Here is a 144,179-nt window from a genome sequence, read left to right as displayed (position 1 = left end):
CTATTTTTTGATATACATAGCCAGGATGGGTGCCATTTGGAACTTAAATAACTGCAAAAAATTTTCTATTTCTTTTGACTATTTAAATAAAAAATAAAAATCAAACTTTCTTCATCAAAATATAGAAACTAATAAAAACTAACATTTGATTGTTTTTTTTTCATAAGATCGTTAGTCATTTTACTTTTCTAAAATTGGATATTTTTTTTATAATGTAAAAACTATTACTACTAATCTGCTCCATTTTACTTCCTTTTTACTTTCTTTTTTTATACGCAAACGCTACACAACGCTTCACAACGCTAAACAACGCTACACAACGCGCCATAACGTGAAACAACGCGATACAAAGCGAACAACAAAATTAAAACACCACACCTAGGAACGGAGGACTACTAGACAAAAATAAAAACATAATTAAATTAAACATTTAAATATTTCTCTGGGGGGAGGGGTCATATTTTCCTATAAAAAGGGCCACACCACACACAAATTATTCAGTCTGTCCGTGGTCGTCGACCAGTGCACATCGGTAAGCAGCTCCTGGGGATCGGTAAGTGATCGCATGTCTCATGAGACATGTAGCATGTTGCATATTTCATGTTGCAAGTTGCATGTTGCATGTAACATGTTGCATGTTGAATGTTGCATGTTGCATGTTACATGTTACATGTTACATGTTACATGTTGCATGTTGCATGTTGTATGTTCCATGACGCATGTTGCGTGACACGACGCGACACAACGCGAAACGACGCGACACAACGCGACACAACGCGACACTACGCGACAAGACGCGACACAACGCGACACGACGCGACACAACGCCAAACGACGCGACACGACGCGACACAACGCGACACGACACGACACAACGCGACACGACGCGACACAAAGCGACACAACGTGACACGACGCGACACAACGCGACACAACGCGACACAACGCGACACAACACGACACAACGCGACACAACGCGACACAAGGCGACACAACACCATACAACGCGACACGACACGACGCGACACGACGCGACACAACGCGACACGACGCGACCCAACGCGACACAACGCGACACGAAGCGACACAACGCTACACGACGCTACACGACGCTACACAACGCTACACAACGCGATACGACACGACGCAACATCACACGACGCGACACAACGCGACACAACGCGACACGACGCGACACGACGCGAGCCAACGCGACACAACGCGACACGACGCGACACAACACCACACAACGCGACACGACGCGACACGAAACGACACACCGCGACACGACGCGACACACCGCGACACGACGCGACACTACGCGACACAACGCGACACAACGCGACACAACGCGACACACCGTGACACAACGCGACACAACGCGACACAACGCGACACTACGCGACACGACGCGACACGACGCGACACAACGCGACACAACGCGACGCAACGCGACGCAACGCGACACGACGCGACACAACGATTAAATTTTATGTTGCTGCCCCAATGATGTGAACGCTAGTGTGGAGTAAAAAAAAGTGGTCCTATTTTTTGATATACATAGCCAGGATGGGTGCCATTTGGAACTTAAATAACTGCAAAAAATTTTCCGATCGATCGAAGAAGTTTTAAAGGGTTCACAAGTCACTTGAAAAAAAAGGAAAAAACCCTAAAGTAACGACAAAATGAGTACCCGCATGTATACGTTACTTTTGATACTAGTACCCGCATCAATAATATCGTTACTCGTTACTTTCGTATGTTTCGCATTTTACGTATATTTCGTATGTTTCCTGTGTTTCGCATGTTTCGTTACTTTCGTTACTTTCGCACGCTTCGTGTGTTTCTTACATTTCGTATATTTCATGTATTTGATACGTTTCGTATATTTGGTATTTTTCGTACGTTGGTAGGTATAAGGGTGTAAATTTTTTTTTTTTTTGAAAAAAACAAAAACAATTTGTATAATCTAAGCTACATTTTTCGAAAAAACTTTGGTAATTTTTTGTTTATATTCGTTCAGCAATCTTATCACAATTCTTTAGAGACCTTTATTTCAAAAGTACAATGCGTAGAACCAGAGGCGGCGCTAGACCAAAATGAGGCGTGTGAGAGAGTAAATTTTGGACTATCATTTTGAAAAAAAGGATCAAATATTCCGTCCAAGTTCAAGTAAAAAATTGTTATAATAAACTTATAGGTGTATCATTTCAATGTAGATGAAAAACAAAATGCACGACTCGATTTCACGAACTTGTTCTTAAATTTCAAATTGATTTAATTTTTTAAACTTTTTATATAAATAAGATTCGTTAAATATACGTATGTAGATATCAGAAAAAAAATTAATTCGTTCATCAACGAATTTTTTTTATCCATACAAAGTATTTTTAAAATCATTACAATACAAGGAAAATTTAGACAAAAGGTGTTATGCAAATGTTTAATAACAATAGGAATTAATGACTCAGTGATGTCAAAATAAAGGTTATAACATCTTCTTTCAAAATTGGGAGGTCTGCCGGATCGAAGCTTGGCATTTCACCCTCAAGCCTGTGGGAACGTTAGAAGTGAAAAATGCTCCTAACTTTAAAACAGACTGCATGACCTAAGTTCCAATTTCTGACTTGAAAGACCTCTGGTTTTCAAAAGTAGACATTATTAGCTTTAATTCGAGATTAAATTTGCCTTTTAACTCCATAAGTTCAACGGGGCGCAGCGTATTATATGAGACTTTTTCCTGAATTTTTTTCGTAGTTTTGCATATACTTTGGGTCGTTGTTAAGAATCTATCAAGCTTTTTCCAAAACACCATTTTGTATTTTAATGCTAATTCCTTAACTGTCGACCAACATACCAAAAAACGCACTTCCATCGCTTCTAACCTTAAAGCAGGCTGCTTTATGAAACTGACAACCTTTGACCCGAAAAACATCTGAATTTGAGAAGATGGCACTACCTTTAATTTGACACAGTGCACGTTTCTGCAGTGGCTGCCCTGCCTAACAAAATCTTAAATGAATTTGAGCAATTTGATTTATTAAGGCGCATTTGTAGAAAAAAAAAATCAAAATCGTTAGAAACCGTTATAAACATGTTTCGGAAAAAACTATTTTAAGTGAAATTGGTATGAAATTTTGCAGAAATTATTTATCTACATTCCAAATTTCAGAAAAATTTAAATGTAACATTTTCTAAAATTTGACTATTTAAATAAAAAATAAAAATCAAACTTTCTTCATCAAAATATAGAAACTAATAAAAACTAACATTTGATTGTTTTTTTTTCATAAGATCGTTAGTCATTTTTGAGTAAATTTTACTTTTCTAAAATTGGATATTTATTTTATAATGTAAAATCTATTACTACTAATCTGCTCCATTTTACTTCTTTTTGCCTTGATTCCTTTGAAAACCGGAAGCAAGTAGACTGTGTGTTCACAGACTTTAGTAAAGCCTTCGACAAATTGTGCCACAAGAATTTAGTCCACAAACTAAAGGCCTTAGGATTTAATGACAAATTTTTACTGTGGATTTCGTCATATTTAAAGAATAGAAGTTATACTGTTACTTTCAGAAATGAGCAATCGGACCAATTTCATGTCAACTCTGGTGTTCCACAAGGTAGCCATTTAGGTCCCCTTTTATTTATTTTGTACATAAATGACATAACATCCATTATAAAAAACTCGTCTGTTTTAATTTACGCTGATGACATTAAAATTTTCAAAATTATAAACTCAATTAATGACTGCTCACAGCTTCAGGAAGATCTACATAGATTTAGAGAATGGTGCAATATTAACCGACTTTATTTGAATATAGACAAATGTAAAACTATGTGTTTTTCACGCAAAAAAACAATTATAACTTATAATTATATTTTAGATTCTTCTTCTCTCTGTAAACTTTCCGAGTTCTCTGATTTAGGAGTAATTCTTGACACTAAGTTGACGTTTACTGACCATTATAACTTTATAGTAAAAAAAGCTAATAAGATTCATGGTTTTATCAAACGATTTTCTCGTGATTTCTGTGATCCCTATGTCCTCAAGCTTCTTTATATTTCTTTTGTTAGACCTGTACTTGAATACGGCTGCGTAATATGGGCTCCTTACTATTCTGTTCATATAAATAGACTTGAAGGTATACAGAGGAGGTTTTTGCGTTTTTGCCTTCGTTTGCTTCCATGGTCCCAAAGATCCATACACCCACCCTATTCTCACAGACTCCCTTCACTTTTACAACATAGAAAATATATTTAGCTTTGTTTTATTGTCAAATTAAACAATGCCACAGAGGAGTATTCGACCCCAAAATCCGGTCATAAGTGAAAAAAATAAAAATCGCATTCGACCCGTTATTTTTTGCTTTTCGCATTCCTCAATACCCATGCTAGGTAGGTAGGTAGGTAGAGATGGCGGTCAAAGCAAACGAGCTTGATGACCCAATTAGCGCAGAATGCGCCGTTTTGATACCAAAAACTCATGGAACCTATGATGGATTTATTAGAAGATAGAATTTAGATTGATTTTAAGAGGAAAGACAAGTGTTTAGGAACTCCTAAATCCACTTTGTTGAGTTGAAGAACGAGATCAAGTCTTTGATCTTCGATTCTGATATGTTATCTAAGTCATTAAAGAATTCACTCCCCAGAGAAAGTGCTCTATATCTAGCGAGGGCCGGACATTGGCATAGAAAATGGAAGACCGTTTCTTTTTCTTGCTGGTCCAAACAGCTGCGACAGCAAGTATTGTGTGGTATACCCAACTTTGCTGCATGTTCCCCTATCGGCCAATGTCCTGTACACACCGCAACGATTCTGCTAATATCTTTTCTGGGTCTGGAGATTAAATCATTGGTTTTGGATTTATTATAAGTGGGCCATATTTTCCTAGATATGACGCAGCTATCTAAACTATGCCACCTATTGTTTGCTTTTTTTAAATAGTTTGAGAAGATATTGCCCTTCATGACTCCTATTGGAATATTAACTGCTTCTGCTAGCGACTCATGAAGGGCCGATCCTTGCCTGGCCAGTTCATCTGCCTTTTCGTTGCCCTCAAAACCACTATGTCCTGGGATCCAGACTAGAGTGATTGTGAGGCTTTCGCTCAGTATTGAGAGTTGCTCTCTGCACTGCTGAACCAGTTTGGATGATGTCATGACTGAAGAGATTGCTTTTATAGCTGCCTGACTATCTGTTAGTATAGCTACATTATGGGTTTGATTTAAATTAATTCTTAGTACTTTGCAAGCTTCCCTAATTGCGAGTAGTTCTGCTTGAAACACGCTTGCAAAATTTGGAAGTCGAAAGGATTTTGAAATATTAAGGGATTCATGATAGACACCCGCACCGACCCCACAGTCCATTTTTGAGCCGTCAGTGAAAATACAAGTGTCGAAGTCTCTCGTCACAATTCCATCTTCCCAGTCTGTCCTCAACGGGAAGCTGACCTTACAATTCTTTACAGTGTTCAAGGTAGGAGTGTGATAGTCGGTAGGGGTCAGAAACATATCTGATGGTACTAAATTAGTTATGTCACTATGACCAAAAGGTTTTACCTTCCAACAGCCGGTTTCTTTTAGCCTTAATACGCTACAAGACACCTGGTATTTGACATGAAGGTCTATGGGTAAAAGGTGCAAGAGAACGTTTAGAGCCTCAGTGGGGCACGACCGGAGGGCTCCAGTCGTCCCTACGCTTGCCGTTCTCTGGATTTTCTTAAGTTTGTTGATGTTGTATGCTTTACTGAGAGCAGGCCACCAAACAATGGCGCCGTAGGTAAGAATGGGTCTTACAACCGCTGTGTAAGTCCATAGAATCATTTTTGATTTAAGGCCCCATTTTTTCCCAAAGGTTTTACTGCAGGCATAGAAAGCAATGCTCGCTTTCTTAACCCGCTCTTCTATATTTAGTTTCCAGCTAAGTTTAGTGTCCAAAATTACACCTAAATATTTTGCGCTAGAAGAAAGTGATAAGATTTGGCCGTTAAGCTGAGGTAGAGGGAAGGCAGGGATTTTGGTTTTAGTTGTAAAAAGCATCAGTTCCGTTTTACTTTGATTAACTCCTAGGCCACAGCTTGTAGCCCAGTTGCTAACTCTTCTCAAAGCCGTGTCAGTGATCTCACTGATCACGGGTAAAAATTTTCCTGATACAAGTACAACCAGATCGTCCGCATATGCCACTGCCTTCACTCCACTTCTCTCAAGCTTCACGAGGATATTGTTCATAACAAGGAGCCACAAAAGGGGGGAAAGAACGCCACCCTGAGGCGTACCCCTGTTGACGCATTTATAACAGTGTGAATTTCCTAAACTTGCTTGAATTCTTCTCTCTTTTAGCATTGAAATAATCCAACTTCTGATGTAGTCTTCTACTTCAAAAGTCACAAGGGCCTCGAGAATAGATTCGGTTAGGACATTGTTAAAAGCTCCTTCTACATCTAAGAAGGTAGCTAGGGTATATTCTTTAAAATGGATCGAGTTCTCAATTGTTCGAACGACTTCATGGAGGGCTGTTTCCGTAGATTTGCCCCTCATGTAAGCATGCTGCGAACTCTCCAAAGGACATCTTTTAAAGATCTCTCTAATATGGGTTTCAAGAATTCTCTCCAAGGTTTTGAGTAGAAAAGATGTTAAACTGATTGGCCGGAAATCCTTCGCGGATTCATGCCCTCTTTTTCCCACTTTGGGAATGAAAACCACGCTTACTTGTCTCCACGACTTGGGCACATGGTTAAGAAGAAGGCAGCCTTTAAAGATTTTTTCAAGCCACGTAACTGCTATCTCTTGCTGCTTTTGTAGCATGATAGGCAGAATACCATCAGGGCCTGGAGACTTATATGGAGAGAAGGTGCTAATAGCCCAGGCTATATTTTCTCTTGTTATCAGGGAGTTAACTTGTTCTGCCGTAACTGACAGCAAAGTGGGATTTATGTTCACTTCAGAGGTATTGTCTTCACACCCCGGGAAATGAGTAGTCATCAGTAGTTCCAGGGACTCAGCTGGAGATATAGTCCAGGATCCGTCAGGCTTTTTAAGGAATGAGGGATTGGTATGTTCCCTCGATAGAACCTTGCTAAGCCTGGCGGAGTCCTTTATATCTTCAATGGAATGGCAGTATTCCTCCCAGCTTTCTCTTTTGGATGATGCTATAGTACGCTTATAGACTCTTAAACAGTCCTTATAGGGTTGATAGAATTTGTGTTTATGGCAGATGTTGAAGATTGTTCTAGTCATTTTCCTTAGATTAGACAAGTCTTCATTCCACCAAGGAGGAAAAGTTTTGCTACTATGTCTTACCGGGCACGAAGCCTTGAAGGCAGTGATCATCGATCTTTCAAAGGTCAAAACATTTGACTCAAGATCCGCAACCGTATCTGTACTCAGATTAGGTATGCTGCGTAGCTTTGCGCTAAAAATTTGACTGAATTTCTTCCAGTCAATTCTTTTGGGATTTCTATAGGGGGTTGGGATTTTGGTTTCAAAATTAAGTTGGAAGAGGATCCAACTATGATCTGAAAAAGATTTTAAGGGCGAAACTCTCCAATTTTCAACCTGCAAATTGGAGCAATTATTTATAAGAGTAAGATCCAGTACATCCTCCCACCCTTCATAGTTACCTGAACTCGGGAAAGTGAAGGTTGGAGTAGTACCTCTATTGCAAATAATTAGGTTATTTTCGATAATATAATCAAATACTGACTCACCTCGTTCGTTGATTTCTGAACTACCCCATAGTGTATGACGCGCATTTGCGTCACACCCAATGAGTAGGCTAGTCTTTGATGTATTGGCTTCAGATGTCAGTCTGCGTACCTCATCCGGCGGTGACTGCTGGTCATGTGCCATGTACGCCGAGGCCAAAAATAAGCTGTCGGTATTTGAACCCTCTAATTTAATAACTGTTAAATCAGAGGTGCTAAAATTGGGACACAAAAAAGCTTTTAAGTGTTTTTTAGCTAAAATACATGTTCTTGGCTTACCTTGGTTCGAACTGACGGGCTTATAAAAAAGGTCATATTGGCTGTCTTGGAGGCCTCTCACTTGAAGGCCATTTACCCAGGGTTCTTGGATCATGCCCACATCGAAGTTTTCCTCCCTTAGGAAAACTCTCAGGTTATCCGAGGCACATTTCGAGTGCTTCAGATTAACCTGAATGACGCGCAGCATGTTTTTAATTCGTGAAAGATCCTGCACAGTCAGTTACCGGCACCTTGCCGGAGGTCCCAGCCTTTTTGGAGACATCGTCAACCTCGACGATATCCTCAACCAGGTTAGGGTCCATTTCCTGACTCTGCAGAACCTTAATTTTGACATTCCTAATGCCAAAACGAAGCTTATAATCGGCTTTATCGAGAGCCCCACGGCTGACTTCGCAGATCCTCAGAAGATAAGACGCGCTGTTCTTTTGCGGTTCCTCAGTCTTAATGACTACCCAGTCATGCATCGGAATCAGCGGGTTTAACCTCTGAAGACTACGAATCAGTTCCGGTCCACTTGGCTTGATACTCATGAGGGGCAGCCAAATGCGAGCAAGCGGTTGTCTAGGTATTTCCTTAGCTGGGATAAGCTTGAGCTTCAAGCCATCCCATTTATTGCTGATCTCAGCAATACTTTTACTAAGGAAACCCCTAGAAAACTCATCCTCGCACTTGATTACCCTGTATCCCCTGAGCATCTCACCAGAGTCAAAACTCGGGTAGGGTCCCTCAGTTGCTGTTAGGGTATAAAGGAACACCATCTCAGAGAGCTTAGCCTCGATGGAGTTCCACACTGACGTCAGAGCTCTGTTGTCAGTGGAGAGCTCATCTACAATCGCCACTTGAAGATCGTCTCTGACAATCTCACTTAAAGTGCGCGATTGCGCCGCTCCCTGAGGTGGTGTTTTCTTAGTAGTGCCGCCGGTTTTAGATCTCTTCTGAGGAGGATTAGCTTCCTCACGAGACCTATTTCTCTTGACGGTCTTTTTTGGCTCAATGGGAAGATTGTTGTACTCTTCAACAATCTTCCCATATTTGATTTTGTCAGCGGCATCGTTCTCGTGGGGAGTTCCAGCTTCCTCATTTTTAGCAATCTTGCTAAGAATGAACTAAAACCGGTTTCAAATAATAACAGTTGACCCCCTAATTCCCAAGATCTTAGTCTAAATCTAGTTGATTTTATAAGCTCAAGTCACAAAAGCTTATTTTATTTTCTAATCATTAACACTTCAGTCTGATTTTTTTATTGTGATTTGTGATAATTGTGAAATTTTTTTATGTGTGTCCAAGGTCAAGGTATATACTTTATGTTAATACAGAAATTTCCATATATTTCATTGAAAATATATTAAAAATCGAGATGACAAGAGCGCATAGAAAAACGTGAAAATTAATGAAATTTTCGGTAGAAAAAAAAGTGTTTTTGTTGTAGTCTCGGGTACGATCGAGCAAAAATTTATCTTATATAATTAACTGTACATCCTTGTCATCTCATGCACATAAAAAAAATTTCCACATATTTCCACCTTTTTTTTTAATGGCGTTTTTTAGTCTCGAGGTATTTTTAGTAAAATTGGCTTTTGTTGCTTAAAAAACTACTTATTTTCAAATTTTTGTTTTCTTTAACCTGAAATATTAACAATATTTAAAAATTTCATGTAAAAATTAATAATATGAATTAAATAAAATTGAAAAAAAAATTACTTAATTAATTTTTTTTTTTTTAACTGACCCGAAAATTTTTTGCAGTGTGACTTTTTGATACATTATAAGTTATAAAACAATCCTTTAGGCCAATTCCAATAAGAAAAACATTAAAAATATTTTTGACCGGATTTTGAGGTCGAATACTCCTCTGTGCAATGGTTCAATAATATGTCCATCAACTCTGTGTCGTCTAAATTTCAGCTATAGTCAAACTAGCATAAGAAGACAATTGCCTTTATGTCCGATTTTCAGCAGAACAAACTATGGTGTGAATAGCCCATTAAATCAATTGATTTCAGTCTTCAATAAATATTACTTTTTGATCTCATCTGTAAACGACAATGTCAAAAGCAAAACATTTAAAGAAAACTTTTTTAACATATTATAGTTATTATTTATTTTTTAGGTAAAATTTTATTATTAAAATTGTATGTACATAAATAGTTTTAAATTCTAACGTTAGGCTATTAACGGATTAAATAAATAAAACTCTTGTTTTTGCCAGTTTGTTCTCGGCTTCTTTTTTAGAATATAAAAATATCAATTGAATCAATAATTGGAAAAAGAAATAAATCCATCTCATCTTATTATTGGCAACACGCAAATAACTGCATAACCTCTTTATTTGACGGTTCTAAGAATGTGGTTAGGCTAGTCTCACGTTAGTCTTAAAATTTGAAAATTGACACTTTTCAAACAACCTGTAATATCGCTGAGTGCTATATTGACATACAACATTAAAATTTATCAGTAGGAAGAAGGAAATTGTTTCTTTCTTTAAACTATTGTTTTTTAAAATCACTTGCTTATGATTTCCATTAAAAAAAGAGGCCGGAAAAAACCAAGGGGCTTTCCCTTCTAGATGCAGGAAGATATACAGGGTGATTCAGGAGTAATGTGCCAAAAAGCTAGAGCGTGTAGGTTAGGTCGAAACAAGAAAAAAATCGTATGGGGCGGCGAGCACCCCAGACATAAAAAGAAAAATTCTCATTGGGTGAATCCAATACTCTATCACTTTATTGCATCCTTATTTAAGTCTGAATGTTTAAAAAATAATTGGCTAGTGGTTAATGTTTCGTAAATTAATTTATCAACAAGTCCAGCCACGTAAAAACAGAAAATAAAGAGGTTTTTTTTAGAAAAAAGAATTTTTGGGTTTTTGTTAATTTCTCGAAACTGACAAGATATTTCTTTGGCGCCGGGTACAAAGGTGTTAAGTCAGAAAAGGTGATTTTGAGAAAAGTGAAATTGAAGTTTCAATGTTTGTTTGTAAATCTGAATACGATTATTTTGAAAAAGTAATGATGCAGAAACATCATTTATAAAATCTTTTCTAATATTCATATGCTGTTAAGCAAAAAATGACCGTTCTTAAAAAAATTGTGTTGACTTAACACTTTAGAGCCATTTAGTCTTCAAAAATAAACTTGGTCCAAAGGTGTTATGTCAAGAAAAATCTTTGTTTACATTGATAACAAAGTTTAATTTACCTATAAAAGAAGGTTGGAAATATCAATGTGATTAATTACCAAATGTGAGAATTCTTTTTGAAATAATATAATACCATAGAAAAATAGTTTTTCGTTTTCTGTCTTCTTCTTGACTTAACGCCCTAGGATCAAATTTTTCATTTAAAAATTAAAAATAAACGCAAAAATAAATTAGTTAAGTCAACTTACGCCCTTAGTACCACACAATTTAAAAAAATTTTGACTTAAACCCTTTGTACCACATCATTTCTAATGGAAGGAGATACGCTAGAGCTATGGCGATAGGACCAAACGAAATAGAAAAAAAAACTGACTAAAGTCCGAAAATCGATTTTTTTTACTTAACCCCTTTGTACCCGGCAGCAAAGATTTTTGAATCTGGTTTTCTGTTCTTGTTTTAAAATAAATAAGAGCATCGAATTTTAAAAACTAAATTAGTACTTAATTACATAAAATTTTGAAAAGAATTAGTTTGAAATTTTTTTTTCCCAATTTTTTTTTCAAAATTTTGATTTTAAAAATTAATTTTTCAAAAACTGTTCCATTTTATGGCTTTGTTTAAAATTTTTGTAAGAGAATAGGGTTTTGGCTTTACAAAAAGGTATAGCACGTATTGATTTTGATTTCTAATAATTTTTTTTCCAAAATAAGTCAATTTTTTTTTAAATTGCCCCTCTCCGCTAAACGAGGGGGGATAGACCCCCCTCCCATACGATTTTTTTCTTGTCTCGACCTAACCTACACGCTCTAGCTTTTTGGCACATTACTCCTGAATCTCCTGAATACGTTTGTTTTTATTCATCATCTAGTTGGAAGTTTTTCAATGAAGTTATAATGACTAATGGGAATTTTTTTTGTTGATGTTTGCTTTCCTCTGTTAGATATACTTATCAATAATTTAATATTTGTTTTTTAAGAAATAATTAATAAATACATAAATTATTCACATTTTTCTTTGAGCGAAATTGTTGATATAAAACGGGAAAAGTTTGGTGGATTGTGAATCCCTCCGTATTTTAAAACATCAATGATTCCGCAAAACGTGTTCGAATACGGGATTTCGAAAAGCGAAAAATTCCACTTAATAAGATTGTCCTTTTTAATCATTTTTCAGGAGATCAACAAATTGGCGGCGGAAAACAGGGGTCGAAACACCGCACACGATTACGATCATACGTTAACGTTTTGACTATTGCTCTCTCTATTTAATCAGCAGAAAAAGAAAGGGACACATAGCAACCATACGTTAACGAACGTATGCCGTAGTTCGACCCCAGAAAAGTTCTAAGTCCTAATTTTAAATTGGTACAAAGTGTAAACAGTATATATTAATTGCGAGCCATAGCGAGAAAACAATTTTTTACAGGAAATAAAGTTGGCCCATTCTTAAGCTCTATACAAAAAATTATTTTATCCAATTTTAAATACCTTTACAAAATTGAAAAATAGAAAAAAAAGAAAAAAGTTTTTATCACTGAGATTTTGTAAGAAAAAATGTATGGGTAAGGCGAGGAGGAGGTTTCATCAAACTCAAATTTCTCCCTTCCTTTAAATTTGATTGAAACGATTACGTCCTATATTTAACGCCTCGAAGTATATAATTTTATTTTCCTTTATTTTGTTCAATTACTGTAATTGCGCAACAAATTATTTCGTATTTTGTTTTTTGTGAAGTGCAGATGTAATTTTTCTTGGTGAGTTCTTAAGCGATACGTTTTTTGTTTTAAGTTTTTGAATGCGATTTGTTGATAAATAAATTACGTAAATAATAGTATTCTAATAATTGTATTCATTTAACGTGAATATCAATGTGTAAATTTTCTAAATAAATTTATAAATTGTCTTGTGTTGAAGGAGGTTTCGGCATGTTTTGCGTAGGAGGTTTAGTCAAAATGTAGGAACATCCTTATTTTACTCTTATAGTACGTTTTAGCTTTTTTCATATTAAAACCTGTAGGTTATACAGTGAAAATAAGAAAAAAATAAAAAAGTAGGTATCCTTATCCTGAGAAGACATTTGATAAGTTAGCCATGCTAGAAGCAGAGGCTACGTTTAGCTGCTGGGGTCCCGGAGCAAAACTAAATTTGGGCCCCTTTGCTCTTTATTTTTCTTTGTAAGACAATGTAAGTTTACTTTTATTTTTGTTTACCTTAGGTATTCAACATTTTGTACCTTGTTTCGGCCAGTTTTTATATCAATTTAAAGTTTAATAAGTGCACTTCTGGTTCGTTTTACCAATGAAGAAAGATTTAAAACTTTGTGGAGCGTTTTTTTTTCACCGGAGCCCCTTTTTTTACAAAAGCTTGAATATTTTAAAAAACGTTCAAATGACAAAGCAAATTAAAAAAATATATTTTTTTTAATTTCTCAAATGGCTTAAGCAAACTTGAAGCGCTACTACTATTTTATTGCAACAAAAATTTACTCGTAGGAGGAAAAAAAATAATTTTGGCACGTCAAATGAGCATAACTACCTAGAGTTCTTGAGATTGAATTTTTCTGACTCCTCATTTATTTTTTTTTTAGAACCCAATAAATGTTACGGGCCCCAACCTATTGTGTAGTTAGCCAAAAAGGCCCCTAATTTGAATTTCTTATGTTCCTGGTGATTCGTCGATAAATAATTTTTCGAACTGACGGAACCTCCTATGGCATGATGAAACATCCTACTTAAAAGTCGGAACCTCCTACAAGGTAGGATGTTTCATCACTTTTCCTTTATTTACTAATTTACAATAAACTTTGATATGGTTAGTAATTTACTTACTAAAATTTGTTTTTGAATGAGCTTAAACCTTAATAAAAAGCATTTTATGTAAAAAGATGGCTATTTATAAAAGGAAGTTCTTAATTTTTAACATGTCCGTTAACGTGTCAAAACCTCCTCGCCCTACCCTATACATTTCATTATGTTTTAAATTGAATTGGGAATCTTAAGGCAAACATTTTAGATAATACAATTTGCTTGCAAACTAAATATGTGCTTCACTTTAGAAAAAAAAAGTTAAACAATAATTTTAAATTGTTTAATTTTCTTTTTCTATCGAGTGGAAACAAGCCAATTTCAATTATTTATTTTTGTTTGATTGTTATAAATAAAGACATTTTCATTTGGCACCCGCGGGGCCCCTCCAAGCGCGGGGCCGTGTGCGGGGGCACACTCCGCACACCTCTTCCGCCGCCTCTGCCCTTTGGTACGATCGATCACGTCTGTAAGTTTTAGCAATTTCGATTAAGACCCCGAAGAGTTACGGTAAATTTTTTGATTTTTCAACAAATTGTTATCGTTCATGTGAAAAGTCAGTTGTATTTTTGACACTGAAATAAGTAAAATTTTTAACTTTTCCTTTTCTAGGAGTCATAAAGATAAATCAAAAAAAAAAAATAATACAGAACATTAAATATGACAGGACTGGGGCAAGACCGCCCATGGGCGAATTTGGAAGCTCTGGTAGCTTAAACAAAGTGAAAAAAGAAATTCACCGTTAAATCTTCCGAAAAGCTAAGCAAGAGGCGACAAACAATACTGTAATTGATTCTAATGAAGAGGGCTTTGCAGATTGTATTTGTACCTTCTATCTTCAACTGTTTTCAAGATCCAATCCAAAGTATTGTTGGATTGAGTGCAAAATGTGTACCAAATGGTACACATCCAGCTTGTGCTGGAGTGAGAACTAATGAAAATATAGCATAATTGTGTTATTATTACAAATAGGCTGCATTTAAAATAACAGAAACGGTTTTTCTACCAACAAAATTTGATAGGGCGGTCTTACCCCTATGTGGGGGCAAGACGGTTTTTTGTTTGATGTTTTTTCAAAACGTATTTTTTATTTTTTTTTTTTAATAATGAGAGTTTCTGCAAAAAACATTAAACTTAATGAATAAAAACTTTATTCTATTTAAAAGATGTTTTTTATTGGTTTTTAAGACAGTCAAACACTAAGTTGGCGGTCTTGCCCCCACTTCCCCTATATAGGTGGAAAAATAAACATAAAATTTGTTTTTTTTTTTTTTTTAAATACCTAAAACAAAATCTGAAATCAAATTGCCCTCCAAAACAAGTAGGTATGTTGTTTTGATGGATATATAAAGATGCATTTTTAGAAAAAAAAATTTCAAAATTTTTTTAAAAATCCAAAAACTATTTTTTTTCGAAATTTTATTTTTAGTTTATATTTGAGTTATATAAGTTCTTCTTCACAAAACGTTTCGTTGAAATCGAATAAGACGTTTCAGAGAATAACGGATTAAAAAAAACGGTTCTATGGCAGGTACCGTTAATAACACTAGTCAAGAAAATTGAACTTTTTTCTGCCACAAGAACCAAGATATACTTTTCTAGAGGCTTTGCTGAACTCGAATCTGAAGTCAGAAAAATTTGATTGGCCTCCGGTTTTGAGATATTTCCGTTATAAAATGCTAAAAAACGTCATTTTGGATGTTTTGGAGCTTCTGTTTTTATGTGGGGTAGTTCATTATAAACAAATTTGAAACGGTGATAATAAACTGTTTAAATTTTCCCGATATCTCTTTTTGCTCGAGAAATCTTAAGTTTCAGTTAATAAGCCAAAGAGAAACTAAATTTAATCTAAAGTTTAAGTCACATGTCATAAAATGTTAGATACAAGAACCAAAATATACTTTTTAAAAGTTTTTGGATTGCTGAACTCGAATCAACAGTCAGACAAATTCTATTAGCCTCCGTCCTTGAAATATAACCGTTATAAAAAAAAAAACATTTTTTGCACTTTATAACGGTAATATTTCAAGAACGGAGGCTAAAAGAATTTTTTTAATTGCGAATTCGAGTTCAGCAACCTGAAAACCACTACAAAAGTATATTTTGGTTCTTGTGGCAAAAAAAGATTAATTTGGTTGGCCAGTGGTTTTTCTGAGTCAAGAAACGCTCCTTAATTTTTTAATATCTCGGGCAGTAAAGTTCTTATAGGTACCGTTAGGTTAGGTTAGGTTGAACGGGGTAATAACAAGTCAAATCATCCCACTCGGATCTCGATGGATCCATTGTGATCCCCAGGGTTAGGGTGGGAAGTAATCTGGATGGGTAAGGGAAGTATATATTGGGATCCTGACCATCCTGAAATTTGGATGAATTTCACAATGTTTTTTAGTGGCAAGGACGAGACGTCATCTAACTCATTGAAGAAGTAATCTCCAAGAGTTGCTTTTCTGCTTTTTGCTAAACTGGGGCATTCGCAAAGGAAGTGGTATGAGCCCTCTTCTGCCTCTTCGTCTTGACACCCTCTCCATAACTCGGATGATACAATACCCATTCTACTCGTACTCATGTGGGTTCCCATTGAGTTTGTGACCTGTTTTCTGTAAGCATACCAACCAAAAGGGACAATTGAGGCCTGCTTAGCTTTAGTATGGTTTCGGTTTTGTTCTTAGAAAGGATCGGCCACAGATTTCTTGAAACTCGACAGGTTACAAATTTATTCATAATAAATTACCCCACATAAAAACATAACCTAGAAAACAGCCAAAATTACGTTTTTTGGCATTTTCTAACGGTAATATTTCAAAAACGGAGCCAATAAAAATTTTCCGACTTTGGATTCGAGTTCATCACATCAAAAACCTATAGAAAAGTATATTTTGGTTCTTGTGCCAAAAACCTTGTTGACCAGTGTAATGATTTTCAGAAAAAATTTTTTATTAAAGATAGACCTTGTCTTAAAACTTACATTTTAATTTTTTAAACAAACTCGTTGGAGCCGTTTTTGAGCAATTTTAACTTTACTTAAATCGGTATATGACAAGTACCATTATTTTTGGTCCAAAAAATTAATTCCAAAAAACCCTCTGGAGAGTCTCCAAAAACTGCTACATACCAAGCTTGAAGTAGCTCCTTATACAGACAGACAGACGGACTTCCATCTATCATCGTAATATCATAGAAAAATGTTATCTCAACTTTTTTTTTTGTACGAATGCATAACTAACTTGATATATAGTACCTATATCCCAAGTAATGTCAACCTAACCTAACTTAGTTTTTCTCGAAACAATGCAAAAAGAAACTTAGTCCACTCTCATAATCAAGAACACATTTTATAATTCAAATTGATAAAACTATAAATCTTCTTTCTTGGTCTACATAAATAAATGAATTTGTATTTAAGTTAGGTTTATTTGAATCAAAAAATTATGTTATTCCTTTAAATAGTTACATAAGCATATTCTCTTCACAAAATTTATATAATCTCAAAAACATGAACCCAAAATATACCAAACACTAGTTTCAACGACATGAAACAATTGGCATTTATTTTGTTGCATTTACACTTTAACACAGTTAATCTCTGTTAATTTGATGACTGAATAAAATTAAAATGAGAAAAACACAATTGCAAACAGTATTTGATGGTTGCCAATGGAAATAAAAAAACTCTTTATTATAACTTTGTTTAACTTACCACAGCCAACCAACTCTCGCTTAATTCCGCCCACACTATAAAACATCCAGGCTATAATCATTTAACATCGTTTTGTCAATTTGTCACGGACTCATGATTCAGACAGGAACAGGAAATATCTACAAAAAAAAAGTACAAACACAATCACATTAATGTGCTATATTGGGGGATGGGAAGCTTAAATGTTCTATTGAAATAGTATTTCCTGGTTAAACACACCACCTACAGCTACACTCCTTTGATTATATCCTCTGGGATAGAGATGGGAATTATATTCACAAAATGCATAATGTATTATTCGTTTGTAAATTCAATTATAATTTCCATATTGGAAAAATGATAAAATCGCATCCTCTCTGGAGTTCCTATCGCTGCTGGTGGTTAGCATTAAATTATAGCATATCAATTATACCAACATAAATACACTTTGCATGACACCACCCTTAAAACTGATAAAGTTACACAAATAAAGTTACACAGATTCTCATACCAGAAAAACCATAACCGCCATACATACTTACGGATAAAAATCCTGAAATGATTAATGATTCGTCGATCTGATGCGATAATCGGATATCGTAATATTCATTGAATTCATTTATCGTTCGTGGCATAATTGTACTCATATACGCTACTCCCTTTAATAAGAAAGTTTATGAAGTTTACTAACCCCAACTAACAATCTATTTGTAAGGGTTGACCGAAGCTATTTTAGGCCCAAAATTGTTTGTATAAGTACTTACACAAACACATTTGGCTTACCTGGGAAGCTTGTGAAGCTTCTTAATAGTTAATTACAGGTAAAGTACTTGCAGTCCTGTAGGCCTTATGGAAACCAACAACTTTTATGTACTAAAAGTGGCAGGTGTACAGGAATGTAGTTTTTTTAGTTTTTTTAAATTCATGTATTTCTTATAATGTATATATTTACAGCAACTTCATAAGCTTACAAAAATATAATAATTAAGAAATAAAGTAATGGCATTTTATGTTAGAATATAAAACAGTATTAAATGCCACTTCAAATTTTAACAATATTATCAAAATATAGTTTGGGTGGGGTGACGCTTATTTTTTAAATTTTAAGTATAAATTTAGATAATTACTAGAAATAATTCAAAAGATAATAATTTAATATTATTAGCCAAGTGCCAGAGTATTATAATACCTATATATAAAAAATTCAGTAGATACAAAACTCATTTCCAAAAATCACCAGAACTTAAAGAAAACTAAGTTTACGAAAACAGAATTCCCTCCAATTCACCGAAATCAAAATCAAAATCAAACAACCAACTTTAAATGTTTCTTAAAAAGATTTGGTAATATAAGTGACCTTAACACAATAGGAAGTTTATTAAATAATCTAAATGAAAGAACTGTGTAAAAATTACGAAAAAAAGTTGTCCTGAAGTCAGTGGCGTACGTTGAGTCGCCGGGGCCCCGGGGTAAGACTAAATTTTGGGGCCCCTTTGATATTTGGGGGCCCCTTAGTTACAAAAAAAAAAAATACGTATACTCCATACGTTTTTTTTTTGTATGGCTTATTTATTTTTAGATTTATTTTAATGTTTTAATATGTTCGTAATGCACTTTGCTATACTGTCTTAAAATGTCTCTCATAAAAGTAGTAAACACTTGTACTAGGGGCCCCCAAAATTAAATATTAAAAGACCCCTAAAATAAATTTTTTTTTAGCTTAGAATTGATAGTTCTTGGGGCCTCTGTTCTGAAGTAATAAATACATATTTTATTTTCCATCATCAGGCCGCTGAAAAATTATTTTTAGAGCCTCAAATTTAATTGCTTAGAGGCCCCTAAAATATAATATAATTTTTTTGGAGCCAAGAATTAATATATAGGTATAGGGGCCTCTGTTCTGAAGTAATATTCGGAATGCCACCAATAACGTAATGTTTTTATTTTGGGCCCTGATGTATTTATGTTGGGGCCCCTAAATGTATATTTAATTTTCCATTTGATTGTTTTGAACCACTTTTGAAGATCCTCAAATAATATCTTTTTGCCCCTAATGTATTATTTGTGGTGGCAAAGATTTTTCAAGTAATATTTTTTGGGGCCCTAAGATAAAATTATAATTTTTCTTTTAAAAAAGCAGTTTATTTTTTTTTTTTGGGGCCCCTGGGGTAACTTTTTTTAAAATCAATATGCATATATTGTGTGGCTACCAATGCATTATACATTACACTGAATGACATAATTTGTCTCCCTGGTTACTTCGTAACTCAATTTATGCAAACAGTTTCCTTCTCTGCATTGTCTCCAGTGGGGGCCCCGGGGCACCGCCCCGCTTGCCCCAAGGGAGTGTACGCCCCTGCCGGAAGTTTGGAACTGTTACAAGATATTGCCAGTTGCTTCGCAGGTTATGAATGTCTAATACTCTGAAATTCAGATTTCCTGAGCGCATTAAGAAAGTTTTAAGGACCTTGAAACAATATAAATGACGAATTGGAAGAATTTTCAACCTCATAAATAATGGAAAACTATGCTGTAGTCATCGTTTCTTGCTTATTATTCTAATCACATATTTTTGAAGGGTTGAAATTGGTTTAACTTTGTTAAAGTGCGTTCCGCCTCAACACGCTATTCCATATTGCAATTTGAAGTGGAAAATTCAATAATAAATTTTAATAAGATCAGTTGAGCAAACTTTTTGGAGAAAGAAGAAAAGTCGAAGTGTTGCACGAAAATACTTTTTTAAATTCCCAGTTTGGTTACTAAAAGTCATCTTTGAATCGATTAAGAGTCCCAGATATTGAAAAACATCCACTTTCTCAATTAGGAAACATTTATCACTACAAATTAAGTGGTCAAAGTAAGTGAGCGAACTTGAATATGAAGAAAACTTTCGTTTGAAGAGTGGCAGTCGGTTTAGTACAATGGCAACTTAGAAGTTTAAATTTGTTGCACCCTGGCTCATGGAAAAAAATTTCCGGTTCAAAGAAAATCTGAGAAGAAAGTCTGAAAAACATAATTTTGGTCTTAGAGCTTATGACTAATTTATGTTCAGCAAACCATGACCTAAAAACAAAAAGATTCAAATCGTGGGTGAAACCAGAAAAGTGTGTAACTCCATTTTAGCAAATTTTATAGGAGAGCAAAAAAACAAAATCGTTTTGAAGGCATTTGTATGAGTTTTCATTTTCTAATTTGCTAATAAAATAAAAACTATATGAACTTTTAGGGGATTCTGAGTTAAAGGAACGGTAGATATTAGGTTTGTCTAACAGATGGCATTCAAATCTAATTTTCAGAAAATCTGGAGTTACACACTTTTCTGGTTTCACCGACGAAATCCCAATTAACTTCAGCAACAAGATCAAGGGGACTATCAGCACCATAGGCACAACCAACATCATCCGCAAAAGCGGTAATATTCGACTTTAATGGTAAATTAAACAAAGAGTTTATGTAAATAAAGAACAATATTGGACTAAGCACGGAGCCTTCTGGCACTCCTATATTTAGAAATTTGAAGTCACTTCTAGTATTATTAATTTTAACTCGTAGTGCTCTATTTTCGAGGTAGGATCTAAACCAATCACTCATAAAGCTCCTTACACCAACATTTTCCAGTTTAGATAACAACATTTCATGTTTTACCATGTCAAAAGCTTTAATAATATCGACAAACAAACCAGCTGTAAACTTTTTTTTATCTAAGTTAATAAAAATATCGGAGCAAAATTTCAGAAGAACGTCTTCTGTAGATTTCCCTTTCTGAAATCCAAATTGAAGGGAGCTAAAAAAGTTGTTTCGATTTAAGAAATGTATAAGGCTATTTTTATACATTTTTCAAAAACTTTACTTATTGAAGATAGAATTGAAATTGGTCTATAATTGCTTACTTATTACGCTGATCCTTTTTTTAAAATAGGAATAATATCGGCAATCTTCAAAGCATCCGGAAATTTTCCTGAGAAGATGCTCTGGTTAAATAAATAAGCCAAAACATCAACTAAGAAACACGCAACTTCTTTCAATATGTTGTTTGAAATACCATCTGCTGCACAGGTCTTTGAATTTTTCAGAGAACCAATACTTTTAAAAAGTTCAAATGCAGTTATTTTTTCATAAAAAAATGTGTTTTAGTTCAAGAGATCTCCACGAATACAAATCGAACTGCAAGAGGCATAGGAGGAACGAAAAGAAGACTGCAAGGAATCAGAAACATTAGCAAAGCAATCAATAAATTTATTCGCAATAGTATTATTATTAGACACCAAATTTTCACCAATTTTTATATTAATATACTTATTGTTAGAAATGGGTTTATTAAGAATACTGTTAACTAATTTCCATTCATTTTTAATATTCCCCTTAGCCCGCTCAAATTGGTTACCATAAAATTTGTCTCTACACAATGGAATTTCCCTTCTAAGTTGAGAACACATATCTTTATATCGTTTAGTTAAATTAAGGTTTAGGGGTTGTTTTGCAGATTTAATTCTTAGTTTGTTTTTTAGATTAATTTTATTCAAAATATAGTTGCTGACCCATGGCTTTATTTTTTCCCGTTTACTTCTGTATTTGACAACATTACTGTATTAGACAATGTATTTTTTTATAGTATCACAAAAAATATCAAAAGCCTTGGAGATATTACTCTCCAAGTAAACCAACTGCCACTCTTCAAACGAAAGTTTTCTTTTCAATTTAAAAAAAATCGATTTCGATACATCAAAACTTGTAACAGGAGGGTTTCAAAATTACTGGGGGCACTCATCAAAACACCCGTCATGGCGTGGTCAGTTATACCTAAATTAAACACGCATTTTTCAATTGTGTCCAAAGAGTAGTTAGAAAAAAGGAAATAGGTATATGTGACCTAAGCATTTACCTGAAACCGGTCTTGTTGGTTCGTTTATAAAAGAGGCTAAGCCATGGGATGCGAGTAAGGACAAATATGCAGAAACAGCATCAGAATCTTCCAAAATATCTATGTTTAAATCTCCCAAAATTAATAAATTTTTGATTTTTCAATATACAAGAGGTTTGAAAATTCATCCATAAACGCCGAGAAACTAAGTTTATGCAATCTGTAAATACAAAGAACAACAAAAACTCTTTTATCTACTTTAAAAGTAAGCTTTAATATGTCGGGGCTCAAAAAATCTATCTCAGTTGACACACATTCATAATTTTCCTTAACAAAACATCCTACACCTCCAGCACAGTAGCCATCATTAGTTTTAGCAAAAAAGTTATAACCTGGCAAACTCATATATCCAAATCTCAGAAATACACAAAAAATCAGGGAAACGCGCAAATGAATTTAGGTGGGAAACAAGGCATGTACTTATACAAGAACCTATAAATGTACAAGTTTTTGGTATACGGAACGTATTTTGCTAATCGACTATAAAGAATAGGGTGTCAATATTACCGGTGGATGCTACACAAACATTGCTGTCTCCTGTCTAGGTTGAAAAGAGCCCATCAAACAAATAAAATCCACGACTTTGTGGCACGCACTTGCCGACTTTTCACGAGACGATTTTAGGCGCACGATATGCAGGGCCGTCTTTAACTATCCTAGGGCCCTTGGGCACACGAGAATTTGGGGCCCTTTTGGAAAGTAAAATAAGTGCAATGGTTGGCTTCAAAGCAATTGTTGGTGAAAAAGGCGAGTCAATATATCGTTCCATATAAAGTACCTAGCGTCTTTATTATTGGCAGGGGGCGCCAATTATACGTGCATTGAGACATCAATCGTTGCCACTGCCAATAATAACCCTGTATAAGTTATAAGTTTCAGTTTGAAGAATTGAAAAAAAGAGCTCAAACGGATTGATAGATTTGCTAAAAACTCGGTACAGACGATTTGTACGGATTTAACGGATCTCCAATATAAAGTTTTCGAGATATTGCAATTTTCTCAAAAACGGATAACGATTTTAGTTTGAAAAAAAAACATGTAATGCTGCAAATAAGCCGCACTTTTGAAATAAGAAAAATATTTTTTTGGACCGTTATTAACGATACCTACTTGCCATAGAACCGATTTTTTAATGTAAACGACACAATCGATTTTAATGAAAATTTTGACATAAGAAAGGTTTATACTGATATTAAAATTAAGTAAACTTTTAAAAAAAATTATTTTTGGATTTAACAAAAAAATATTTTTTTTGAAAAACAATTTTTTTAAGTTATTTAATGAATTTTATGTGTCAATCTTTAAATACGAGAGCAATTAGCAATTCAAATTAAAAAATGTTTGGGGTTGCCAACCATTGTACCATGGCGTTTTCCATTGAACCAAAACATTGATGTACCGTCGACGAGCCGGCAATAGTTTTTTCTTAAACGTTTTCCAACGGAAAAAGTATTGATGTTTTTTTGCCGACGAATTGATTCTTTTTTCGTCTTTTAATACGAATCTACACATATTTTTACACAAGCACTAAAAATTTGACAGTTTTGCAAACTTCAAACGAAATTATTATTTAAGGAAAAAGATAATGGAAGAGAATTCGTTGTTTTTATTAATAAATAATCCTAGCTACAGTGGAAAAAAAAGATATTTTTCTTGTTTTTTTTTGAAAATATTATTGTCTTATTTTTTGGAAAATTGAATTTTGGTTTGGTCGTTTGGATTTAGAATTTTGTCCGCATACAACGCCACATAATTTGTTTTCATTTTGAAAACATATACACTAGCCCAAAAAATTAAAGGAACAAAAAAAATCGTGATTTTTTAGTGATTTTCGATAGGCTGTATCTCAGTCAAAAATGACCGCATCATGATAAAATAAAAAGAATGTGAGAGCTCTATTCTTCTAGTTTTAGGATTAAATATTAAAATATTTTATTTCTAACGGTAAAATAGCAAAATTGTTGGAAATGCTCAAAAACCAAAATTTTCTAATTTTTTTTTGTTTTTACTTCTCTCATAAGGAAGTGGGAAAATTTTTTCTGATAAAATGATTAATATTTTTAGAAAGGCTTTTTATTTGGCTTTAGAATTCCTTTTGTTTCAAACTTCTACGATTTTTTTTACACTGCAATATCAGTCATCAAACCAAAAACCATACTTTTGACTTTGACTATCAATATCTCAACAACGGATCACTAACCAGAAAATTTAAGGACACAATTAAAAACTTCATTCAATTCTCTATAAAGAAATTAAGTTTGCTTTGTAAAAAAAAATGTTTTCTTATTTTTGAGATTAATTTAGGAAAGCTATCAAAATAGGCATTTTGACGGTTTTTTAGAAAATGTACCGCTTTTTAATTTCTATGTGTGAAAAGATTAAACTGAGGCTTAATTATTGAAGTTTAATATACCTGAAATTAATATGCAAAGTTTCAGACTTATTCATCAAGCAGTTTTTCTGTTGTGAAGGTTTGAACTTTTGAGATGAATTAAAACACCATATTTCTACAGTTCTAAATGACTTACTTCTTGTTACTTTTTTATGAGCAAAATCAATTTTTTTTTAGTTTATTTGAACAATTTATTGATAAATATCGTTTAAATTATAGATATACCAAAGAAAAACAAAAAAAAATTCAAAATTAGGAAAAATATACAAAAATGGTATAAATAGCTTTTTTTCAAAATTTAAATTTTTTTGAAAACTTTTAATTTTTTCGTGGTTTATCTTAAATTTAAACGATATTTATCAATAAATTGTTCAAATGAACTAAAAAAAATCGATTTTGCTTATAAAAAAGTAACAAGAAGTAAGTCATTTAGAACTGTAGAAATATGGTGTTTTACTTAATCTCAAAAGTTCAAACCTTCACAACAGAAAAACTGCTTGATGAATAAGCCTAAAACTTTGCATAATAATTTCAGGTATATTAAGCTTCAATTATTAAGCCTCAGTTTAATCTTTTCACACATAGAAATTAAAAAGCGGTACATTTTCTAAAAAACCGTCAAAATGCCTATTTTGATAGCTTTCCTAAATTAATCTCAAAAATAAGAAAACATTTTTTTTTACAAAGCAAACTTAATTTCTTTGTAGAGAATTGAATGAAGTTTTTAAATGTGTCCTTAAATTTTCTGGTTAGTGATTCGTTGTTGAGATATTGATAGTCAAAGTCAAAAGTATGGTTTTTGGTTTGATGACTGATATTGCAGTGTAAAAAAAATCGTAGAAGTTTGAAACAAAAGGAATTCTAAAGCCAAATAAAAAGCCTTTCTAAAAATATTAATCATTTTATCAGAAAAAATTTTCCCACTTCCTTATGAGAGAGGTAAAAACAAAAAAAAATTAGAAAATTTTGGTTTTTGAGCATTTCCAACAATTTTGCTATTTTACCGTTAGAAATAAAATATTTTAATATTTAATCCTAAAACTAGAAGAATAGAGCTTTCACATTCTTTTTATTTTATCATGATGCGGTCATTTTTGACTGAGATACAGCCTATCGAAAATCACTAAAAAAATCACGATTTTTTTTTGTTCCTTTAATTTTTTGGGCTAGTGTATTTTCCGTATAGTAGAAAAAACTTTATTTGATTGTTTGGTTGCCATATAAAAACTAAAACTTTTTTGGTAGATGGTCTACCCGACAAAAATGTTTTGAGAATAAATGTGTGAGAGAAATTTTCGTTCCTTCGGGGCCCCCCTGAGAATGGGGGCCCTGGGCACGGGCCCCGTGTGCCCTTATGGTAAAGACGGCATTGACGATATGTCTTACGGCTTAAGTCGAGTAGGATTTTTGTATGGGGATTATCACTTTAGTCACCATCGGTTTTAGAGATCGAGCTGCTAAAATTTTTACTCAATACTTTTTACATAGAAATTTGGTAAATGTTTATGAATTAAAAAGTTAAAAAAAGAAAAATGAAATTAGTTTTTCAAAGTCAAAAACAACAACCTGAATAGCATTTTTAGAAAAATATTTTCATTTTTTAAAAACTAATTGTTTATAATTAATTTTTTGAAAAGAAATTAAATAAACCAAAATTTCAAAAATATTTCATTTCGCATTTTCGAAAACTTGATTTAACAAAAACAAAATTAGTTGAAATAGAATAAGTAGTTTAGGAGAAAATCAGCAAAAAAAAATCCGTTCTATCGAAGGTACCGGTTTTTGAAACAATTCATTTTTCATTGAAAGATTGAAGTTGTTTGAAAACTAGTGCATGAATTTTTTTAACAAAATCGTTGAACCCGTTTTGGAGAAAATTAAACTTTTCTAAAATCAGTATACATAATGACAGGTAGATATTTGAAATATAAACATCACTGTACAAAAGTAATTTAATTTAATGCATTTAGGTACCTATTCTGTTTTTGTTTTTTGTTGTTAGGAATTAATTTTTTTCGGCCAGCTAATCAATTTGAAAAAAATTCAGAGGTACCACTGCCAAATCTATTCACTCAGCCTTTCAATTCTACTCTACACACACACAATGTCTTCTCTTCAAATTTATTTTTCAATTTTTAAAAAACATTATTTTAATAGGAAATTTTATTTTCTACAAAAAGTTTTAAATGCAATATATCAAAATTTTGCTCGGCTTACGCGATATATGAAAAAGACTAAAAAAGGGGCTTTTGCACCCCTATCTTCAATTTCCACCCGCACGCCGCGGTTTATCTTCTCCATTGAACTATTCCTGCAATAAAAACCCGTGAACGTCTTAGTTCCTTATTACCATATTTTTTTCGACATAGTCAATAGCCTATTATCAGTAGTTTTGCAAACTAAAATATATGTAGGTATATATACTACGGTAGGTAGTATGGACATTTATTTTGAAGTAACAAAAAAGTTTCTTCTTTTCAATTACCACCCATATATTATGTCAAAGAGGTTTAATTGTGTATTGATTTTGTTTTAGTTTTTTTTATGCCTTGTTAAGGACACTATATTTTATTTAAAAACGACTGCCATGTTCAAGTTTAAAACTTCCAACAACAAAAGTGCGCGACCCTGTCGTCTATTCAAAGGTTATGCCCCTCAAATTCCAGAAGCGGAGAATGGTGGGAGTCAAAATTCCTCCCTTTGTATGTATAATGTAAACGCCACGCAACCAAGAGGATCGAACAAATTTCTCATAGTGTCTTCGATGTATCTATGAAGAAGGATAAGAAAATAAGTGAGAAAACTATGCGAATCCCTAGCTGGATTCAATTCCAGCAAAAAGAAAGTCCCATCTGCATCGATTAGGTCGACTTTGCAATCAGTGTCGCAAAGATTTATGATATTGGCGTAAAACTACGAACAACAAAATCGGACAAAGGAAACCAATAAATTAGCTTGAACTGAAGTTTATTTTTGTCAAAGTAGTTTGAATCCTGTTTTTTTGTTTGTTTGTTTTTTTTTTTTTTTTTTTCATTGGAACATGACACTTGGGGATTTCTATAGATATTTGTTATGTGTCAATAGCTTTATGGGGAAAGGGTTTGAGAGATTCCTTTATGGTGAATTATAAGAAGTTATCTATTATTTCTGTCTCTCTTCATCGATTTGTGTTGTATAAAAATAACGCTTTATACAAAGAAGATAGAACTAATACAAATCGTTTGAGTGGAAAAAAATTAAGATATAAGTTATATTAAGATGACAACTTCTTTGAAAAGAAAAGAAAAGAAAAGAAAAGAAAAGAAAAGAAAAGAAAAGAAAAGAAAATAAAAGAAAAGAAAAGAAAAGAAAAGAAAAGAAAAGAAAAGAAAAGAAAAGAAAAGAAAAGAAAATAAAAGAAAAGAAAAGAAAAGAAAAGAAAAGAAAAGAAAAGAAAAGAAAAGAAAAGAAAAGAAAAGAAAAGAAAAGAAAAGAAAAGAAAAGAAAATAAAAGAAAAGAAAAGAAAAGAAAAGAAAAGAAAAGAAAAAGAAATGATTTCAAAAAAGAATTCCACTTATGATTAACAAACTAACTTGAAAGTAAACCCGCAATAAAAACAAGGTTCATGAAAACTGACCCCAGAGTAAATCTCCAGCCGAAATGTATCATATTTGATACAGTTTAAGGCTAAAACAAACCACACTGGTAAGACAATCCATCTAACACTTTAATTGCCACGATGAATGACTCATTTTATGATTTTGACTTTTAGCAGGCCAACGTTTAATGTCTTGATCTGTAATGTCACACGAAAATGAGCAACGTGGACTTAGTAGTAATGAAGTGTCGAACGAAAACAAATGATCATAACTTTTTTTTAAATTATGTCTTTTTGGTTATTATGTACAGATCTTTAATAGATTATATTGAAAAAATACGAGCAGAGTATAATTTTGGTAGCATTTTAATAGTTTAAGTTGTCTAAAATTCTTCACACATAGAAAAAACACAACGTAAAATGTAATACGCTTATCCTTATACAACACTCAAATATGTTTTTATATAAAAATTACATATGTAAATATGTTTGATAATTTTTTTTATTTGTATACACCATTTGGTTAAGAAGTAAAGGAGAATGTCCAAAAATATATTGAGAAAATAACCCATGATATACAAACACATATGGCTTGCAAATGCAAATCAAGTTATTTCAATCAACTCATGTGAGCCTAAGTAGCAGGCCACAGGTGACTAAACACAGTAAAAATCTCCACAGTAGAGTGTAGAGTCCTTGTCGACTTTAGTCGTGCGGCATATTATGCGGCTTAAATCGACTGGTGAAAAGTCGGCATAATCGATTTCAAGTTCACGTTAAACCGAATTTGTTTTGTTCAAATTGTCAATGTTTTTCTTTCGATACATTGAAAAAGCATTTTATTTTGGTGCAGTGCAATAACATCCGCGGCAATAACCCCTCCAGGTGTTATTACCCAAATGAAAAGGAAATATTGCCTGCAGGCTTTATTTCCTTTTTAATATGGCAATTACACATACGGGTGTTATAGCCTTTCCTTATTTTTTTTCCAGTTTTAACTGACCCATTTTATAAGATCGAAAACCAAAAAATTGAAATACTGCGCGCCATACACTTTGAGGAAGGTATGGGGGGCATGCTGCCCCCCCCCCCCCCCTGCTACCCCCCTGCTTGGGCACACTATAGGATTTGGGGTGGGTGCGAGGTTGGGTGTAAGCAAATTTTCTTCAAAATTTAAAAGTTTCTTGGAATCAAAAAAAAAACTTTGTACCTTGTCCCCACTCCAAAACCTATAGTTAGCCCAAGCAAGGGGGTTGCAAGAGGGCAGCTTGTCCCCCCATATCTTCCTCAAATTTTAAATGCCTTATTACAAGTGAAAGTGTGCTTATTATTCACATTCAGAATGAAAAAACAACCGTGGGGCTTAATGCCTTTTCGAAGTGGGTGTTATTGCCTCTTTTAAAAGGAAATAAAGCCTGCAGGTGATATTTTCTTTTCATTTGGGTAATAACACCTGCAGGGGTTATTCCCGCGAGTGTTAGTATTATTGCACTGCACAGTTATTTTACTGAAATAAAATATCTAGGGATAAAATAAATTTGTAAAAGATTTGTATAATCTGTAGGAAGAAGCAAGAAGGTAATTTTACTTTTACTTTTTTTCTGTCTTATACTTGATTTTGGAGAGGAAATGCATTTTAATGGCACAACTTTTAAAACTTATTTTTGATTTTCCTACTAATCTTTAGGTTACATAGGTAAAACTCTTGTTTAGAAAATCAAGGATTTTTAAAAACAACCAAAGGTATATAATATAATATAATATAATATATATAGGTACTCTACATGCCTTAAAATGGCGTAGGTCTAGGTAAGTACTGTTACCTACATTTTAGTCCCACAATTGTTTCAACCGCATGCACATCACGAGTCCCTTTATGCAACCTATATTTGTAAAGAAAAACACAGATGTTCTTATCCAAATGAGAATAGAGAACAAAACCGTCTAAAAGTGCATCTACGTCTACGGGACAATGAAAACATCCATCAAGGAGTCACTTCTCAACGAACTCCATTCATCCTTTCCTGTCTTTCATGTAAGAGAATTGCGCGTCTTCACCCGAGTTTTTAGTTAAAATTTTTCTTCTCTCCGAATAAATGTTCCCCTTCCCACGTTTGAAAACACACATGTGTACCCACATTTGAGAACACTGACATCAAGCTGTATGTCCCAAAGAAGATACACCGATGAAGATAGAACATTCTCCTGAGACATTGTGACAACTATGTGAACAAGGATAATAATTATTCATACAAAACTCCCAGCCATCATCAGTATTCATTGTTTCACAATGCGAAGTGATCGCTTTTGTTTTTTATCTCACTCTCCCATATTTCGTTGGCTCTTTGTGGTTTGGCGACCGACTTGTGGCGGTCGGTGCCAGGCGAAGGAACAGGAATACGGAATACCTTTTTCTTTTCCTATTTGTAACAGTGGGTGAATCGTTCGCAAAGTGACAATCACCAAACAACAGAAGCGCTGCAATCAGCTTACCAAAAGAAAAAAGAACAGTAGGTACTAAACGAAATATTAGGACGACTAGAGTTCTACACAGAAAAAAATGGTAGTATGGTTCAACATCACTGCCTTAGCATCAAAACTTTTTGTATGGAAAGAAAACACTACCTTACCTTCAAAGCGTCACGTTTGCACCAGAAATATTTTTGGTGCAAATTTTTGAGGCATTAATGAACTTAGCCATTAGGTGTGTTTTTTATTACAACCGGTCTTAACTTGACAAAAAAAACGCAGTCTGGGCTAAGCAATTTACATGTTAAATACAACAACACCTTAGCCCCTTGGGCTTAGTTGCTTAGCCCGGAGATTTCTCTGGGCTTAACTTTTTGGAGAGTTTTAAATCTGTGCTACCAAACTAATTTTTTCATAAATTGTTTAGAATTTGTTTAAAAACGTGAAAACTCACGTTTGGAAGGACAAAATGTATTAAAATAGTTTTGCTAGCATACATTTTTGTATCTCTTTGTAAAACATATATGAAAAATACAAGAAAATGACGAAAGCGAAAAATATGACAACTCTAAATTTTTGTTGTGTCTGCTGTTTTCGGAACATTCAATATACAGTGCTGCCAAGATTGCAGGTTAAGCCCCGATGCGTTTTTTTTGTCCAGTTAAGACCGGTGGTAATAAAAAACACACCTATTGTTAGTATAGTAATCAGAATCTTCCCTGACTATTTCTTATCAATTCCTACAGCTGTCGTTTGTTTCAGCAAATATTGAAACAAAATAGAGACTCAAGCTAAATATTATCTACCGGTTGTAACTGCCGATTTATTATTTTTATCCGTGTATATGGGCTTGAAGAAGGAAATAGAATGTTTCTAGGGAATCTGAATTGTATACAATAGTAGACGACACTTACAAGTAGAACTGTTCCTATAGTACATTTAATGATTTTTTCCTGTTTTTCACTCATTTTTGTTGTTATTTCTGTGTACTTCCATTGTTCTAGAGAGCAGATGCGAGTTTTCCTGCTAGTGATTTTCAATTTTGCGTTTCGATGCAAACAAAAAAGGGAAAATGTGTCATTGCTCCAGGGGGTGGTAGCTCGTAGATTGTGAAATGCAACAAAATCAGCTACCCTATAGATTTTAGGTATTTTTTTTTTGTTTTGTTTTATTGAAGTTTATGAATCTGACACCCTATAAATTTTGAAAAAGTTTGACATAATTCTGTTGTCAGATCTTTCTTATTTAACTCAGTATATTGATATACTAAAATATAAATAAAATACAGTCGACTCCCTCTAAGTCGAACTTTTTTACCATTTTCAATTCTCAATTGTGAAGAAAAAAATATTAAATTAATCCCTCTAACTCGAATTTCCCTCTAACTCGAACCAATTTTCGAGTCCCGTGAAAGTTTGACATAGAGGGAGTCGACTGTATATATTTTAAACACCCCATTTTTTTTTTTAAAGCTTAGGCAGGGGAGAACGCAGGGGGAGGGGGTTTGGGGTTGAAACCCTTCTGCATTAAAAAAAAAAAAAATTCAAAATCGTTAAAGCCGTTTTTTTTTTTAAATCTAATTTTTTATAAATAATTTTTTGGAAAAAAAAATTTTAAAATAAAATTGGTATGCTATTTTGTAGAAATCACTAATCAACATCTAAAAACAAAATTTCAAAAAAAAAAAAAATCAATGTTCCGTTTTCGAAAATTTGATTTTTTAAAAATAAATTTAAAAATTTTTTTTTAAAATCTAAAAATTATTTTTTTTTTTATTTTGTTTTTGCATTAATTAAAATTATGTAAATGCTTCTTAACAAAAAGGTTCGTTGAAATCGAATAAGCAGTTTCGGAGATAATCGGATTTGAAAAAAGGTTCTATGGAAGGTACCGTTAATAATGATTTTCAAACAAATTTGTTTCATTAGAAGATAAACCTTATTTGCATTTGAATTTTTTAAACAAAATCGTTGGAGTCGTTTTTGAGCAATTTCAACTTTACTAAAATCGGTAGGATGACAAGTACCGTTATTTTTTGTCCAAAAAAATTAATTCCAAAAACCCTTCTGGAGAGTCGCCAAATAATGCTACATACCAAGTTTGACATCCATCCGTTTAGGCTGTAGCTTCGTTTACAGACAGACATACTGACTGATAGACAGACGGACAGACAGACGAACTTCCGGGACCCACTTTTTTGGCATTCTATATCATCGTTATGTCATGGAAAAATGCTATCTCAAAAGTAATGGATCAAACGAAATATGCTGATAGGCCAACTTTAGGGCTCTCAGAATTTGGTAACTTGTTTATCCCAAATCCTTACGGTTTTCGATTTAATGCAGTTTTTGTGAAATTTCGAAAAGTCCCGACAGTATTTTGCTTCCTCCGCTCATAATTGATTTTTGTTTTCTACAATTCTTTCACTAAAACATTGCCAAATAATAAGATATAATTAATTAATCAAAATTTTTTTTATTTCATATGCCATTTTGCTGCAAATTAATTAACAGTTCCATGATTTATAAAAACTCAATTTCATACTTTTTTCAGAATAACACCTTGAAAAAATTTGTATGGTGTGACACTGGTTTATTGCTTTAAAAACTTGCCGTGTTATTGCAGTTTTCAAAAATGTATACAAGTTTTCAAAGTTGAAGTTAGAACTAAAGATATTACAATTTAAATGCAACAAAACCGGGGTTTTCAGAGCAAAATAACAAACAAAAAGCGAGGCTTTTATTCAAAAAGAAATAAACAAACAACAGCCGAGAAAATGTGTATATTTTTCTTTGTAAGGCCCTTACATCTAGAATCCATGGGCGCGAGCACCCCAGACATAGTAAGAAAAATTCTCAAGTAAGTTTTCAGGTGTTATCAATGAAAAAAGTTGATCAATTCAGGGTTAATCCAATACTGTATCACTTTATTGTATCCTTATTTAAGTCTGAAAGTTTAAAAAATAAATTGACGAATGATAAATGTTTCATTTATCGACAAGTCCAGCTACGTTAAAACAGAAAATAAAGAGGTTTTTTAGAAAAAAGTAGTTTTGGTTTTTTGTTAATATCTCGAAAATGACAAGATATTTTGGAACCCGGTTTTCTGTTTTTGTTTAAAAACAAATAAGAGCATCAAATTTTAAAAACTTAATTAGTACTTAATTATATAAAATTTTGAGAAAAATTAGTTTGAAATTTTTTTTTCCAATTTTTTTTCAAAATTTAGATTTTGAAAATTAAATTTTCAAAAACTATACCAAACAATGGCTTTATTTAAAATTTTTGTAAATAACTAGGTTTTTGGCTTTACAAAAAGGTATAGCACGTTATTGTAGGTGTAACCGTTTATTTTTAATATATTTTTTTCCAAATTAAGTCAATTTTTTTTTAATTGCCCCTCCCCGCTAAACGAAGGGGAAAAGACCCCCTCCTCCCATACGATTTTTTTCTTGTCTCGACCCAACCTACACGCCCCAGCATTTTGGCACATTACCTACTCCTGAATCACCCTGTATATAGTACCTACCTATCGCAAGTAAAAAAATATTTACGGCGTAACAGAAAATATTAAACAAAATTATGCTAGTATAAGGGTAGATATTTTGGAAATTCCAAACGGCAATATTAATTTTGAACTAAATGAATATTTTAATATTTGATACAAAATTCGGCGCTGATTTCGTCAGCTTTCAGGTATTTATGAATAATATAAAACACATTCAGTTTTACATACTTATTAGATTTTCTTTAATTGGTTCTCGAAGGTTATTTTAAGTTACCTAAGCTAAAGGTTGCTTTAATATTTAATTTGCTTTGAGTTGCTTCTTATCTATACATATAATCGGTTTACCATTGGCGGTTAACAAACCGATAGTTCAAAAATGTAAGACAGTTAACTATCTAGGAAAAAATACTATTATATTTTGTGAGCAAACAAAATCCACAAATTTTATCAGACTAAAGTATTGTTCACAGAAAAAACTTTATTTTCATTATTTGCTTTTAGATTAATTGGAGCCAATTTTGATGTGAATGTTTTCTTGAGCAAATGTTCTTAATGTTGGAAAAATACAATTATTATTTTTTGTAAATTTGGAAAGAAGGGCTCGATATAATCAAATATAATCCTAACTGTTTGTACACAAATCTGCGTAGGTAATTAAATTTTTTTTGGGAAAACTTCACTATAAAAACTTGAAGTTTATATCGAAATCAGTTATAAAATGGCTCCAATGAAAACAATCATAAATGAAAGTTCGCCGGAAAATGCGATTGAAGTTTGAATAATGTATGAAAATCGATGAGTTTTTGAGCATTGATCAGATTATTTCTATTGACAAGAGTTGCTCTAAATTTTGTTTTTGTTACCAAATGAAGGAAAATACACAGCTTATTCTTCTTTGATAAAAACCCGAAAAGTGCAATTTTGTGACTTAAATCCTTTAAACCTTATAGCAAAGATTAAATGATCATTATTCAACTTTGTACATTGTGTGGAAATTCTTTAAGGGGACGTAAAAGAAAATCAACTTTTCAGATTGCTTTATAGATATGGCTGATAGGTGTAGCTATAAAGAGACAGCTGACTAGCATGAAATCGACCGATTCCACCATACCTACACTCGTTTTCATTGGACAATAGAAACAAACCTCCAGTGCATGCATAGAAAAAGATAATCATGTATATTGTCTACAACTTTGGTAGAATATTTTATTCGGTCAAACCAATAACAAATTCGCGTTTTCTAAAATGGAGGATTTCACCAGGGGTTCTTATACCCATCTTTCAAATTTGTAAAAAATCAGCCTTTCCATATTTCGTTCCACGAAAAAGTCTATCTTTCCTGTACTACTATTCAAAAGTCGAGCAATTCATAATTCCATACCCATTCCACTATTGACAGAACCTGCGGATCTGCGGGACATTTAAAAAAGAATAGAATTGAGAGGGTTCACAGTTTCAAAATGATTTTATGTAGAAGAAATAACAATTTTAACTTATAGAGCGGGCGGCGGCGGCTGCAGAAACGCTCAACTCAACGAGCTAAAGAAAAATTAACTTTTGTAGTAAAAGATGACTCTGAGTAACTTCGAAAACCAGAGGTCTTCCCGTCCGCATCCTGGCAGGATTGGCGTAGCAGGGTGAAATCGGGTGCGAAACCATTGAGCTAAAGGAAACAAAAATTTTCTCAAAGATTAAAAAAGTTTAAATGCATTTTCAAAAATTTATCAGATTCTTCTGAAGAATCTGACAAAATATCTTTACAATTGTTTTCTTCTTCTTCTATTAGGATGGCTGGTTTAACTCTCGTAAATGCCCTCGAACGAGCACTTCCCGTTCGTCGTCTTTTAACTAACTCGATGGTCCGACGCGCGCCCTACCGCGTCAACATAGAAAAAAAAGAGAAAAAAAAGGTTGTAACCATATAATTGCTCGTATGACCAAACTGCCAAGTTTTGGCTTGGAAGACCTCTGAATCACGAAAGAGGACATCCTTATCTTTCGTTCGGTACCAATTTCGTCTTTTAACTACTTTGATGGTCTGACGCGCGCCCAACCGCGTTATAATAGAAAAAAAAAGAGAAAGAAAAAAGTTTGCAACCTTATAATTGCCCGTATGACCAAGCTGCCAAGTTTTGGCTTGGAAGACCTCTGAATCACAAAAGAGGACATTCTAACCTTTCGTTTGGTACCAATTTTATCTTCTATTAAGCTCGATGGTTCGACGCGTGCACAATAGGGCAACACAAAAAAAAATCGCGTAAATAGGTTCTGACTTTAAGATAGATTGCGTGGCCAAACTACCAATTTTTGGTTTAGCAGACCTCTGAATTGTATAAGAAGAAACTCCATCCTTTCGTTTGTTGCCAATTTCATCCCTTAGCTCGACAAGTCCAGGGTGTACAGTCGGTAAACACAGAAAAAAAAATCAAATCGGGTTAGTAGTATTGGGACTTAAAATGGGCTACGTGACCAAACTGCCAAGCTTTGAATTGGAAGACCTCTGAAATACAAAAGAAGACATTCTAACCTTCGATTTGGCATCTTTTTCATACTAAGGTTTGATAACTTTAAAAATGCAGAGCATACTTTTTACCGACTTCCAAAAAGGAGGAGGTATTCAATTCGTCTGTATTTTTTTTTTTTTTTTTTTTTTTTTTATGTTTGTTACCGCATAACTTTGGACTGAGTGAACCAATTTTGATATTAGAAAGCTGGTGGCTGCAGTGTGGTCCCATTTCAATTTCGCTCACTTTTTGACATTCTAATGGTTAATCCAGTCAAATATGGGTTTAACCTCCGAATGAATGTTAATAGAAATTTTTTTTGCTCAATATCTTCCTTTTGCCATTCTATAACATATCTCAAAAGTCTAGAAAAATCTCATGTCCGCTTGTCGCGATTTCAAGGTCAAATCGCGAAATGGAGATTTTCAAAATCAGTAAAAATAGGCAATGGTATTATATATTGTTTCTCTCTTTGTTTGAATATTTTAAAACTTTTGTCAAAAATCTAAAAAAATCTCATGTCCGGAAGTTCTAATTTTCAATGATAGATAGATTTTAAAAATTAATAAAAAACATTAAATTTTTAAATGCATACCAACATAAGCGACATGATTTAAAGGTATTTTTTAACACTTATTCCAACTAAACTCACGAACAAGTCAACCTGACCATCGCTGAAAAGAAATGCACCTTATACATGTTGATCTGACAAAAATATCTGAAGTGTTGTTTTTCAACCTGCACCTTATCTTCAAACCAGGAAAATCAGGACTTGCGGACATGAGATTTTTTTAGATTTTTGATATAAGTTTTAGAATATCCAAACAAAGAGAGAAACAACAAAATTAGCCTATTAGCACTAATTCCAAGGTTGTACCAGGATGTTTTTTAGTGCATATCCCAAAATTTCCCGTTTTCTCAAAAATTGCATTTTTTCACAGATGTATGTGTTTTTTTCATTGCATTGTTTTGATTCTTAATGCGAATGGATATGTAAACCTTCATGTAAAATTTGTTTACCCTCCATTTCGCGATTTGACCTTGAAATCGCGACAAGCGGACATGAGATTTTTCTAGACTTTTGAGATATGTTATAAAATGGCAAAAGGAAGATACTGAGCAAAAAAATTTCTATTAATTCATTCCGAGATTTACCCCTTTTTTCTCCTTATTTGACTGTATTAGGTCTATTTTTAGAAATTTTTAATATATTAATAATTTTTTTTATATATTTAGTAAATTCATGTTGTTATCTTTGATTTGGTAACAAAACAATTTCTTAAATCAACCAAATCACACCAAAAAACAAGACTTTAACAAAAAAACGATTTGGCCAGGAAGACCTGTGAATTATTAAAGAAGACATTACTACCTTTCATTTGACACCAATTTCATCTTTTAGCTCGATGAGTTGGAAGGGCCCTAAAAATCGACCACTTTAATGCGCCCTACCGCCACTCCTGCCAGGTTACCGAAAGGAAGACCTGTGGTTTTGTGATACATTAATTGAGTCTAAGACCACCATGGTAATTTTTTTCTTTAGCTCGATGAGTTGAAGGGTGCCTAAAAAATGCACCCGATTTCACCCTGCTACGCCAATCCTGCCAGGATGCGGACGACGGGAAGACCTCTGGTTTTCGAAGTTACTCAGAGTCCTCTTTTACTACAAAAGTGAATTTTTCTTTAGCTCGATGAGTTGAGCGTTTCTGCAGCCGCCGCCCGGTCTATTAAGTCCTATCTCTATGGTTTCCTTCTCGAATTTGTTTCATGTTTTTCAACTCGAATTAGTTTAGCGTTATTTTGTATCCCAAAGGAGAATGGGCATTTTGGACGTTATGCGGCCATTAATGAAATTGGTATCAAATGAGAGAACTATAACGTAGGAAAATTTTTTTAACAATGGCCGTTTTGTTGTATTGCATTTAGATTGGAAGATATTGCAGTATTAGTGATGTTAATGCATTATGCGGATGACAAATTTAATTATATTTTTATTTTAAGTATGAAATATGATGCTATGTCATTTTTTCTAGGTCTGAAAACATCATTCTCGATTATACAAATTTGCCCATTTAGCCCACGGTCAATAATTTTTGAAACCAAACAAAATCATGTGGAAGTGGGTGGGTTGAGTTTTTAATGGTAAAAAATGGTATATCTCGATTTCCGTCAAAACTACAAGTCCTATGGAAAAAATTTGTATGGAAAGGTTGTAGGTAATAAAAAGATCTACCTAAAACTTTTGTGTTAACAAAGCAAGTTTTTGATTTTTTATTTTTATCTTTTTCAAAAAAAAGTTTTTGTCTACGAAATTTGGTAACAACTTACCTTATTATGTCTCAAATACACTGTAATTTATTTGATTTAAAATATTAATTTTTACATCTTATTTTTACTAAATATCATAAAAATACCCTAATTTTCAATCGATAATTCACGTGTCAAAATTTCAGCTTTTTCAAAAAGTCGGTTGCCATTTCGTTCGTTGAGATATCTACTTTCAGAGATATCTACTTTCAATATAGTACCTACATTTTCTCGGAAATCCAAAAAAAATGAAAAAAGCTTGAATTCGAAAAAAATTTTTTTATTATTATTTAAAATTTTGGTCTGTTTATTAAAATTCACACTTTAAATACTGAAAAACCGTAAGATTTCATGCTGCATTTCTAAATCTTTTGTTTTTTGAGTAATTAAAGTCAAATTCGACAAAGATATCCGCAGCAGGATTTCCCAAATATCAACACTGAACAAAAATTTATATGCACCCACCAAGAGAAAGGAATACGTAATCTTATACACTTCGTCAATATTATATTCGCAGATTGTTTTGGCTTCTATTCCTATTCGCAGTTGCGTGTTGTTTTTCTAACGCCAGTTGTTGATACAGATAGCAATGCCAGTTAATAACATCTTAAGGAGAACTTCAGATATTTGCGATGCTTTTGCGACTAACTTCAGCCAATCTTTTCTTGCGTCAAAGTGGACGAAGATTAGGTACATCCATTGTTTACAAATTTATCCGAAAGTTACATTTAATAATATTCAAATTGGATGCCGTGTGTTAAGGTAGAAAGAAATAAGATAGAATCGACTTTATTACATTGGAAATAATGTCGTATTCTACAATTTTCTGCATTCCACTTTATTTCCAAAAATTAAAAAAAATTACCATTTTGACCATTTAAATCAGAATTTTGGTATTCGACTTTATTTCCTAAAAGAAAAAAATATTTTCGATTTTATTATTTTATTTTATTTCCAACAAAACAAAAAAATATAATAGTAAAAGTTTTCAATGAAAAAATCATGAATTTCACAGAATGAAACAATAAACATGCATAGGAACATATTCAAACTTTAAATAATAGGTATAGAAAAACTTATAGAAATTTGTAAATTGATTTAAAAATTAAGAGTAATGAGAATGAGTGAGTGAACGGTGTGGGAGCGACGCGAGATACACGGAACGGGGCGTCACGGGGTGCATGGGGCATCGTGAGTCGCACGGGTTAGCACGTCGCCCGCGCGGGGCGGCCATACACATTTTGCGTCACCAATTACACTTCTATTTTACTGCCATTTTTCTTGGAATACAAATTTCTACTTTATGACCATTTTGAGGTTCGACATAATTACCTACCTGTGAAAAAACGTAAGTTTCGACTTTATTTCCAATATAAAATGGAAATAAAGTCGATTCTACCTTATTTTTCTCTACCTTAATTCACGATACCTTTAAATTGATACTTTTAAAGTATCCCATTTTCTTTCACTACTCCATGAAGATTATTCTAAGAATTCCTGCATCAGTTTTGAAAAATTGTAAAATTTTAAGTAGGTATTTTTTTCCAGTAGGTATTTGGAAAAAAGAATATATCACTTCTGTTTTTAAAATAGGAGATAAAGAAAGCCAATATATTAATTACAAGCCACTAGGTATATAATATGTAGGGGGAGGGCGGCCACTTTTTGTTATATTGTTCATAAAAACTCCCCTTTTCATCTTAGCCACACGTTGGATACATCAGTGTAAGGATACATAAATATACTTCAAGATTAGCCTCATAAACTTTATGTAGGTACACCCAAAGGATTTTTGCATAATTCCAAATGAGTGGGAACAGGTTTTTTGCTCAAATCTCCCGCTAAGCCGGGAGACTCTGGCGTATGCGTACTATTTTTACTGTCAGTCTGTCAGTCTGTCAGTCTGTGAGTCTGTGAGTCTGTGAGTCTGTCAGTCTGTCAGTCTGTCAGTCTGTCAGTCTGTCAGTCTGTCATTCTGTCAGTCTGTCAGTCTGTCAGTCTGTCAGTCTGTCAGTCTGTCAGTCTGTCAGTCTGTCAGTCTGTCAGTCTGTCAGTCTGTCAGTCTGTCAGTCTGTCAGTCTGTCAGTCTGTCAGTCTGTCAGTCTGTCAGTCTGTCAGTCTGTCAGTCTGTCAGTCTGTCAGTCTGTCAGTCTGTCAGTCTGTCAGTCTGTCAGTCTGTCAGTCTGTCAGTCTGTCAGTCTGTCAGTCTGTCAGTCTGTCAGTCTGTCAGTCTGTCAGTCTGTCAGTCTGTCAGTCTGTCAGTCTGTCAGTCTGTCAGTCTGTCAGTCTGTCAGTCTGTCAGTCTGTCAGTCTGTTAGTCTGTCAGTCTGCCAGTCTGTCAGTCTGTCAGTCTGTCGGTACTTGTCATTACCGATTTTAGTAAAGTTGAAATTGCTCGAAAACAGCTCCAACGATTTTGTTTAAAAAATTCAAATGTTAGTTTTTAGACAAGGTCTATCTACTAATGAAAAAATTTTTTTTGAAAAGCATTATTAACAGTACCTGCTATAGAACCGTTTTTTTTTTCAAATCCGATTATCTCCGAAGCTGCTTATTAGATTTCAACGAAACTTTTTGTGAAGAAACATTTATATAATTTTAATATTAAACAAAAATAAAATTTCCAAAAAAAATAATTTTTGGATTTTTAAAAAAATTTTGAAAATTTTTTTTGAAAAATCAAATTTTCGAAAACAGGACATTAAATTTTTTTGAAATTTTATTTTAAGATGTTGATTAGTGATTTCTACAAAATTGCATACCAATTTTATTTCAAAACTTTTTTTCCAAAAAAAATTATTTATAAAAAATTAGTATTTTAAAAAGCGGATATAACGATTTTGAAAATTTTTTTTTCTAATAATGCATCTTAATATATCAATCAAAACTGCATACTTGTTTTGGAGGGCAATTTGATTTCAGATTTAATTTTTTTTTATATTTATTTTTTTTTTGTACGCATATATAGTAGGTACCTACATTTTCCAAATTTCTATATAAAAAGTCTTAAAAATTTAAGTAACTTGCGTAAGATAGCGAAATAAAAGTTGAGCTGTCCTGGGATAACCTTGAGAAAACAAACGACGGTTTTAAATTAACGATTTTTTCTCAGGAAACAAAAAAATCACAATTTTTTCGGTTTCTGATACCTATAAAAAAAGTTTTTTGTTGTATCTTTTGAAAAAATATTGGAATAACGAATAAAAGAATTGGGATATCCTGGACTAACGTTGGGCAAATGAACCACAGTGCCAAACCAAAAAATGTTTACACTGTATAAAAAAAATTATTTTTTTGTGATTTTTGAAAAAAAATAATTATTGCGTTATAAGAGGGGTCCATTGAAAAACATTTTGGTATATCCTGAGCTAACCTTGGGCAACTGAACCAGATATGTTTGAAAAAAAAAAAATCATTTGGGGAAATAAAGTATTTGGGGAATTTTCATAGAGTGTAATTTTTCCTCTTCGACCTGATTACAACCCAGGTGTTTTAATCTTTGGTGTATTTGTGCATTGCAACTACCTGGAATGTTATATGGTGTTTCTTCATTCTGCTACATACACATATGTAGTAAATTTCCAAAATTCGCATCCGAAAATAAAATTGTTTCTATATTGGTTCTAAAATATTTGAGAGCCACTGTGTGTGAGGACATCTGTTAAGAGAAATTGCATTTGATTATAATATCCTTGAAGATGAATGGTCAACGCATATACAACACGTACACGATTAACATTGTTCGAGGAGTATAATTGTCATCAATGCCAAATAAATTGAGTCAAATACACATGATGCTGATGGTGAAATTGACTTGTGTGTAGAAATTGGAAATTGAATTAATCATTGAGGTAGTACCTGCAAGCTTAATGAATAACCATATATTTGAAGTCATTTATTATTATTATTGCAGCCCTGCAGTTGACTATTTAGGCCTTCATTGACTCGGATTAAGGCTGTAAGATAAAATATGTTTCTGGATGTATCACAAGAGATAATCCTTGGGGTGGTAAACACATGAACTTTCAGTTCAGTTTTGAATTTTGATTGGAAATATCGGGTAAATTGCAAAAGCGTATGCAATTAATTTCGAAATTTAAAGTCAATAAATTTTGAGAAAAAATGTTCCATGTAAGAAAAATTTATTTTCCCAGTCACGAGACATTGTTTTTGACCCATAAACTCAACCGGCAATTAATTTTCATGTAGGCTTGAGTTTACACGTTTGCTATTCGTTTGAGAATAAACCTCAACTCTCTGGATACTTTTTATCTGTAGAAACATTGGGAAGTTGAGAAAAATGCCCCCTAAACTGAAAGGAAAGCTCTATACTGCAGTTGTTCGCCCGGCACTTACATACGGTTCACAATGTTGGACAATGTACAGAACGTATGAGAGTAAACTGACAGCAGCTGAGATGAAGATGCTTCGTATGACAGCAGGAGTAACAAAGCTTGATCGAATCAGAAGCAAGAAAATCCGAGGAAGCCTTCACATCAAAAACACCATCTTGGATAAAATACAGCATGACCGTTTAAGCTGGTACTGTCATGTACAAAGACGAAACCCTGAGAACCCAGTTCAAAAGGCGATCGCTTACGACGTTCCAACGCAATCGCGAAGAAGAGGCAGGCCTAAGAACTCATGGAGAAGACAAATGCAACGACAACTGCATTCAGTTGGCCTTAGACATGGAACAATTCAAAATCGAGAAGCCTGCCGACGTTTCCTGAGGTCAACCCGGCGAACCCCACATGCGGAGCCGTAGTGTGAAGCAGTAAAGTGGGAGAGTTGTGACCAGGGGCGGACTGGCCCACCGGGCATTCTGGATTTTTCCCGGTAGGCCCTCGGACAAGAAAACATTTCTTAAAAGCACTTGAAATTCAATTTTTAAATTCACTCACGTCATGCTTCAAATCGGTTTCTGGCCTTTTTAGTCAGTATAAATATATTGCGCTTCTTATGGATCTTTCGAGACCTATAGAGTTATGTTTGTGAGCCCCCTATGTATGTTTCGAGGCCCACAGAATTATGTTTGCGGCATTTAAGTCAACGTAGGCCTCCTATGGATCTTAGTGGGCCTACCGAATTCTGTTTGTGGGCCCCCTATGGATTTTCAAAGGGCCCCATAGGGATATTTCAAGGCCCACAGAATCATGTTTATGGCGTTTAAGTCAATGAAGGCCTCCTATGGATCTTTAGGGGCCTACAGAATTCTGTTTGTGGGTCCCCTATGGATTTTCAGGGGGCCCCATATGGATCTTTCGAGGCCCACAGAATTATCTTTGTGGCCTTCAAGTCAATGAAGGCCTCCTATGGATCTTTAGAGGCCTACCGAATTCTGTTGGTGGGCCCCCTATGGACTTTCAAGGGGCCCCATATGGATCTTTCGAGGCCCACAGAATCATGTTTATGGCGTTTAAGTCAATGAAGGCCTCCTATGGATCTTTAGGGGCCTACCGAATTCTGTTTGTGGGCCCCCTATGGATTTTCAGGGGGCCTCCTATGGATATTAATGGGCCTACCGAATTCTGTTTGTGGCCCCCCTATGGATTTTCAGGGGGCTCCATATGGATCTTGCGAGTCCCACAGAATCATGTTTATGGCGTTTAAGTCAACGTAGGCCTCCTATGGATCTTAGTGGGCCTACCGAATTCTGTTTGTGGGCCCCCTATGGATTTTCAAAGGGCCCCATAGGGATATTTCAAGGCCCACAGAATCATGTTTATGGCGTTTAAGTCAATGAAGGCCTCCTATGGATCTTTAGGGGCCTACAGAATTCTGTTTGTGGGTCCCCTATGGATTTTCAGGGGGCCCCATATGGATCTTTCGAGGCCCACAGAATTATCTTTGTGGCCTTCAAGTCAATGAAGGCCTCCTATGGATCTTTAGAGGCCTACCGAATTCTGTTGGTGGGCCCCCTATGGACTTTCAAGGGGCCCCATATGGATCTTTCGAGGCCCACAGAATCATGTTTATGGCGTTTAAGTCAATGAAGGCCTCCTATGGATCTTTAGGGGCCTACCGAATTCTGTTTGTGGGCCCCCTATGGATTTTCAGGGGGCCCCATATGGATCTTTCGAGGCCCACAGAATCATGTTTATGGAAGGCCTCCTATGGATCTTTAGGGGCCTACCTAATTCTGTTTGTGGGCCCCATATGGATCTATCGAGGCCCACAGAATTATCTTTATGGCCTTTAAGTCAATGAAGGCCTCCTATGGATCTTTGGAGGCCTACCGAATTCTGTTTGGGGGCCCTTTATGAATCTTTCGAGGCAAAAAACAAAAAACAACAAAAACTTTATCTGTATAGATTTTTGAAAAATTCAGATAATTATCCAGATTTTACTTTCTCTCGATAAAAACAGTGGTGCTAAGGTACTTTATTTGTTGTGTTAAGCCTGAACTACATCAAAACACAAAGTCAAAAAAGTACAAAAAAGTAAACACGATGTTTTTTCTTCTTCCCCCTAGTAGCTTGTTTGTATATCTCTCTTTCATTTTAAAAAAAAGTATTCGGTTCAAAAAGCTTGAAAAAGACCAAGCTTTCGATTTTCACAAAGTTTTAAAAACAAATATGTACATTGAAACAATATTTTATATCCTTTCCGTAAGGTAGCTCTTCGATCACATAGTTCCTGTCATTTTCCGAAAAAAAAGCTCTTTTGACAAACAATTGAAATTTCAAATACATTCGATTCCCTATAAGTCGTACTGTATCACTTACGATTCTCGAGCTACTTGTGTTGTTTCAACCGTCCTTTGCTTCAACAGTACCTAATCTCCCCTAATTAGAGATTTACGTGACAAGATATGAAATAAAAGTAACAAATTGAGTTTTTAAAAAATATTGAACTCTTAATTGATTTGCAGCAAAAAATATTTTGATTTATTAATTATTTCTTATTATTAAGAAATGTTTTAGTGAAAGAATTGTAAAAAACAAAAATCTATGAGCGGAGGGAGCAAAATACAGTTGCAAAGTCGGGACTTTTCGAAATTTCGCTAAATCTGCATTAAATCGAAAACCGTAAGAATTTGAGATGAACAAGTTACCAAATTCTGAGAGTCCTAAAGTTAGCCTATCAGCATATTTCGTTTGATCCATTACTTTTGGGACACCCTGTGTAGGGGAGGCAGTAACGCTAGTTTGGGTCAAAACGTTTATTTCCCCGTTTGCGTCTTTTAATTTTGTCCCGACTAAATTAAAGCTGTCCATTTTCCTACACCGTAAAATATCACACAAAATAAGTTGAAAATAGTTTTTGGAGTGTTATAAAAAGAGTGTATAACACAAAAAAATCTGGTTAGTGGACAGAACTTTTTTTACATATGTACATATATGTATTATATTTATATGTTCTTTCATAAAAAAATATCATGTAATTAGAATTCCTTCTCGTTTTTTGTAATTTTATATTTTTCCGAAAAATGACAAAAAGTATACAGTGAGACATTATTAAAAAGCAAACAGTGAGACATAAGATTTAAAAAAAATCTATTATTTTAGCATGACTTCAATATGATTTCGTAGTGTTTTTTCTTTCGTTTTTTTTTGGGCTTTTTCTTACATTTTTTGAAAAAAAAAATGGGTTAAAGTAACATTAATTAATTAATTATTTACTTGTCAATTACCTAATTATTTGACGTTTTCCTTAATTTTTTTTTCACCTAAGAATGTCTCACTGATCGCACCCTTTGCAAACAGTGAGACGTTTTGACTTTTTTTACATTTTAGTCCAATGTAATGCTCTCATTCATTCTTTAACTACAAGTTTTTTTGCAACATTAAGATAAAATATGTCTTAAACTGACTTCAAAGTTTCGTTAAATTATTTTGAAAACATTCTAAGATATACTAATTTAAAAAAAGGGTCTCACTGTCCGCACCTCTCCCCTATACAAAATATTTACCAAATTTTTAGCAAACACGAGTTGTGGTTTAATTACGGTGACCATATTTTTGGGAGCAAAACCCGGGACAAAAAACATTATAAAATCGTAATAGAATGCATAGATAAAGTTGCTAAGAATATCAAAGCCTTTAATGTACCTGATAACTCACAAAAATATTTTGAATTTAATTTTATAAGAATTTTAATATCAATTTAAAAAATGATATAAAATTAAATTAATTTATCGAAGTACCTAATTTACCGGTTTAGTAAAAGGTACTGTTAGTAACTGTTAAAAATATTATTTTTTTTTTTGTGAAAATCGTGAAGTGTTGTTTTTTAACATCATCATTTTATTTTAAAAGATTTTTAAATTGTGAAATATTAAATTTTAATTTAACTTTTAACATGTAATTAAAAGTTTTGAAATTTTAAAGGGTTCATTATTCAAAACACTTTTTCTTGTGAAGCTTTAACATGACAAACAAAAGCACTGGATAAATTCACGAAAACTTTTAAAAACAAATGCTTTTATTTGAAAAAATAAATGATTTTTAGCATTTACATTTTCCAAACTTGGTCAATTAATTAAAAGTAGGTACAATTAATAAAAAGGACTGTCACCGACTAATTTCTATAAGTCGGTTAATGTGGTTGCAGTCCTCGTAAAATGCCACATGTTCCGAAAAAATAGATAAAACGTCCTTAACAATTATTCCTGACAGACCAACCCCTTATATTTTAGAAAAAGAAGGTGCAATAAAGACGAGATCGTTAGTAAAACATCAAGCTCTTCAAATGTCTCTGTTAAAAAATATTTCTAATATTTTTTATTTAAATTAAGAACGTACATACATTTTGAAAAAAAGAGCTTGTTTCTAATTATTTTTCAACCACTGTATATAAAAAAACAATTTCTGCATATCAACTTTTATTTTTAAATATTTCGAGTAAGTAAATAATTATGTAAGTATTTTTTGGCCCTTTTCCTAAAAGTCCCGGAAGGCCCTTTGCATCCCAGTCCGCCCCTGGCTTGTGACCCCATCCGGGATCATGACTATCGTCGATAATGGAGAAGAAGAAGAAACATTGGGAAGTTGAATGTGTTTAAAAATGACGATTTCATCACTTGTGGCTTACATTCTTATGAGCTTATAAAATGCTTGGTTTCAGTTGTTTGAGTTATTAGTACAGAATTTATTCCACCAGCCATTCGCTCATGTATTATAGAGACTTTTGGTGCTCAGTCTTATTTATATGTATAAATAAATAAAATTAATTACATACACAGAGTGTCCCAAAAGTAATAGTTCAAACGAATTATGCTGATAAGCTCTCAGAAGTAAGTCAGCGGGTTCTACTAAACATGCCAACTTTAAGAAGACTATTCTCCATGTGCATAGCTACATATGTGAAGCGTATACAGGGGGATGTTTGTCATGGGTTCATGACCCCCCAAGATTTTTTGTTTCAATTTTATTACCGTTTTCTTTACACAGAACTCAAAACTTAAACAAGAAACCGTTATTTTATACTCAATCCCCTTAAGTAAGAAAAGTTTCAAATTTTTGAAATAAGAACATGAACAAAAAAAACTGCAAAAAATGTTTGATGTATTTTGACTTTAAACCATAATAGGAACGTTAAAGGAAAATAATCTCCTTCTTAAAAAAAAAAACAGTAGAACTCGCTTGACTAACCCGTTGTACAGAAAATCCAACTATATCGCATGTATTAAAAACAAAAACTCGAAACTTTGAACTGCTGTCAACGACTGGGATGACCCATTTGGTTGTCGGTGTGATCAACTAAACGATTTGTGTTTTATCACAAACTAAACGGTTGAGCCAAATCAGTTTTTTAGATTGTGCCGTACTGAATCGTACGTAAAAGCGCGTACTCTCAACTTTATAGTTCAGCAATTATGCATTAGTGCAAGAGATAACAAAAATGTAGTCAATATTTTCCTCTCACCCATATTTCCGACAGAAGAGATCCCCCATGCATATCAATTGTAGTGGTTTTCTCTTTCATCTGTCGATTGCGAGGATTAAAAAGTTGAGTAGACCGCAAAAACATTCTATATCCTACAAAATTCAGCCTACCTGCGCGCACTTTCAACTAAATAGTTACTTGGTGATGTGTATGTATTAGTGCTGCTAAAAAATGGCATTCAAAAGTCATTTTCGAAAAAAAGTGAAGTTACGAGGTTTCCTTATGAGACCGACGATATGTACATAGGTAAATTTCGTTTGTTATTTTTAATTTTTATTATTTTTGTTTTACTAAAATAATCAAACAGCTTAATTTTTTAACAATCTCAGCTCATGATGATCTTAGGAAATATTTTGATGCTAGATCTCCTGACTTCCCTGAAAATAGTTACCTATAGTTATGCATGAAAATAATCTTTAATATCGGAAATTAAGAAACTTCAATTCTATTTTTAGTGGCCAAAACAATATGATGAAAGTTTAAAGTTTAAATTTAAACATTAATTTATTCAATATAAGCATATAGGTACCTGAATTATGAGAATCTGTCATTTTCACTTCGCCACTTTGCAAAAATTTAAGAGCTTTGCAAAAAGTCATTAAAAGTGGGAACCGAAAATTGAAACTGCACTGTGAGTAACGATCCAGTTCCGTCTATTTGCATATATTAGAGAGGTGAAAGTTAGAGATGTGTACTATACCCTCAGGGAAGTATGAAACCATACAATCACACCCAGCTAAAATTCACTCCTTCTGGAAGCCTTACCATTGACCAATTTTTCCTTGTTTGTAAAAAGACCACAAAGTCCAGCACATTTTCTTGAATTAAGTCTAAAGACTATTTAACTTAATATAATTGGTCAACGAAGGTCAATCGGTTTTAGCTTAACAAAAACACTACCTATTTCTTTATCAAGAAAGATTTTTGTTGATAATGACTGGAAATTCAATATTTTTTTATTTAAACCAATTTAAAAGGGGTGTAGTGTCGATTTTTTATGGTTTCATTCAACTATTAAGCAGCTACATAACTATGTGTGTACACATATACAACATTACTAAGATTCAAAGATATTGGTTGAGAATATTAGTATTGATGATGGAACTTCTTCCTTAATTAAAATCCTCTCTGATATTTTAGCTCGACAAACATCTTAACCGGTCATAAGTAGCAACCTGCATTGGAAAAGTAATAACTTTAACTCTTTAAGTTCAACAAGCCAACTTCAAACATCCCGAAAACTCTTAAAAGAAAATTAAGTGATTTCCTCAGTAATTGAGATAACGTGGAAGCAGTGCATTGACATTGATTTTTTTTTATTCCCAAGACTCATTAGAGAGGGTTCTTAAAAACCTCTCAGTGTCCTCATTTTCCAATTGGAGGAGGCTTCCTTCTTTTTTTCACCCTCATCAAAGTGCATCGCAACAGAGGAACTTATTCCTTTTTTTTAATATTTCACATGGAAATTAAATTTTCATTCCATAGGAGGCTCAGTGCAAATCGTTTTAAAGGATTTCCCTTGAGCGATGGAAATGCTCTCCCGCTTCCAGTACTATTAAATGTGTTCGTATGAAAGTTTTTCATTATTTATGGATATCCAAGTGCATGATGACGCTCTGCCTGAATGTATGGCTGTGGGTAGCTACAGCGTGCATCTTTTCTCGCATTGAGCCTCACGCTAAGTGCAATTTGAAAATGCTTTTAGCAGGGCTTTTCACTAGCGGTATATCAACATTCGTATATCTACCAGTGCTAGCATAAATACATACCACACACCCTCTGGGTTTCGCTTGTGAATAGGAGGAGGTTTTTAGAGCAAATGAAATGGGAAGTGATGCGCTTTTCGTGCAAATGAGTAAACTTACGCATCTTGATGACGGGATTGAGGATTATGCTTTAACACACATATAGTGTATGGGCCGTGACTTTGCATTTATGCTTCTTATTCCAAACGCTTGCATTCGAAATAGGCCAGTCATTATGTCGGAAAAAACGGCTTAGAAATGCAAAATGACCGAGAAAGCTAAATTTTGGATATGTTGTAGAGGATGCTTAAAAAAGCTTAACTTGAAGTTTTCGACCAAGATTTCCTATGAGCTTTTTCCGCCATTTTGAAAAAAAGGATAAAATTGTTTTTTTGACAATAACTCGGCTATCTGACGAGATGCGAAAATTTTACAAGGAGCTTTTTTGTAGCTTTTAACAAGTTCTACAATTCATGCATACACATTTTTTGTGTATCATGAACCGTTTTCGAGATATCGATTAAAAAAGTCAAAAATTTAGGACATGCCATTTGTTTTTTGACATAATCTATTTTTGGGTGATGAATATCGAAAAAATTATTAACATAAAATTTGTAGACCACATTCAGACCTACAATGCCGTATTTTTATATTTTTTTTTGGACAAAAATTACGACTTCCAGCCGGCCGCAAAGTCGTTTAGTCCGCTCCCACCGCCAAGCAAGCCGCCCGTTCGGTTGTAAAAAAAACAATCGTTCATGTTTTTTTTAATGTTTATATCATTATATCAGTAACACATCATACAAATGTATGTATTTATTTAATAAATAATGAGAAGAAGATGGTAATGGTTTTTTTGGTACCCCAATTTTATTAACCCAAATTTTGTAAATACAGTCTACCGGCTTTTTGTGTTGATTGTAGATTTTGTAATTTGCTTCAATCTCTATATTATTTAGTTCATCAAAATTGCAATTAGATCAGTGCCAATTATTTTTGAAAATAAAAAAATTATTAGCAGCATATGGGTGGTTGGAAAAGTTGTTGGTAATAAAAGTGTCATAACTTTTACTAAAACCATTTTATTTACATATATAATCTCAAAAATATTGAAAATGTGCAAAAAATACGATTTTTTTATTTTTTATTTTTATCTTTTACCAAAATGGTTTGATTTTAACAAATCTTGGTTAAAAATTACTTTGTTATGTTTTCTATGTATTTTAAATGTTTTTTGAGCAAAAAGTTAATTTTTGGATTTTTGACGAATTTAATTTGATAAAATAGCCTATTTGTCAATCCAAAAAGTTTTTGATTTTTGAAAAGCTTGGAATGCAGTTACTTAGATTAAAACCTTTTATTTAAGATTGTATGGAAAAACTATACTTTTGATTTAGAAAATATTGAGAAAAATTGAAAAAAAAAAACGATTTTTAAGATCGATTTTTCCGTAAATGACATAATATTGGCGAGAAATAATTTTCCATAGAAACCAAATTATACTTTTCTAATTACCTTTGACCTTCTTAAATTCAATCTAGCATTAGAATAGCTCTACCGTGCAAAGTTTTTGATATATTGAATTTTGAACGTTCAAAACACTATTTTTGTGATGTATTGGCATGGTTATATCTCAACGTGATAGAATTTTTCTGACGAAGATTCGAGCTCAGCATACAAAAAAATCATTAGAAAAATATACTTTGATTTCTATAAAAAAAAAACTTTTTGACTAGTGAAATCGAACAAGGCATTCACCCGCCCCCTTTCCACCAATTAGTTTGTGGGCAATTTATTTTTCCGCTTTCATATACCATTTATCCTAAATGCTGCTAATAATTTTTTTATTTTCAAAAATTATTGGCACTGATCTAATTGCAATTTTGATGAACTAAATAATATTGAGATTGAAGCAAATTACAAAATGCACAATCAACACAAAAAGCCGGTATACTGTATTTACAAAATTTGGGTTAATAAAATTGGGGTACCAAAAAAACCATTACCATCTTCTTCTCATTATTTATTAAATAAATACATACATTTGTATGTATGTGTTACTGATATAATGATATAAACATTAAAAAAAAACATGAATGATTGTTTTTTTACAACCGAACGGGCGGCTTGCTTGGCGGTGGGAGCGGACTAAACGACTTTGCGGCCGGCTGGAAGTCGTAATTTTTGTCCAAAAAAAAATATAAAAATACGGCATTGTAGGTCTGAATGTGGTCTACAAATTTTATGTTAATAATTTTTTCGATATTCATCACCCAAAAATAGATTATGTCAAAAAACAAATGGCATGTCCTAAATTTTTGACTTTTTTAATCGATATCTCGAAAACGGTTCATGATACACAAAAAATGTGTATGCATGAATTGTAGAACTTGTTAAAAGCTACAAAAAAGCTCCTTGTAAAATTTTCGCATCTCGTCAGATAGCCGAGTTATTGTCAAAAAAACAATTTTATCCTTTTTTTCAAAATGGCGGAAAAAGCTCATAGGAAATCTTGGTCGAAAACTTCAAGTTAAGCTTTTTTAAGCATCCTCTACAACATATCCAAAATTTAGCTTTCTCGGTCATTTTGCATTTCCAAATGTATATAATGACTGGCCTAAAATGCATACTTAAACTACTGGGGTGTTAGTTTCAGCAAGAAGAATTTTGAATATTTGAATCAATATTGATTTATCTTTAGTTTTTCATATTTCACATTATTCTATGAAAAATATGAAACCATAACCAGTATGCACGGTAGCGGGATGGTGCCTGCAAAGCTTATGTATTTATCGCTCGAGGCAAATTGTCAAATAGTTGCTCCAAATTTTATATATAAAATTAAAATATGTATGTATACTTATGAATATTATGGAAGACAGTATAATCGGATAGACAGTGAAATAAAATTATTATTTATTTAAAAAAAATGTCTGCAGATACATACAAAAGGTTGAATCAGGGAAAAACATAATTCTAAAAAATTGAAAAAAAAAGAATGTGTTACTTACTGTGTAGTTAGATTTTAGAACAAGGTAAATAGATTCTTCATAAAATAATTGTTTTATAAAATTAAATGCACCTATTAGATCATAATCGAACTCTGAACACCAGACGAACAGAACAAAGTGGACTTTTTAAACTGTGCATGCTTAGATACATACATTATGTTCCTACGTAGATGCATATTCAGCCCTATTGCCAATTTTATGGATTATGTCAATCTTAACAAATACGGATGGGAAGACCTATGGTTTTCCTAAATATCTATACTCACTTCCAATTTGAAGTTTTCTTTAGTTCGATGAGCAAATCGTTTCTGCAGTTAAGTGGCCGCCTGATGGACTATTATAAATTTACCAAAAAAATTACTCTTTAGGTAAACCAAAACAAACAACTAAGTACTTTTGTTTATCCTTAACAGAGTATTGCAGGTATAACCGTTGATTTTTTATATTTTTTTCTCAAAATAAATCTTTTTTTTAAACTGCTTTACTAAAACGGAGGGGAATAGAATCCGTAACGTTCAAAGTTTACTCATCAACTTAAACAAAAAAATCTATTCATCCAGCTTCGGAGCAGTAAAAATTAGTAGAAAGTTAATCTAACTTCAAATTCATCCCAATACAACGCTTCCATCTTTTCAAATCCTTGTCGTAATGCAAAACTTAAGTTAAACTTACTTTGAAACATTTAATTTATTGTCATAAATGTCAATTCAAAAGGAACCGAATCTCATACTATAATGCATGCATAAAACAAAATAAATAAAGATATAGTTTTTTTTTCTTAATAAATATATTTCTTTTTTTTCAACAAACCGATCCTAAACAAAATATACATAGTAAAACAATTTGTAACATATATTTCAAAATATTTGTGTATAATATTTTTCCAGTCTCAAAACTATAAGGAACAAACTCCAAAACTTTTAAGAACTAAAACTACAAAAGATACTCTATACTCAGGTCTGACGCAATAAACTTTGTTATTTGAACATAGAGAATATTTAAGTGGGTTTGAGTTTTCAAAATGTTTCCATTTCAAAACAGGTGTATTGTTCGATAACTTTAAAATCATTATTATTATTTTGACATCAATAGCCTATAACATCACTTAAAAGTTTCAAAATTCAAGGCTACACGGTTCAATATCACCAATTTAACCACAATCAATATTCCACTCACTCTACAATTCTTGTCCTGTCTTCCACGTCTATCAAAAGAGATAAAGTACCTTCAACTTATACACGCCTATGTGAGTTTTGAAATTTTCCCCTCAAAACCGGGAAAACTTTTTGCGAAAACACTTAGAATTCCATCACGGTAAACATGAGAGATCTGTAGGTTATGGTTGAGTGAAGGCATCTGTAAAGGCTTTTAAAAACTTTCTCTTCTTTTCTCTGGCCTAAAGTACAGACGAAAATAAAAACAATAGGAAATTTATCTGCCCTTTTCTGTTACGTAGACAGTGGAATAAATCTTCTTATTAATCAATATGTCCTAAGGCATTTACCTCACTCTCAAATAATAATAAGCAGCTGCTTTAACAGACACATACAAGAAACCTGAAAGAAGCGGCATTAATTTAACAATAAACCAGATACCAAATTCAGAACCAGAATCAGATCCAGCGAGCTCAAACGTAGACTAGACACACAACGAAAAAGTTTCTCCTAGATTTCTTTCTTCAACGAAAGAGCCCGTATTTTATGCTAATCTGATGAACTAATTACGTTGCGTTGTTTTACTTAGGAACGAGGGCCATGAAGTTCTTTTTGGGAAATCCATTTTGGTTCATAGTGGAAAAGTTTCTGGTTAAAAGTTGTGTGTTTTCTGGGTTCTGGCACTATATACCAACCTCCTTTCTACCACCCTTGCAATTCATTCTTTTTATGTCACCTGTTTTCCAAGAAATAAAAGAGTCGGGTGGAAAAGAGGAACCACCATTCCTAGTTATTTCCGGAAGAACAATCTGTCACCTTTCAGTGTCTCTGGCTTAGAAGTTTTCCTGTTTTGCGTTTCTTTTCTTTTTTGTGTATTTTATAATTCTCACTTTGAGTGTCGTTTGCATACACTGATCTAAACCACTTATAGGTGTTTTTTTTCACAATTACAGAAAAATATAGAAAAACGGAATATACAATCCTTATTTGAACAAAATATATAACACCCTATAATTCAATTTTAAAGTCCATGTGACCAATAGATTCAAAAAACGAACTAACATTTTGTTAATTCACGTATTTGACATTGGTGTGAAGATTGGTGGTAGTCAGCTAAAGGACTGTCACCAGTGCCGAACCTGCCTTGAGGTAAAACTGGCAGTTGCCGCTAGGGCGCGCCCGGGCGGCAAAATTTATAGAACAAATTTTAAACTGAAAAAAGGGTAGCACAAATCTTAAACAATATCCATATACTACTGCACCAGAAGTCTTCCAGGCCACATCTTGACATTTCAACCGCTCCTAACCTTAAAACAAGCTGCGTGACCTAACTTCCAATTTTTGGCTTGGAAGACCTCTGGTTTTCAAAAAAAGACATTATTAGCTTTATTTTGAAATTAAATTCGCCTTTTAATTCGGTAAGTTGTAAGGGGCGCAGCGTATTATTTGAGAATTTTTCGTGAATTATTCGTAGTTTTACATATACTTTGGGTCATTGTTAATAATCCATCAAGCTTTTTCCAAAACATCTAAATGCTAATAACTTTTATTTTTATTTTATAGTGAAAAAACTCCTTAACTCATCCACCAAAATACCAAAAAACAAGACTTTATGAAAAAACTCACTTTCATCGCTTCTAACCTTAAAACGGGCTGCATGACAAAACTGCCAGACTTTCGCCCGGAAGACCTCTGAATTTTGATAGCTGACAATATCACCTTTAATTTGACACCGATATTGTCGTTTAACTCTATGAGATGCACGATGCACTTTACCATGCCAATCGTGCCAGGATGCGAACGGGAAGACCTGTGGTTTTCGTAACTACTAATAGCCCTCTTTCACTTCCCATTTGAAATTTTCTTTAGCTCGATGAGTTGAGCGTTTCTGCAGTGGCCGCCTGGACTAATGGGATATAGAACAATAAAAACAGGGAAGTAGCCTTTTGAAAATCAGCCCGAGTATTTTTGATTGTTCCAAGTCCCATCATTTTTTGTTCTATGTCCACTTTTTATTTAAGGAAAAAACGTACTTGTATAGGAATTGTTCTATGTCCAATTTCGGGTTTTTAGTTTTAAAAAATATTTAAAAATAGTATGCACCTACTATTGAGGTAAACTTGTATATTTTACTCAAGAGAAAAGATAAAACTTAATAAAAAACATAACTTGAATGGCAAACGAGCAAAAAATTGTCGCTTTAAACCAATTTGAAATTTGCTTTTTGTAAAATTTGCTTTTTGACTTAGAACAATTTTGCTTTACAGCGACGATTTGACAATTTTACATCCAGATGTATTTTTTTAACTAGTGAATAATATGGCCGTAAGGGTTTCGAGAAACTTGAAGCAATTTTAACATCAAGAATTGACGACGAAGTTCAAAAGGAGGTCTCTATTTAGCTTCCAACCATTTGCTTGAATTGTATCCAAATTTAATAACTGCGTTAAAAAATCTCTTAACATTTCCTGTAAGTGTTGCTGCAGGAAGACCTAGTTTTCCAAAACTTAAAATAATAAAACCATATTTACGCTCAACTATGACTGAAGAGCGATAAACACACACACACAACAAATGATGTTCATGCCAAGGGAACACCACTTTATTGGAACCATGCGAACAGAAAACAACTATTCAAAATAAAAAGAAAAAAATGAATTTTGTTACTTAACCCCTTTGTATTCTTAAAAATTCTAAATACTAATAAAAAAATAATAAGCTTTTTGTGCAAGAAAGAGTTAACTGCTCTTTTTCTGAAAAATTTTGTTTTTTTTTTAATATAGGTAGGTACCAAGCTCTGTATTGAAATAAAAGTAGCTTTGTTAAAAGCTATTATTATTCTTGTTTTATTAGTTTATTCAATTTTATTTAGATTGGAATACGAAAAAAGTTCTCAACAAAAACTTCAAGTCCTTATATCTCGAAATTTGCAAATGTCACTTACCCCCTTCTTCATCCAAACGCTTTTTTGTTTTGATGAATAATTTTTGAAAAATATGTTTTTAAACTCAAAAGTTAAAAAAATAAATATTTTTGTTTAAAATAATTACATACCTATTGCAAAATCTGGCTTGTTAATGTACCTATTATTTTTAACAAAAAAAATTTTAAACCAAAAAAACAACATTTTTGGCAATATGTATCAAAAACAGTAAAACATGCTGAATTCCTTAAACACACACTTTTTATTAAATGCATTACACTGTGGTAGTTCGATTCTTCAGCAAACCGGAGACACTTCGATTCTAGTTAACTCGGGTGTGCTGAATTTAGTGTTGGCAACCGTTTAAAAAATATAGAATATCCAATTAATTTTTGTGGTTTTTAGTAATTTTTTGTTTAGAGGAAAGCCATTCCAACCTAGATTATTATGATACGGTCGCTCACGGAAAATTTTTCAAACAAAATTACACTTTTTCAATTTTTTTGGTTATTGTTTATTTATTTAAAGAGCCCGTAATATTATATGCAATTTAAGTTCAACATTGATTCGATATATTTAATGATACTATCATGGCACCCAAAACTCTAAATATGTATGAATTAAATACTACATACGTAGAGTAGAGCTACTTCAAGAGATTCAATATTGAAAATCAGATTCCTAAGCTATGGAAATGTATACAAGGTATATAGCGCTTAAACGCGAAACTGCATACAGCTTGTCTGTAAGAAGTTTTGTCAAGGCACTTCCAACAGATGAAACGATAACGAAAGAATTAACTCGGAGAACCAATAGAAGCGTTTTGTTCCAAATAGGTCAAACTACCATCAGGTGAAAACCTTGTTTGATTTTGCGTTTACAGTTTTTGCGATATTTGCAGATTTTTATTTTTTGGGATGATTAGTGCGATGATATGTAACACCAGATGTTCTGGGTTCAAAAACTCCAGTCTCAACATTTAAGCATTTTTCCAGAGGTACTGTGCTTTGTGAGAAACTCATCACAAAGCCACAAAAACTACCATCGTCATACAATTTACCCTATTATTATAAAAAAAAAAAAAAAAAAAAAAAAACAAACAAAAATACGGGAGTTTTGCACCTATGTAGGGGTTTAAGGCAGTTCAGATACTGATCGTCGTGTGGGTACCTTTACCCGCGTTAGTCGTTTCGAATGTATAATTAAAATTTTATTTTACAACAAAAACCGTTAACGAATGGTATTTTTTTATGTTTCCACAGAATCACCTATGAATGGACAAGTTATCAAAAAACAAAAAAAGGCTACCAAAGCTTTATCGCCCCGCAGCGGATACACTAAGGATAAAGTTTTATCCTATGCTAATGTGGTTATTTGGAGAATTTTCAGAGAGTATTTTTGTGGGTTCTATTCCCGGGATAATATCCTTGGGTAAAGATATTGAAAAGGTCATTTTTATCGTGGTATTATGAAAATAAGTTGGTTTGAATAATAATGTTAAATAAAAAAGACTTTCTTGCGGATGTATATTCCGCGGGCTGTTTGTCATATTAAAAATTAGTTATTCTGTAAAGTTTCATTCTTTTTTGTTTATGAGTTGTACGAATTTGATCGAAACTTCATTTCGAAATAAAGTTTTTAATAATGTTTGTAGGTATGCGCTAAGAAAGTTTTTTATTTAAATTTAGGGGGTATATTTTTTTTAAATTGGTTGGGTTGAAAATTGTTGAAATTTAGTAATGTTGTTTAGGTATTATTTTAATCGTGATTATTCTATAAGAATGCATACAAACAAAAATTCACAATTTAATGTATTTACTCCCAAATAAAACTATAGGGAAGAGGAGAATGATACGCACAGGGGTACATTTGGACAAAGTCCAAAAAAATATCAGTACCAATAGTTTTTAATAACAGTACGATTTTATAGTAAAAAAACTTTTTTAAAACATGTCTTGTGACATTTTGAACAATACAAAATAAAATTTAAAAAAGAGGTCGGTTTTATGGTACCCTTTTTAATTTTTTTTTTCGATCTCAGACGTAAACATTTATCCACAAAATAAACATACATAACATAATTAAGGATGACAATAGTATTTTACTGTAATATTAGCTTTGTTTTATTTTCCTCGTGATCCAGATTAGATCATTGTTTTTATAGTCCACCGGGTCAGCTTGTTTTAAATAAAAGAGTATAGTTAACAAAAAATCTATATTTTTAAAAACTTCTTTGGCACGAGGCCCCGGGCGATTGCGCTGTTCGCCACCCCCGCTAGACCATAAATCGTTGTGCTAACATGTCCTGCAGGTGACTCATCTGAATAGGTTAAACAAGCTTAAAGTAAGATGACAAAAAAATTTGTTTTTGAAACAGGGGTGGAATCGGCTAAAATGATATTTGACTATCATATTTTTTACTATCAAATTTGATAGTCAACTATTTTCCATCTGTGTAAGGTGATCGTTTTGAGATCATTTTTAATTTTGGTTTACTTGGTATCACTTGGGTTTGACATCTGTCAAACGTAAGTAAATTTTAAAATAACCGATGAAGAGTTTCAGTTTTTTACTTCCATAGCTACAATAATTGAGAAGACAATTTTTAAAAACGTAAGTTAATATTTTTTAAAACTCTTAAAATAATAATTAATAACTTTAATATCAAAATAGCAAACAAAACTCGAAAAAGATCGTTTACAAAGAATCCCACAAAATATTGTATAAAGGAGAATGGGCAATTTTGTATGGAACTTGGACGTTCCGCGGCCAAGAACGATTTTGTTATTTTTCGATGTAGTTAAGTCTTACATACATTGTGCAGAAGTTTTATCCTTCTAACGTTCTTCACAAACGAATAAAATGCATTTTTGCATTTAAAAGTTAATGCAAATTGTCGCAATTTTTAAAATTGAACGTGTATTTTAAATGCAAGATATGATAATCTGTCATTTTCCCTGAGCCTGGAGACCTTTATCTTGGATATCCAACCAATAGAACCCAGAATATTGGCTTTTTAAAACATCAATATCGAGTCTATTTTAAGACTTGTTTTTGTTTGTTTTTTCCTTTTAAAACTCAAAAACAAAATCTTGAAGTGGTTGGCTTAAAAAGCTTATATTTTGAGTTCCATTGGTCGGATATTCAAGATTGAGGTTTTAAATCATAGAAAAAATGACATAAAATCATATTTCATAATTTAATTAAAATTGTAATTCAATTTGGCCTTCGCATATTGCTCGATGCATTAACAACACTAATATTGCAATATCTTCCATTCCAAATGCAATAAAACGAAACGGCCATAGTAAAAATTTTTCCTACGTTATAGTTCTTTCATTTGATACCAATTTCATTACTGGCCGCCAAACGTCCAATATGCCCATTCTCCTTTCAAATCAGATGGCAGATCCAAAATGTGTAATATACTCAAAAAAGTATCTTATGTTATTCGAAAATTTTGTACGAGTCTATTAAAAACAGGGAATATTATTTTTAAATTATTTTTTTGTGTACAAAAATATGATTGCACATTAGTTTGAGTCGGGGAGGTAAAATATAATTTAATTTGTTTCTCAAGTCTGACTCTTCTATTTTCTATTTCATATTCATTTACTTTATTTTAATTTTGTAGGTTTAAAATAATTGCACAGGCACAAAAATATTCATTTTTCCCAAACAAAGTAAAAGCACCACGAAAACCAAGAAAAAAATATGCTGCAAATGTTAAATTGTAATCAAATTGACACCTAAATAGGTGTCAGCTGAAAAAGTCAAAAAAATATGATAGTCACTTTTGACTATCATCTTACTCAGACGAATTTTCTTGAATTTGACAGTCAACTATCAAAAATCAGCTTACACGATTCCACCCCAGATTTCTTATTGTCGAAATCTTTGTCGGATAAAAATTGTTGAAATTTAGTAATGTTGTTTAGGTATTATTTTAATCGTGATTATTCTATAAGAATTCATACAAACAAAAATTAACAATTTAATGTATTTACTCCCAAATAAAACTATAGGGAAGAGGAGAATGATACGCACAGGGGTACATTTGGACAAAGTCCAAAAAAATATCAGTACCAATAGTTTTTAATAACAGTACGATTTTATAGTGAAAAAACTTTTTTAAAACATGTCTTGTGACATTTTGAACAATACAAAATAAAATTTAAAAAAAAGGTCGGTTTTATGGTACCCTTTTTTAATTTTTTTTTTCGATCTCAGACGTAAACATTTATCAACAAAATAAACATACATAACATAATTAAGGATGACAATAGTTAATATTAGCTGTGTTTTATTTTCCTCGTGATCCAGATCAGATCATTGTTTTTATATATTTTGTTTTAAATAAAAGAGTATAGTTAACAAAAAATCTATATTTTTAAAAACTTCTTTGGTACGAGGCCCCTGCAAGAGCGAGGCCCCGGGCGATTGCCCTGTTCGCCACCCCCGCTAGACCATAAGTCGTTGTGCTAACATGTCCTGCGGGTGACTCATCTGAATAGGTTAAACAAGCTTAAAGTAAGATGACAAAAAAATTTGTTTTTGAAACAGATTGTCGAAATCTTTGTGGGATCTTCTTCTTCCTAAAATTTGGCACTGTTATGATCTCGATGTCGAGGGGATCATAAATCTTTCATCTATTCACTTTACACTAGTGGTCTGTGGTCAACTTTTGTGGAAAAATTTTATAAATTAAAATAGTGGTATTATTCAATTGTAAGCCTTGTTTTTTTGCCATTTTGTACGTACGCACCTACAAATCTGCCGGCCGGCCGTTTTGAAAAAAGGTAAAATTATATGGACAAATTATCTAGCACTCTCTTGTCTCTTCCTCTAAGCAGTTTTCAAAAATTGTTTCTATTACCAAGCTAAGCACAAAAACAATCAAACATTACTAGGTAGCAATAAGATCCCTTTTACAATAGATACAATGTTACAATATTTTTAGAGCCTTTTATAATAAAGTGAATAAAAATAATATATTATAGTCTTCTCAAAGGAAATGAAAAATTTTAATGTTTTAACCTGCCATTTCACTTATACCTGCACTCTCAAGGTATACTAACTGCTCCCCGCTTCTAGACTATCAAATTCATATTTTCTTTTTTTTACCCAAAAAACAAAACAGGTTTTTTTCATTTGAAATCCTGACCCATATACCCACAGTATAAGTCCTTTCGAAAATCTTACTCGAATACAAATTTATTTGGCAGTTGTTGGCATTAATACCTAGCCAACAACTGCCAAATAAAATTAGGATCCTTTTATTGATATCATTTGAATAATATGTCAGTCTCTGGTCTTGAACCCATTTCTTCAATGTACGTAAATCTCAAGAACTCCAGGACACCAGGTGCTGATAAATTTATTTTGCTCAGTTGCCTTGATATTTTTCTCTTGTTAAAAAATCTTTAGTATTCTGATTTACGGTTAAATAGAGAGTTAACCTATTCAGCCATTATAACCATCTTAAGTCATTTTTAATAACAACGTTTGTTTGTATCTATACATAATTTTTCACTCGTCCCTTTTTTCATATATAAAGAAATAACAACTCTATTGACAGGATATACAATAAAACAAAAAAAAAACAACTCTCAACATTCTCGACATGGTATAGGTAGATAGATATCTACATAATATTTGCCTTTAATTTCCGTTTTGAACTCAACCAAATCCTGAGAAAGTTCAGAGAAAAGAAATATTCCTCCCCATTCAAATAAACTGTAGTTAATGGAGTTGAATATTATACTGAACTGAAAAGTATAGATGAAAAGGATTTTATTCCAATAGGTACGAGTTTTCACAAAAATAAAGAAGGAAATCGAACGAAACAATGTGAAGCAATGTGACCAAAGTTTGGAGTCAAAATTACACAATACACATACCTACTTAATACTTGCTACACAGAGAAAAAAAACCCAGGGGAAAATTGATGTTTTTTAATATAGGTAATGATTCTCAACCTTTTATTTATTTATTTTTTTTTTTTTTTCAATTCGATTCATACTGGTTTCGTTTTAAAATTATATGAATTATATTTTTTTGATCTAAACAATTTAAGAACAAGATGTTTTAATTTTGATTCAACATAAAGCACGACATTTACCGACATTTAAAACAAAAGGATTTCCCTTTTGAATTGAAAATCATTTTTACTTCGGCTAAAAAAAAATTGAAAATAAAAGCAAAATTTACGATCGTATTCTGCTGTTCGATTCACGTGAAAGTCTAAAATAAGAAGCGTTTAAATGGGGGTTTAAATTTAACTTAAATAATTTTTTTTTCTTTAAATTTTCTAAAACACACGGGAAACAACGTTTTGCTTTCGAAATTTAGCATTTTTTCAAAGCCATGTTGAAGTGGTAAAGGAAGGAAATCTTTCGATTCACGTGAATCGAATAGCAGAATACGAGTGTTAAACAACCACCCTCATTGTGCAAGCTGTGGCTCAGTGGATAGATGTGTTGCTCGGAGGCGAAAGTGTTCCAGGTTCAATTCCCGGCTGACGTTTGGAAGTTTCTTCAAATAAATATAATTGTACGCAATTCAAAATATGATTTAAACATTCATAAAAAGAGGGAGAAATAGAGAGAAGTGTACAGAGAAGAAGATAGAAAAGTGCAAATGTGGTGGCCGTAGTTCATTTTTTTTTATACATAAAAAAGTTGTTGTTAAGGAACGAAATGTTGTTTTAAAAGGAATGGAATCCTTTCAAAATAATCCGAAACACCTATGGAGCAATATCGTTGGTAAAATTATGATGAATCATGTTTATTTTTAATGATTTTACCTTGTTTTTTTTTCTACGTGTATATGTATAATACATGTAGGTAAAGGACACGTTAAGGATTTGTAAAAATAACGCCGAAGTTAAAAGAATGATATGAAGATGATGTGTGTATGGTTGTTGGTAAGGAGCCACTTTTAGCATGGAATTTTTTTAACAATGGTTTTTTTTAACAATTCATATTTGTGGTTCTCGAAACAAGTTTTTTTTCTAAAGTTCATTATTAATTATTGTATCTTCCATTCACTACCAAGTGATTATGAAAAATTTCAAAGAATTTTTCTTAACAAAATCTTAAAAACCAAAAACAATTTTATTGAAACTACTATTGAATGGTTATTTTTTATTTTATTCATTTCTGGCTGGCTAACTTTCAAAGAACTTACTCGAAATCAATAATTTTTAATGGAAATAAATGATTTTAGATTTGTTTCTTATTTGGATATTCGAATATGTGAGAAGTGGGAGAATTGATCTCTTTTGAAGTTTTTGAATCATAACATTTTAAAGACTGGTTTTCATGTTAAGATTCGTATATTGGCTTCCGTTAGGCTACAAAACATTTCTTAGTTTTAAATAGTTTCTGTGCAGTTCCAAAAAGAGTGAAGGGGCTAAAAGAGGGGCAAAATAACTTTATTTATTCTTTCGGAACTGGTGATATTAAGGGGGTATCAAATCTCCCTCTTCTCCCTTACATATTAAAATTTCTTGTTAAGTAACTTTTTTCTATTTAAATAAGAATTTTCAATCGTTTATTTTTCCAATTTCTAGTGCGTCGCAGGTACTTGTTTTAGTACTTATGTTTAGAACATAAGTTAACTGTTAAAACGCAGATGACGGTTTTTATTTTTAAATCATAAACGCCATATTTCTGCTATTATAGTTTTGTTTCTTTCCCTGTTTTATTATTCAATATTTATTTGAAACATAAACCCTTAAGTTCTATATAGCGATTTGCACGAACTTCAAATTGTTTCATAAATTCCTCTAAGTTTAACATAACTAAGGGAGGAGAAATAGTAACAAAAGGCTTTCATGTTCTATTAATGACAACAAAAGAAAGAACGCGGCTTCAAAAATTGGATGTATGTGGTATAGTTTAAAAAACTAAAAATACGTTTTCACCACGCTGTTAAAATTGTAAAATAGTTTAATTGACTTATTGGAAATGGTTAGATCAAAAAGCGTCGAGCTCTTTGTTCAACTTTATAAAAGTACACGCAACAAAAATGCTTTATACGCTTTCACAATTCAATATAATTTTATTATTTTTAATTTAAATAATTTTACGCATTTAAATGTAGGTAAGGTACATCAAGAATAGAGAATTTGTTTGTCATTGATTCTATTAACATCCAAACCATACGACCAAGTATGGTGTACTCAGAATTTTTGTTCCAGCCTTTCTATCATCGCATACAGATATTTGCCATTATCCTTCGCAAATTGAGAGTATATGTTTCCATTTGGTCCGTCATATGTTCTCGTGACAACTGTTTATATAAGTTTTTTTTATATGTGTCAGGATTTCTCTCATCTTCGTTAAAAAGAAATGGGATGAGAAATGAGAAATGATTGCAAAAAGTGAACTACGGAACAGAGATACCCAAAAGAGATGAGAAACTTCTGACGTCATACGCGGTTTGCCTACAAGCTGCTTTAGACATTTTTGGATAAGTATGCGTGAAAAAATATACATTTTTGGCGAAGTATGCGTGAAAAATTGACATTTTTGCTTAGGTGTGCGGAAAAACACCGTGGCTACACTATGTGTGTTTTTCACATTTATTCACGAATACAAAAGAGATTACAACAACACGAAATAAACAAATGGGTTTTGGGGGGTAAAACGTACGAAAGTTTCCCATCTCCTTTGGGTATCTCTGCTACGGAACATCTTTAATACAACCCCAGAACATTTTCGAATTCATCGTCTCTAGGGAAGAATTCAATCTGAAGATTTTTTATGCTGGTATCCACATATGTACATATTTTGTTTTAGGTAGGTACATACATACATACGTATTCCTTTTTTTTATTTCAGTTTTTTTGTTTTCAGTTTATAAACTGAAACTATAACAAATGCTTCAAATTTTTTTCTCATTACCTACTTCAATTTTTTATATGAAAAGGTTACAAAAAAATTATACAATTAAAAAGTTTAATATTTCTCCTAAATAATAAATTTACATTTGAGTCTATACGTTATGTAAAAAGAATAAAAATGATTTATTAAAAATAATGATATTTCAACAAAATGCAAAAAAATCAAACTTTTTTTCTTTCAACACCCTACACTAAATATTAATACATACTTAGAAATAAATTTTATATTATATGAAAGGTTATTATTTCAGCTCAAAATGTTCACTTCACTCATGTCTGCACGACATCTATAAAAATGGTTGGAATTTTTGGAATACAATAAATTTTCACCAAAAAACCATAAAAATAAAACTTATTTACTTCTATCACCCTAATTACCATTTTTTTTATTTAATAATTTACAATAAATCTTATATCATCTGAAAGCCTATTATTTCAGCTTTAATAATATGCCTCAATTATATCTGTACGACCGAAGCGACGCACGGTTGTCCAAAATGACTTATCTCGTTGCAAAAATCATAACTTTTGAACGGATTGAGTTAGCGGTACAATTTTTTTTTTAATTTGAAGGAAATTTCTAGGGCTGTTATACCAATTTCAATAAAATTATTTCACAGGGTGTTTCGGAATCATCGGGCAAAAACAGATTTTCTTTAAAAAAAAAGTTTAAATTAAAATTGGTATGCCATTTTGTAGAAATCACTAATCCACATTTAAAAACAAAATTTCAAAAAAATACAATGTCCCGTTTTCGAAAATTTTATTTTTCAAAAATAAATTTCAAAATTTTTTTAAAAATCCAAAATTTATTTTTTTTTAAATTTTATTTTTGGCTTATATTTGAGATATATAAGTGCTTCTTCAAAAAAAGTTTCGTTAAAATCGAATAAGCCGTTTCGGAGAATATCGGATTTGAAAAAAAAAACGGTTTTATGGCAGGTACCGTAAAAAATCCATTCGGTTCCATGCATTAAGCCGAATAGGGTATGTGCCCCAACCAATTGTTGATCCAAAATAAAAATATTTAGCTGCGCATGCTTGCACACTTCCGAGATTTTGTACTTTGAAAAAAAAAATGAAGGCAGAAGGAACAGATTTTCTTAAAAAAAAATGTTTAAATTAAAATTGGTATGCCATTTTGTAGAAATTACTAATCCACATCTAAAAAGAAAATTTCAAAAAAATACAATGTTCCGTTTTCGAAAATTTTATTTTTCAAAAAAAATTTTCAAATTTAAAATTATTTTTTTTGAAATTTTATTTTTGGCTTATATTTGAGCTATGTATATAAGTGCTTCTTCAAAAAAAGTTTCGTTGAAATCGAATAAGCCGTTTCGGAGAATATCGAATTTAAAAAAACCGTTCTATGGCAGGTACCGTTATTAATGATTTTCCAAAAAAAAATTTTTCATTAGAAGATAGACCTTGTTTTAAAACTTACATTTGAATTTTTTAAACAAAATCGTTGGAGCCGTTTTTGAGCAATTACAACTTTACTGAAATTGATGTATGACAAGTACCGTTATTTTTGGACCAAAAAAATTAATTCCAAAAATCCCTCTGGAGGGTCTCCAAAAAATGGTACATACCAAATTTGAAGTCAATCGGTCCATCCGTTTAGGCTGTAGATCGTATAAGGATCTACAGCCTAAACGGATGGACCTTACGATGGTAGACAATGCCAAAAAAGTGGGTCCCGGAAGTCCGTCTGTCTGTCTGTCTGTCGGTGCTCGAGAGACGTAATTGTATCAGTTATTGATCTATCACCTATCATTTTTATAGCTCTATTATGTATTCTATCCAAGAAACTCAACGAGGTTATTGGAGCACCTGCCCAGATGTGGGAGTTATATTCAAGCTTTGGACGAATTTACGCCTTATAAATAATTGCTAGATCAGACGGGGAGAAAAATTTCTTGCATCTTCTGAGGAAACCTATACATTTCGCAGCGGATTTAGCGGTGTCAAATATGTGTTCATTCCACAGGAGGTGGTTTGTAATGCACATACCGAGGATGGAAAGCTTTTCGGTTTCTTCGATGCAAGTACCACTCATGGATAGTGGCATGGGAGACATGTTCCGCTTTAATGATAGTAAGCAGCATTGAGTTTTGGAAGCATTAAATTCTACGCGATTTCTTATTCCCCATTGGACAATGCTATTAAGATCAGAATTTAATGAGTTTATCATATTTAGCCGTTCAAGATCCACTTCCGAAGAACTTGGGCGAGAATCAGGAAACGAATATGAAAAACTGAGGGTACTATCATCTGCAAAACAGTTGAGTGGATTAGAAGTTTCAGACAGGAGATCATTTATAAAAATGAGAAAGAGAGTCGGAGGCAGAACGGAGCCCTGTGGCATACCAGCATTTATTTTGTGGGTTTCAGACTTGCATCCATCCAATACGACTTGTATTGAACGGTTCGAAAGGTAATTTCTAATCCAACGAAGAAGAGATTCATCGACGCCAAAAGCACGCATTTTCGAAAGAAGGGCTTGATGCCAAACTCTATCAAATGCCTTTGAAATATCAAGTGCAACAATCTTACTTTCTCCAAAACGATGTAAAGATTTGTTCCACTGCTCGGTGAGATAAACTATCAGATCACCAGTGGACCTGTTGCTACGAAAGCCGTACTGCCGGTCATTAAGAAGCTTCCGTTCCTCAAGATATTTCTTAAGTTGAAAGTTAATCAACGTTTCCATGACCTTGGAAAAAAGGGACGTAAGTGCGATCGGTCGGTAGTTTGAGGGTGAGGAAAATTCGCCTTTTTTAGGGATACGCTGGACAAATGCTGTTCTCCATCCACTCGGAAAGAGACCTGTAGAGTAGGACAGATGGAAAAGCTTACGCAGTGGTTTTGCCAGCGTGGAAGAACACCTCTTCAGAACGATGGGGGGGATACTATCCGGGCCAGCGGATTTGTGTATGTCAAGATCTTTAAGAACTCTTGCTACTGTACGAAAGAAGATTTGTCCCATGAATCCGTTTACGCGCTCAAGTACTGGCGGAGTCATGACACTATCAGGCAGTGTTGAGTTGGCAGCGAACTGCCTCGCAAGTAGGTTAGCTTTGTCAACAGAGCTAACAAATGGAGTGTCATTGAAGACGAGTGTTGGAACCGACGACGAGGTAGTGTTGCGAATATTTTTTACAAATGACCAAAAATTTTTACCACCTTTGGGACATTATAGTATTTTTTGCCTTAATTCTTGATCATGCAAAAATTTGGTTCGTCGAATATGGGCGTTGCTGGCCTTTCTAGCTTGTTTGAACTTTTTTCGGTTTTCCTCAGTGGGATTGGTTTTATAACATCGAAAGCTTGCCTCTTTAACCCTGATAACCTCTTTGCAGCTCGAATCAAACCATGCATTCTCTTTCGGTTTGATTGTTTTAACCCTATTCGGGATAAAATTTCTCATTCCGGAGAGAATTAAATTTGTTATCATATCAGCACTGGAATCAACGTCACTATCGAGGAAGCATAGCGACCAGTTAAAGTTTTTGAAGAATTCGTTGAGTCCCTCCCAGTTGGCTTTCCCGTATTGCCAGACGGTTCTTCTTGGTGCTTTTTCTTTAACTGGGTTTGATTGACACGAGAAATTCGCTGATATGACACAATGCACAGTGGGTCCCGCCATAGGTCAAAAATAAAAAAAGTAAATGTCAATTTTTTAAAATCCAATGATAAAACAACGTTCTACAATCTCCTATCGAACCAAAACCAAAAAAAATTTGACGGTTACCCTTTTTTTCATTTCTTAATAGCCATTCAAAGTCGGTATATAAAAAAAGGTACAGTTTTTTAATCGCTGCAGTTATAAGGTGTGAACTTGCGATAGTGATAGCGGGTGTTTAAAATTGTGAACAGTATTAAATTGTTATGGATATTAAACGAGAAGGTTAATACTTTCTAAAAACATAAATTATATTGTTAAAAAACATTAAGGCTAATTGTAATGGGGCTCGTTAGCGAAGCAATTTTAACCATTTTTATTTAGCTCAGTTTTCATTAAATTAGAGATTTAGTTGGTTTGCCTTCGAGTGCCCTCTACAATTTAATATCTCAAATGAAGAATACCGTCCTACCTTTCGAAATAATAGCGCCGTTTTTTCCCCTTTTTTCCCCTTTTCGAGTAATACGAGTTTAAATGACGATACAGCGAGAAAAAAAAATTACAACGTAAATCTAAAAAAATTCCTTTTTGGCACTATTATTTTTATAAAAGACTGAACTAGAGGGTAAGGGTAAAGTGCTCGACTGACAGGCAGGTCCATTTCCGGCATTAATCATTTTTTTTATATTTTCGAAAAAAAAAATTTTTTTTACCTTTTTTTATTTTTCTTGAAAATAACCAAAACTTAAAAAAACTGACTTGATGCATTTTTTTGCAATAATAAATCATATAAAATGATAATACAGGTGTTTCATTAAAAAAAAAATGGTCATTATATTTTTGACCGCACTTTGTATGGGAGGTGACCCACTGTGCAATGGTCTGATGTGCCTAGAGGCGATAATACACTAACAGTGTATTTATCAGGGTCAGAGGTAAGGAACAAGTCTAGAGTGTTTTCAGCTCGACCATTAACGTCCGATATTCGAGTCGGCTCGTCGACAAGCTGAGTTAGGTGGTTTAACTCAGCAAAGATCTCGGCATACCTTCCTTCGGATGTTGTCTGGCCAGAAAAGCGAAGCCACGAAGAATTGTGTACTTGAAATCGCCCGTAATAACGATTTCAGTGCGAGGATAAAGGGTAACAATCCTTTGAATGGAGTCGGACAGAGCATCAAGTTCGTTAGAAGTTGAATTTCTGTCCAGATTGGGGCTCCGATAAATAAAACAGGTATGAATGATGCACTTATTAACCGTGAATTTAAACCACATGAAATTAAAATATGTGTTTGTACATGGACCGTATTGTGGTTGAAGTTGGTATGCGACATCGTTTCTAATATAAACGGCGAGACCATGGTGGGAAAAGAATAATGGCACCAAGCTATACCCAAATAGATTAAATTCTGTATTTTCACCTATTTGCGTTTCACTCAGTGCCAAAACAGCTGGCCTGTTTTGTACAGTGTAAATATACACGTCACAGAAATTGGATCTTAGCCCACGAACGTTGGCATAGTCGACCCTGAATTCGTAAACCATTTCAAAACTCAAAAAACTATCTAAAACCTATTCGGACAATTACCTATAATGATTTCATTTACTAAATCCCAATTAAAACTTCACAAAAACAAATTGTCACTAGTGTTATGCCTAAGTGACAATTTGAGCTGATCCGCCCCTGTTGGCTATTCAGTAAAAAAAAATCAATAATATATCCGAGTCAGATTTATAACAACTCTGGTACTGCAAGAAGAGTTTCCACTCACAATACAACAGTTATTATAAAAAAAACTAATTGTGAAAGAAGAAAGGGGAGGGAAAAAGAAAGGATTACTCAATGTGCTCATTGGCATTTAACACATCGCGACACAATTTTTTTTTCATCATGATCACTGGTGGATGATTTGTTTTTGCTGCTTGTTGATGAGCAGTTATTGCAGTGGTGGATGTTGTTGTTGTTGATATTATTTTTTTTGTGTGTGATGATGGAGAGTGATGTGGTGGCTTAATGTTGTTTGTTGTTGTTTATTGCAGTGGTTTATTTTTTTTTTGTATTGTTTGCATGGAGGTGGTATGATCGCGCTGTACACATACACTTGTACATATGACACTTGCACTTTAATTTAATTATTTATTTATTTTTTTTTTTTTTGCACGGCGCGATTTTTGTAGGGTTTTAGTAATTTAATTTAGATGGATGGATGGGTTTTAATTTAATATTTAGTTATTTTTGTTTTGTGTTTAATTGAATAGGTAGGACACCAACATTAATAGAGACACAACGAGAAAAGCTTAATTTAACGAGACTAAACTTTCACAACGTGTGTTGCCGATGAGAGGCAGATCGGCACTGTGGAATTCAACCAGCACAAAAATTCTAATTTGGCAAAGTGTCGCCGTTCAACATTTGGTCCTTCGAGCCGGATTCCACGTGCGGAAAGAAATCTGCACATCGCTCAGCCATCCGAGCACATTTTTTGGATTCAATTAAGCGTTTTTATATTGGACGCACCATATCGCCACGATTTGCAAACTTTTTGGCAAAAAATCGTCACTTAATCGTGGTCAGCGTCATCGTGGTCGTCTTCATCATCATCGTTGTTGTGCATTGTGGCACATTTTTGGAGTCCTGGTGCTCTTTCATCATCGTCATTGTGCATTGTGGCACATTATTTGAATCCTGGTGCTTTTCTAATCGTCGTTAGAGTTGTGGCACATCTTTTTGCATCTTCGTGGGGCGTGGTGGCGCATCATTTTCAATAGTTGTGCATTGTGGCACTTCATATACATCTTTGTGGAGCGTGGTGGCTCATTATTTTCATTATTTGTGCGTTGTGGCACAATATTTAATCTAATTTAACGAAGTGGTACATCAAATCCACTATTTTTCATCATATTTGTGCATGGTGGCACATTTTTTGATCGACGGAGTTAACTGTGATTTAGCACAGTTACAGTCCCCGTTATCTTTCATCGTGTTTGTGCACTGTGGCACATTTTTTGGATCAACGAGGTAAACTGTGACTCTTCACCGTTACAGTCTCCGTTATTTTTCGTCGTGTTCGTGCATTGTGGCACATTTTTTTTTTATCGCTGAAGTGAACTGTAACTCATCATTACCGTTTCAGCTACCGCTATCATCACGCCATCATCATCACCACCCCACTCATCGTGTTTAAAGTCACCACTCATCGTTTTCGAAATCATCACTCATCATCTTCAAAGTTATTATCATCGTTTTCGAATTAATCATCATTGTCATCATCTGGAAAGTCATCATCATCATCTTCAAGATCATCAGTACCCTGTATATCATCAAATATCATAAAATTTTAATGTACAAGGTACTTTATACAATTACATACTTTAGTGCTTTTGTAGAAAACTATATTTTTGCATTATAAATATTTATATTTAATTTTTCACATATATTTTGATTCGTTTTCATTGTTTACACGTATTTGTTATCAATATCGTACAATTCACTTATTGCAAATCGTATCTATCGATTTTTTAAAATCATTTTGTTTTTGGTGAGAATCTTTTTAAACGCGGGTTAAAAATACACAGTTATTAGCGTCATAATGAGTTTGCTGGACGATTTAATTTTTGCAACCCATAAATTGGTTGAATTTTATGCGGCCTTTAAGGCAAAACCAGCCACAGCTCATTCGGTTTCGTTGCTCGAAGCATTTCAAAGCGAATTAAAAAGTTTATGGCATGACGTTAAGTTTGCCTATGCGCGATGCATACGAGGCGACGAAGATCTTAAAGATTCACTAAGCGAAGTTAAAGCAAAATATCAAAGTTCTTCTTCAACGTTCTTTCAATGTTCAAGTGACATTGCGGATTTATTGAAAGCACTTAATAATGCAAATCCTTCTAAAGTTTCTAATGATCCAGGTGTACAAAGTACTCTTTCAAACAGTGAACATTCCCACAACATAAAAGTCCCTGCCTGCGATACGCAAGATTTTCATGGCAATTATTTAGAATGGCCTTCTTTTAGGGATATGTTCACTCCTGTTTATATAAACCATTCAAAGCTTAGCGAAGTACAAAAACTTTTTCATCTACGGTCTAAAACAAAGGACGTAGCTTTTAATATCAATAATAAATTCGGTTTTACCGATAATAATTTTCAATAAGCGTGGAATGCTCTAAAGGAGCATTATGAGAATAAGCGAATTTTAGTATTAAAAATTTGCAAAGTAGTATCAACGATGAAAGTCGTACGATATCCGAACCGATGCGTGGAATGCAATCATTACCTTTCTTTGTGCAGCTCGACTCCCAGATACTACACTTAGTCTATGGGAAACGTCTTTAAGCAAACCAACCGTAATTCCTTCATGGGAAACTATGAACACTTTTTTAACAAATCGGTATCGCATACTTGAGAGTGTTTCTGAGATAAAACTTAACTCTCATAACAAAACACAAAGTACCAAACCTGTAACGTCACAAGTTACGAAATCAAAGCCACTCAGAAACTTTCATATGAAAGTCGTTCCTGCATGTCAAGTATGCAGTGAACAACATCCACTTCGCACTTGTCCAATTTTTTTGAAAATGTCTGTTGATGACAGGCATCAAACAGTGCGCAAAAATAAATTTTGTTTTAACTGTCTTGCGATAAATCATAATCTTAATCAATGCAAAAGCACTAGCACCTGCCAACGCTGTAAAGGCAGACATCATACGTTACTTCATTTTGAAAAAAAGGTTCCATCCTATAATGGTAACTCACAAAAAAGTTCGACTTCTTCATCTTCACTTCACGGTTCTTCTTCACTTCACAATTCTTCTTCACTTCACGGTTCTTCTTCACTTCATGGTTCATCTTCACATCCTAATTCATCTTCACTTCCTAGTTCAGCTTTATATTCTGATTCACCTTCATCTTTGGGCTTTCCGCCACCACAAAGTAACAATTCAACTATACAGTCCACTCAAATCACCAATCATAACGTCATGTTTTCTAAATCTTATCGCCAAGTTTTATTGGCAACAGCTTTAGTGAACCTTAACATCAATTTTCAGAATTTGATCTTAGAGCCCTAATTGATCAAGGCTCTGAAGTTTCATTTCTGTCAGAAAAATTCCAGAAGCTCATAGGTCTTCCCACTGAAAGTACTCAAGCAAATATATGTGGTATGGGTTGAACTGTTACTGCCTCCACTTCAAAACTTTGCAATTTTACTCTTAAGTCTAACTTAAACAACTTTGAAATAAAGACTCGAGCGTTAGCTTTAAAAAAACTCACTAGTAATCTTCCAGCAGTATCAATGGATCTTGATCAAACACACTTTAATTTTAACTTTCCGTTGGCAGATCCTTTCTTTTACCATAGTTCAAGTATTGATATGCTCATCGGAGCAGATCTTTATCCAGATATAGTTTTGGAAGGGGTGAAGAAAAATGTTTTAAATTCTTTGATAGCACAAAATACAGTTTTTGGTTGGGTGCTACTCGGTCCTTATGGCGATATTCCCACCATTTCAAATTTTTCAACTTTTGTCTCGTATAGTGACGAGCCTCCACCAAGTCACTGTATTGAAAGATTTTGGAAAATCGAGGAATTACCTCAGTTTTACCTACTTTCTCCATCCGACCAATATTGTGAAGATTTATATCGAAGTACAACTTTTCGCGAAGCAACTGGAAGATATATTGTTAAATTACCCTTTAAGAATCCTACGGAGGAACCGCAGTTGGGCACTTCACGTTTCAATGCAATGAAACAATATCTTCGAAACGAAAAAAGTTTAATGTCTAAGCCCACTGTTAAAACAGAATACGACAGAGTCCTATCTGAGTATATTGAATTAGGTCATATGACATCCACACCACCTTACGAGTTGTGGAACGATGGTTGTGTTCAATCTTTTTACATGCCACACCATGCTGTTTTAAAGCCCCAAAGCACCACTACAAAATTGAGGGTCGCTTTTAACGCATCTTGCTCATCCTCCAATGGCAACAGCCTAAACGATCTTTTGTATCCAGGTCCCGTTCTCCAAAGTGACATTACGTTGCTCCTTCTTAACTGGCGTTTCTATAGATACGTTTTCAACGGTGATATTGAGAAATTGTACCGCCAAATTGGTATTCATCCTGACCATGCACAATATCAACGCATTTTATTCCGTCCCAATGGGGATCAAAAGGTCGTCGATTACAATTTAAACACTGTCACCTTCGGAGTAAATTGCGCTCCATATCTCGAAATACGCACTCTTCATCAATTATCATCTGATGTTGAAACCAGTTTTCCTTTGGCTTCAAAAATCCTTAAAAAGGAGTTTTACGTGGACGATGTCCTTTCTGGCGCTCACGATATTTTATCAGCACGTAGAGCACAGACGAAACTTATAACGGCTCTGCGATCCGCCGGATTCAATTTAAGAAAGTGGGCAGCTAACGATTCTGAATTATTAAATCATATTCCCAGGGAAGATCTTTTAAACAAAGATTTCTTAACTATCGAAGATGACAGTTCAACCAAAACACTTGGTGTTCAATGGAACGCCTCCACTGATACTTTTTCCTTTTCAACCAACCCACAAAGTTTATCCGTGGTTTCTACCACCAAACGCGATGTATTATCGGCCATCTCAAGATTGTATGATCCTGCAGGCTGGCTTGCATCCGTTGTTGTAACTGCGAAGATAATTATGCAACAAATTTGGAAAGATGGAACTGAGTGGAAGCAAAATCTTAAGCCTCTCACCCATCAAAAATGGAAATCTTTTATATCCGATTTCTCGGAAATAGAAAAAATCACTATTCCTCGTTGGGTGGATTTTTCCCCTTGGAAAAAAATGCAGCTCCACGGTTTCTCGGATGCCTCCGAAAAGGCTTATGCGGCCACTGTTTATGTTCGGGTCCGTCATGATTCTTCGTTAGTTACATCTCATTTATTATGGGCCAAATCCAAAGTTGCGCCTGTTAACTATCTATCACGTATGATTCGAATACTACTCAATCAATTTGATTTTTTAAACAATATCTCTATTCATCTGTGGACTGATTCCAAAATAGTTCTTGCGTGGCTTAGCAAACCACCAAGTACTTGGAAAACGTTTGTTGCTAATCGAACTTCAGAAATTATAGCTAACGTTCCTGATGTTCAATGGAGTCATGTTCCCTCTGCTGATAATCCCGCCGATTTGGCAAGTCGTGGTATCTCCCCTGGAGAACTTAAATCAAATCAATTATGGTGGATCGGACCTAATTGGTTACAAGAACCAAAATTTAACTGGCCCTCACTTCAGCAACATGATCCTCCGGATGAATCAGTCCTTGAACTCAAATCAATTTCGAAACACGTAAATGTTGCACTGCAAAAAATCGAATTCGAAAACAAAATTTTAAACAGATTTTCTTCATGGCATAGAGCGCTCCGTGTAATGAGCTATGTATTTCGTTTTCGTGAAGCAGCTCGTAAAGTTCCAAATAGAACCGAATATCATACGATATCCCTTTCTCATGAAGAGATCAAGTCTACAAAAACAAAAATTATCCAATTATCTCAAAAACAGTATTTTGGAGGTGAATATTTTGCCCTAATTCAAGGAACAAAAGTACACTCAAAAAGTAAAATTTTATCACTTAGCCCGTTTCTTGACTCCAACCAGGTAATACGTTCTCAAGGAAGACTTGCATGCTCAACTTTATCATACAATGAAAAATTTCCCATAATTGTTCCCTATAAATCTTATTTGTCACATCTCATTTTATCTTATATTCATCAATTATCGCTACATGGTGAAATCCAATTGATGACCCGTTTGGTGCGCTCCGAGAAAGATTATATTCGAAAGTGTTAACCTTGTGTTTTATACCAAAAAATCTGTCCAGGCACAATTTATCGGTGCCTTACCGACAGAAAGAACAAAGAAAATGTCGTTTAGAAAAGGGCTACGTATGTCTCTTTGTCTGCTTTGCCACAAAGGGTATTCATTTGGAAGCAGTCAGCGATTTGTCCGCTGCTGCATTCTTGGCCGCTTTTACACGCTTTGTTTCTCGTCGTGGACTGCCGGGAACAGTTTTTTCCGATAACGGAACAAATTTTATAGGGGCATCTAAGTTGCTTATTTCAGATCTGCAGAAAGCTGTTCAAAGTTATCCTACTGACTCAGCACCCAATTTTTCAAAAATCACTTGGAAATTTATTCCTCCTAGTTCCCCACACATGGGTGGTTTGTGGGAGGCAGGGGTGAAAAGTATCAAAACTCACTTCAAAAAAAAAATAGCAGGCAACGCAAAATATACATTCGAAGAATTTTCGACCCTACTTACTCGAATCGAGGCATGCCTCAACTCTAGACCTTTAACTAGAATGTCTGATAATCCTGAATTCCATTAACTCCAGGACACTTTTTACGGGGTGGTCCTCTCCTTAGTCCCCCTGAGCCTTGTGAATCTCAAAAGAACATTTCCTTTATGCAAAGATGGAACACTCTCAAAGTAATTCATCATAAATTTAGTTTGCGTTGGAAAGAAGAGTATTTAAAAGGGCTCATGAATCGCTATAAATGGAAATATCCTCAAAGGGATATCGCAGTGAATGATCTAGTCGTTTTGAGAAATGAGCAGCTTCCACCGAATGAGTGATGGCTTGGTAGAGTCTTAAAGGCCTACCGTGGTCCCGATGATACAGTACGCGTTGCTGATGTAAAAACCCAAAAAGGGGTTGTTACTCGTTCTGTCGTCAAACTGTGTATTTTGCCTTCGGACTGATTACAAACAAAAACAAAATTAAAACACTAGACTTTGAATTTTTGTTATTCTTTATAGGTATACGTATAAAACACTGATTAATGAATTTTATCACTTAATGGAATTTTTTCCCAATGAACTGCACTAAAATATATGTTGTATAGTCTTTTTTCTTTTGCTAAGTTAAAAATAATATGTAAAAACTCAAAACATTATCTTCAAAAACAAAACAAAATTTGAATTGTTCAATTTGGATATATGAAACCTAAAATTTTTGTAATGTATAAGTTAATTTCAAATCAAAACTTTGAATTAAAACATGTAATACTATAAATTGATTTTAACTTTATTGAATGTACGAATTTGGTGGTTGTTATGATCGAATTGTGAACTTTCTTCTCTTTACAATTGCAAATAATATTGCAAGGCGGGCGGTAATGTTGAACTACGTTCTAACTAGAGTTGGGCACTTTAGTTCATTTGAGTGATCGATCACTTTAGTTCAAATCACGCTACTGAACTAGTTCATTTACATAGTTCAATTTATTTTAATCACTTGTTAGAATCAAAAAAACAAAATCAGTTTGTACAAACTGTATCCAAATTTATGTAAAATTGACGCATTCTACATAATAAAACAAATACAACCTAAAAATAACAGATACATATTTAATTTAAAAAAAAAAAATTCTTAATTTCGTTCAAATACTTGTCGAGCTTTCTGGTTCCTGACGAAAGTCTAGAAGAAGTTCGTTTTGCTAGACAAAATCATAGTAATGCAAGGACCAAGATGCTACTTGTTTTTTGTTCTTGCTCAGAAATAAGTATAAGAAGAAACGCTAATACTGGCACAAGCGACCTTGTGCCTTTTGTTTTACATCTAAATCTTAAGTAAGAGCAGAAGAACTGATTTCGCTCCACAAAGAATTGGATGCAATTTCATATGTACTTTGGTTTCTGAACCCCTATTCTTTAAACGTTTGTCGAGTTAAAAGGGCGTTGTCGGCGTATAAGACAAAAGGAGACAAGGACCAAATTTGAAAATTCCCTACACAGATGGGACTTCCTTTCTCCCAAAATATATATAAAAAAATGATAACGTAAGGTGAGCGCAAGCTGTTTTGTAACGTAATATTACTACTGCTCTAGGTTGCTGTTAAGTTTGTTGAAAAAAATCTTTTTCGCTTTTCGCGAACTAAATTGAACTAAGTAAGTGAACTAAGTTCACTAGTTCACCAAGATGAACTAGTTCATTGAACTAGTTCGTTCGCGAACTACACAAGCCTAGTTCTAACTACGTTTTAACTATTTACGCTCAACTACGTAAAAAAAGTAGCGAAAACGAAACTGCAAAGTGTAATCGTTTTAAGGACATTGTGTTTGCACCTTGCATTATTCAATTCAATTCAACCAGTTTCAAGTTCCATTCATTCAAATTACTTCATTCAATCATTCAACCACCACCAACACCAACTTCACTCAAAGCTGTCATTCTTAATTCATTATTCTTTTTCTATCATTCGAACATTCAGCATCAGGTCTCAATTTTTCTTTCTTTAAAACTATTGAAATTATAAAACTAATTAAAACTATTGGAATTATTACTTATAAACTAAAACTAAAAACTTAAAAACTAATAAAACGTGAAATATTTTACAACGAAAAAAACTGTGCAGCATTTCTTTTTTTGGAGTTGTGGAATTCAACTAGCACAAAAATTCTAATTTGGCAGTGTCGCCGTTCAACACATACCATCCAACTCCTAAACTTTCACAACTCAAAATTTCAAGAAAAGAACAAAAACTTACCATAACTGTCCTACGTCCTACACCAACCACATAACACTTCAGTAATTCAACGCAAAAATTCCTGCAAAATGCAATTTCCCTTTTAAACTTCATCAAAACATCCCCCATCAGGTTTTTCCATATAGTATTTCTACCTAAACAGCTCTAACAAAATAGACGAGTATACATTTTTTCATAATGTATTTGTAGGTATATTTATTTATTCCTATCTGTACAGAACACACTATACGAGCGTTTATGCAGTATCTACATAATATATTCAGGATGGGGTGGTCCTGAAATCATATTGATGAAATGCTGAAACATTATACTTACTTCGCCATTTTTCTTTTTAATATTTTTATTTTTAAATATGCAAAAGTTCAAAATCAAAATCTATTAGCCGTATTTATTAGATTTGCTTAAATTGGTTCTCAATGGTTGTTTAGTTAAGCTTGCTTAAATATTTAATTCGCATTTAAGCAACGTTGCTTAAATTTGGATTTATAATTGATTTCCCACAGATGATTAACTAAACGATAGTAGTGTCAAAAAATGAGGGGAAATTAACTAATCTAGTACAAAATACTACTACATTTTAGAAACATCACGTGGTTTTTGACATTTTGTAAGTATGTATTTGTAAACAAATACCTATTCATAAATTTGACTGCATTCGTTGACGATGATTTTGCTTACGTCGTCGGGTTCCTCAATAAAATACGCAGATCAAAGCCAAAAGAGGAAGTTGATTTTTACTATCCATTTTAATTCTTTTTTATTAATATTTTTCAATTCTTTAGTTTCAATTTAAAATACAAGCTCCTTTTAGGGAATAGTTTAATTTCAAAACAAAATGTAGTCTTCACATCAAAACCCTTAGATAAATTAATAGCATGATACTGAGCTCACGATCTTAATAATAATTCATATGTGGTCAAATCATTCTTAAAATGGCTCTAAGCAAGCTCTAAACGTGGTGAATGGCGTTTAAGTTAAGCTATCGTTAAGCAACGTTGCTTAAATGTGTAAATTCTTTATAAATACACATTTTGTACTTAAGACCTATTTAGAGGTGGTTTAAAGTTAAACAACCTTTAAGATTCTTTTATAAATATGGCTGTATATTTACAACTTCATAATTAGATTTTATTTATATGATCTAGACTGGGCCTTATGGTTATGGTAAATAGTTTTGAAAAAATCTTTCATATTTTCAATAATTTTAACAAAAAACGTTCCACATACGAGACAGTGACCCTCGCAAAACAAAACGAATTTCAGATTAGATCAGTTTTTAAATAACGGAATATTTACGTAGCATATATTTTTATTATGTTTTATTTCTTCTTCTCTATTCGAAAGACTCACCACATTCCTGCTATTCCACTTGATTATCCCATATTCAATTTTGTAAGGAAATTACCCTTTTTCTTATCAAACGTTTCGGCAAGATATGTATATGTGATACTCCTGTTAGAAATAATAAGAAAAGAAGTTAATAACATATTGTCCGAATAGTAGGAGAGCTGGCACCAATTTTTGGGTAGGTATTTGTGGTAAGCTGAAAACTTGTCAAATAGCTCTTCTACTCCTGCCTAACATTTTCCAAAAATGTATTTGAGGCAATGTGTAATTTATATACATATGTTGTATGGAGGATACGGGAAAAATAAGCCAGACCATTTGGTCGGGACTTTATCATCGCCAGGTCTCAGCGAAGATTTAAGAAAACGCTTACTTTGGATACCTTTACTTATATGATCATTTCTCTGTTAATACTAATGGTAGAAACTTGGGAAAGGTCTTTATTTCTAGAAGAAATGTTATTAAAAATGCGTTTAAAGAATGTTAATTTCTATTTCGGTTGGTCAGATATTAATTTTTTAAGCTATTCATTTTCTCTTACCCATGCTAATTTTTGACTTTGAGGCCAAGTTTCTTTGAAAATTGTGTAGTTTGTGTTTTATTAATTTATTCTTCTCAAAAAAATAGTAATAAACAAAACGTTCAATTTAAATATTTGTTGTAGGTAACTGCATTTTAAATTAAAATTATCATTTCATAAACAACAAAAATGCATTTTTTATTCTTAGCATTTTACGATTACTTTTTTAAAAGTTTTTTTTAGATTTTACCTGGTGGAGGTTTTCCCAAGTACATACCTACCATAAAATGTATGAGTTGTTTGGTGAAGTTGTGGCGCACGTTTTTGTTTGTTCAGGAGAAATGTGCCAAAACGCTAGAGCGTATAGGTTGGGCCAAGAGAAGAATAAAATCATATGGGAGGAGGGGGTCTATTCCCCCCGCTTAGCCAGGAGGGGAAATTTTCTAAGAACTTCACTTTATTTGGAAAAAAAATATTTAAACTCAGCAGTTATACCTACAGTAACGTGTTATACAGTTTTATAAAGCCAAAGATATTTTCTTTTATCCTGTTTTTAAACAAAGCTATTTTATTTCAAAGGAAAAATTTTGAACACATTTTTTTTTAATTTTAACTAATTTTTTCAAATTTGTATGTTCTGTTTTAAAGTGTATTTTACTTTGAAATTCTGACCACCCTGTGTTTCAGCAAACTCGTGTACTGTACTAGAAATTGACACATACAATTACCCCCTTACGTCATCTCACGTATGTATGTAGGTACCTTTTTTGTCAATTTATTTTCTATTTCGCTGGTCGTTATGTATGAAGGCATTATAAACTATCCCTTTTAGGCTGGGCACTGACTCAATAGGTTATCAATCGCAACCACTAGAATCGCTTTTCCTTCGCGTTTCTCGTCACCGAACAAATTTCCCAAAATTCGATGATGATATCCGAGTTTCGTTTAAAAAAAGGAAATTGAACTATTAAAAAAAAATAAAATGACCCATATTTGCCAGGCACCACCGCATTGATTAACCACTACGATCTATCTCTCATATTTGGCAAACCTTATATAAAATATTCCGTTTGTGATGCAGATGATATATCGAAATGAAATTAGAAATTGACAGTTGACAAGTTTTCTGGTCAAAACCCATTTGATTACTTGTATATGCATATACAGATACATATATAGACGAAGAGGAATTTATTTGCACACATTATTTGGAACTGGTAGGGTAGAGAATGTAATGTATTTTTTGATTATGTAAAATATGTAAACAGTTATAAAACATTCGTAAATTTTGTTAAAATTCCTGCAAACTATGTCAAAGAAAATGATTTATATTTTTTCTTGCAATTAATTATGTTTATAGTCGGGTCAATTTAGACTTAAAAATAGTGGTCAAATAACAAAACACCTGGAAAGCCAAATTTTGATGGAGAGCTAGGGTTCACCATTACAAACAAAGTTTTAAAAACCCCATCGAACCTATGCGTGCAACAAAAGTTATTCGGGGTCAAAGGTCAAAATTTGAGGTTTTAAAGATTTTTTTCGAAAGCGGTAAGTTGTATCAAAAAAAATACAAAAATACAAAAATCATACAATTTTCTACCTAAATGACCCATATGATTTTTCCCTTAGAGTTACCATTTGTGAGATATCGAGGTTCTAAGAATCACATTATACAACTGCGAGCAAAAAAATTAAACGAAAAAAGAGTTTTGTCAAAAACTTCAATTAAACGGTATTTTTAATTTTAATTAAATATTTTACGAAACTCACCGCGTATTTATAAGAAATATTAAATTATTTCTTCCTCCCGACGTTTCGAAGAACTTTCAAACTTCGTGGTCACGGGATTACAATGGGTTTGATGGATATTGTTAAATGTTGTTGTTTGTTCTCGATCGCGCACGCAAGTTGTACCTGTGCGTAGTTGTTGGTGCATTATCTATTGCAGTGGGTGATGACGGGTTTGGTTCTTCTTGAATAGAACTTGTGTGGTCTTGTGTACACACAACGCTCACGACGTCAGCTACTTCTATGTTAATTTTTGTTGGTTTAAGCTTGCTTATCAGTGGGTCCCATGTTGTTGATAGTTTGAAGCTAGAATCGCGGTTGAAATTCTTGTGCTTTTTTATTTCTATAGCTTCTCTTACTATCCTGGGTACATAAAACCGATCAAAACAAGATTAAATGAACACGTAAAAGCTATTCAAAACAATGCAGTCACAAAATCTGCAATATGTGAACACATTGCTTATAACGATGAACATTTTATTAGGTTTGATAAAGCCAAATCGATTGCCGCAGAAAGGTTTTATGTACCCAGGATAGTAAGAGAAGCTATAGAAATAAAAAAGCACAAGAATTTCAACCGCGATTCTAGCTTCAAACTATCAACAACATGGGACCCACTGATAAGCAAGCTTAAACCAACAAAAATGAACATAGAAGTAGCTGACGTCGTGAGCGTTGTGTGTACACAAGACCACACAAGTTCTATTCAAGAAGAACCAAACCCGTCATCACCCACTGCAATAGATAATGCACCAACAACTACGCACAGGTACAACTTGCGTGCGCGATCGAGAACAAACAACAACATTTAACAATATCCATCAAACCCATTGTAATCCCGTGACCACGAAGTTTGAAAGTTCTTCGAAACGTCGGGAGGAAGAAATAATTTAATATTTCTTATAAATACGCGGTGAGTTTCGTAAAATATTTAATTAAAATTAAAATGATTGATACCCGCGAAAATCATAATTTAAAATCTTATAAACGGTATTTTATTTGAAAAAAGGTAGAATTTGCTCCCATGACTATTATTTTTAAAAACCGCTTCGCAACGATCTTTCATGAAGTCGTAAAGTCCCTGAGATCTTTGAGGTACTATAGATCGCCAAACCTGCTCAACAACGGTCCATTACTCCTTTTATTTTAAGGTTTGGCTTTAGAAACATCTTCTTTAATATTCCTTAAAAGATTCTGGAAGGGATTGAGGTCTGAGAGACTGAGCATGACCTCAATCTTAATTTCTTGAAACCATTACCTGGCACGAGTTCTGGTTCTTTATTGTTTTTATCCGTGTTTAAAACGTGTGAGACAAATTTATTTTCTATCAAGAGGTAGTAATAGTTTTTTAAGAGGTACCACCAGATGGTTTATTTAAGGGGAAAGAAACTTTTTTCTGGAAATGCATTTCAGAATTTCAATGACGTCTGGTAGGTTGAATGCATTTTTCAACTCCCCATAAAACATAGAATGCCTTGAAATAAACCTCCCAGACTTTCGAATTCTTTATCAGGACGCTACTATTACCTACACATACATATGACCAGGGATAGGATGTTGTGGAATTTGCCTTTTTTTCTTGCTCAATCGTACGACACTATAGATTAAAAACAAACACGTTTCACGCCCCCCTCGTGCCAAATATATGTATTTTATTTTGCCTTTTCTTACGTTTTTCCCTTTTTTTGCCTTTTCTCTTGTTATTGCCTTTTTTTGCCTTTTTCTATGTTTTTTTTAGTGTCTATAAAGTAATGCCTACACACAAAACACTCAAATAAAAGCAAAAAGATAACTTATAGCCCGGGAGCCAGCGTCACTCATTTTTGAAAGATTTGATAATGGATGAATTTATTTTTTTCGGGCAGTTTTTACATTAGAAAAACATAAAATCGATGCCTGCAGGCGCACCCGTGGTGCATTAATTTACAGTTAATTTTCAAAGTTGTAAAAAAACCGAGGTCACATGTCTAACATGATAAGACTTGAAACCGGTCTAGAACGTTAGTTGGCACTGCCTTGAGAAAGAAAAACCATGCCTGCCACCTGGACAGTGGGGCGAAGTTATCCTGCCGCTGACCTAAAGTTGTAAAAAAAAACGGCAAATTGTTATATGTGATAAGGGCTGAAGTATGTTTAGATAGTTAGTTTGACATTTAAAATAGAGGAAAAATCATGCCTGCCGCTTGCGTCCCGGGGAGAAGTCGCCGGCAGGATCGAAAATAGTCGCACTGTCGCATACTGTATACAATCCAAAAATATTTTGTTTTTGGGTAGAAATCTGGGAGAGAAACAATGTTTTGATGAATTTTGTAGACCGTTTAATAAAGAACACCGAAAAAATAATATCAGCTCTAAAAGTCTTTTATAACTCCAAAGCAAAGGGGTAAAAGGGGGAAAAATACCCATTTTAATCTATTTTATCAAAACGTCTAAAAAAGTAAAAGTAGGTATATTAAAATATACCTATACTTTGCATTAATATATACCTCATAACAATTATACCAGAAAAAGGGTAAGGAGGGGGGGGGGGAATCACGTTTTGCTGTTACCTGGCATAAGATCTTTACAAAACAAATAAGTTTAAAAAAAACATTTTTGTGTGTGCTTTTAGTTTTGGTTTTAATTTTTTTCAAAACGTTATAAGATTATATTTTAGTCAAAAATGCTGGACAGCACATCTTCGCCACTTCTGAATGACTCCATTAAACATGAAATATCTTCTTCATCAGAATCTTCGCTAGTGCTGACTTGGTTGTGGGTAGATTCTTCATCATCTCCTTCGTTGTCAATTTGGATATTTGCGTCTGTTTAAAGGAACATAGATTAAAAACTGTATGAATTGTCAAAGGAAGATGGAAAGTTGATGTATTTACCTGAATCATTAATGTTTGAATGATCCTTAATCAAAACTTCGCTGACCGAAGTTGGTAATTGGTCACCTTCAAACCACCTAAACTCCAGTTTGCCCCTTATTTCTTGCCACCCACAGTTAGAAGGAGAGAGGACGGTGGGATTTTGGCGGTATGCATTACTCCATATACTTCAGATGTAAGCACATCTCAAAACTTGCTGGCGCAGCTCCGACTTGCAGGGTGGCAAAATTGAGCCATCAAAGTTTTTTGTTTTAATTTTGAACGTCTCTTCAATGTCGTTGCATTTAAAGGATTTGACGAAATTTGAAAGCCGGGCTTCGTTGACGTCATTAAACTGTTTAAGTCCGTATATGTAGCAAACAAATCTTTCTAGTATGTCAAATATCTGTGCTTCGATGTCTGGATAGTTTTTCAGTTTTGAGAAGGCTTCGATGAAATCAGTTGAGTTTTGAAGAATTGTAAGTGGCCGCTTCTTGCCTTTTTTGAAAAATGCAGGGTTGAAGTCACATCCTGTGAAAGCATGGAATCCTGGAAGAGCTTGACATAAATCTGGTCCCAATGATTCGTAGAGCTTCGACACGTTGATGAACCTTTCTGCATTACCAACGCCAACTTTCAGCCAAAGTCTTACATTTTATTTCAAGTGCTGCATGTTTCCAAGTGCAATGACGAGAATGTCCGTATCGGAACAGCGAATAAGAACATTCGAATCTGGCTCCACTTGACAGGCGTGGAAAATGACTTTAGTGTCGGCTTCTTCGTGTGCAGGACATGCTTTATTTTCGTCTTCTGTTCTAACAACAGCTCCATTAACTTCCAAAAATTTGTAACAATTTTTATAGTTAACATAAACTGTTTTATTTTTGAAGAATGTCACCATCTCTTGATTTTTCCAGTCTTCGATCAAAAAAGACACCAAGCTCTCCTTAAAATTAATATTTCTCAGCTCGGATAGAAAGTCTGCAGGCCGGACTTGATCGGGACCCTTTATTTGATATACATTTGACTTCATTTTGTACCTCGCAACGTGTGATCATTGTCCTTGATTGAGGGTGAGAAATACTCGTCAAAGGTTACTATCACCGTTCCGGCTGTACATCTCGTAAACATCTGCAGTATCTTTTTTGAAATATTTCCAAAAGAAGCTGGGATCTCTCTCATCAGATGAAGAATGAAAAATCCATCGAAAATTTGGACATCTACATGCGATGGTGGTTCTTTGTTATCCTTTGTTTCCAAAATGTTCAATAGGGTAGATTTATTAAATTATTTTTCCTAATTACTTTTTCTTGGAAAAAGAGCATTTAACCCTTTTTAGGTAAAATATGCAAAATAATTTTTCTTCATTACTTTTTCTTGGCACCAATTAGGAAATCAGGTATAAAAAAATTTACTATGAAAATCAGCCAATAAATGGTTTTTCCAATTATATTTTTTTTGCACAAGTATGAACTCAGGTATAAATATAGGAAAAGGAAAGTATTCATTTGAAAATAAATTGATAATTTAAAAAAAAAGTAACATTTTTATCCATGAATTAAATAAAAACAACTTCATCATTGACAAACAAAATGTTTTTGAAAAAAAAAATAGACATTTATATTGAAAAAATTTACATTTTTGATTGCAAAAAATGTTTCATTTAAAAATAAATATATTACCAGTGGCAATTCTGGTAAGGATCTCACAAATAAAAAATGTGAAATTAAGATTGCAATAATCTTATCAATTTGTGCCAGTTACGACTTTTGCAAAAAAATACACATTACGTTTCGTTATGAAACAAAAAAAAAATTAAGGGTGTTTTAGACCCATAACCACCCCCACCGCACCACTCTCAAATTTTTATGGTTTGATTTATATTAGTGCCAGAAATAAAACTAATTATTCTAAAAGAATTTCGTTCTAAATATATGGGTATCAAGAAACCATATAAAAATGTGTTTGTATCCCATTTGCCCTTCTTTGTGCCCCATTTTCTTATATTATTGTTATAAGATATAAAATTATGCAAAAAATATGCATATTTCTTGTATACATTTAGTTTCATAGCTGTTTAGATAAAATTAAATAATTAATAGATTAAAAAGGGTGTTTTTCCCCTCTTTGCCCCCTTTTTTGGAGTGATATTAGACTTTTAGAGCTGATATTATTTTTTCAGTGTTCTTTATTAAACGGTCTAAAAAATTCATCAAAACATTGTTTCTCTCCCAGATTTCTACCCAAAAACAAAATATTTTTGGATTGTATACAGTATGCGACAGTGCGACTATTTTCGATCCTGCTGGCGACTTCTCCCCGGGACGCAAGCGGCAGGCATGGTTTTTCCTCTATTTTAAATGTCAAACTAACTATCTAAACATACTTCAGCCCTTATCACATATAACAATTTGACGGTTTTTTTTACAACTTTAGGTCAGCGGCAGGATAACTTCGCCCCACTGTCCAGGTGGCAGGCATGGTTTTTTTTTTCTCAAGGCAGTGCCAACTAACGTTCTAGACCGGTTTCAAGTCTTATCATGTTAGACATGTGACCTCGTTTTTTTTACAACTTTGAAAATTTTTTGCCACTTATTGCCCCACTGTTGAGGTGGCAGGCATCGATTTTGTTGATAACATTTGCCTAAACTACAGATAAAAAAATAATTTAAGCGTTATCATCATTAACATTGAATAATGACGCTGGCTCCCGGGCTATTACTCAATATATCTATATTAAGGATCTACCTATGCAACTTGTTTGTCTGCTATTGCTACCATTTAATGCCTTCTATGTTCTATTGCGCGGCCGGCAACCGACACGTATCAGGGTTCAAAAGCTAACTTACTCAATTTACAATATTCGATTGGAGAAGTTCTCCAGATTTTGAAAATCAAGAGAGATTTGGAAGCCGCGAAAAGGGCTGTCGCAAAAGATGTTGTTGAGAAGTACAAATCAGTTTTTTTGGGCAACAAGGGACTCGAGAGAGTTGAACAAGTAAATTGAGTAATAAATGGGAACACAAATCAAGAGCTCCCGGCAAATGTTGAAGTGGGTGATGTCGAGTGCTTTAATTAATTAATTAATTTAATCTTTAGCTCCTTTAAAGCACTTATGACGACTTTTCACGAGTCGATTTTAGCCGCGCGATATGTCGCACGATTTGCAGCTTACGTTCACACGAGTTGAAAAGCTTGGCCGCACGGCAAAAATCAACTCGTGAAAAGTCTCCAATAAGAGACAATCGCATGCGCTTGTTACCTGAAAATTTAAAAAAACTCATGATTGTTCAAAATTACTACAATTAATTTTTATATTACATGCTTTCTCTCAATAAATGCCTTTTTATGCCTTTTTTAGAGTTTTATTTTGCCTTTTTTAAAGTTTTTAGGTCCACAACATCCTATCCCTGCATATGACCCTCCTTCGGTTATACCTCCTACCTCGACTTCCAAAATCTGTGTGGACTCTTAGACTAGAAGTGAGCAATGAAAGTTTCTTAAAGCAATTTTTGATGCTAAAACAAATTTAAGCAGCTTTATTGCTCCAATTTGTAACAAAATATAATTTACACTATCAACTTCTGTTTTTGGCTTAGGCGCTTAGGATATGCAATAATTTTTGTATAGGTCTGGCCAAAACCTGCTAGTTTGTGTTTTAGTCGTTTGGGCAAGCCGGTGAGGTGGTTGCACAAATGACCAAAACACAAACTAGTATACGAGGAATTTAGACGTTCTTGTATTGTCTGGGAGAAGCACGAATCGAATTTCAATTTTGGTAACTATTTGATGAAGTATCAGTACACAAGCCGAAAACCACATCTTGCACAATTGCACCTAGTGTCATAAAGTCGCCATTTTTTTAGCGGTAATTTTGATTTTTGCACCTAATTTGCTTTTTTTGTATCCTAAATTATTAAGTTTTATTACAAACTATAACTTCCAGAGTCTAGACAATAGCAATTAGAGAACAAAATTACTCAACTTATTTTGTAGGGAATTGAATTTACTACCAGTTTCTCATATAGCTACCAGTTTGCAGAGGCGTACGTTGAGTTGCCGGGGCCCCAGGGCAGGACTAAATTTTGAGGCTCCTTTGATATTTGGGGCCCTTTTGATATAGAAAATTAGGACAAATAAAAAAGTACGTAAACGGCCTACTTTTTTTGGGACCCTTGATGTATCATTTGTTGGTTTCTAAGATTAATTCAAGTAGCATTTTTTGGGACCCTAAGATGATGTTTAATTTTTCTTTCAAAAAACCGATTTATTTTTTTGGGGCCCCTGAGGTAATATTCAGATTCAAACCTTGTCTCAAAGGAGAGTTAATAACGACCTTGTTTTTATTCATCAACCTATGGGCCTGATCTGCTTAATTCTATTAATTTTAACTACCGGAGAGGTGCTTATAACTTTCGTAGCTTAGATTTAATAAAATTATCCCAACACCGTACTAATTATGGTATGCATGTGCCCTTAACACGCATGTGTATTGTGTAAGCTTGTAAATTTGAATACTAATCTGTTTGATTTTAATATTAATAAAACTAGTTTGAAAAAAATACTAAACCAATGTACCACGCTCATAAACTTTATTTTTTGTATTTATGTTTAATGTTTACTGATATTTTTCCATTTAATGTCTTTATACTTCATTTTATGTTCATATGTATATTGAATTATTTTTTTCTCAACACTTTTTTTTCAATTTTAAATTAATTTTTATTAGCTATCTTAAAGCTAGACAAAAATTCATAAAAACTAGCCTACTTATCAATTACTTACAAATAACTTACTGGCCCTATATGGGCACTCTAAGTTATACTTAATTTTTCTTAATTCTAATGCCTTTCGGCCTTATAACTATTTTAATACTAATATTTCAATGGTTGTTATTTTTCACCAAGAAATAATTTTAAAAAAACTTGGAATCATATCATTTTTTTTCTCATTTTTAAAACTTACACACTAATTAAAACTACTAAAAACTACTTAAGCACTAGAACAGCCACAGCAAGCAATTTTTTTTTTTGTATTTTTTTTTTGTATTTTTTTGTATTTTTTTCTCAACACTCTTGGCCATTAAAACATTTTTGTTTTAAAATTTTGACACTTTCTGAAAATTAAATATGAAATATTTAATTTATTTTTTTTTGTTCATTTTAGATTTTTTTTAATTTGCGTAGAATATTAAAAAAAAAAAAAAGTATTGATATGTGGCTGGCAACCAATTCATCATGCATCACACTGAAGAATATAATCTCTTCTGTTTCCGAAGTGATTTATGTTGAATATCATTTTGTTTCGTTACTTTTATAATAAGTTACCTTTTCTGCATTGTCTCCAGTCGGGGCCCTGACGTGTACTGAAAATTCCCAACAAAATTTACACATTCACCACAGTGTAGGTACTGAAAATTTTAAAATTCCTACAAAATTACATTCAATTACATTATGTTTAGGAGATATTCGAAAAACAAGTTTTACACTAAAAAAATTCAAAGTCCAATAAAATCTCCAAAAACTACTTTCTTCAAAATTCAAATTTCTATTTATTTGTATACATTTCTCGAGGTGGACAAACGATTGCCGTTTGAATTTAATTTTTGGAAAAAAAAAATTATTTTCGTTGATTTTAGAGACTTTGAAATTTTTAGTACATTTCATACATTATGGTGTTAAGAATTTTGAAATTTGTTTTTTTTTTTTTTTTGAATATCAACTAAACGTAGGTAGGATGGACAATTTTTTTTTTTTTTTTTTTATTAATTATTTTTAAATGATTTTTGGGGATTTTAGGGGAATTTCATTTTTTCAGTGCAAAATTTGCTTTTTGAATATCTCCTCACTCTATTTTTAGAAAAAGATGTGTCACTATTAAACAGTAGTTATTACCGAAAAGAAGTATGTATTTTACATATTTTGTAGTAATTTGCTACTAGTTTATCATATAACTTGATAATTTGTAATCAAAAATAAAGGGAGTTACGTGTAAAATCAAAATAACTACTAAAAACAAAATGGCGGTTATATATGTAACACCAGGTACAGTAGTGCAAAATGTTGTTTTTGACTTATGTAATGATGCTTTACCAAACACCAATATTAAAATTCAGTTCGGATTTTTTCCAAAAAAAAAAAAAAAAAGAGGTTGTCTGTTAAAGCGGGTTTACGGACGTTGATTTTACGTGATAACGTCGTCAGAAAACAGGTTGTGTGGTTTTGTTTAAAATGAGTCAAAAAAAATACTTTTTTTTATTTTCTCATTATATTAATTTTTTTATTTTAAAAGCTAACAAAAAAAAATTATGCAATTTAAAAGCCAAGTATTTCTTCTTAAGATTTAAAACATTTTTAAATTTTTACAATGCGCAAAAAGTATAAAAATTATTTATTGTAAACAATCATTTTCATCAAAAAAAGCAAAAAAAAACATGAATTTTTATCTTCTCACGTCATTAATTCCATTTTTTTCCCTAACAACCTATACAAAATTTTTATGCCATCTGAAAGCTTATTGTCTAAGCTCAAAATATATTAATCGATCAGGTCTATGAGACATCTACAAAAAGAGCTAGAATTTTTTGAACTCGATCAAATTTCATTAAAAAAAGCAAAAAAACATTTATTATTATGTTTTCACGCTATGGAAAATATTTTATACCATGTGAAAGCTTATTATTTCACCTTTCATATGACGTATCAATCTCATTTCAAAGATGCCTACAAGAGAAGTTAGAATTTTTTAAAGTCAACCATGTCGAATTTCCAGACTGAGATTACGGTACTTCCCACACTGCACAGTGGGTCACCTCCCATACAAAGTGCGGTCAAAAATATAATGACCATTTTTTTTTTAATGAAACACCTGTGTTATCATTTTATATGATTTATTATTGCAAAAAAATGCATCAAGTCAGTTTTTTAAAATTTTGGTTATTTTCAAGAAAATTAAAAAGAGGTAAAAAAATTTTTTTTTTGAAAATATAAAAAAAAATGGTTAATGCCGGAAATGGACCTGCCTGTCAGTCGAGCACTTTACCCTTACCCTCTAGTTCAGTCTTTTATAAAAATAATAGTGCCAAAAAGCAATTTTTTTAGTTTTACGTTGTAATTTTTTTTTCTCCGTGTATCGTCATTTAAACTCGTATTACTCGAAAAGGGGAAAAAAGGGGAAAAAACTGCGCTATTATTTCGAAAGGTAGGACGGTATTCTTCATTTGAGAACTTAAATTGTAGAGGGCACTCGAAGGCGAACACACTAAATCTCTAATTTAATGAAAATTGAGCTAAATAAAAATGGTTAAAATTGCTTCGCTAACGAGCCCCATTACAATTAGCCTTAATGTTATTTAACAATATAATTTATGTTTTTAGAAAGTATTAACCTTCTCGTTTAATATCCATAACAATTTAATTCTGTTCACAATTTTTAACACCCGCTATCACTATCGCAAGTTCACACCTTATAACTGCAGCGATTAAAAAACTGTACCTATTTTTATATACCGACTTTGAATGGCTATTAAGAAATGAAAAAAAGGGTAACCGTCAAATTTTTTAGTTCGATGGGAGATTGTAGAACGTTGTTTAATCATTGGATTTTAAAAAATTGACATTTACTTTTTTTATTTTTGACCTATGGCGGGACCCACTGTGCACTGGTGGCTGTTCATGATCAACAGATTTCCACTGGTGTTTTGAGGTTTTTCGCAAGTTTCTTGATTTAACATTGTGTAGCTTGTAGTTAGTCTAGCGTTATGTGTGATATACTAAATGAAAGGTAATTGTATCAGGATGCTCATAAAAGTCTAATAAAATTTCTTCTGCTCTTGGTCAAAAGGTAAAACCTGTTGAATTCTCAAATTTTATTTTACCGTTATCTCAAAATTGTGTATACGAAAATGACTGAAACTTCGCACACATATAGTCGTAGTCATGGTCTATCATTACTTCATATACTTTATTCCTGTATCTATTAAAGGAAAGAAAATAAAAATAAAAAACGATGAAAATTGGTTAAAAACGGTAAAAAAAACGTGTTTTTTAAAAACTTGTTTCTTCCGTTATTCAGTCAAAACTAACTAAATGATTCCAAGTTTTTGCACAAGTATAAAAAAATTTCCTAGCCATTTACCACTGCTAATCCACTAAAACATTTTGTACATATTATACATTAATTTGATAGCCATGTTTATGTTAGTAAATATTTAAGTTTAATATCCTGAAACACACCTTAAGCTAAGTTATGTTTTAGAATGAGTTTCATTACTTTACTCCAGGTTCCGAATAATTCTTTAATATTCTTTCTTTGTTTCTTTTTGACTAATTAAAAACAATTCTTAAGATGCTTGTATGAATGACGAAGGTGATGAAATAAGACTCCTCAAAAAATGGCCAAGGGCCAACACTTGTGTTCAACATTTCGAATCAAATGCACGCGCTTGCTTTCCTTAACTAACTGCTCGTATGTACCTACTAATTGAGCACTTATTTACATATTTACAAGGTCCAATTCTACATTCGTACCAAATGGCGTGACTCTGCTCTGGCCCATATGCATACAAAATAGTGAATATGTAATTGCGTAGTAGGAAATTATTTAGTATGGACTGGTTTTGATATGCACAAAATGTGGATAGAAAAAGTTCAAACTTTACAATTTTTCTAGTCAAGCACTTTGTATGCACATCAGCCTTTATCTGCACTGCAAAACTCGGCACAAGAAAGCAAAAATGGCATTATCAAATTCTGTTTTATGTAAATGTAATTTTATGATTTTCTTATTTCATTTCTCCTGAAAAATCGTGTTTTGTTTAGTTGTGACACTATCTTTCTCAACGTACGATACTTATTATTATTTTGTTAATATTTCGTTTCACATGTTTGACTCTTTATATTTGCAATCATCTTTCATCATTTGTTCCTTCTCTTCAAAATTCCCTTTTATACATATACATACATGATATATACTCGTACATATACAACCCTTAAATAAAAATGCTAAAGCATTTGGGATTTGGCCTATACCATTGACACATCTGAAGGGCGAAACCTAGTAATAATTTCCGAATCAATCAGAAGTCGAATGATTCTTGTCAATATTCTTTTGCCAGAAGCACAAAAATCCCACGTTAATTTTCCCACTCTTTGCTTTTCCGCATCCCTTCTTTTTTCGGCGTTGCGTGATGATAATAATCCAACAGATACATAATATTGGTATTAAAGCTTCTTTTCCTTAAATCTTAAGTCGTCCTTGGCTTAGCAGGCAGACAAAAATAAAAACAATATTAGGTATATAAGTAAACATTTCTGCCTGGCATATCGTTGATACCAATAGAAGAGCATTTCTATAGGTATTATAAGTAAAATGCCTATAAATTACGATTTCGTGTTTTAATTTTGCCCTTCTAGAAAATTGTCTTTTGTTCTTGATGTTCTTTCTCTTCCGTATGGTTTCAAATGATAATAATGATGATAATAACATGATCCTTGAGCTTTGCTATTGCAAGCGCCTCACCATGTCCTTCCTCGCTTTATCAATGAATTTTCGGCTGGTGTGTCCTTGTGATAAATTTTCAAATTCAATATTCTTCGTTGTCATCGCTCTGTCTCTTGACTCTGGAGCTATTGAATTTCTTTTATCGATGATGAAAAATCCTTAAAATCACCAAAACGACTTGTGTAGAGAACTCAATAAAGACGATAGAGTGTGCTTTAGTAATTTTCCAAAGGATTTCGCAGATTCACGTAGAGCGAAGGCTGAATGAAGAAGTACAGATATTGTCTTTGTATTCTCAGATTTTAATTTATCGTGAAGGTTCATCTTAGAAATATTTGTATTTAGACAGAATTAAAGAAAAAAGATATCAGAGGAAAATGGGGCTACTGCTTATTTAAAGTGGATAAAATCCAACAGGAATAAATTGAAATTGAAATTTGAATTTATATTTTATAATGTGTAACCAATGATTACGATAGAACAGGCACTGCCATACTTAAGTATGTGATTAAAATTGAAATGTTTTGAACAAAATGAGTAAAGCTTTTTTTTTGATGTATAAATAACGAAAGAAATTAATTTAAGTTAATTGCTATTGCAATTGAACAAAGAGATGAGATCCTAGTTAAAATTTATGTAAAAATTCCTTTGTCTTTTGAGCTGCATCTCTCAGGACATAACATTTGCATTACAGGGGCGTACACACCATTCGGGCAAGCGGGGCGGTGCCCCAGGGCCCTCGACATGCCGGGGCCCCAACTGGAGACAATGCAGAGATGGCAGCTTACTTAACGAAGCAAAAAGATAAGATATTTGCATTGAATCACTTCGGATACAAGAGAGACAAATTATATTCTTCAGTGTAATGCATAATGAATTGGTAGCCAGTCACATACCTCAGGGACCTCAAAACATCAGGGATCCCAAAAAAAGTAGGGTGTATTGTATAGGTACTTTTTTATTTGTTCTTATTTGCTATAACAAAGGGGCCCCCAAATATCAAAGGAACCCCAAAATTTAGTCTTGCCCCGGGGCCCCGGCAACTCAATGTACGCCTCTGTTTGCAGAGTAAATTGAAAATGCATATTTTTCTTCCAAAATATTCGGCAAATTTCTTACAATTTTGACTTTTGGCCTTACATTCGCCATTTCAACTTATTAAAGCTAACGCAAAATGATCGAAATTGAAATAATTTTTTTAATGAAATATATTTTTATTTGTAATAGGTAACATTTTTTAATACAAAATATTTGTATTGGCAATACAAAATTTATTTAATTATTTTTTTATTTTTTTTTTATTATATTTTGTTTTTAATTCCCGAGTAAAAATGGATAATGAATTTGAAAAAAATAATCACGCGCCGCGCCGAAGCACGGCCATTGGGCGGGAAAATGCGAACGCTGTGCTAATTGTACCATGCATCGCTGAACCAAAGCTGCACCCTGATCAAAAATTACTATAACGTCAAACGACCGCCGAAGCACATCCGCACCATGATTAAAAATTTATTATTTCGCCGAACTACGGCGCGCTGAAGCAAAGCTGTACCATTTTCAGAAGTCACATTTTTCCGCTTAACGGTCCCATTTTTCCGCCAAATGACTGTGATTCGACTGTGCGTCGGCGGTAAAAAAAAATTGTGGTTTAAAATTCAATTTCTAGTTTTTCTTGGGATAAAATTGGGTTTGAAAATACAGTTCGTAACACATGGATAGCCTCACCCATAGTACTTTTAAAAATCATCTGTGTTGTGTACTTTTAGATGCGAACATATTGTAATTTTAACTGAGCAGCAAGTAGACACTACTGTGTCAGGGATGCAGACAAGTTTTAATTGATTTTTTTAAGTTAACGGTCTTTTTTCTTTTACTATTTGTTGAATGTCAATAAATTAGACGTTTTTTTTTGTAAAATCAAGATAGCCTCACCCCGTTTATTTCAGCTAAACCGAAAGTTAATTGATAACTTTTCTAACAAAAACAATTTTTTATTATTTTACGAAGTTAAACAAATAATCTTAAAACTTCTAGCGCCCCCTATTTGTCTATTTGCCAGAAAAACGACTACTTTAACAAATCTGGTGAAACGTTACATATACCAGGGGGCTTGGATACAATCATTTGGAGTCTCTTTCTTTAGATACATCTTTCTATATTCATAAACGGTCCATTTTAGTTGATTTTACACATTTACCGTTACATTTGAACCTGTAGGAACAAGATTGCCAACTTAGTTTTTTTAAGCTTTTGCTCTCTTTCCACGTTTTTATCCATAATTTGTGAGAAACGGGGCAGTCTACAAAATGGTTTATAGGAGTTTAATACCATGTTGGCATTAATATCAAGTCCATTTAAATTTGGTTTTCTAAGGTGGCTGATTTTTCGTCTCGTGTTAATAGACCTTTTTCTTCGAATATGGTTGCGACTTTCAACTAGTTTAGAAAACCAAATTTAAAAGGACTTAGTGCGAAATTCATAGTCGTTACTCAAGTTAAGATTTTTCTCAACTTAAGCATTCACTTGAGTAGAATAAATTCTTGACTTGACAAAATATTTTTTTTCAATCAAACTCACAATGAAATATGACTGATTTGAGGAAACTATCATTTAAAAATATGTATATATTTTTAAATAATTCCCTATTCGTTTATTTTTTTAATGCTTAATATTGTCCATCGCAGCAAAAACAGAATCCAATCGATGAAGAACTATTAAAAAAAAAACTGACAGCTGGATTGAGAAAATTTTTTCCTCAAGTCAAGATTTTACTTTACTCAAGTGGATCGCTATATTTTGCTGTGAATAATGACATTACTTGAGAGAATGCTTAAGTTGAGAAAAATCTCAACTTGAGTAACGACTATGAATTCCGCTCTTAATATCAGTGCCAACTTAATATTAGTCTCTCTCACAAATTATGGATAAAAACGTGGAAAGCAAGCCAAAGCTAAAAAGAACTTAGTTGTCAATCTTGTTCCTACAGCTTCAAATGTAACGGTAAATGTGTAAAATCAACTAAAATGGACTGTTTATGAATATAGAAAGCTGTATCTAAAGAAAGAGACTCAAAATGATTGCATCCAAGCCCCCTGGGATAACGTTTCATCAGATCTGTTGAAATTTCTTGATTATTCCTTAAATAGTCGTTTTTTTTGGCAAATAGACAAATAGGGGGCGCTAGAAGTTTTAAAAATATTTGTATAACTTCGTAAAATAATAAAAAATTGTTTTTGTTAAAAAAGTTATCAAATAACTTTCGGTTTAGCTGAAATAAACGGGGTGGGGCTATCCTGATCCTTTTTATTTTTGTCCTGCCAAATTCGCACCCGTGTGCCGACAGAGGGTTAAAAGTACTATGGGTGAGGCTATCCATGTGTTACAGACTGTATGTGTCGAATAAGCTATTAAGGTCATAACTCCTGGTCATAAAATTCAACTCAATAAATACTTTTGTTTTTAAATTACTTAGGTACTGTAGAGTTTGCCTATTTTGATATTTATTCAAATACGACCTTCTTCATTTATAGCTATAAATAAAGGTCATTTTTATTTTTCAGAAGTGACATTAAAATATTTTTAGATTTATTTCTACTGTTGCTTATTATTAGCAACAGTATAATTTGTTCAGATACTACAGGTACCAAATTTGAGATCAAATCTGGTAGAAAAGGTATTAAAAAAAGAAACGATTCAGCATGAGTTAAAACAAGAATGGGACTGACTTATAAACTCATGAATCATGAGTGAAAAACAATCAAAATGCAGTTCATAAATTTTTTAAATATTCTAACCAGTCAACAGTATTTAAACTTTCAAGTTAGATCAAGTTAAATCATCGACTAACACTAAAAACCAAGAGATTAACAAAAACAACATATTTTCATCGTTTCCAACGTTAAAACTTCCCGGACGAGGAAACTGTCAGTGTGGGGAGGGGGGGGGGGGGGTGTGCTTAGGGGTCACGACCCCTTTTTTTCAAACTACAATCCAATTTAAATTTAAAAATGAAAAACATTGTGTGGAATTCCATTACGAAAAGAAATCAATTTTATAAAATACTTCCTTTTGATTTTTCTGCCTTGATATCCACTTACGTAGCATCAAAAAATTATGCACTTCTTCTCAAAAATTCAGAAAAAGTTCCAGAAGCGGATGCACACGAATTGAATTTTCTCGGGCATCAATATCGAGTATCCTTATCAAAAGGAATCTTCCTCACCATATCGGCCACTTCGACTCTTTTTCAATCTCAATGAAATTGCTGAAATCTCATTCCATGCAAGAGTTTGTTTGTTCTAAATCCGAGTTACTTTGAGAATCCTTTTCTCCTGTTGCATATACACGGTGTCTCTACATATCACAAGAATGAAGCAAAGGAAATAAATTTGATTTTGTGTCCTGTACCTTTGATGCTGCTATTGGCGTTTTATCGTTGCTCTGTTCTTGGAACAATGTATGCAATGTGTGCATATCGTGTAATTTATCTACTCTAGTGAAGTAGTTGGTCGTCTCTGAGTGAGTATGACAAAAATTCTTACCTTAGTATCGGGTGATACTGTTTGAAATGCTCTTCCTGTTTCATCAGCTATATCCGGTGAGAGGAGTAATCCTTGAAGTTGATAGCATCAAAATAAACGTATGCATTGCATATCCAGTGTCCATTTCTGGCAAATAACAAGACAGTTATATGGCTTTTCTCCTATTTCTATTTCTGCAACCCAGCATTTATCGATCTGAGTTCTCGGAACGGAAGAATAAATAGTGTTTAAATGAAGTAAGGATTTGCAAAAATCAACTGTGCTATCGGATTATTTTTAAAAGGAGGTGTGAAAAAGAGAAAAAATTCCAAAAGGCAGATACTTAGAACACTTTCTGAACGTTCATTTTGGTTTACTTAATTGGGTTCTGATAATACCCTCAAATACATAGATTAGTTTTCAATCAGAAAAGATATCATTCGAAGGGAAATTCGATTCTTGTCAAATTAAATACAGAAAAGTTTTAAAGTCAGATTGAAAAATTGAATAATATATAGAAGTTAGAAGTGACAATGTGAAAAAATCGGCCATGAATTATTGGGACGCTAAAGTCTCTTTACAGGATTGTAGGTAGGTACTCGACAGCCAAATTTTTTTCAAAACCAAGCTATAGAGATCGTGATGAGCAATTTACAGTCAGGACTACTGTCCTCAGTAAATTATATCGATCAGTAATCAATTTCAATGATAACCGTAACAGAAAAAGAAGTATGTATAAAGTTTCTTATGATAATGAAAATATTCAAGTTGGTGGTAAAATTCTGTCAACATTTTTTTTTTTTATTTTGCTTTCAAAATTCTTATTTACAAAATTGTGCTGCAGCTGTTGGATGTTTTTAACGCGGGCCTAAAGGCGGAACTATAAACTCTAGTTTACAAAAAAACTTGACTGACAGACTGACAAACTGACAGACTGACTGAAATAAGGTAGAATCGACTTTATTTCCATTTTATATTGGAAATAAAGTCGAATATTACGTTTTTTCATAGTCGACTTTATTTCCGTAACAATGAGTCGAAAAAACATCAAAATGGTAATAAAGTAGAAATTTGTTTTCCAAGAAAAATGTCAGCAAAATAGAAGTGTAATTAGTGCGCGGGCGACGTGCTAACCCGTGCGACTCACGATGCCCGAATGGTAGAATTCGACATTATTTCCAATGTAATAAAGTCGATTCTACCTTATTTCTTTCTACCTTAACACACGGCATCCAATTTGAATATTATTAAATGTAACTTTCGGATAAATTTGTAAACAATGGATGTACCTAATCTTCGTCCACTTTTACGCACGGGTGTGTCAAGAAAATATTCGTCCACTTTTACGCACGGGTGTGTCAAGAAAATATTGGCTGAAGTTAGTCGCAAAAGCATCGCAAATATCTGAAGTTCTCCTTAAGATGTTATTAGCTGGCATTGCTATCTGTATCAACAATTTGCGTTACAAAAACAACACGCAACTGCGAATAGGAATAGAAGCCAAAACAATCTGCGAATATAATATTGACGAAGTGTATAAGATTACGTATTCCTTTCTCTTGGTGCGTGCATATAAATTTTTGTTCAGTGTTGATATTTGGGATATCCTACTGCGGATATCTTTGTCGAATTTGACTTTAATTACTTAAAAAACAAAAGATATAGAAATGCAGCATGAAATCTTACGGTTTTTCAGTATTTAAAGTGTGAATTTAATTTATAAACGATTGAAAATTAGGGTATTTTTTTGATATTTAGTAAAAATAAGGTGTAAAAATTAATATTTTAAATCAAATAAATTACAGGGTATTTGAGACATAATAAGGTAAGATGTCACCAAATTTCGTAGACAAAAACTTTTTTGTTGAAAAAATAAAAATAACAACCAAAAACTCGGTTTTTTTAATTTTTTACATTAATTTTGATGTTATGTGAAAAAAAATGTTGATACAAAGGTCGTAGAAATTTTTATTACCTACAACTTTGCCATTCAACTTTTTTCCAAAGGACTTGTAGTTTTGCCGGAAATCGAGATATACCATTTTTTACCATTAAAAACTCAACCCACCCACTTCCCGAACTCGGCTCGCCCGTAATTTATTTTACCGTTCATTTTTATCATATTCACTTCCTTTTCCAATGGGTTTCATCCTACTTTGATTTTTTTTTTTTATAATATTGTTGAAGGTCTATAGGAGATATGTAAATAATAAAACGAACATTTCAGGAAAAACGTTTGAGTTTTGGTTTTTCACAAATTTATTTTTTTGTGTTGATTTCATGGGTTACATTTAACATTAACATTTAATATTAACATTTTTCCTGTGTAAGTTTATTTGTTTAAACTAATTAACATATGTATGTATTATGCTCTTATTTTGTTTCATTTTAAGTTTTTTTGTCCATTAAAAAAAGTTCTCAAACCTTGAAAAATAGGCAAAAAAAGCTTTAAGCCTCTTCATATAAGGTCCTTCAAGCTGGGTACGCCACAACCAAAAATCCAAATTTTTCAGAAAACAATCAAAATTGTTGCATGCTGAAGCAAACGAAACTTGAAGGAGATTTTTAAGCTTAATTAAGGGTGAAATTCAGAGTCGTCACTCAAGTAAATTTTTTCAAGCACAAGTCTGAGATGAGTTTTCTGAGTGTTTGCTCACGCATTCACTTCAACATTTCTTCAGTTTGTATTCATAAGCTAAAATCAAAGAAACCCGTAGGTTTTCTTAACGTAATGAGAAGCTTAAATAAGCCAAACGCGGATCAAAATTATCTAGGACAAGCTCCATTCCCTCTGGAAATTTTAAGTAAGTATAATTATTCAACACCAAACTTCGAACCAACTAATTTGTTTTAAAGTCAATAAAATGCCTTACAATACCAAAACCAAATGCGACCAACATCTTGGTCATAGAATGACTATTCATTTGCTAACAATGTTCCACTCTACAAAATATTGATATTTTTTGTTTTGCCATATTCACATTTACATATATGTATGTTCATGTAGGTAGTTGCAAACAAATTTGTTTCAACGAGTTTTTATTTATTTGAGAAACAATTTTACTGCTTGAGTTATTCAATAGAAAGCAGAAAAAACAAAAAAAAATCCCCGGAGCATCTGTGTAAATGTTTTTTTCTGTGAGTGTAATCACGTTGAGTCTCTGGGTTATCACCAGTATGTCTCCGGTGATTTTTTTATTTATCAGTGTTTGCTTTTAATCAACATCTTAAGAAGAAAATAATTAATTCATGCGAGTATATAAAGAAATAAGTTCGCGGTTCAATCAATTAGTCCAAATCAAATTACTCTGAAATCACAATATGGCACTTCAGATATTCTTACAATGCACAGCTCTGTTGATTGGTGAGTAATAGAGTCATGAATTAATTTGTCTACCTTAATTCTGATGGATATTCGTAATCTCTTTACAGTTGTGAGTTTTTGTAGCAGTGTTACAATTCAACCTCGAAGCGCCTGGGGTGCTGCACCTCCCAAATGGAACACTAAAGTTAGAGGACCAGTTCAGTATGTCATCATTCATCATTCTGACAGTCCGAATGGTTGTTCTGATTCAGCCCGTTGCCAACAATTGATCCGTAATATCCAATCGGATCACAAGGGTCGAAGAGGTTTTAGTGACATTGGGTACAATTTTATAGTGGCAGGTGATGGAAAAGTATATGAAGGACGAGGTTTTGGTAATCAAGGCTCACATGCACCACGTTATAATGACAAGAGTATTGGCATTGTCTTTTTAGGAAATTTTGAAAGTAAGTCGTAATAGTGAGGGTGAATGGATAACATTAATTTTTTGTATATTACTTATGTTTTCTTTTTAGATCAAGTTCCATCATCAACTATGCTTAATAATGCAAAGGAACTGATTGCGCAAGCTGTTGCCGGCGGGCATGTTAAGAGTGATTACATCCTTTGGGGTCATAGGCAGACAAAAGCAACAGCTTGTCCTGGTACTGCATTATTCAATGAAATTAAAACTTGGCCACATTGGTCTAGTTAGTTTAGTTTATGAATGTTATCTAAATTATTTAAAATATATTTAAAAATTAAAAATCCTAAAATTTATTTTTATTTTGTTCGCATTTTACGCGGATTTTTTTTTTTGTCGTTAGATAAATGTGTTTGAGCACATCTGACTTTTAACAAAGCTAGTTCTTCGCTATGTTCTATGGATAATTATATTGCCGAGTTAAACTTTTCCATACTGCCTACATCAATTACATACACATAATATAGCCCATATTTATACATAGGTACCTAATCTTAATGTATAAAATGTAACTCTTCACCATGTTGATTTAGTAGTATGTTGAGCGTGCTGATGCACTCACTGTTTTTGTATTTTCAACAAATTTGAAACTGGTATGGAACCCGTCCGAACAGCTCCGAATTTGATAATCTTTTTTTCATACGTCGCACGTCGGTAGTTAAAAATACTTTAACCTCTATAGGTTGAATATTGCCGATGTTGCCGTATTGTATTTTAAAATTAAAATTAAATTTTTTGTTACAAAATCATTTTTACTTGCTCTATAGGGCAAATTGGTTTCGTGTCAAAAAAAATTTCGATGTTTTAATCAAAACTAACATTACGATAATCGAGAAGCCCAAAAAAGTGGGTTTCGTCATGACGTCCGTCGGTCTGTGCGTCGGTGCGTCCATCTGTACAAGTAGCTGCAGCCTAAACGGCTCGGCGGATTTTCATGAAATTTGGTACAAATAGTTTTTTCGTAATTTCCAAGGTTGGTTTTTTTTTTGTTTTTTAATATCTCGCCTAGAACGTATACCTCCCATACAAACTTTTCGAGGTATTGCAGTTTTCTCGAAAACGGCTCTAACGATTTTGATTAAATTTAACATAAGTAATGCTGTACGTATTTCTACTATAACTGCGTTTTTAGTTTTTCTCAAAAAATACGGATGATGGAAATATGACATTTTCTTTTTTTTTTTATTGCTAATGTCGGCTCTTCCCGAGTATCGTTAATGCAATTTTGTCGAAAACGGCTCTAACGATATCGATTAAATTTGGTGTTCGTCATAGTCTTAAAGATTGTAAAAAAAACTGCGTTTTTAGTTTTTCATACAAATTTCGGGGAACGGAAATATGGCGTTGCCGTTTTCTGCCAAATTGATATATGTTTTAGTTAATATCGCATATTTTATCAAAGACTAAACCAATTTTATTCAAAATTTGCAGACAGATATTTCTTGTCATTATGAAGTGTAAAATGTAAACAAAAATTAAAAAAGTTTTTGAAAAAAAAAAATTAAATGGATTTTTTTTACTTTTAATTTTTTTTTTTTTTTGTTCAAATTTTAACGAATATCTTAAATTTCCAATAGTTATTTAAGATAAAGATACTTTGAACTACAAGAGCAAGTACGTGTGGCCCCAGTCGTGCATTTTATTTTGCATAAATTTCAAAAATTAAATGATAACAAAAGGTCGTCTAGATAATTTAAGGAAACAAAATATATGTCTGATTTCAAAGACAAACAAAAATATTTTGAACAGAACGGCAACACCCACAATATTTAAAAACACATTTTTAAAAAGCTAGATGCTCATTCCTTACTGTAAAATTTAAATCTACTAAATTTAATGAAGAGTTTTTGTAAAAATGGTCCTCAAACCCAGAATTTTGAAAAAAAATGTAATTCAAAAAAAAAATTTAAATGACTTATTTTCAAACTGTTTCGTAATAAAATATGAATTAATTTTAAAAATTTGTTTGGCCATAAATATTATTAGTTGAATTCCGAAGAGAAAAAGGTAGTATATACAGTTGTGAACACAAAAATAGCAGTGCTTACACAATTTTCATAAAATGTTAAATATTTTTAAAGTGCTGCTTTGCAAAAAAGTTTAAAATTATATTTTGTACTCGGTGGGACCTCAGCTATCATATCCAAGGTTTTCAACTTTTTAAATATGCTTATCACTGTCTTGTGTAGGGCATTTATTGAAACCCTCTAGTTTATGCCCGAACATTGAAATAGCAGTGTCTTTGTTTTTTTCTCTTTCAAGCTTCCAAATGTAACTTTTTTTCATTTTTTTGGTAGGTAAACGATTTTTGAAAGTGTTATTGCTTCTTTAAGCCTAAATTGGCATTGTCAAAAGTTGTCAAAATGGCCCGCAGAAAGCATTGTTCCGAAAAGTTAATGAAGTTCAATAAAACAAACTTTATTAAGAAGAAAAAACTTACCAGTTCATCTGAGATATCGTGGAATAACCTGTTGAAATGGTGAGTGATACAGCAACATCCAAAATAGTAACATTAGCTCGAAAAACGTAACCTAAAAGGAATCAGGTCTTAGCGAAGTGATTGACAAATTAGCTAATTGGCAAAGTATCATTCTTTAATAGGCTCCAATAACCAAAAAATTAACTACAAATTTCTGATAGCGCTATGGCATAAACAGAACATGTGCTGGAAACTAAGCTACTAGCCTAAAGTCTGCTAAAAGCACCATTACTGACGAAAAATCATGTAGGAAAAAATATTAAGTTCGTAAACGATTGGCCCAAGATGCAAGTAAGGAACTTTCTATGCACTAATGATACAAAACTAGTTATTTTTGGGCATAGGCACCATAAGGAGAATATCAAAAGACCCTTGAACACAAAAAGAACTATTTTGGTATCATTAGTGCATAGAAAGTTCTTCACTTGCATCTTGGGCCAATCGTTTACGAACTTAATATTTTTTCCTACATGATTTTTCGTCAGTAATGGTGCTTTTAGCAGACTTTAGGCTAGTAGCTTAGTTTCCAGCACATGTTCTGTTTATGCCATAGCGCTATCAGAAATTTGTAGTTAATTTTTTGGTTATTGGAGCCTATTAAAGAATGATACTTTGCCAATTAGCTAATTTGTCAATCACTTCGCTAAGACCTGATTCCTTTTAGGTTACGTTTTTCGAGCTAATGTTACTATTTTGGATGTTGCTGTATCACTCACCATTTCAACAGGTTATTCCACGATATCTCAGATGAACTGGTAAGTTTTTTCTTCTTAATAAAGTTTGTTTTATTGAACTTCATTAACTTTTCGGAACAATGCTTTCTGCGGGCCATTTTGACAACTTTTGACAATGCCAATTTAGGCTTAAAGAAGCAATAACACTTTCAAAAATCGTTTACCTACCAAAAAAATGAAAAAAAGTTACATTTGGAAGCTTGAAAGAGAAAAAAACAAAGACACTGCTATTTCAATGTTCGGGCATAAACTAGAGGGTTTCAATAAATGCCCTACACAAGACAGTGATAAGCATATTTAAAAAGTTGAAAACCTTGGATATGATAGCTGAGGTCCCACCGAGTACAAAATATAATTTTAAACTTTTTTGCAAAGCAGCACTTTAAAAATATTTAACATTTTATGAAAATTGTGTAAGCACTGCTATTTTTGTGTTCACAGCTGTATAAATATATACGTCAATCATCATCAATTATATTTTAAACATTCAGACTTAAAAAAGAATACAATAAAGTGATTCAGTAGGTATTTGATTAACCCTGAATTGACCAACTTTTTTCATTGATAACACCTGAAAACTTAACTGAGAATTTTTCTTCCTATGTCTGGGGTGCTCGCCGCCCATAGATTCTAGCTTTAAGGGCTTTTAGGCAATACTTTTTTAAGTCTGAATGTTTAAAATATAATTTATGAATGGTTAATGTTTCATAAATTAATTTATCAACAAGTCTAGCCACGTAAAAACAGAAAATAAAGAGGTTCTTAGAATTGTTAATTTATTTTGTTAATTGTTAATTTCTCGACAATATATTTTTGAATTTGGTTTTCTGTTTTTGTTTAAAAATAAACAAAAGCATCGAATTTTAAAAACTAAATTAGTACTTAATTACATAAAATTTTGAAAAAAATTAGTATGAAAAATTTTTTTTTTCAAAATTTTGATTTTAAAAACTAATTTTTCAAAAACTGTGCCATAAAATGGATTTGTTTAAATTTTTTATAAAATAATTTAATAATTTTTTTTCCAAAATAAGTCAACTTTTTTTTAAGTTGCCCCTCCCCGCTAAACGAGGGGGAAAAGACCCCCCCCCCCTCCCATACGATTTTTTTTCTTGTCACGACCTAACCTACACGCTCTAGCTTTTTGGCACATTACTCCTGAATCACCCTGTATAAGAGTTTTGAAAGAAAATTACTTCAATTTTATTGGATTTTTTTTTATAAAAACTGAATTTTTATATTGAAATAATTGAGTTTCTAAGACTTCGACAAATAAGACCTTCAAACTTTCGCTATTCAACCTTCAACAATTAGGGTTGTTGAATGAAGAAAAGATAACTTTATATTAATATGTTGAACTTTGAAAAAAAAAATAAGTTAAAATTTTTTTTTTCAAAAACTCCTATTACAAAAAGTTCTTCGAAAATGAAATACTTTTAAATTTTTTTCATAAACTGTAATACATATTAACACTTTCTTTTATGAATTCAAATAAAAATTAATATGGCCAAAAACAATTGAAAAAAAAATGCATATTTTAGAACAAATAATTAAAAAAAAAAAACAATGTTATTATTTGTTCAATACATTTATTAATTCAAAATTCTGAGTTTGAGGACCAGTTTTACAAAAACACTTCATTCCATTTACATAAGTTTCTAGCTTTTTAAAAATGTGTTTTTAAATATTGTAGGTGCTGCCGTTGTGTTCAAATAATTTTTTGTGTTTGTAGTCAATTTGTAAGAAAATTGCATTTATCGCTTAAACGATGGAAGATTGTCCACCTCACTGCCATATATTTTTTTCCTTTAGTTTTCTATACAAGCTTTTGGCATTAGTTAATTAATGAAATTCAAGCAAAATTTTTGAAAACTAAATTCACTAAAATTAAAAAAAAAATACGGAAACATCGGCAATTTTTAACCTATATAGGTTAAAAATTGCCGATGTTTCCGTATTGTTTTTATTGTATAGGTTAAAGTATTTTCAATTACTGACGTTTGAAAAAAAAGATCATTCAAATTAAAGCTGTTCGGCCGGGTCCCCTATTAGGTATTGCTTTAGTTACTATACTATGAATTTAAAAAAAAAATATTATAATTCAATTTAGTCAAAAAGTAATCAATCAATTTGGACGTTTTTTAATAATTTGAAACTATCTATTTTTTTTTAAGCTAAAAAAAAGGAAAAGAATCGATTTCTTTATAATTATCGATTTATGGTTTTTTTACTGTTTTTTGAAATTTGAATATCTTCGGGGCAAAATGATTCAACAAAACTCTTTAGTTCCTGCTTGTACGCAAAAGATCAATTTAATCATTCTGCCCCTGCTATGGTTCCCGGTCGCTTAAGGACGATCATATACTAATTTTGACTTAAAATTAAAAAATACCCCTATTATAAAGTCGGGAAAAAAGTGACACAGTTTCATAAATGCATAAGAAATATAAAAATCAAAAGAAGAGAGAGAGAGCCTGTAGCTTCGAAAGGGAGCAATATAATCTTATGAAATTTCAAAACTAGGCTGGACATAATGTTTTATTTTTAACTACATAAGAATTTTGATGAAAATCGGATTTTTTTCAAAACTGACTTAATCGCAAGAAATCGGTATTTTGTCATATAGTGCAATAGTATATCGACATGAAAACAAAAATCAATAGCACAGATCTCTGTTTATTTATTTATCACCACCGTTTAATATTATTTAAATTACTCACTAAATATTGCAAATTGAATTTGCAATGAGGAAGAATTGAATTGAGGAAGAAATCGAAGGTAAAATCTTATGAATTTCTTTTTGACACATTCAATTCTATTTGTGTGAACATTGTAACAAGGTGCCCAGGGCCCATAGAACACAGCTATATTCTAATACAGATCTGGTAAACGAAAAAAAATAGGCATTTAATTACGAATGGATCACGGAACTCACTTCCATAACGTTTTATAAAACCGAGAACTCTATTAGCTTTTTTTTTTTTTTAATCGTAGTAATCAGTAAATGATAACTTTGAATCTAGGATTATACCAAGATCAGAAAAGATGGATTAGACGAGTTAACTAGAGGAGTTTAACATATAATCAAAAACAATGAAATCATGCATGCGTGTAAAACACATTGACTTGCATTTATCAACATTTAAAAATAAACGATTGTTATTGCACCATTCCCAAAAAAAAAATAGTAGGTCATTTTGAAGAAGATTACAGTCAGTCAATGAATTTATTTTCCGAAATATTTTTAAATAAGCCCTGTTCCATTGGGGGTGGTAGTTTACTACTAGTAGATGTTTTGGTTAATCTAGTACTATTATCTACCCATGCTCTTGTTCCCGAGTAGATACGATTTGTATTGAATTCGTTGAAAGTGCGTTCTATTGCAAATCGCTAGTAAACTACTAATACTTTGCCACCTCTCAAAGGAACAGGGCTATAGTCAGCGTACATTAATAAAGAAGAGTTTTTCTTAAGAAAGATGGAAGGTCATTTATAAATAAAACAAACAAAACTATTTTTTTTTTTCAAACCTGCCTGGTTCGATTGCCGAAGGTTAGGGCCAGTGGGTTGAATATACAATTTGATTATCACGGATTCCACTTAATTCAGAATTAAGAATTCATGATAATCAAAGAGCGCTTGTTAACTTTTATCACCTTTATTCACAAATCATGGGTTTTCTACAAATCGTTCCATTTTCCAGTCTATCTGCCAGTTTGGTGTGAAAACTTATTCAAGAATTAAGTTATTTTTTTGTTTCATTATGTTGACGTTTGTGACATTTTGGTTGTGAATATTTAATTCGAAAGGAGAGTTTACCAGTAAGGAAGGTAAAAAAATTGTTATTTGCAAACATCGTTTTTATTGTTTTTATTTAGGAACATGTATGTATGTACCTATGTGTATATAATACGTTACTCTTAAGTTTTCAGAAATACTTCAAAGCGGCGAAAACCCAAAAGAACATGAAATTTCATCAATTCCGAAGAAAAAAAACTTATTCGATTGGCCATGCAGAAAATATACATATACAGCTGAAGTCCTAAAGTTTGAATAAATATTGAATTTTGTATTATTTGGTATGGCAGCCAAAAAGTTGAAAAAGATAAAAATCTATTCTCCAGTTTTTATTTATGTAACTATTATTTGGTCAATAAGTCATCTTTAATTTTATTTTTTGACGTGATAACGTCTTATAAATCGTTGAACCATGGCAGCCACCACAAAAAAGTGACGCCATTTTCTCCCATTTGTAGAGATACAAATATCTTTTATAGCTTATTTGAAAGATAATAACCTGAAGCTTAAAATAAATGAAGGATTTTTAAAAATTCCGTCATTTAATAGGGTAAATAGGGGTCAAACAAAATTGAAAAAAAGTGGCTATTTTCTAAATGCGACGTTGTAGAAAGTTGAATTTATTTCAATCGACTGAAATTGTTATTGAAAAAAATTCTAAAAAATTTCAAAACCAATTAATAAATGGTTTTCTAAAACTAAAATATGAGGTAGACCTTTGACGAAGTAGTGATTATAAGTAGGGGGAATTTTTTTTGACAATTTGAAAAACGTCATTCGAAAGATAATAAAAAAAAAGTTAGGGGTCTCATACGGAAGGGGAAATTTTGGGATATGCACTAAAAAATATCCTAGTACAATCTTGGAATACGTGCTTATAGGCTATTTTTTTTTGTTTCTATCTCTGTTTGGATATTCTATAACTTATGTCAAAAATCTAAAAAAAATCTCGTGTCCGCATGTCCTAATTTTCCCGGTTTGAAGATAAGGTGCAGTACGCATTGTACTTTTGAAATAAAGGTCTCTAAAGAATTGTGATAAGATTGCTGAACGAATATAAACAAAAAATTACCAAAGTTTTGTCGAAAAATGTAGCTTAGAGTATACAAATTGTTTTTGGTTTTTCCAAAAAAAAAAAAAATTACACCCTTATACCTACCAACGTACGAATAATCATTTTTAGCAAAAAACAAAACCGACTTCCATGGATCAAAACTGGGTTTTATGGTTTTTAAAATAGTTACTATGGCTTAAAGTTAACGAAATTGAAATGGGACCACACTGCAGCCACCAGCTTTCCAATACAAAAAGAATTATCAAAATTGGTTCACTCAGTCCAAAGTTATGCGGTAACAAACATAAAAAAAAAAAAAAAAAAAAATACAGACGAATTGAATACCTCCTCCTTTTTGGAAGTCGGTAAAAATACTTTAAATACCAAATATACGAAACGTATCAAATACATGAAATATACGAAATGTACGAAACACACGAAGCATGCGAAAGTAACGAAAGTAACGAAACATGCGAAACACAGGAAACATACGAAATATACGAAATATACGAAAAATGCGAAACATACGAAAGTAACGAGTAACGATATTATTGATGCGGGTACTAGTATCAAAAGTAACGTATACATGCGGGTACTCATTTTGTCGTTACTTTAGGGTTTTTTCCTTTTTTTTTTTTCAAGTGACTTGTGAACCCTTTAAAACTTCTTCGATCGATCGGAAATTTTTTTGCAGTTATTTAAGTTCCAAATGGCACCCATCCTGGCTATGTATATCAAAAAATAGGACCACTATTTTTTACTCCACCCTAGCGTTCACATCATTGGGGCAGCAACATAAAATTTAATCTGAAAAAAATATTACCTTACGGGTCCCAATGAAATAAATTTTTATTTCTTAAAGAAAAATAACATAATATCTTGAGGCCTCAAACAATATTACTTGAATAATCTTAGCGACCAACAAATGATAGGTACATCAGGGTGTCAAAAAAAAATGAGAGTGTATACGTACATTTTTGTCCGTTCCCTAGATATCAAAGGGTCCCCAAAATTAAGTCTTGCCCCGGATCGGAGGCCCCGACAACTCAACGTACGCCCCTGAGGAGTAGGAAGATATTATGTTCATTAGTAAAACCATGGAAAATATTTTATTTGTCTCTTTTGATGAACAGTTTGTTTTCATTTATCATTTATTACTCAAAATACATATACATACAGTACACCGCTACACAACGCTTCACAACGCTACACAACGCTACACAACGCTACACAACGCGCCATAACGTGAAACAACGCGATACAAAGCGAACAACAAAATTAAAACACCACATCCAGGACAGTAGTCCTAGTAAGACCAAAATAAAAACTTAATTAAATTAAACATTTAAATATTTCTCTGGGGGGTCGCGTACATAGTACACCGCTACACAACGCTTCACAACGCTACACAACGCTACACAACGCGCCATAACGTGAAACAACGCGATACAAAGCGAACAACAAAATTAAAACACCACATCCAGGACAGTAGTCCTAGTAAGACCAAAATAAAAACTTAATTAAATTAAACATTTAAATATTTCTCTGGGGGGTCGCGTCGTGTCGCGTTGTGTCGCCTTGTGTCGCGTTGTGTCGAGTTGTGTCGCGTTGTGTCGCGTTGTGTCGCGTCGTGTCGCGTCGTGTCGCGTCGTGTCGCGTCGTGTCGCGTTGTGTCGCGTTGTGTCGCGTTGTGTCGCGTCGTGTAGCGTTGTGTCGCGTCGTGTCGGGTTGTGTCGCGTCGTGTCGCGTCGTGTGGCGTTGTGTCGCGTCGTGTCGCATCGTGTCGCGTCGTGTCGCTTTGTGTCGCGTCGTGTGGCGTCGTGTCGCGTCGTGTCGCGTTGTGTAACGTCGTGTCGCGTTGTGTCGCGTTGTGTCGCGTCGTGTCGCGTTGTGTCGCGTCGTGCAGCGTCGTGTCGCGTTGTGTCGCGTTTTGTCGGGTTGTGTCGCGTCGTGTCGCATTGTGTCGCGTCGTGTCGCGTCGTGCCGCGTCGTGTCGTGCCGCGTCGTGTCGCGTTGTGTCGCGTTGTGTCGCGTCGTGTCGCGTCGTGTCGCGTTGTGTAGCGTTGTGTCACGTCGTGTCGCGTCGTGTCGCTTTGTGTCGCTTTGTGTCGCGTCGTGTCGCGTTGTGTCGCGTTGTGTCGCGTCGTGTCGCGTTGTGTCGCGTCGTGTCGCGTCGTGTCGCTTTGTGTCGCGTCGTGTCGCGTTGTGTCGCGTCGTGTCGCATTGTGTGGCGTCGTGTCGGGTTGTGTCGCGTCGTGTCGCGTCGTGTCGCGTCGTGTCGCGTTGTGTCGCGTCGTGTCGCGTCGTGTTGTCCTAGATATCAAAGGGTCCCCAAAATTAAGTCTTGCCCCGGATCGGAGGCCCCGACAACTCAACGTACGCCCCTGAGGAGTAGGAAGATATTATGTTCATTAGTAAAACCATGGAAAATATTTTATTTGTCTCTTTTGATGAACAGTTTGTTTTCATTTATCATTTATTACTCAAAATATATATACATACAGTACACCGCTACACAACGCTTCACAACGCTACACAACGCTACACAACGCGCCATAACGTGAAACAACGCGATACAAAGCGAACAACAAAATTAAAACACCACATCCAGGACAGTAGTCCTAGTAAGACCAAAATAAAAACGCGTCGTGTCGCGTCGTGTCGCGTCGTGTGGCGTTGTGTCGCGTCGTGTCGCATCGTGTCGCGTTGTGTCGCATTGTGTCACGTCGTGTCGCGTCGTGTCGCGTCGTGTCGCGTTGTGTCGCGTTGTGTCGCTTTGTGTCGCTTTGTGTCGCGTCGTGTCGCGTCGTGTCGGGTTGTGTCGCGTCGTGTCGCATTGTGTCGCGTCGTGTCGCGTCGTGTCGCGTCGTGTCGCTTTGTGTCGCGTCGTGTCGCGTCGTGCCGCGTCGTGTCGCGTCGTGTCGCTTTGTGTCGGGTTGTGTCGCGTCGTGTCGCATTGTGTCGCGTCGTGTTGCGTCGTGCCGCGTCGTGTCGCGTCGTGTCGTGTCGCTTTGTGTCGGGTTGTGTCGCGTCGTGTCGCATTGTGTCGCGTCGTGTCGCGTCGTGCCGCGTCGTGTCGCGTCGTATCGCTTTGTGTCGCGTCGTGTCGCGTCGTGTCGCGTCGTGTCGCATTGTGTCGGGTTGTGTCGCGTCGTGTCGCATTGTGTCGTGTCGCTTTGTGTCGGGTTGTGTCGCGTCGTGTCGCATTGTGTCGCGTCGTGTCGCGTCGTGCCGCGTCGTGTCGCGTCGTGTCGTGTCGCTTTGTGTCGGGTTGTGTCGCGTCGTGTCGCATTGTGTCGCGTCGTGTCGCGTCGTGCCGCGTCGTGTCGCGTCGTGTCGCTTTGTGTCGCGTCGTGTCGCGTCGTGTCGCGTTGTGTCGCGTTGTATCGCGTCGTGTCGCGTCGTGTCGCGTCGTGTCGCGTCGTGTCGCGTCGTGTCGCGTTGTGTCGCGTCGTGTCGCGTTCTGTCGCATTGTGTCGGGTTGTGTCGCGTCGTGTCGCGTTGTGTCGCGTTGTGTCGCGTTGTGTCGCGTCGTGTCGCGTCGTGTCGCGTCGTGTCGCGTTGTGTCGCGTCGTGTCGCCTTGTGTCGCGTCGTGTCGCGTCGTGTCACGTTGTGTCGCGTTGTGTCGCGTCGTGTCGCGTTGTGTCGCGTTGTGTCGCGTCGTGTCGGGTTGTGTCGCCTTGTGTCGCGTCGTGTCGCGTCGTGTCGCGTTGTGTCGCGTTGTGTCGCGTCGTGTCGCGTTGTGTCGCGTCGTGTCGGGTTGTGTCGCGTAGTGCCGCGTCGTGTCGCGTTGTGTCGCGTCACGCAACATGCGTCATGGAACATACAACATGCAACATGCAACATGTAACATGTAACATGCAACATGCAACATGCAACATGCAACATGCAACATTCAACATTCAACATTCAACATTCAACATTCAACATTCAACATTCAACATTCAACATTCAACATGCAACATGTTACATGCAACATGCAACATGAAATATGCAACATGCTACATGTCTCATGAGACATGCGATCACTTACCGATCCCCAGGAGCTGCTTACCGATGTGCACTGGTCGACGACCACGGACAGACTGACTTTTTATAGGAAAATATGACCCCCCCCCCCCCCAAGAAATATTTAAATGTTTAATTTAATTATGTTTTTATTTTTGTCTAGTAGTCCTCCGTTCCTAGGTGTGGTGTTTTAATTTTGTTGTTCGCTTTTTATCGCGTTTTTTCACGTTATGGCGCGTTGTGTAGCGTTGTTTAGCGTTGTGAAGCGTTGTGTAGCGTTTGCGTATACATATATTTTGAGTAATAAATGATAAATGACAAACAAACTGTTCATCAAAAGAGACAAATAACATATTTTCCATGGTTTTACTAATGTATATAATATCTTCCTTTTCCTCAGGGGCGTACGTTGCCGCTCCGGGGCAAGACTTAATTTTGGGGACCCTTTGATATCTAGGGAACGGACAAAAATGTACGTATACGCTCTCATTTTTTTTAGACACCCTGATGTACCTATCATTTGTTGATCGCTAAGATTATTCAATAAGTAATATTGTTTGAGGCCTCAAGATATTATGTAATTTTTCTTTAAAAAATAAAAATTTATTTCATTGGGACCTCTGAGGTAATGTTTTTTTTTTGATTAAATTTTATGTTGCTGTCCCAAATGATGTGTACGCTAGGGTGGAGTAAAAAAGTGGTCTTATTTTTTGATATACATAGCCAGGATGGGTGCCATTTGGAACTTAAATAACTGCAAAAAATTTTCCGATCGATCAAAGAAGTTTTAGAAGGTTCACAAGTCACTTGAAAAAAAAATGAAAAAACCCTAAAGGTGAATATGGAGTTTTTTGTATGTCAGTAGATTTTCTATTTGTTTTACTCAGTTTTTTTGATTCGAAAAAAATTTACATTTATTATTTGTTGTTCAATTTTCATTACAAAATTGCGATTTAATTTACTTAAGGCCTTTACAGCAAGAATCCATGGGCGGCTAGCACCCCAGACATAGTAAGAAAACTTCTCAGGTAAGTGTCAGGTGTTATTAATGAAAAAAGTTGACTCTGTGTTCGCTCCAAAATCTACTGCTAAAATTTTGTAATCTACTTTATTTTGCAAAAATTTTTTGAAAGTGGCAACAGAACGCTCTTTCAACCAATACAAGAAAGTCCTTTAATATTTTGGTTTAAGTAGAAATACGCTAGTCTTCTATACAAATAACTTTTAATTTGTACCATTTTTTACTTTATAAAGTAACTTTTGCTTTGAAAGGTCACGTCTCTTAAAATGCGCAATAAACAAATAAATTTTAGGGGCGGCAAAATCGGTAGCAAGAAGCAAATTTAAATAACTATTCATTAAAGATAGTTATCAAGTCCTAATGATTAAAATTTAAAAACTTATTTTAAAAAATATTTAAAAAAAAAATCAAACTAGGGTATTAAAAAGCCACTACGATACCTATATGTAAAACCAAGTCACAAACGGAATGCCAACAAATATGGAAAAATCAAATTTCCACGCAGTATTAGGAACGCTTTTGGTTTTATCACATTCCCCGGAGAATGAAAATGAAAAAAATTGAGAAAAAAAGTATGTATATGAGACCAAAATTCAAGTTGTCGTTCGACCCCTTTATTCTATGAAAAAAAAAAATAAAGATTTTCAAAAATATCACTTGAATTGATGTTTTGAGAATGAGAAGTGGCCCATTCTCCAAAGCTTATCACTGTTTATTAAAGCTGAATTGGTCAAGTCCAAAGGCTAATTTGACACCTTCCATTTTTGTTCAATGGAGAAATATGTTATTATTACTAGCAAATGCGAACATCGTAAAATAAATTGCACGACTGGGGTCGCACGTACTTGCTCTTATGCTTATAGTAACTATAAAGTTAGAGCTCTTTATTCAAGAAATTTAAAATTTGATATTTAGAAGAAATTTCATAAGTAGTATAAAAAAATTAAATCTGTTTTTATAATTAATTAAAAGACCGTTTTAAATTATCTTAAAAAAAAAAAAAACAAATATGCCATTTTATTTCTTGTATAAAAAAGTATTTTTAGAAAAAAATTTTCGAAAATTGTAGGACCCGTTTTTTTAAAAAATAATTTTTTATATATAAAAAATGTTTAATATTTTTCAAAAAAAAAGTTGGTATGCCATTTTGAAGAAATAATTAATTTACACATAAAAACAAAATTTCAAAATTTTTCATTGATCCGTTTTCAAAAAATTGATTTTTCAAAAAAAAATTTTGAAATATTTTTTAAAAAACCAAAAATGCGTTTTTTGAAAATTTTCTAAAACTTTAATATTGTCTTTACTTAAACACTTTTCTATAAAAATTTTCATTTAAATCGGGTTAATGTTGTACGAGATATTCAGAAACAAAAAAAAACCGTTCTATGGCAGGTACCGTTAATAATGGTACAAAAAATATTTTTTTTATTTCAAAAGTTGGCTCTTATGTGTAGTACTACACACAAAAATTTTAATCAAAATCGTAAGAGCCGTTTTTGAAAAAAATTAACTTTTGTATTTCCGTTTCTTCAAACTTGGTAGTTAGCAGTTTTTGGTGATTCCCTAAAGGGGAAATTGAAATTTTTTTTGTATGACCAAAACTAACGGTACCTGCCATATAACGGAAATAGAAAAGTTGATTTTTTTCAAAAACGGCTCTAACGATTTTGATTAAAATTTTTTTGTGTAGTACTACACATAAGAGCCAACTTTTTAAATAAATAAAATATTTTTTGTACCGTTATTAACGGTACCTGTCATAGAACGGTTTTTTTCGTTTCTGAATATTTCGTACAACATTAACCCGATTTAAATGAAAATTTTTATACAAACGTGTATAAGTAAAGATAATATTAAAGTTTTAGAAAATTTTCAAAAAACGCATTTTTGGTTTTTTAAAAAATATTTCAAAATTTTTTTTTGAAAAATCAATTTTTTGAAAACGGATCAATGAAAAATTTTGAAATTTAGTTTTTATGTGTACATTAATTTTTTCTTCAAAATGGCATACCAACTTTTTTTTGAAAAATGTTAAAAAATTTTTACACATAAAAAATTATTTTTTTAAAAAACGGCTCCTACAATTTTCGAAAATTTTTTTCTAAAAATACTTTTTTATACAAGAAATAAAATGGCATATTTGTTTTTTTTTAAGATAATTTAAAACGGAGTTTTATTAATTATAAAAACAGATTTAATTTTTTTATACTACTTACGAAATTTCTTCCAAATATCAAATTTTAAATTTCTTGAATAAAAAGCTTTAACATTATAGTTACTTTAAGCATAAGAGCAAGTACGTGCGACCCCAGTCGTGCAATTTATTTCTTGTTTCAACCCAACCTACAAAACTAGATTGTATACTCACATTAACCTCCCCTACAGATCAAAATAAAAAAATCTTATCCTACCCAAAATGCAAGGTTCGGTCAAATTTTTGTAACATTCCAATGGACTATATATATCTTCCTGCATCTAGCATGGAAAGTCCCTTGCCGCCCTTGTTTTTTTCCGGTCTCTTTTTTTAATAGAAATCATAAACAAGTGATTTTAAAAACAATAGTTTAAAGAGAGAAACAAATCCCGACTTTATTACCTTCTTCCTACTGATAAATTTTAATGTTGTATGTCAATATAGCAATGACACTCAGCGATATTACAGGTTGTTTGTAAAGTGACAATTTTCAAATTTTATGACTAACGTGAGACTAGCCTAACCACATTTTTAGAACCGTCAAATAAAGAAGTTATGCAGTTATTTGCGGTTTGCCAACAATAAGATGAGATGGATTTATTACCTTTTTCCAATTGGTGATTCAATTGATATTTTTATATTCTAAAAAACAAACCGAGAACAAACTGGCGAAAACAAGACTTTTTTCATTATAAAATAAATATCTAATACCATGTATATTAGGGTGGTCCTTAGGAAAAAAAAATTGGACGCCCCCTAGAATGTTTCCAAATCAGGAAAAAAAATGCCCTAATGCCCTTCCTGACCCTATTTCATTAAGAAGTTTATATCAAATATTTGCAATTTACCCTACACTGGACACAGAATATCGCTCCTGCTATAGTAACTTCTTATCAAAATAGGGCCAGCAAGGGTCAGAGATAAAAATTTGAAAAAATAGGGTGATTTGGAACCAATCTAGGGGGCGTCGCACTCAATTTTCGCAAAAGAGTAAAATAAGGACCACCCTAATGTATATTATATTATACCAATTTTAGAAAAGTACCTAGAATTTACTCAAAAATTACTTACGATTTTATGCAAAAAGGAATCAAGTGCTAGTTTTTAATAGTTTCAATATTTTGATGAAGAAAGTTTGATTTTTTTTTTAATAGTCAAATTTTAGAAAATTTTTAATTAATTTTTTTCTGAAATTTGGAATGTAGATAAAAAATTTCTGCAAAATTTCATAACAATTTCACTTAAAATAGTTTTTTTTCCGAAAAATGTTTATAACGATTTCTAACGGTTTTGATATTTTTTCTAAAAATGCGCCTTAAATCAAATTGCTCAAAATTCAGTCAAGATTTTGTTAGGCCACTGCAGAAACGCTTAACTCATCGAGCTAAAGAAAATTTCAAATTTGAAGTGAAAGAGGGCTATTAGTAGTTACGAAAACCACAGGTCTTCCCGTCTGCATTAGGCACTGTTGGGCGTTGGCTTAATAAAGTGCATGGTGTATCTCATAGGTAGAGCTTAAAGACGATATTGGTGTTAAATTAAATGTAATGCCATCTTCTTCTCAAATTCATACGTTTTCCGGGTCAAAGGTTGTCAGTTTCATAACAGAGCTGGTTTTAAGGTTAGAAGCGATGGAAGTTTCATAAAGTCTTGTTTTTTTAATTTGTTGGTCGACGAGTTAAGGAATTATTTCACAAAGTATGTATATGCGCAAACCTACGAATAATTCAGGAAAAAGTCTCATATAGTACGCTGCGTCCCTTTGAACTTATGGAGTTAAAAGGCAAATTTAATCTCAAATTAAAGCTAATAATGTCTACTTTTGAAAACCAAAGGTCTTTCAATCCAGAAATTGGAACTTAAGTCATGCAGCCTGTTAGGAGCGTTTTTCACTTCTAAGGTTCCCACAGGCTTGAGGGTAAAATGCCAAGCCTCTTAATTTTGAAAGAAGATGTCATTAAATCCTATATTAATAACATTTGCATAACACCTTTTGTCAAAGCTTTTTCTTGTATTTTAATGATTTTAAAAATACTTTGTATAGATAAAAAAAATTCGTTGAAGAACGATATCTACGCAGGGGCGTATACAGGTTTGCTTCTTGGGGGGGGGTCATGCCAATTTTTTTTTTTTCAAAAGTTTTGATAGCAGGCATAAACCTGAAAATGGGCTTTTTGAATTATTAAACATTAAAATTTGTGCGTCTTGCATTTCGAATCGAAAAGTTCCGAATGTATAGTTCTAAAAATAACCAAACAAAAACGGTATGAGATTCGTTTAAGTTTAGCGTTAAACCTTAAAGCCTAGAACGCTGCTGATGTGAAACGAAATTTTTCGTCGGTCTCCACGAGGACAACGAAATGCTTGCGAAATCTGGACCGAAAAATACTCAAAAATTGCAAAACATAAATGAAAAAAAAGCAAACACGCATCGCAGAAAGACATGCAATGACAAAATGAACAACAAAAACAAACAAAATAAAATGCACGACTGGGGTCGCACGTACTTGCTCTAGCAGTTTAAAACACTTTTATGTTGGTTTACTTGTAGATTTTAAAAGCTGCCTCTATATAGAATTAAAGAAATTTTGTTGATGTTGGGGAAGAGCCGACATTTAGGGCAAAATTTTGTTAAACGAAAAAAAAAATGTTTTTTTTATTTGACTTTTTTGAAAAAAAAAAATAGATATGCAGTTCTATTGCAATTGCTTTGAATATTACGTTTGCAAAGTTTAATCAAAATCGTTAGTGCCGTTTTCGAGTTATTTGGTACAATTTGAAAAATTTGTATGGGAGGTACACTTTTTGACTTTTTTGAGAAAAACTAAAAATGCAGTTTTATTGCAATTGCTTTGAATATTACGTGTGCAAAGTTTAATCAAAATCGTTAGAGCCGTTTTCGAGTTATTTGGTTTGAATTGAAAAATTTGTATGGGAGGTACAATTTTTTGACTTTTTTGAGAAAAACTAAAAATGCAGTTTTGTTGCAATTGCTTCGAATATTACGTCTGCAACGTTTAATCAAAATCGTTAGAGCCGTTTTCGAGTTATTTGGTTTGAATTGAAAAATTTGTGTGGGAGGTACACTTTCCAACCAACTTTCAGAATTCCATAAAAATCATCTGTACCAAATTTGAAAAAAAAAAACCGTCCACCCGTTTAGGCTGTGGAAATGTGTACAGATGGACGCACAACTGCTCGGACGCACAGACGCACAGACGTACAGAAGCACGGACGGAATTGCGAGACCCACTTTTTTGGAATTCTCCATCATCGTAATGTTGGTTTTGATTAAAACCTCAAATTTTTTTTTCGACACGAAACCAATACTTGCCCTATAGAGCAAGTAAAAACTCAAAATGTCATTTTTCCACACACAATGAATGTCCCCGGCAATTGTTTGTGTGCGAAAGAAGTTTAGACTTTCAATTTCGTTGTGCCGAACAGCGTACTACAGAGCGAAAAGTTGAACGAAATTTTTGGTTTACCATTTCGTTGTTTCATTTTTGTATGGGATTTTTCGTTTCTTATCAGCAGCGCACTAGGCTTTAATTTTGACCAATTGAGGCTATCCTCTCCTAAAGATAAAATGTACTGTACTAGTACTTCGATTGAATAATTTGCCTTAAAATAACTGTTCATTGTTTTCCGCTAGCCCAGAAAGTTAAAATAAAAATCGTTTTTACTTAATAACAGTTTTAACTTTTGAATTAACTCTTCCTAACCTCAGGCAAACGAATCGCAAAGTTTTGTAAAAAAATTGCATTGAAAATATAATTTTTTTTTAAATTTTGTTTTAAAATTGTATGGGAATTTAAAATACCTCTATTAAAATAGTAAAGACAAAAAATATTTTGAAATTCAACCGTTTTCAGGTATTAATCAGCGGTTTACAATATAAAAAACATTCAGTTGTATTTATTAGATTAAGCCCTGCTTTTTCAATCGTCAGATAGACTATCAGAAGAATAAAGGTCACTATAAAAAAAAACTTTTATTCGTAGGAATAAGCTCTAACTTAGGTTTATCTAACTATTCAAAAAATTAGCCCTAAGTGATATTTAATAATAATATTTAAATTGCCTTAGATAAGGTTGCTTACATTGCTTCTATAATTGGCTGGCCATTGATGATTAACAAATCGATAGTTGTTTCAAAAAATGCAACAGATCTAGCAAATTTAGTATGTACAAAATACTGTTATATTCTGTAAGCAAACAAAATTCAACAAATTTTATCAGACGAATGTATTGAACTGGAACATTGCAAAAAACTAAAAAGATTTGAGAAATGATATCCTTCTTTAACATTTTGTCGATGACGAATTTTATCAACAGAATTGACCTCCACACAGCAAGGCCACAGAAAGCTTCCCTATTTAAAACATATTTTATTCACTTCATCATATAAAAAAATAGAAGATATGGCTGCTTCTTTTATTTGCTGGTAAGCAGTGTCTTGCCCTTAAGATATTATTTTTGTGTACCTACAGATTCAATTTCTTTTAAAAAGCTTTGAATATAATACTTATCCGGATTTTGTTTCCATACAAAACTCTACAGCACAGCTCAACTAATATTATCGAACGAATCAAAATAATCCTAATGCAGCATAGCGTTCGCTAAAAATATGACCACATCCCCAAAATATGGTAAAATAGTTTGTTTGAATACCAAAAATTTTTTTTACCTTTAATTTTCGTTCATGTTCTAAAACATCAACATTTTAAAAATAATATTACTCAAGAGATTTCAGTATCACATAACAAATTCTTTTTTAAGTTCTGAGTTCTTGGGGGGGGGGGGGGTCATGACCCCCCCTTGTATACGCCGTTGTATCTACGTACATTTAACAAATCTTATTTATAAAAAAAAAATTAAAGCAATTTGCTATAACAATTTTGAACTTGAACTTGGACGGAATATTTGATCCTTTTTTAAAATGATAATCCAAAATCATTTTCCTAGGGGCCCCGCAAATTTATTCTCGCACACGTCTCATTTTGGTCTAGCGCCGCCTCTGGGTGCAGATTTAAACAAATTGAAAAACAACACTTCAGATATTTGTGTCAGATCAACATGAATAAGGTGCATTACTTTTCAGGGATGGTCAGGTTGACTTGTTTGTGAGTTTTGTTAGAATAAGTGTTAAAAAATACCTTTAAATCATGTCGCTTATGTTGGTGTACATATAAAAATCTAAAGTTGTCTTACTTAACTTAGTTTAACCTGGAAAATTAGGACTTGCGGACATGAGATTTTTCCAGACTTTTGACATAAGTTATAGAATATCCAAACAAAGATAGAAACAAAAAATTAGCCTATTAGCACTTATTCTATGACTGTACTAGAATATTTTTTAGTGCATATCCCAAAATGTCCCCTTTTCTCAAAAATACCATTTTGTCATAGATATGGATGGTTTTTGCATTGCATTGTTTTGATTCTTAATGATAATGAATATCAAAACCTTCATGCAAAATTTGGTTCCTCTACCATAACTTTTAAGGGTTAAGGGTCGGTAGCAAGTAAGCTACTGTTAGGTATAATAATATGGGTTGACAGATGAAAAACAGGTATAACTTATCAGAGACGTCAGATTCCCTTGATTTTAGATTTTTTGGAATCAGCATTAAAAAATACCTTGAAATCATGTATCATATGTGTATATAATACCATCGTATTTTTTTGCTAATTTTGAAAAACCCAATTTCGCGCTTTGACCTTCAAAATCGTGACTTGCGGACATGAGATTTTTCTAGACTTTTGAGGTATGTTATAGAATGCCAAAACGAAGGTATTGAAAAAAAAGTGTTTTGGCTGTTTTTGAGGTTATGCTATGATGTGAGGTACCTTATTTCAACATAATTTTTAACGGTTTAAATCTTTCCGATATCTGTTTTATTATCCGAGATATCTTAAGTTTCAGGACCAGTTTGTGCTCAGTCGATTATTCTTTAATCAAGGATTATTCCATATAACAATCCTCGATTAAAAGATAATCTAGTGTGGACAAACCGGCCCTAAGTACGTGTGTTTTGGCTTATTTTATCAATAACGTTATTTCAAACTGCAGTAGCTTCAAATTAATATATCTCGGATTATAGAAAAGACATCACAAAAACAACCAATTCTGTTAAAAAAAGGGTTAAGAAAAATTCCTTCACATTGCAGCATTACTTATTCAAAAACAGCTGTTTTTGCATTTTCTAACGGTAATATTTAAAAAACGGGAGCTGATAGAATATTTCTGAATTCGGATTCGAGTTCAGCACATCAAAAACCTTTGGAAAAGTATTGTTTGGTTTATTCATCATACAAAAAGTTTAATTTTTTGTGCAGTGTTATCAACTGGAACAATCCTTGATTAAAGATGATCGAGTGTGAACAAACTGGCCCTTAGTTTAAAAATTATAGAAGCATTAGTTTTTATTCACCTCAAAAAAAATAGGCGCATACACCATAGTGACCTTTTTAATTTATAATTTAGAAAAAGTAAATCCACTGATTTGGGCATTGCGCCTCAAATGTTATTTACTTGGCTTAGAATTCTTACTTGATTGAATGTAGTCCATATAACATTCCTGTTAAGAAGCTGGTCCACTGAAAGGTTGCTTTTAGATGAGTAGCTGAGTTTGCTGCTACTTGTTTGCTGAAGATGTCTAGGGGTGTGAGATTTAGTAGTAGGTATGTCTAGGGCGTCTGAAGGAGTTGACCTTTGCGCACCACTAATGCACATACTAGCGGAACTTTATACTTTAATAAGCTTGTTTAAGTTTATCGCTCTGTCTAGTGCGGTCCATGGCTGAGGTGTACAGCCAGTTAGGAGAAAAACCCCATTTGCCACCAACGGCTTTTTTGCATGAAAAGAGTCCCACATTAGCTTTTTTAACTCTTCAATATTGAGGTTCTTCAATATTGAGCTTCCAGGTCAGTTTTTTTTTTTATCAAGGGAATAGCTTGTTGAACTTTACCATACAAAAACTTAAAATTTCTAAAAACCCTGAAGCTGCTTAATTTAAGGCTTAATCTGCTTCTTCTCCATCGCGATGGAAGGCGAGGTTAGCTGTTTTGAGGGCCGAACGAGAGTGTAGTATATGAACCTCAGGACTCAGGAGCTCGTTAAAATTGAATCCTAAATACTTGGCTTTGTGTTTGGCTGCTTTTTTAGTTCCATGTCGAAGTGTTTGTAAGATGTTGTTATTGTTACGATAAAGTTTACCTTGTTAATGCATCTTTGACCTGGTGACGATTCAGATTATTATGAAATTGAATTTTTTACGGTGATTATCTACAATAATAATTGATAACTGATCAATTATTTACCTTGAATTTTGAATATTGTTTTGGTGGATTATGATTTGTGTTAGATACTATTAATAAGTAATTGCCTAACATAACATTAAAGGGGATTCCAAGATGCCTCTGAAGATCTTCGTTTGTAAAGTGCCAGGGCGCATTTGAAAATGATCAAAATAATTTATTGTCAAAAGTTTAAAATCTTCTTAAATTTGTATCCCGGGTACAAACCCAAACATGACCAGGACCACAGCTCCCTAAGGTAGAGATTTCATTACAAATCTTTTTCTTCACTAGAATCCCTTAATGTCACATTCGAAGTTCTTTAATTAGAACTTAACACATGTTTTCCAGTTACATAAAAGATTTTTTTTATCACAGGTAAAGGTACATGTTAGCTTACTTCCTTCATTTTGAAAAAATAACAGCAAATGCATCCCACATATACAATATACGTACCTACTTACACACAGAGTAGCTATTTGCCCTTTTTTCTTCACTTCATAGCTCTTTATCGCGTATTATCATTTTATATCCTTTTATAGCATTTTCTAAGCAATAATCCTAATGAAGACTTTTTCATTCAATTGCTCATCCTTTTTATACCCGTCGTCAAATAAAAGGCAAAAGGAAAAAAAATACGTAAAGAATACTCTTACTCGAATTCAAAGCACACACATATTTAACAACGTTTCATACATGAAATGAAATCCTCGATTTTGTGTGCTTACCTTTTCGTACATATATGCTTACAACACACAATTTACACAATCTTTTCTGAAGACGAACAAAAAAAAATACGGATCCAGTCAGAGAAAGAGAAACAGGCCAACTTGAATGCACTCTGTTATCAAACTATCATATAGGGCCTTAGCCTAGGACGCGGTAGGTAACTGCATAGAGGAGAAAAACCAGGTGACTGCACAAGAAGCAGAAACGAACGGTTTCTTCCTGTCTTTTACGTAGAACACTAATGTATAGTGTCACGTATTTAGCATTATTTTTGGAAAACGTGACACCTTTCCAGTTTGCGCCCAACTTACCTACAGGCTGCAGGCGACAATAATGAGGAAAATTATGTGTGGTGGTGTTAGAAAATGCTGGAAAGAGGATATGCTTCCATTTTTCGGAAGCCAACATTGTCTGCACTTTTTGTTGTTGCAGCTACTTCCTCTATTTGCACATTAAATCGTTGTTTGGTATTGCACTCGCGATATTAAACTATTTACGTGCACGTTAAACGCACGTTTTTAAATTCGTGTTTTCTCGTAGCACCTATTTAAAAAAAAAAATAACATTTTTTTAGACATAATTACTTATTAGCCATAACAGGCAACCGTCATTGATTTTTATCGACATTTTATGGGTGAACGATTTACTTTTGTGTTTTGTGGATGATACTGCGGGTGGTAATAATAGTAATGAAAAATTGACTTGAAATGAATACAAAAGAATAAAACCAAAAATTTCATTCAGTTGCCAGGTTGTGTGTTTTAGATATGTTTGAAATGCTATATGGATGTAAAAAAAATTACAATAAAGTTTGTTCGTCCGGAACCGAAACTGTTCAGTGTAGTTCTTTTCTACTTTTTAAGAGACTAGAAAATCGATCCCGCATATATGTACTTGTAAGTTATGTAGTTTGACTAGACTACTACCCCAAGAATTCCAGTTTTAGAGCTAAATTTTAGCTATTAGTTCTCTCCAGAATTAAAGCTTGCGAGAGAATTTTCTATCGTAGTTTCGTAGTTAAAGTTTAGCGCGATATGCATACTAGCTAAGCTAGGCTTTATGAATTATACATGAAAAGTTATCAAACTCGATATCTGAATCAAACATACCAATACCATTTTAAAGAACAGGAATTCAGTGGCACCTAACGATTGCCTTAAACCATACACAAAAAATATACCCCTGAAAGATGTGTGTACACAAAAAAATTACAGATGTGCCATGGCATTGTTGTTGTAATTTCTTTATTAAAGCGCAGTACGCAGATCATTTTAGCTCCCAAAGAAATTATCGAATTTCAAAATTTGTTTTTATAAAAAATGAACAAAGTTCCTTATTATTTCTTGCCTATAGAGTATGAAATGTTCACTTAAACGAAAAAAAAATGCACTAAAGCGGAGTGAGTAAAAAAATCACCCGTGTGGATCAATTTTTTTTCTCACAGCGTGTTTTTTTTTCCAATGAAAAATATAAAATTTAACTCTCTCGTATGAGAAAGTGTTTTAAAGGTAAATTAGCCGACAAATGCTACAGGATGAAAAAAGGAAATAGCAACGGAGTTATGAATAGCAGAGTCATAGTTATGAAAAACCGAAGTTATGAAAGATGGATGTTATGAAAGATGAATAAATTCTTTTATTGTGGGCTTAAAGTCAATTTTATTCAATTTTTATATATTATATTTTTTGGCGCAACGTTTCAGGGATGGTTATCCCCTTCATCAGGCCTTTAAATAAAAATATTTTAAATAATTAATAACAATTAATTACAACAAGAAAATCATTATTCTAAACGTATGCTATTAGAAATGCTGCACATTCAAAAGAACGAAAATGTTGTCAACAGAAGATCGGACTGCGATGGTCTTAGTATTATATATAGTCATTTAGCTAGAAGTTAAATTACCTTACTTATGTATTTTTATTACTTAATTTTGAGTTTGTTTTCATTTTAAATATTTTGCTTATTTTGTAAAAATCATAAATAATTTTGTTTTCATCAAATATTGTTTATATTTTGTAAGTTTTCCAACTTTGAAATTTATAAATATTTTATTAATTATTTAAAATATTTTTATTTAAAGGCCTGGGCCCTATTTCATAAAACTACAAGACTAATAATTATTTGTGAATTTACTTGTAGCTTGTAAATTATCAGCAAATTTCTGTTTCATAAAGAATTCGAATAGACTAATAACTACAAGTATCGTAGACTTGTAACTACAAGCAAATTTTACAAGTGTGGCGAATGTTTCTGTTTCATAAAAGTATTTGCCTAAAAATTTATTGGTGATAGACTTGTAACTACAAGCGATTTTTTACAAGAGAAGAAAGACTAATAAAAAAAATATGGTGTCTATTTTTGGATCATTTGAGATTCGAGTGTAATACATGGATATCGTAATAGCTCTTAAATGATCAAGCACTATATATCCAAGAATCCACAGAAAGTTTTGGGTGTGAGTGGTTGAAAAAAGTGAACTTTTTGGCTGTGTCTTTATGGGGGCATTTGAAAGTTATTTTGTGGTTAAATTGCAATAACAATGCAGTTTTTTTAAAAATTAGTACGGTGCCAAAAAAAATTGATGGCGATAAAATCAATGTTCTTTGGTTAGAGACAAAAGTTTTGGCTTTGAAATCTTTGTATCTGAAATATGCATTCAAAGAAGTTATTCATTTTTATTTTGGTGCCACGCATTTTTATGGTATCTCACTTAAAAAAATAGACTTGGATTTCCATTATGAGGTTTGTATATAGAATACACACTACAAAACTTGGACATCTCAATCTCATACATACAATTCAAAGTTCTTTTCAGAAACATCAATTACTTAAAATTATCACTCGCACCCAAAAAATGTTGGTTATTAAATTGGCTTTAAATTAACTAAATGCTAATATCATTAATATCTTACAAGGGAATTTTTACCAATCACAAATCCTCATAAATAATTTGTTCTCGAAACTAAATTTCTTAACATTAATACCTATAAAATTAAAAAAAATAATTTATCTTTTGAACACAATTTCAAACCATTGTATCTAAGTTTTCTCAAAAAATAGACACAGATAAACCTATAATTGCCTGCTTTTAGCTGACAATCCAAAAGTATTTATGTATTATTTTTCACAAATTTTCCTCACAATATTTTGTTTGTCGCTGCTGCTAGAGAAAATTCGGATATTTGTTTATTTTCGTTTCCCTTAGTTACACTTGTAGTTTTTTAGAAGCAAAATTATTTGAATTCGCCTGACTACAAATAAATGAAAACTTTTATGAAACAGAAAACTACAACTCCTATTTATTTGTGCTTGTAACTACAAGTCTACAAGTACAACACTAATAGCTTTATGAAATAGGCCCCTGATGAAGGGGATAACCATCCCTGAAACGTTGCGCCAAAAAATAAAAAAATATAATATATAAAAATTGAATAAAATTGACTTTAAGCCCACAATAAAAGAATTTATTTATATAAGAAAAGTCACCAAATTTGTTAAAGAAGTTATGAAAGATGTATCAAAATCAAAATAAAAAAAAAAATATAAAATTAAAAAAAAAGGTCACTGTGGTGTATGCGTACTTTTTTGTGGTAAATAAAAACTAATTCTTCCATAATTTTTAAACTAAACGTAGGATAGCGAAAACAAAAGTTGGGCTATCCTGGGATAACTTCGGGCAAACTAACCACAGTGCAAAACCAAAAATTTTGTGTGATTTTTAAGGTTAAAAAAAAATAATTCCGTTATAATTTTAGAACTTAGGGTGGGCTAGAAAAGGCTAGGCTAGGTTTGAAAAAAAAATAAGCATTTGGGGGTCCCAACTTCACATATAGGATATATATACCTACACCTACATAGATAATTTAGTTTTAAAAATTCATTGCTTTTGTTTATTTTTAAACAAAAAAAGGAAACTGGATCCAAAAGTGTCTTGTAGTTTTCGATAAACTAAAAAAAAAAAAAAAACTACTTTTTTTTTTAAAGACGCATAGGTATACCTACATATTTTGTTTGAAAATTAAGTTTTTAAAAACTAATCCATTAAACAGCTTTATTTAAAAACAAGATACAAGAACAAGTTTTTGGCTTTACAATAAGGTATATCACGCGTTATATAGCCCGATTCAGGACAACACGACTTTGAACTCTAAGACAGCCCGACTCAATGCATAGCGTGACTTAAGATAGCCCGGTTCATCGCAACTCGATTCAGATAGGCGTATACCCTTTACACTCCTCAAAAATATTACCTGCTACACGGTTAAAAATTCTGGAGTATTTTTTAATACTTTTTGGGTTACATATAGGTTTACACCAGAAATGTATTAGAAATTAATACATGACAAATATTAAAATTTTTTATTTAATACAAAATGTATTAAAATTTCATATAGTTGTATTAACAAATAATACAGTTTATATATGAATTTAATACCAAATGTATTAAAATTCAAGTATTACATATTAAAATTTAATCTTTTTATATTAATTTCTAATAACAATTTTATTAAAAGATAATATAAAAATATTTCAATTCAATACCAAATGTATTTAAAGTTAATAAAATGTATAATTTTCTTAAATTCATTACTGAAAATAAATATTAATCATAAATAGGTAATATAATAATGGTGATATTACTGTCTCTATTTTATCTGTTTCACAATCTGTGGCATGTAAAATCTTATTGCCGATCAAAATTCATCTGCAATGTATGTATTTTGCTTCAATTTGACAATTTGGCGACCCATGGCAGCTACCGTAAATCTTATTTCTATTATTTACCGACGAAAAACCACGCACACCACTAATTTGTTTACAATTATTCACCATTTTCCGCGAAGAAACACGAAGAAAATTTGTTATTTTTTATTTTATAATTTTTTCAAATGACATTTTATAAATTAAAACAAAAACAAATTTCTTGTTTAATGCGATTGAAATATAAAAATTAAAGGCCGACCTGACAGATTGGTGTCCATTTTTGACAAACAAATTTTGACAACGTTCGGAATATATTACCTTATTATGTGTACTGTGGCTGCTGATGTTTAAAATTTAATATTCTCGTACTACGATTAAATACTTTTTATATTAGTTTTTAATAAATTTGTATTATATTTTAATACAATTATATTAAAATGTAATACAATATACTCAAATATAATACAAAAATATTAAAATCTAATACAACGGAGATTATTTTCTAATAATTTTTGTATTAGAAGTAGTAAACTTAATACTTAAATATTGAAATTTAATACAAAAAAAATTAAAAATAATTTTAATGTTTTGGAAGTATTAAAATGTAATATTTTTTGTATTGAAAATTGCTTTAATACAAGAGATGTATTAAAAAATACTCCAGAATTTTTAACCGTGTGCATGTTGCATGTGGCATGAGGCGTGTGTTGTGTGGCATGTGGCATGGGTTTTTCTTTGAAATGTTGAAGGTTTAGTTTTTGGTTTTATTTTTTTTTTAAATATAATTACTTTTAAATTAAATTTTTAAATACAATGTAAATACTTTAGTAGTTTTATCTTTTTAATTACAATAAAATCATACGGTTATTTAATTTTGATTGCATTTTGAATAACATTTTCCTTGTAATTGGACAGTAATTCGATTACAATGCAATTACTAGTGGAGTAATTGTATTGTAATTAATTACAAATGTAATGATTACTACCCAACTCTGGGCACAGGTTACACGGTGTAACACTCAAAATATACGCGGGCGCAGACCTATCAGGTTTTGTAGAGCTAGTCGCACTGAATACGAAACGGTATTTGAAAATCCCCTAACACCCCCAAAATCTGGAGTTACGGGCAAAAAACGGTTTTTTGGACCTTCACCCATTGAAAACATTCTAGATTCGTCAATTTTTACAGTTTCTGATAGATAAATATACCTGAAAGATAAATATACCTTTTCAACAATGTATAAAACATGTAACTCGGTTAAACCACTTAGAATTTATAAGCTGTTAAAGTTCAAAAATTCAATTTTTTTCGGCATTTGCCCAACTTCGGCATCAATTTAAAGTATATGTTTTCAAAACAACATGCTATTTAAAAAATATATTCTAAAACTATATCTTTTTTCCAATTAATCGATGTATTTTTTATGAAAATCACTTCAAAATTGGCTTAGAAAAAAAAATTTTTCGATTTCAACCCAGATACAGAAATTCGAACTTTTAGGTAAAGAACAAAAATGTTGTTTCGGCACGTAGTAGGATAACTTGGGAGCCAGGATTTGATGAAGGGTTTTTGTAGAGGATCTCAATATAAACATTTTTTTTTTTGGGAGGGGGTCTATCCCTCCCCGTTTAGGTGGGAGGGGCATTTTTCTAAAAAAAAATTATCAAAATAAAAAAAAAATATTAAAAAACAACGGCAACACTTTCAGTAATAAATGATACCATTTCAGAAAGGCAAAATTGCACATTTGATTCCAATTTTTAAATCATTATATTATAACAAATAGTTTTTGAAATAATCGATTTCAAAGTTAAATATAGGCGAAAAAAAAAATTTTTAAAACTCATTTTATACTTTTTTTGTTCAGACTGTGAGTTTTAATAAAAAAATACGCACCCAGAAAACTACCTCAATTGATTCCTTATCAAACAGTGAAAACTATATGTTTCTATAGGCAGGTGGCCATGGCACAGAGGAATAAGTAGATGACTTCAGAGCCAGACATCGTAGGTTCGAGCCCAACGGTCGGCTCAGAAGTTTTTTCTAAATCGCCAGCTTAACTGAAGCCACCTGTGCGATAATATGAGACAATTTTCAACTATGTCTCCTCCTCTGTGCCACGTAGTTCTATGTTATATGTTCTTTCTTTGTGTCTATCTGTCTTTCTCTTTGTCATTGTCTGGTGTTGTCTCAGCCAAATGGCCTCAGTTGCCGCGCTGATAAGTGTCAGTAGTTCGTACATTCATGTACGAAGTACTATGTATATAATAATAATATAATAATATATGTTTCTATGTCTTCTAGTTTTTGAGAAAATTGAAAAATTATTTTATCAGATTTTTCTTTTTTCAAAATATTTGTTGTTTTTATTTGTTTTTATTTTTCAATTTTCTCATAAACTAGAAGACGTAGAAACATATAGTTTTCACTGTTCGATAAGGAATCAATTGAGGCAGTTTTCTGTGTGAGTAATTTTTTTTACTAAAATTCACAGTCTGGACAAAAATAGTATAAAATGAGTTTTAAAAATTTTTGTTCGGCTATATTTAACTTTGAAATCGATTATTTCAAAAACTATTTGTTATAATATATTGATTCAAATGTGCAATTTTGCCTTTCTGAAATGGTATCATTTATTACTGTAAGTGTTGCCGTTGTTTTTTAATATATTTTTTTTATTTTGATAATTTTTTTTTAGAAAAATGCCCCTCCCACCTAAACCGGGAGGGATAGACCCCCCTCCCAAAAAAAAAAATGTTTGTATTGAGCTCCTCTACAAAAACCCGTTATCAAATCCTGGCTCCCAAGTTATCCTACTACGTGCCGAAACAACATTTTTGTTTTTACTTGCTCTATAGGGCAAGTATTGGTTTCGTGTCAAAAAAATAATTCGAGGTTTTAATCAAAACTAACATTACGATGATGGAGAAGTCTGAAAAAGTGGTTTTCGTCATGACGTCCGTCGGTCTGTGCGTCGGTGCGTCTGTGCGTCTGTGCGTCTGTGCGTCGTCAAAAAAAGGTGTACAAGAAGCTGCAGCCTTAACAGGTGGACGAATTTTCTTGAAATTTGGTACAAATGATTATTTCGTAATTTCCAAGGTTGGTTTTTTTTTGTTTTTTAATATCTCCCCTAAAACGTATACCTCCCATACAAACTTTTCGAGGTATTGCAATTTTCTCGAAAACGGCTCTAACGATTTTGATTAAATTTCACACAAGTAATGCTGTACGTATATCTAATATATCTGCGTTTTTAGTTTTTCTCAAAAAATACGGATAGTGGAAATATGACAGTTTCTTTTTTTTTAATCGCTAATGTCGGCTCTTCCCGTGTATCGTTAATGAGTTATTGCAATTTTCCCGAAAACGAATCTAACGATTTCGATTAAATTTGGTATTCGTTATAGTCTTAATGAGTCTAACAAAACTGCGTTTTTAGTTTTTCACAAAAATTTCCTAGAACGGTATGGCGTTGCCGTTTTCTGCCAAATTGATGTATTTTTTAGTTAATGTCGTTTATTTCCTCAAAGGCAAAGCCAATTTTATTCTTTCTTTATTTCTTGGCATTTAGAAGTGTAAAATGTAAAAAAAAATCTAAAAAGTTTTGAAAAAAAAAATTTTAATGGAATTTTTTTACTTTTATTTTTTTTTCAAAATTTAACGAAAATCTTTAATTTACAATAGTTATCTAAAATATAGATACTTTGAACTACAAGAGCAAGTACGTGCGGCCCCAGTCGTGCATTTTATTTACCTAAAAGTTCGAATTTCTGTATCTGGGTTGAAATCGAAAAATTTTTTTTTCTAAGCCAATTTTGAAGTGATTTTCATAAAAAATACATCGATTAATTGGAAAAAAGATATAGTCTTAGAATATATTTTTTTAATAGCATGTTGTTTTGAAAACATATACTTTAAATTGATGCCGAAGTTGGGCAAATGCCGAAAAAAATTGAATTTTTGAACTTTAACAGCTTATAAATTCTAAGTGGTTTAACCGAGTTACATGTTTTATACATTGTTGAAAAGGTATATTTATCTTCTATTAGAAACTGTAAAAAAATGGGAAAATGGGTTAAAAATTGACAGAGCTAGAATTTTTTCAATGGGTTAAGGTCCAAAAAACCGTTTTTTGCCCGTAACTCCAGATTTTGGGGGTGTTAGGGAATTTTCAAATACCGTTTCGTAATCAGTGCGACTAGCTCTACAAAACGTGATACGTCTCCGCCCGCGTATATTTTGAAACCTCATTTTTGTAACACCGTGTTATTATAGCCCTGTTCCTTTGGGTGGTGGCAAAGTACTACTAGTAGTTTACTTGCCATTTTCAATGGAACGTGCTTTCAACGAATTCAATGCAAATCCCATCTACTCAGGAAGAAAAGCATGAGTAGATGATTGAATTAAATTAACCAAAACATCTACTATTAGTAGACTACCACCTCCAATGGAAGGAGACTAATAAACCCAGAGCAACATACAACACTAGTGATTGCGAAACCCGTGTCTAAAATCTTTGAAAAAATCATTTTCAGCAAACACGCTGACGCTCTGTTTTCATAGATGTAAATGAGTTGAATATATTCTTCCCCGAACCCTCGATATACATACATGCTATTTTTTAAGCAGGATTTTGAACCCAAAACCGGTGAAAACTGAAAATCGTATGAAGGATCACAATTTTGTTTCAGTTTTTTTTTTTTCAATTTTCGGAGAAATGACAAAAAAAGTTTTTCCCTTTGAAAAGTCTTTCCTCAATTGTCTTGCATACCAAAAATCCAACTCTATGGTCAGTTGAAAATCGTCATACAATTTTTATCAAGCTTAATTAAATAAAAAAGAAATTTACATAGGTATTAAACGAGCTAGCCTAGATGCATGCAAATAGTTCCGAATACAAAAATTACCTACTTAGCGCATAGGACATAGAAGATGAATGTGCTTAGTTCAAAACTAGACTGGAGAATTCTTTTAACGCGTTTTAAATATACAATCACTTATCAATATCATGTTCTATTTTTACACAGGTTCCTATAGAAAATCTAAAACATTAATGACAAAATATACATACATTTGATAAACCATTTTTTTATGTGACCACCCCAAATAATCCTTTCAACTTTTGGAAGCATACACATGTCTAGGCATTAAGAGTAAACTATAATTACTAACTTAAAGCTTTTGAATAATAAATTGAATGCGTAAACATATTATCAATATTTTGAAATCATCACCACATGAAATTCAAAATGTGAATGTACTTTCAATCAGTTTAATCAATTTTTCTTGCTTGTAAACAACGAAAATATTTTCTCCACTTTAAAAATAAAAAATGCCTGAACGTTTTGAGAAGTTTATTAAAATTGCAAATTTTTTTTACCTTTGTGTTGGCATTGAGCCCTACAAAAACTCTAATCAGACGTCTAAAAATTCCATCATTCTAGCCCTTGTATTCTATATCACATCGATAAATTTAAATTTCTATTTTATTTTCGAGTTGGTCTTTATTTATGTTGCTTTTAGCACGGGAACGAATTTTACCGAAGCCATTCAGACGGCTTCATATTCAGGCTTCATTATAACTTCCGATTGTAAAATGCTTTCGGTTTGGTACAAAAAGAAAGTTCTTACAAATCTTATTAAAAACTTAAAAGAAATTTATCCAATTTCAAGAAAACAACAAACCGATTATAATTTAAAGAACTACTTACGTGACGTTACATTCGTTATGTATCTTTTCGTTTTTATGTACATGGTACTCATATGGTTCTTTAATCTCTTCGCTATTTTACAGTATACCATTGCCATGGTGATGGACAGACCAATTGAACAATTCTTGCCATATCATGTGTGGTTGCCTTGGGATTGGAAGAATACGCCATGGTATTATTTTCTCAATGCTACCGAAATATTAGCCGGTTATACAGCGGCTTCGGGATTTATAGCTTCGGATTTATTACTCTGTGCATTAGTAACACAAATTTGCATGCATTTAGATTATATTCATAGAAAAATCGAAGAATTCACACCGAATGGAGGAAAAGATGATTTAATATATCTGAATAGAATGATTGCTTATCATCAGAAGATACTTTACCTTACCGACGATATTAATGCAGCTTTTGGGGTATCCTTGCTTTTTAATTTTTCAACTTCTTCGGTTATTATTTGTTTTGTTGGAGTTCAAGTAACAACAGGAGTTTTTAATTTAGTTTCGTTGAAATTTACGGTTTTTCTAATTTCTTCGTTGTTTCAAGTCTTTCTTATTTGTTACTATGGTCAAAAGATCACTTTATCGGTAAGAAATCAATGTGTTGTTAAATATTATAGACTAATCATATTCTTCTTTTTTAAGAGTGAAAACATTGCCATTGGGCTATACAGTCAGAAATGGTACAAAAATGCAACAACTTCGTATAAAAGAACGCTGATTCTTATGATGAATAGAGCACAAAAGCCGGTGCAGTTGAAGGCTACCATTGCTTTGCCTATTTCTTTGAGGACATTTACTGAAGCAAGTTCAATTTTTAGTAATATTTTTCAATTTATGAGTATCTTAATCTATTTATTAATTTAATTATTACTTTTTTAAATCAACAACCACTTTTATTGAAAGCAAATAGTTTCACTGTAATGGGGACTTTTCACAAGTCGATTTTTGTCATGCGGCGAAGCTTTTCGACTCGTGTGAACGTAAGTCGCAGGCGACTAAAGTGACATCCCCATAGAAAAATCCTAGTCGACCGACATATCGTGCGGCTAAAATCAACTCGTGAAAAGTCGGCATAATACTACAACTAGCTAACTTTAAAACAATTTCACAACTACATACATTAAACTTACACGACCTATTATATAGTACAGAAAGCTTCTACATCAAGGTCAACCGTTCTGATTCTTGACAAAGTTGTAAGTTTTTTATGGTAACACCCAAATGAACATGCTATAAAGTGCATAATATGTCGAAAAACACACGAATTTTTCAGTCTTTTGTGATTTTAGCCCTTTAAGAATAGTTGTTGACAAAGATAATGCATCAAGGCCCAAAATCGTAGGTTTTCAAAATATTTTTACTCAAATATCATCAATTTTGTCGAAATCAAATATTTCATCAAATAATTCTGAAACATTCGATTGTACAAACAAAATTGTAGCAAGAAGTTTGAAGAGCACAGAATAAACACTAAAATGTCAAAATCATGTTGTAAGTAGTGGTAGAGTGAAACCTTGCTTGAACGTTTCAATTGTATAGACTATAGAATTTAAATAAATTATAACAGTTTATTTCGAAAGCCAAAATCTCAAAAGACAGAATATCAAAGTCAAAATCTCGAAAACACAATTCACTTTTGAGACAATGCTAAAGATTTGAGAACGCAAATCTTAAGCATTGTTTTAAAAGTGAATTGTTTTAAAAATTATCTTGCTTATGGCAGCCTAGTGCGCAGATCGAGCTTAATTCGAGATACTGTACAAATTATCGAAAAAATCGGCTCAATAATATAATAATATAATTTGTATGGAAAATTCAGCTCGATCTGCGTACTAGGCTTAAGAAGCAAAATAAATGTGAGTCTTATTTTTTAATCCGCTTACCAGAAATGTGTAGTAAAACAATTTTAAGTTTTAAAGTTTTCTCAAAAATTGTATAACTCCGCTAACGAGAAAGTCGGCTATTACACAAAGACGCCAGGGGAGTGCCTCTTTTTAAAATTCCATGAGTGGGTAAGAGAAAAATCATGTTGGCAACTCCTTCTAACTCATTGAATTTCAAAAAGAGTCAAGCATCAAGTGTCACCTTATAATAGCCGACACCCGACAAAGTAGTTTCAGTTAAAAGAGCACTGAAGCGAAACGAAATTTTCCATACGAAATTTCGTTAATGAAATCTTGGTGTCTGATTTACAATTGGGACTTGGGAAATAGCTTTCCACGGCATCTACCACTTAGATCGGAAACATAAAAATGATATAGATTTTTTTTCGATTTGCCATTCAATGTAGTTTTCATATAAGCAAAAAAAAACAAAAAAGACCTCGAAAAACATTTATTTTACGAATTGATTTTATATGAAGAAGTATCAATTTTATGATTGTAAAATGATAATAATATGTGTTTATTTCTAAATCAGGTTTAAAATATATCAAAAAGTATAATAATTCCTATGTAATTTGCCTTAAAAAAGTGTAACAAAAACAATATATACAGGGTGTCCCAAAAGTAATGGATCAAACGAAATATGCTGATAGGCCAACTTTAGGGCTCTCAGAATTTGGTAACTTGTTCATCCCAAATCCCTACGGTTTTCGATTTAATGCAGTTTTTGTGAAATTTCGAAAAATCCCGACTTGGCAACAGTATTTTGCTTCCTCCGCTCATAATTGATTTTTGTTTTTTACAATTCTTTCACTAAAACATTGCTAAATAATAAGAAATAACTAATTAATCAAAAAATTTTTTATTTCATACGCCATTTTGATGCAAATTTATTAACAGTTCCATGTTTTATAAAAACTCAATTTCATACTTTTATTTCAGAATAACACCTTGAAAAAAATTTGTATGGTGTGGCACTGGTTTATTACTTTAAAAACTTACCGTGTTATTGCAGTTTTCAAAAATGTATAAAAGTTTTCAAAGTTGAAGCTAGAACTAAAGATATTACAATTTAAATGCAACAAAACAGGGCTTTTCAGAGCAAAATAACAAAGAAAAATAAACACATTTTCTCGGCTGTTGTTTGTTTATTTCTTTTTGAATAAAAGCCTCGCTTTTTGTTTGTTATTTTGCTCTGAAAACCCCTGTTTTTTTGCATTCAAATTGTAACAACTTTCGTTCTTATTTCATCTTTGGAAACTTGTATACATTTTTGAAAACTGCAATAACACGGCAAGTTTTTGAAGTAATAAACCAGTGTCACACCATACAAATTTTTTTCGGGATGATGCTCTGAAATAAAACTACGAAATTGAGTTTTTATAAAACATGGAACTGTTAATAAATTTGCATCAAAATGGCGTATGAAATAAAAAATTTTTTGATTAATTAGTTATTTCTTATTATTTAGCAATGTTTTAGTGAAAGAATTGTAAAAAACAAAAATCAATTATGAGCGGAGGAAGCAAAATACTGTTGCTAAGTCGGGATTTTTCGAAATTTCACAAAAACTACATTAAATCGAAAACCGTAAGGATTTGGGATGAACAAGTTACCAAATTCTGAGAGCCTTAAAGTTGGCCTGTCAGCATATTTCGTTTGATCCATTACTTTTGGGACACCCTGTATATTATATATGTATATATAAACACATATTATTATATATCATTTTACAATCATAACATTGATACTCGTAAGTCGTAATAAACGTTTTTCGAAGTATTTTATGTTTTTTTCTTATGGAAACTACATTGAATGGCAAATCGAAAAAAATCTATATTATTTTGTGTTTTATGTTTTGTTTCCGGCGCTGTCCACCAGGTGCCGTGACTCCAAGTGTCAATATTGCGAGATAAGAGCTTTAAAACTAATTTCTGATGTTTTTTCTTGAATTTTTTTAATTGTATTTTTATTATTTTTAATTTGCTATAATATTTTTTTCGTTAACATGTCCGCTGGTGACTTTGGAGACTTCAAAATTATTTGTTTCGCTTCAGCTGCGTTCTAGTCTTAAATAAGAAATCCGCTTAACTGAAACAAACTTTCTGCAATTTAGGTAAGTGCTTTAATTAAGAGGAGAAAGGTTAAAATAAAACGATTAAAGTTTAAGCAAAATGAAATATGAAATGATACTGAAAATTGAAATGAAAGGCTGTCATTTTCGAAATAAGGGGATTTTACATCGCATCGCAGCAATATTCAAATTCATTAAAGCATAAAGCATGATTTATTTAAAAAAAATGAAAATGTAAATAAATTCACTTTCGAATTCAACGAATCGATTGACATTAAAAATAGGGATGGTTAAATTTGATTGACACGAATAGAAATTTTACATGGATAGTGTTGTTAAATAATTATGGCAAACAAAAACAAGCTGTAGAAGTGAATGGCATCAATTAAATATTTACCTACTTGAATTTACACTATGTTAATTCAAGTAATGTAAATGTATTCACATGAATGCCCTGAATGTATAAAAATAAACAAAATATTAATAAATATTTCATCCAATTAAAGTATATTATACACATTAAAACTCTTGGTGTGTGATTCGGAAATTTTAATCAAAACAATTAATTGATTTTTTGTATTACATTGCAGATTGGGCAACTATCATATAAGTTTTTTACGCTTCTTCGGATTATGATGATTCAGAAATAAGGATTCGGAATGATATTGTATGATTTCTTAGAGTCCGTAAAGGATTCATCTGTAAATGGAGTGTGGTCTATAGAAAAATAAAGTAATTATTATGTCACAATGGAAAAACGCATGTTTTATTTTAATTTTTTCGGATTATGATGATACAGAAATAAGGATTCAGAATGATTTTGTATGATTTCTTAAGGGCCCAACCCATACAATCCGTCGCATCCGTTACGTCGCCATCGTTGGCAGGTGCTAGTGCTTTTGCATTGAATAAGATTATGATTTATCGCAAGACAGTTAAAACAAAATTTATTTTTGCGCACTGTTTGATGCCTGTCATCAACAGACATTTTCAAAAAAATTGGACAAGTGCGAAGTGGATGTTGTTCACTGCATACTTGACATGCAGGAACGACGCGTCGACGGATTTAACTGACAGCTTTATAAAATATA

At 32.9% G+C, this 144,179-nt stretch overlaps 3 protein-coding genes across 4 annotated transcripts; all 3 read left to right on the top strand.

Moving 5' to 3' along the window:
- Positions 1-75,828: 75,828 nt before the first annotated feature.
- Positions 75,829-78,372, top strand: LOC129915172 (uncharacterized). The gene has a single exon (XM_055994642.1). It carries the CDS (start codon positions 75,829-75,831, stop codon positions 78,370-78,372), a length of 2,544 nt encoding a protein of 847 aa, XP_055850617.1.
- A 26,457-nt stretch (positions 78,373-104,829) lies between these two features.
- Positions 104,830-143,820, top strand: LOC129913165 (peptidoglycan-recognition protein SB1). Of its 2 annotated transcripts, XM_055991715.1 has the most exons (4): positions 104,830-104,964; positions 105,033-105,371; positions 105,441-105,569; positions 143,679-143,820. In XM_055991715.1, exons 1-4 carry the CDS (start codon positions 104,922-104,924, stop codon positions 143,696-143,698), a joined length of 531 nt encoding a protein of 176 aa, XP_055847690.1. In that variant the 5' UTR covers positions 104,830-104,921; the 3' UTR covers positions 143,699-143,820. The 2 variants fall into 2 exon arrangements, with proteins under 2 accessions (XP_055847690.1, XP_055847689.1); XM_055991714.1 differs by lacking the exon at positions 143,679-143,820 and having other exon boundaries at positions 105,441-105,684.
- LOC129913164 (odorant receptor 85b-like) lies at positions 138,261-140,301 on the top strand. The gene is made up of 2 exons (XM_055991713.1): positions 138,261-139,716; positions 139,774-140,301. Exons 1-2 carry the CDS (start codon positions 138,751-138,753, stop codon positions 139,993-139,995), a joined length of 1,188 nt encoding a protein of 395 aa, XP_055847688.1. The 5' UTR covers positions 138,261-138,750; the 3' UTR covers positions 139,996-140,301.
- Positions 143,821-144,179: the final 359 nt, after the last annotated feature.

This window comes from Episyrphus balteatus, chromosome 3 (genome assembly GCF_945859705.1).
Source record: "Episyrphus balteatus chromosome 3, idEpiBalt1.1, whole genome shotgun sequence".
Lineage (NCBI taxonomy): Eukaryota > Metazoa > Arthropoda > Insecta > Diptera > Syrphidae > Episyrphus > Episyrphus balteatus.
The sequence above is the reverse complement of the archived record's forward strand: the minus strand, read 5'-3'. Positions and strand labels throughout refer to the sequence as shown.

Bases quoted from the DNA above. Each gene is read 5' to 3' on its own strand.
- LOC129913164 (XM_055991713.1), top strand. From the start codon at position 138,751: ATGCCTGAACGTTTTGAGAAGTTTATTAAAATTGCAAATTTTTTTTAC. The intron at 139,717-139,773 runs GTAAGAAATCAA...TTCTTTTTTAAG, and splicing joins GTCAAAAGATCACTTTATCG to AGTGAAAACATTGCCATTGG.
- LOC129915172 (XM_055994642.1), top strand. From the start codon at position 75,829: ATGGATCTTGATCAAACACACTTTAATTTTAACTTTCCGTTGGCAGAT.
- LOC129913165 (XM_055991714.1), top strand. From the start codon at position 104,922: ATGGCACTTCAGATATTCTTACAATGCACAGCTCTGTTGATTG. The intron at 104,965-105,032 runs GTGAGTAATAGA...ATCTCTTTACAG, and splicing joins ATGCACAGCTCTGTTGATTG to TTGTGAGTTTTTGTAGCAGT. The intron at 105,372-105,440 runs GTAAGTCGTAAT...TTTTCTTTTTAG, and splicing joins CTTTTTAGGAAATTTTGAAA to ATCAAGTTCCATCATCAACT.